The 144179-nt window shown below is 47.2% G+C and overlaps 4 protein-coding genes, 3 long non-coding RNA genes and 3 pseudogenes across 8 annotated transcripts; 4 read left to right on the top strand and 6 right to left on the bottom strand.

Moving 5' to 3' along the window:
• Positions 1–1153: 1153 nt before the first annotated feature.
• LOC115323912 (major centromere autoantigen B-like) lies at positions 1154–1741 on the bottom strand. Its single transcript, XM_040217774.2, has one exon. The coding sequence runs from the start codon at positions 1739–1741 to the stop codon at positions 1154–1156; it is 588 nt and encodes a 195-aa protein (XP_040073708.2).
• Positions 1742–13273: 11532 nt separating this feature from the next.
• On the top strand, positions 13274–14826 carry LOC115320155. The gene is made up of 3 exons (XR_003918599.3): positions 13274–13674; positions 13768–13864; positions 14565–14826. It is a non-coding gene; the product is annotated as an uncharacterized LOC115320155 (long non-coding RNA).
• Positions 14681–15763, bottom strand: LOC115320157. Of its 2 annotated transcripts, XR_003918601.2 has the most exons (6): positions 15392–15763; positions 15277–15309; positions 15094–15153; positions 14971–15009; positions 14828–14887; positions 14681–14730 (listed from the first exon to the last, which is right to left on the bottom strand). It is a non-coding gene; the product is annotated as an uncharacterized LOC115320157 (long non-coding RNA). The 2 variants fall into 2 exon arrangements; XR_003918600.2 differs by having other exon boundaries at positions 15094–15763.
• A 5526-nt stretch (positions 15764–21289) lies between these two features.
• LOC115320149 (coiled-coil domain-containing protein 8 homolog) lies at positions 21290–24899 on the bottom strand. The gene is made up of 6 exons (XM_042292203.1): positions 23340–24899; positions 23148–23277; positions 22059–22176; positions 21789–21965; positions 21501–21643; positions 21290–21439 (listed from the first exon to the last, which is right to left on the bottom strand). The coding sequence occupies exons 1-6, from the start codon at positions 23624–23626 to the stop codon at positions 21290–21292; spliced, it is 1005 nt and encodes a 334-aa protein (XP_042148137.1). The 5' UTR covers positions 23627–24899.
• On the top strand, positions 23949–30871 carry LOC121836989. Its single transcript, XM_042292193.1, has 3 exons — positions 23949–23976; positions 29934–30219; positions 30761–30871. Exons 1-3 carry the CDS (start codon positions 23956–23958, stop codon positions 30829–30831), a joined length of 378 nt encoding a protein of 125 aa, XP_042148127.1. The 5' UTR covers positions 23949–23955; the 3' UTR covers positions 30832–30871.
• On the bottom strand, positions 24905–26932 carry LOC121836990. The gene is made up of 5 exons (XR_006078054.1): positions 26425–26932; positions 26230–26362; positions 25550–25619; positions 25310–25482; positions 24905–25101 (listed from the first exon to the last, which is right to left on the bottom strand). It is a non-coding gene; the product is annotated as an uncharacterized LOC121836990 (long non-coding RNA).
• Positions 30872–55713: 24842 nt separating the features above from the next.
• Positions 55714–143862, bottom strand: LOC115320165 (annotated as a pseudogene).
• Positions 87257–104322, bottom strand: LOC115320166 (annotated as a pseudogene).
• Positions 105467–105988, top strand: LOC115316991. Its single transcript, XM_040217785.1, has one exon. It carries the CDS (start codon positions 105467–105469, stop codon positions 105986–105988), a length of 522 nt encoding a protein of 173 aa, XP_040073719.1.
• LOC115320152 lies at positions 107761–109251 on the top strand (annotated as a pseudogene).
• Positions 143863–144179: the final 317 nt, after the last annotated feature.

The raw sequence follows: 144179 nt of genomic DNA, 5'->3' as shown, positions 1-144179 counted from the left end.
TATTAATGCCTCCACTTCTCCTTCAATGGAACTGTCGAGGCTTACTTGCAAACTATGATGATGTTACTGAGCTGCTAGAGGAGCACAGTCCTATTGCCTTCTGTTTGCAAGAGACTCACCTGAAGGAAAGTCACTCGAAAATCCTGAAGCATTTCCAGCTGTTTCGCAAGGATCGTCAACATTCGAGCCATTCGTCTGGAGGTTCTGCTGTTGTTTTACAACGCTCAGTCCCTTGCACTGAAGTTCCCTTAAACACATCACTAGAGGCTGTTGCTGTCCGTATACTGATTGACCGTTTAATAACTATTTGTTCTGTATACATATCTCCATATTATCACCTGGAGTATAAAGAGCTCGAAGCTCTTTGTGATCAGCTACCTCCTCCTTTTGTGCTCGTAGGCGATTTTAATGCTCATAACCCTCTGTGGGGAAGTGCACGAAGGGATACACGAGGAGCGCTTATTGAACGTTTTTTTGGTTTCAACAGGATTGTGTTTGCTCAACTCTAAAGAGGCTACACACTTTTCCTCAGCAACACATACATTCACATCAATCGACCTTTCACTTGTGCATCCGACATTACTTCCACTGTTGTCATGGAAAGTCATCCCTAATCCCTACGGCAGTGATCATTTTCCCATTATTTTAGATTTCCAGAATCATCCTGTCACACTTCCAACACGGTCACCTCGGTGGAAGTTTGACAAAGCCAACTGGACACTTTTTAAGCAATCATCTCTTTTAGCTATTACATCCCTCCATCAGCTCTCTGTCGATGAGGCAACAGGTCATGTCACAAAACACATACTAGAAGCAGCTATGCTTGCAATACCAATGACGTCCACTCACTTCCCCAAACGGCCTAAGCCGTGGTGGAATAAAGACTGCAAAGAGGCAAAGAAGAAACAAAATAAAGCATGGGGCATATTTAGGCGATATCCAACGCCAAGTACAGTGCAGTCCACTTATAACGATATTGAGAAAACCGCAAAATCCAATCGTTATAGCCGATTATCGTTATATCTGGACCGACAAAAAAAAACACAAAGAGAAGTTACTTACGGGCGATGAGTGAATCAGGTCGTACAACGCGAGCCGAGGCAAAGAAAACCGAAGGCTTTATTAAAAGGTACGAAAATGACTATAAAATAATTTAAGCATGCTTAAAAAAGTCGGAAATTTGCGCTTGCTTGAGCTGAAGTTTGACAATTGCCGTGTGCATTGCTTCCAGTTGTTGCGCGTACGCTGGCGGCAGTCCTTTTGCGTGCACAAAACCGACCAGCGACTGGATGGAGAGCAGGGCATTTTGTGAAGACATTAGGGGCGGGGTGTTCTCGTCGCCGCCGTCGTCGTCACTACTTTCGCAGTCGCTCGATGTGAGTTTTCGTCGCGATTGCTGTTCCTCGGCAATGGCCTCATCAGTAGACTCCTCGCATGAAGCGGCAGCGTTGTCCGCGTTCAAAAAGTCTCCCAAGAGAGCTCCGCCGATGTTCTCCTCGGAAGCTGCTATGTGGTCCCAAAGTTCACCCACATCGGCAGGTTCGATGAGCAAGTCATTTGTCTCTTCCGAGACCGTGGCGTTGTGGCGCACGAAGCCTGCCTTTTTAAAACAGTTCTTGAGTGTAACCTGCTTCACCTCATACCACGCACCATGCACGAACCGCACCGCTTCTAACAAGCTCACCTTCAGGTCAGGAGGTCCGCCGGCGTATTGAGACAATCCTGAGCAGTCTAGTTTCATGATGAGCCATTCCAGCATGCGACGTCTGTAGAGGGCCTTGAAATTGGCGATTACGCCGGCATCCATGGGCTGCAGACCTGCCGTGGTGTTCGGAGGCAGAAACATTACCTCAACGGACGTTAGCTTCGGGCTGACGTTGTGTGCGCTGCAGTTGTCGAGGAGCAGCACCACTTTCCTCTTCTGCTTCTCCATAGCGCCGTCAAACTCGAGGAGCCATTCCTCAAAGAGATCTCGCGTCATCCACGCTTTCTTGTTATTTCGATAGCGGACTAGAATGCATTGATTCCTAAAGCAGTGAGGCCTTTTCGATTTCCCGATCACAAAGGGCTTGAGACGCTCGGTACCGTCCATGTTTGCGCACACAAACACCGTCACCCGGACCTTGCTATGTTTGCCACCAACGCACGGGTCACCTTTCAGCGCGTGCGTCTTTGTAGGCAGCATCTCATAAAAGAGTGCTGTTTCATCGCCGTTGAAAATGTCACTTTCTTGGAAGCGCTCCAACAGCTCGGGTAATTTCGTCGCCAGCCATTCGTCTTTCGCATTTACGTCCAGCGAGGCAGCCTCCCCGACGACGTTTTTATAAACGATGCCATGGCGATCCTTGAACCGCTGAATCCATCCTCCGCCGGGTTCGAAGTTTTCCCGTCCCAGAAGGGAAGCAAATTTCTTCGCCTTTGCGGCAAGAATAGGTCCACTTATGGGCACGTTCCGGTTGCGAGTGGTCAAGAACCACTGGTACAGGGAGTCTTCAACGTCGCCGTACAAAGGATCCCTAACCCGCTTTCGCTGGTCGTCGTGACCGCTGGTGCCAGCCTTCTTTAAGACATCTCCAGCCTTGATGATTGTAGAAATCGTTGATTGAGACAGCTCGTATCTTTTTGCGAGGCTACCAACCTTGAATCCTTGTCGGAAATCCCGGTGAATTCGCTGCTTCACCTCCAGAGATATCGCTTTGCGCTTAGTCGGCGCCATTTTTACCTCACGAACGTACGAACGTGCGGAAACGGGGGAAAACTAGGAAGCGTTGCGCGGCGGCGGCCAAGCAAGCTCTTTCTCTCCTCCCTTCAGCGATTGCGATGACGATAGCACTTAGTTCCGAAGGATGAGGCTGAACTTTTTAAATCGGGCGGCGCCTCGCGTCACCTAGCGGATCTTTCCACGCCGACCGGTTTTTGATATTTTTACTAGTTTTCATGTCGTTCGCTTCAAGTATTTTAATTTTTCTCAAATTTCCAGGCAAATTTTTCGTGATAAGCACCTTCCGGGCGGCCAGAATTCTATCGTTGTATCCGATATGTCGCCGATAATTCTATCGTTATATATGGTTTATTTTTACATAGGGGCGATGGGAGAATTGACAAATCTAAAAAATTTGATCGCTATAAGCGATATATCGTTATATCTGGTATCGTTATAAGTGGATTACACTGTAATCTTATTTCGTTCAAGAAAATGAAGGCGCGTGCACGATTTGTCCGCAGGCGGTCAAAGAGGAATTGCTGGGAAAAGTATACATCTTCTGTGAACAGTCAGGCAACACCAAAGGAGGTTTGGGATCGAGTTCATAAAATTAATGGCTCGTATCATGCTTTTTCCGTTCCTCTTTTGACAAAAAATGGAATATGCCCTGAAAGCCTCGAGGAACAAGCAGATATTCTTGGAGAACATTTCGAATTTGTTTCTAGCTCAAGAAACTACACACCTACATTTCTTAAACACAAAGCACAGATGGAAAAGAAGGCTGTTAACATTTCGAGTGGTTTTCAAGATCCCTACAATGCTCCATTCACAATGCGTGAACTTGAAATGGTTCTCCACTGTCCTAAACAGACTGCACCTGGGCCAGATGGAGTTCATTACATTATGCTCCAACATCTTCATCCTTCAACTCTTGAGCTTATCCTATACCTTTTCAATAAAATCTGGTCTGAAAGCCATTTTCCGTTCACTTGGAGGGTTGCCTTCGTGGTCCCTTTGCTGAAGCCAGGAAAGAATCCTTCATGCACATCTAGCTACAGGCCTATAGCTTTTACAAGTTGTTTATCAAAGACTCTTGAAAGAATGATCAACAGAAGGCTCGTGCATTTTCTTGAAAATAACAACATTCTAGACAGATACCAGTGCGGCTTTCGATCTTCCCGATCCACAGTAGATCACTTGGTTTGTTTCGAGACAGCCGTGAGAGAGGCGTTTGTGAACAAACAACACTGCCTTTCCGTGTTTTTTGATCTGGAGAAGGCCTATGATACTGCCTGGCGATTTGGAATACTGCAGGACCTAATCGACATTGGTATCCGTGGGCACATGCTCGGCGCAATTAAAAGTTATCTAGAAAGTCGTTCATTTCGTGTAAAGCTGGGTACCACCTTCTCTCGAGATTTTTTGCAAGAGAATGGGGTTCCCCAGGGGGGTGTACTTAGCGTCACTCTATTTATTATAAAAATGAACTCCATTGCCCATGTAATACCTCGTTCAGTTCAGTATTCTATCTACGTTGATGACCTTCAGGTTTCAGTGTCATCATGCAATCTTTCCATCTGTGAGAGGAGGGTTCAAGTGGCAATCAATAATTTAACAAGCTGGGCTAACACAAATGGTTTTAGGTTTTCTACAGAAAAAACTGTCTGTGTATGCTTTTCTCGCCGGCGAGGATTTTTTCTAGAACCCTCCTTAACCATCTATGGGCTTCCTATCAAGGTGAAAAGTGAACACAAGTTTCTAGGTCTCCTCTTAGATTCAAAGTTAACGTTTGTTCCACACATTAAGCAATTAAAGTCAAAATGCATCAAATCACTCAGCATTCTCAAAGTGTTGTCCCATCAATCTTGGGGTTCTGATCGACTCTGTCTCCTGCGCATTTATCGTGCAGTAATTCGCTCCCGACTCGATTATGGCAGTTTTGTGTATGGTTCAGCCAAAGCTTCAGCATTGAAAATGTTGGACCCCATTCATAATCAGGGGCTACGGCTAGCCACCGGTGCTTTCCGCACTTCTCCGATCGCCAGCCTCTATGCAGAGGCCAATGAATATTCTCTAGAGAAAAGACGTTTCGCCTTGGAGTTTATGTATTCACTCCGAGTAAGATCAGTCCCTCTCCATCCAGCTCTTGAATTGGTTGAAAAAATCAAGTTTGAGAGGACTTTTCAAAATAAGCCAAGTATCGTCCCTCCCTTTGCTCTGAGGCACGCTAAGGCAGCAGAGTACTTTGACCTTGACCCAAAGCCCCCTGTGACAAAGTACAGAAGCTCTGCAGCTCCTTGGGAGTATTGGTTCATTAACTGTAATTTCACCTTGACAAATCACAGAAAGAAAGATACTCCCGATGAAGTGCTGAGGCAAGAATTTTCTGAAATACAAAGCCAGTACCAACATCACTTCAGCATTTACACAGATGGCACTAAAACAGATTCTTTTGTTGGCTGCGCAATGGTTGGACCATCTGTTTGCCATGTAAATAAACTTAACGCTTCTGCTACAATTTTAACAGCAGAGTTGCAGGGTTTATTACTTGCTGTGGAGTATACACTTAAGAAAAGGCTTCGTCGATCTGTAGTTTACACGGACTCTCTAAGTGCATTAAAAGCCCTTGTTTCACTAAATTTAGTCAAAAATCCTTTGGTTGCTCAGCTGCAAGATAAGATATCAGCCACCAAAACTGGGTACGAAATTTTTTTTTGCTGGGTGCCAAGTCACGTTGGCATCCCGGGTAACGAGGAGGCAGATCAGGCCACTCGCTCTGCCGTCACACACTTTGTGGATACAAGAGAAATCCCTCCAAAAGATTACTGCAAGAAGGTGAAACGTTCCATAATGCAGAAATGGCAACATGAATGGGACCGCGAAGTAAACAACAAGTTACATGCGGTGAAGCACATACTGAAGGAATGGGAGAGTGCCCGACATCGCGAACGTTTCTACGAGGTGGTTCTCTGCCGTCTAAGGATTGGCCATACACGACTAACGCACGGGCATCTTCTGCGTGGCGAAGATTCCCCGAAGTGTGAGCATTGCCATAGCCATCTAACCATACATCATATTTTACTTGAATGTAATGCGTATGACCCAGAACGCCTTGACCATTTTTCGCAGCTATACAAAGAGCATACCCCATTACATTTTAAGATTTTACTTGGCGACGAACCTCTTATTCCACACTCTTGTGTTTTTAATTTCCTTAAAGCAATCCCCCGCAGGGGGCACCTGTGAAAGCAGGTGTTTGGAGAGTGGCGTCTCCACGGACCCCGAGCCATGCGGGTTCTCCCGCCCACGTCTGGCTGTGCGTGGCTTTCCCGTGTCTGGGGAAAAGGGCATCCTGGTGGTTGAGCCGAGCCTGGGGTAGGTTTGGACTCTTCAGGGCCCCCCGGGCGAGGCAATACACCACTTCGGCCCCTGCTTCTCATAGACGGGAGTCCTGGTAAGGCCCGGCCAGGATGATTCAGTCTAGTCGCCACTCCTTCTACTATCCCCTCCCTTCTTTCACCTTTGTCTTCTCCTTCTTTTCACTCTTCTCATTTCTCTTCTTTCCTTTTCAACTCCTTTGGCGGCAAGGGCTAACCTTGGGTGGCAATAGATTCTCTTGTCTTGAACCACACTTGGTTATAGAGACTGGGCAGCACTAATAGAGTAACGTCTTCAGCCAAGCCCTTCTTGTTATGGAGCGTTACCTATTCCCTTGTTGGGCTCGGTGGTGGGCGGTGCACCACAGTTTCCGAAAACCCTGCCCCTTCATATGGGTTCCAAGCTTACACCTTCTTATCGGGCCCCCAAAAGGGTCCGCACCGACGCATATCTACCACCTTTGGACAAGAACAACACTGACTACGTCACTAAGTTTTTCATTATACATTTCGAAGTTGAGACGAAACCGATGTCGAAACTCTCCCCTTTCCTTGTGGCTAAGGTCTTAAAAGACTTGGTAGGGGAAAAGTTTAATGCAAAAAAGACTTTTTCTGGAGACCTTTTGGTAGAAGTATTTGAGAAAAATCAGGCAGCAGCGTTGCTCTGCCTCAACCATATCCTTGACACGAAAGTAAGCGTCTCTGCACACCGTACGCTCAACACCGTTCGTGGTGTTATATCTGAGGATGACCTGATGGAGAGTCAGGAGGAAGAGATTCTTGAAGGCACGCGCAGCCAGGGTGTTGTTGCTGTAAAGCGCATCACCATCCGTAGGGATGATAAAGAACTTCCTACGCGACACTTGGTCCTTACCTTTGAGCTCAACAGCCTGCCTTCTTCCGTGAAAGCGGGGTACTTGAATTGTAGGGTCCGGCCTTACATACCTAACCCTGTCCGTTGTTTCCGTTGTCAGCGCTTTGGGCACGGCTCGCGGTCATGCCGTGGCCGTGAGACATGTGCCAGGTGTGGTAGCTCCGAGCACAACGCTGACGACTCATGAAGACATGAAATGTGTAAATTGTAAAGGCAAGCACCCTGCGTATTCTAGGTCATGTGAACATTTCAAAAGAGGAAAAGAAATCCTAACGCTGAAGGTGAAGGAAAACATCTCTTATCCCGAAGCAAAACGTCGCCTCTTGGGTTTTCAGAGAGGCTCTTTTGCCGAGGTGGTGCGCCGGGGACCTGCACCACCTATGGCGTCTGTGGGAACGCAAGTGTCTTATGGGGACCTTGCTCAACCACTTAAGTCCTCTGGTCCCAAACTAAAGGTGCAACTCCCAGGGCGCGCTATCTCAGCTGCCCGGGCAGGTGCCCTCCCCAGCCGTGCGAAAGGTTCGGATTTATTATCCGAGCAGACGGAGACCACCCCGTCGCAGAAGAAAGGCACCTCTGGAGCAGTGCACACTGCTCTACCTCGAGATGACAGGGTGGATGCCGGTCCGTCGGGATCCACCCGAGCACAGGGGTCTGCGTTCCCTGCACAGGGTTCTGCACCCCCTGCTTCTCCGTTCCAGCCACCACGAGGTCGGGGACTTGGTCCCTCTGCCCCTGGTGGATCTCGGAAACCGGGGGAGCCGTCGAGGTTACAGGCCTCCAAGGAGGAGCCCCTTTTGGCTCCAGCTGAGCCAATGGACGAGAGTGGGTCAAGGTCCGACGAGGACAGACCCCACTCGAGCTCCGAATCTTTACTTCCGGCCTCCGGTGGCACCACGGGCAGGCCGAATGACACCTCCAAAAAGAAAAATGCTCCGCGTGTAAAGATAGATTTTAAATCGTAAAAAATTTGCTTACTCTTGAGTTATTTTTAATTTTATTTTTATTATAAACGTTAAAATGGTCCACAATTTTAGCATTATGCAGTGGAATTGTCGCGGCCTTTTTCGTAACATTGATGACATACATTTTTTTCTTGATGAGCTCCATCCTGTGGCCTTATGCCTACAGGAGACTTATCTGAGTGACACCCACACAAAAGTGTTACATGGTCATCAGGTTTTTCGAAAGGACCGCATTTCATCAAACCCTTCGGGTGGTGTAGCAGTGGTAGTGCAGAATGGAGTTGCCTGTGCTCCAGTCCCTCTACAGACTCCCCTTGAGGCAGTTGCAGTTCGAATTCTTCTGGACCGCCTCATTACCCTTGTATCACTCTACTTGCCTCCCAACACTCCGCTGCATTTGCAAGAGCTTCAGGGACTCGTCGGCCAGCTACCCGAGCCCTTTTTAATTCTTGGCGATTTTAATTCCCACCACCCCTTGTGGGGTAGTCCTCGACAGGACTCTCGTGGTGGAGTCATTGAGCGACTTTTATGATCATCCGGGTTATGTCTTTTAAACCAAAAAGAAGCAACGTTTTTTAGTGCCGGCCATAACACTTTTACAGCTATTGATTTGTCCCTGTCATCACCATCGTTACTCCCATGTTTTTCATGGAAGGTTTTAAACAACCCTTTTGGCAGCGATCATTTTCCCATTATTTTAGAAAGCGTTAAACCGATTCCATTGATTCCTACTCGCCTTCCCAGGTGGAAGTTAGAGAATGCCGATTGGTCTATTTTTGAATTAGAGGCTGTGATTGATCCATCTTTGCTTCGTACTATGAGCCCCGACAATGCGACAGTTTATGTCACTGAATGTATAATTAGTGCAGCTTCGAATTCTATTCCTCAAACATCTGGACATCTTCCTAAGAGATGCAAACCGTGGTGGACTAAGGAGTGCACAACCACTTGCAAGGACCAGAATAAAGCCTGGGGAGTTTTTCGTCGATACCCTACCAATCAAAACCTAATTGCATTCAAGAAAAGTAGGGCTAAGGCGAATTGGACACGAAAACAGGCTAAGAAGGTTTCATGGACCAAATATGCCTCTTCTATAAATAGCCTTGTTCCAGCGAAGGAAGTGTGGGACCGCCTGCGAAAAGTCCGAGGCGACTATCAACCTTTCCGAATTCCTCTTTTTCCCCTGCCTGCCGTATCTCTCAAAGATCAGGCAAATGTTCTTGGTATGCACTTCCAACATATATCTAGTTCTTCCCACTTTAGTGTAAAGTTTCAGAAGTTTCAGTCTACTGCTGAAAAGCAATCAATCTCGATGTCAGGATATGACCGGGCAGCTTACAATAGACCGTTCAGTATGTGCGAACTGGAAGTGGCGCTGGGTGTAAAAAAGCCGTCTGCACCAGGCCCAGACAGGATTCATTACGAAGTGCTGAGGCACTTGTCCCCAACATCATTAAGTCATTTGCTTATGTTTTTTAATCATCTATGGAAAGTAGCTGCTTTCCCTCGATGCTGGAAAAGCGCCCACATCATTCCTCTTCTGAAGCCCGGTAAAGACCCCTCTCTTCCAGCGAGTTACCGTCCCATTGCGCTCACTAGTTGTCTTGGGAAGACTTATGAAAGGCTCATTAACCGGCGTCTGGTGTATTTTCTGGAGGAAGAAAATATTTTGGACATTAATCAGTGTGGATTTCGGGAGGGACGATCAGCCACAGACCATTTGGTTCGTTTGGAGACTTTTATCCGTGAGGCATTTGTACATCGGCAGCATTGTGTCTCGGTATTCTTCGACTTGCAAAAGGCCTATGATACCACATGGAGGTATGGAATTCTTCGGGATCTACACAACTATGGGGTACGAGGCCGCATGCTCCAGTGTATACAGAATTTTTTAAGCGACCGGACTTTTCAGGTCCGCTTGGGTTCTACACTATCCGATGTGTTCCCCCAGGAAAATGGAGTTCCTCAGGGAGGAGTTTTAAGTGTTACTCTGTTTGCTGTAAAAATTAACAGTCTTGCAAGTGTGATTCCACCGTCTGTGTTTTACTCATTGTATGTGGATGATGTGCAGATCTCCGTTTCTTCTTGCAACCTCTCTAGCTGTGAACGACAACTACAACTTACAGTCAATACGATGAGCAAATGGGCAGATGAAAACGGTTTCACTTTTTCTCCCGAAAAAAACTGTCTGCGTTCCCTTTTCGCTTCGCCGGAGATTGTCCCTTGATCCTTCTTTGCATTTAAACCACATTGACGTACCTGTTCGCCAGGAACACAAATTTCTGGGCATAATCCTTGACAAGAAGCTCACTTTTGTACCTCATTTGAAAGAAGTGAAGCGCAAATGCTTAAAATCATCAAACATTCTCAAGGTGTTGTCCCACAACTCGTGGGGGTCCGACAGGCGCTGCCTCCTGCGACTACAATTCCTTAGTTCGGTCTCGCCTCGACTATGGTGCAATTGTGTATGGATCTGCACGTCCATCTACACTAAAGATGCTGGATCCGGTTCATCACCTGGGGCTCCGACTGGCTACAGGTGCTTTTCGCACATCACCTGTGTTGAGTTTATATGCAGAAACCTTTCAGATGTCTCTCGAGAAGCGTAGACAGTACCTTAGCCTTTCTTATGCTTGCAGGGCCTATTCTGACCCGCAACATCCATCCTACACTAGCATCCGTACCTGTCGATTCTCTCAACTTTTTGAAAACAAGCCACATATCGTGCGTCCTATTAACTTCCGCATTCAAAGCCTTTGTGCCTCCCTCCAGTTTTCACTGAATGATGCTGTCATACTAAAGCACAAAGAAAAAGTTTCTCCGTGGGACGAATTGCCGATTTTCTGCGACTGGTCGCTCACAAAGTATGATAAACGGGCTATTTCCCCTCAAGTCCTGCAGCAGGAGTTTCAGTCGATGCAGGAGACATATAGAGATTATACTGAATTCTATACTGATGGGTCGAAATCTTCATCTTTTGTTGGTTGTGCCGTATATTCTAGTTCCTTTGAGAAAGCTTTACGAATGGATGGTATGGCAAGCATTTTCTCTGCAGAGCTTTATGGTGTCTCTCTAGCCATTGAACATATCATGAGTAACAAAATATTAAAGGCTATCCTTTTTGTCGATTCACAAAGCGTGATACAGGCTGTCTCTTCTAGACTTCCCACAAAGAATCTTCTTGTACTACATATACGGTCCAAAATAAACCGGGCTCTCAAACTCGGACACACCATAATATTCTGCTGGGTGCCCAGTCATGTTGGAATTCCAGGGAATGAGCAAGCAGATAAACTGGCTGCAGGTGCAAAGGACTCGGCAACATCTCTTGGGTTACCCTATCAGGACCTTAGGCCCCTTTGGAAGAAATCACTTTTGAAGGCATGGCAGTCGGAGTGGGACGCGGAGAGTAACAATAAACTTCATGTCATTAAGCCCATCTTGGCTCTGTGGGAGAGCTCATTCCTTAAGGAACGTCGACTGGAGGTTCTCTTATGCCGCCTGAGGATTGGCCATTCACGTCTGACTCATCTACATCTTCTTTGTGGCGAAGACGAAAAGCTCTGTGCTCATTGTGGAGAAGTACTGACAGTTTTGCACATTTTATGGCATTGTAGATTTCATCACCAACATCGCCGACAAAGTTTTCCTGAACTTTTTAGAGGTCACCTTCCATTTCATCCTATGTTTTTGCTTGGTGATCATCCTTTAGTGCCACTTAACCGTGTTATTGACTATCTTAAAAAGACCGGATATATATACATCAGCTGTAACTTTTACCATGAAAACTTTAATATCTCTTTCCTAGTATAGCCGTCTTAAGTAATTTTGTCTGGCGCAATATAGCCAAAGTCGCTCTTGCGCCATTAAACCCCAATCATCATCACATCCTGCGAATGGCACCCAGCACATTTGATACCTCGCTGCAACTCATCCGTCCAGCGATCGAACGTAAGGTGACGCCGTTCCGCGACCCGATATCAGTACACGACCGGCTTGTTATCACCAGCAGGGAAAGAGGGGGGGGGGGGGCCGGGGGGAAGGGGAAGGGAGATTGACATTACGGCGTCAGCATATCGCCATCTTGATGTTATAATAAATCTTCCGAGTGAACAAGCAGTCTTGCGGAGAATTAAAAGCAACTGCGAGGTGCACTAAGCGAGCGTTGTATGAAAAAACACGCGCGGATTACCAAGACACCTTTTTTTTTGTGATTCCAGATTCCTTGCAAATGGCGACACATTCCATAGTTCGTCTTTTAATTTTTTGGTGGGCCGATCAACAGCGGCTGGGATTGTGAAGGAAACATGTGCTGCAATGTGGAACATTGTGCAGCCCATCTACGTGAGATTTCCACAGGGCCCAACTGAATGGAAAAAGGTTAGGGACGGTACCTGTTAGGTCACACTATGCCATGCTCACTTCCTACTTTTTTTATGACCATTATTATTTCAGATTGCAGCAAAGATAGATTTACTCTGGAATTTCCCTAATTGTATTGGTTGCATTGATGGAAAACATGTCAGCATTGAAAGCCCCAGCAACTCAGTTGCAAGAAACCTGAACTATAAGAAGACATTTAGTACAGTTCTTGTGGCAGTATCTGATGCACGCTACAGGTAGGATTCATTTGATTAATTATTTAAATAAGTGTTTGTAATAGCATGGCATGTTGGTTATGAGTGTAAAGAAAGCTACCACTACTAAGGAAACAAAGATACTGCAATTTTGTACTTTATATTGCTCATATTGAATGTATCGACTTCTACCTGCTGTTTTATTTCAGCTTCACGTATGTTGACATCGGTCATTATGGCGGAGAGAGTGATGGAGGTTTTTTTTTCAAGGACGCCACTTTTCGGGGTTCTAGCTGACAGCGGATATGGCATCCCTCCTCCAGCAAATGTGGGCTCTGCAGGCCCGATCCCCTACTTAATGGTAGGGCATGAGGCGTTTCCGCTCAAGCCCTTTCTCATGAGGCCATATCCTGGGCACGGCAAGTGTTGCTATTGATTTTCGTATAGTATAGCTCACATTATTTATCTGTAAAAAAAGAAAACAGCATTGTGCTTTCTTTTTATTTAGAAATTATTGAATACTCATTTCGCACGTCATGAAATTCGTTATTTATTGAAATGTACTTTGCGGGAAATGCCATTATTTTATTCTGTTAGCAGATGCATTCGTCTATGCAGAGTCTGTTAATTTAAACCGGAAAACACGAGCGCTCAGCCGGCCAGAATTGGCACACTATTGCTCAATAGTCAGCTTAATCAGAGACAATGTTGCGCATGCGGTTTGTGGTGGTCAATACTGACGTCTCAATTTTGCATATTTCTTCAGAGCTCCAAAGGTGCTGAAACAGTGAACCTGACCGGGAAGAGCACCTGAAAATGGCCACCTTTAATTACCGGCTGAGCCGTGCCAGCCGGCTCATAGAAAATGCGTTTGGGATCATGGCCAGCGGGTGGCGAATTCTACGAAGAGCATTTCGGGCCTCGGAAAAAACAACAAAAATATTGTGAAGGCGTGCGTTGCTTTGCACAACTTTCTGCTCAAGAATTCTGCCATGTCAAGGTCAGCGTACAATCCTCCGGGCTATGCGGACAGCGAGGACTGGCAAGGAAATCTCACACATGGGTCATGGAGAAATGACAGGGGGCTGCCGTTGAGGGACATGGCAGGCCTGGGGTCCCACTCTCCCGAGTAATTGTTCCAGCAGATGGGCCGCGGGGATAAAAAAGTGATATTCAGGTTTGCAATTTCTTACTTGCGTGCATTACCGAAAATGCTATGCCTGCTGACTTTTTATTCCATTGACAGACATTGTGTAATCTTGTATTCCAGGACTGCTTTGGCAGTACGGGACTGACTGGCCACATACTTCCTCAACGATGGAAAGGTCCCGTGGCAAGAAAGAATCGTAACTCGAGCGGGACAGCAGGTAATGACCGATCATCAAAGTAACTAATTTTTCAACGAAATATTGATTTCTTCTCTGAAGGATGCTAACATCAAGTATAGAAACTGTACACGATAAAATTTGTAAGTAACGTGTGTCACAATCTTTCTTGAACGTGGACGAAGGGGGCCGAAGCACCCGCCGAGAAGAGACGACACGCAGCCTGGTGGTTGTGAGGGTGGACGATGACTGACCGAGGCGACGTACGCTCCACGGTGTTTATTGGTGCGGTGACCAATGTTGCCCGCCGAGCCTGATGGCCATCGACGGGTGGACGGGAGAGGGCGCTACATGCTTGTCACAACGTGCTTACTTAATTTGTACTATAGATCTGCAAGACTAAAGTCTTAGATAAATAACACGAACAATGACGTTTCGGTTGAGCATTCATTTCAACATCTTCATCTCAGCCTCATACAGCAGTTGATTGATCTTATGCATTACTTCACATCTTAGCTTTTGTGAAAGCAATGCCAGTTTGGATTCAATCCATTGTGCCCTCGCCGTACAGTCGTTTTTAATGACAGGCGTGTCGGTCTTGTGCGAGATGGCGTTCAATGTTGCCGAGCAGCTGTGGAGGACGCTCTGCACAGAGTCCTTGAAGTTATCCTGGCCCCGTTGCTTCTTTTTTCTGCAAAACAGTCCAAACGTTGATTTTCACGCAATTGTCTTTTTTTAATAGGAAACAACGCAAGTACCGGGATGATGGCACTTGGTCAGCAGGCCTCTTGGCTTATCTGGGCAAACCAAAGGAAGCAAATCAGCCAGGACGTACAAGAATATTGAAGACATGATTTTCTTACCGTGAAGGACCTACATCGGCTCCCGTGCCTGGGTGTTCATAGATGCTGCAAAATAAAGGCAGACTGTGAATTTGTGCTTCAGTATTCTAAGAGGAGTATGCAGTGCACCTTGCAGCACCAATAAATGATTGAGACCGCACACCTTGGGCTGTTTTCCTTTGATAGCAAGAGAGCAGGGCCATTGGAGTACCTGGATTATTTACTGCAAATGTACGGCGTTTCACTCATGGCACAGGCCATGCCACAGGAAAGAGGTTACGACAAAGCAATATAAAGTATGCTTACATTGCTTCAAAAACAACCTTAGCAGGGCTCAGGGGACAGCTGTGCGTAGAAATTTTGTTAAAGTTAGTACCACATTTTTGTTGTGCTCTGACCACAGGTAATGTAAACACGAGTGGTGTCTACCTCTCTGCGAGGTCAAGACTTGCTGCAGTCGAACTGGATGTGGAGGGCTGCTCTGTGTCCCTGCATAACAGTAGTATAAGCCTTGCTTAACAAAAACGCTGGGGCAGTGAAATTCGTAAGTTTATAAAGGATTTTTCTAGGGTAAAACGTAGCAGAGAGGAAAAGAAAAATACAGCATCATACCTATATTCCTCAACCGGCAAGTTTGTGGCGGTCCTTAATAAAACGAAAAATGTACCCTCTCAAATTAGACGCAATCATTTCACACGGTCACATGAGCACCATAGTTACACATTACCTTTCAGCGTAGTGCGGCGTGTTCTTAAGAACGTTGATCACGTCAAATAAAATCCACTTTGTTTTTACTTTCCCAACATTTCCGCTGGAGCCGCTCCTCGGTTTTTCCACGCCGGAAACAATCTTCAACCAGCGGTGCCTGACATTCTTAAATTTGGCCGCGGTTGCTTCTCCTGCATGATATATGCCTCCATTAGAAATTTAGAAACGATTTACTGCATTGTTAGTCGAAACTGCGCAAAGCAAGCCCGAGAAGCTTGCTGTGCCCAAAAAAGAGAGTCGATGCAAGGCTGTCATAACTAAGCTAGGCGCCTAGATGTCCTTCTGTTTAGAGTGATGCCATCGTTTGTAGTACCCGATGCCGACAGCACGAGCTCGCAGGGAAAATACAAAGAAATCACCGGTAACAAAAAATTGCCGTAGCACAGTCAGCGCCACGGGCGCGTGCAGAGACACACGCTTGAAAACAAAAAATACAAACAAGCGTTCGGAACAAAATTGCCAGATGTCATCACCCCAAGCAAAGTGCACATAAAGGCCCCCTAAACTAAGCCAGCTTCATATCAGCTGCTGAGCCCAACAGACACCTGTGCTTATTGCTTCGAAAGTTGCTTCGGAACCCATTACGGGACCCCCTGCGCTAACATCACGGAGTCGGCGCGAGAGGCGTTTACACAACTCAAGTGACAATGAACATGCGACAAGGGTCGCGAAAAAACTCACCGGTGAGACCGAAATCCTCGCCGATAATCGCCCATCGGTTCAGCTTTGCCGCTTTTTCCTCGAACTCTGGGTGTTTTTTATCGTATAGAAACGGGTACATCCGTACCGTTTCAATAAAGCGCTCCATCGTCCTCGTGTTGTTTTCTAGGCTCGGGGCAGAAAGAATGTTCGCTGGCTTGCCTGGGGGGCTATGTTGCGCTTTTTGCACTCCCAGGAGACTAGGTAGAGGGAAGTGACGTCAACAACTCTCTTTGGATGTGGATAGGTGGAATCGCTGATGACGGTATTTGCAGAAGAAAACAAAGAAAAAGTGAGCGGAAATCGGTAAACCGGAAGCTCTACCATTAACGGACGTGACGTCAAAATGACATATTGCCGCCCGCAGAGCTGAGAAGGCAACGCTTGGTCACGGTCTTCTAGAAGATTCCCGCTCATTCTCGCAGCAGACGTAACTTTCCTTCTGCTTTGATATTCTCGAAAGTGCCAGTTCATCCTCGCCCCGAGCGCGCGACGCTCGAACCTTCTTTGCCGAACTTTCGAGATAGTGACGCAGGGTAGATAAGCGGCTCCCGCGACCTTGTCGAGTCCGTCCCAGTCTCGCTAGCGCTCTGTAGTGCCGCCGAATCGCCGCCCGCTTTTCTGCTACCCCGACGCTCTTTCGTTACTTATTTTTGTTTGGCACAAGTTCGCCAATTAAACCTTTACTTTCAGTTCACTGTTCGCCTTCTCGTCGCCTTAATTCGTGACAATATGAATACTTTGCTATTACGTCGCTTCGAAAGAACGAGGCAAGATGAGGTGCAACGCGTCCGCGCCGTCCCGTCGAACGATGGACTGCACCCCGATATTTCAGTTGTTGTATCCGGTGGACAGGCGCAACCGGAGCCATCGGGATGCTTTTGAACTCCCAGAGCACGTATTTCGGAAGCAGTACCGCCTGGCGAAGACTTTAGTGCGGTGGCTGTGCTACGAACTCCGCGAGGAGCCGGAGCTGCAGAGACTGCGTCGGTCAAGTACTGTCATGACTGTGAAGGACCAAGTGCTGTGCGCCCTTCGGTTTTACGCTACGGGGAGCTTCCAAGGCATGGTGGCGAGCGACGAGCACATAGCACGGGACCAAGGCACGGTCAGCATTGCCTTGCGGGCCGTGTCCGTCGCTATTGTGCGCCGTCTGGGGATCCAACATGGCTGGATCCACCTTCCCCAGACGGCAAGCGAGAGGGACGACTTCGAGAGGGGCTTCCAACTACTCGGCAGGATTCCGGGCGTCATCGGGTGCATCGACGGGACGATGATCAGCATCGTCGGCCCGTCCAAGTACGACCCCACCGTCACGAAGGCTGCGTATTGGTGCAGGAAGCAGTACTACGCCCTTAAAGGGATACTGAACCGAAATTTCGAACTTACAAAACAAGGCTGGACAGATAGGCGGGACGATGCAAAACCCAAAAACATCACTCATACAGCGATATCTCTAACAGATCGCCATATTTTTAGAAAAGAAGCGCCCGACTAAACCCTGCCGACGAGGCCGACAAGGCAAAGCACGTCACGATTCTTATTCCCTCTCCTCACTACGTCTTGTGTCGAGCTGGTGAACCGAAGCGAGGAGGAGAGAAGCGAGGCCGCTCCCCCTTATTCTCAAATTCTCCCGGAGGACAGTGATGTCAGAAGCCTCGCTTGATCGGGCCCTTCTTTTCGAAAAGTGCGGCCATCCGTTTGAGATATCGATGTACGAGCAATGTTTCGGAGTTCGTAGAGTCCCGTTCAACGCTTCTAGAGACTTATTTTGCGAAATTCAAATTTCGATTCAGTATCCCTTTAACGTGATGGTGGTAAGTAACCTCTGAACGAAACTTATATTGTATGACGATGGGGATGCAGGGTAGGCATAAAGAGCTGCTCATTTTTTTTTCATCTATATAAACGTAGGTTTCATGGGGGGGATGACTGTGGGAGGGAGCGAGCTCGACACTGGACCGGACCCAACCCCCAACCCCCCCCCCCCTTTGTTTTTCTCTCTTCTTCCATGTTGTACAATATGAGCTGAAACAGCGCTCCGGACGCCGCACGCCGAGCCGTATATCGGGAGAGTTTGGTCAGTCTATGATCTCGCCGCCGTAACGCTCTCCTCCCGAGCGAGCCAATCAGCACGCGGCGCAGTGAGAGGCATGACCGCATGCGCGTGAACTCCCGGCTGCTCGCAGCTGAGTGGAGAGGGCTGCCATCTTCAATCATTCTCACGGCGGAATGCGTGGGATCGGCATCCAAATCTCGATTATTGCCTTTCATATCGCTGGCTCTGGCAAGAAAATGACATTCTGTTATTCTTCGGTGGGTTAAAAAGCTAATAAATGAAGATTTTTCGGCGTATGGCCACAAACTTTTATTCAGGCGAAAAAGAAGTCGGCCCGTAGCAGACGACGCGTAGCCTCAGCAGTGCTCTTCTCCGACCAGTCTCCGACAGCGCTGCTAAAAAATGGCGGCCGTCTCCTCCCTGCTCCCTTCTTTCTTTCTCGCTCCTTCGGCGCTCTCCTCCCTTTAATTTACTTTTCTCCTCTCCGGCGCCTTCGTCGCCACACCCACTGGCCAAACTCTCCCAATATACGGCTCTGGCCGCACGGTACTACCTGCGCCGTCTGTCGCATTGGAACGCACACTCGGCCCCAGGCTGCGCCGTGTTTGCGGAGCGATGCGATAGGCGGCGCAGGTAGTACCGTGCGGCGGCCGGAGTGCTGTTTCAGCTCATACTGTTCGCGATTGTACGTACATGCATACTTTACACAACTAGAGCGTGGCTCATTTTATGGATCCAAACTGACAGTGCCTGGTCATGTATGGCGCATTGTGTCCTACAATCACCTTAGTCGTGGATTTCTTCTTTTTGTGCTTATTAGTTTGCAAATGGTGCTTGAGGCTGGAATTCGCATTGCCTAACAGTGTGCTCTGCTAGGTCATTCGGGGAAACTACTGAGTACATATTACCTATCTTGCTTTGCTTTATCATTCGGGGAAACTACTGAGCACATATATCCTATCTCTACAACAGGTGTGTGACGCCCGCTGCCGGGTAATGTGCATCGACCCATGCTACCCAGGGTCGGTGCACGACTCCTTTGCCTGGCGCTTCTCCTGGCTCCGCGACAACTTCGAGCAAGGTCGGCTCATCGACGATGGCAGGTTCCTGCTTGGTGAGCATGCTTAAATTGTTAAATTTGTGCATGTCGGCTGAGCCTGGATTATAGGCTACAATACTATATAAACTGATGCTTCTAACATTGTTACTTGTGCATACACTGTGTACATACCCAGGAAGAAGTTGCTGCACAAAGGTGTTCTTGTTTGGCCTTTGCAGTAATAAAATGAAAAATAACTGGTGGATTAGTTGGTTAAACATGATGTGAAAAAAGCGCTGTATCCTGTCCCCTTCTCTTCCCAACCATTTGCGCTTTTTCACATCATATCAAACTTCCCAGTAAATAAAACAATATTAGAACATTTCTTTGTCTGATTGTGCAGGAGACAGCGGCTACGCCTTGGAACCTTGGCTCATCACCCCTGTCCCTGGGGTGCACACAACCTCCACCGCCAGCGGCCGGTTTAACAAGGCACATTCCTCGATGAGGTCTGTTGTGGAGCGCTGCATTGGGCTGCTGAAATCCAGATTCCGGTGCCCAGCCACCGCCATTATAACGGCGTGTGCAGTGCTCCAAAATATATGCCTTGCATCGATCGAGCCAGAACCGGAGCCAGATGCCAACTCTGACAGTCCAGAGTCGGACTCTGGGTCGAGCTCGGACGGTTCTGAGCCGGGCTCGGCGGGGTTAGAGCCAGAAGGTGGCGGGCAGGTTCCTGCCAACTTTCCGGTGCGCCTCTCAGACAGGGGGAAGGCTCTGAGGCAAGGCCTTGTGTCCCAGTTCGAGACCTGCCAAAGCCGTGCTGTCGCGGGGCCCTCTGCAGGCCGCTCTGGCAGTTCCTCACGCCAGCAGCGGCGGCGCCACCAAGGAGTCCGTCGTCGATCTAGCCTCTCTGGCAGTCCTGCCGTCCAGGGAGGCCAGCGACGACAGGGAGCCCCTCGTCGTCATTGTCGCCACCATGCCGGCGGTTCCGCAAGGGCTGAGGTGCCGTGAATACCCAAGGCCCTCATCAGCACCCGTGGTGCCAAGGGAGCTCCCCGTAGAAGTTCGTAAAACTTTTTCCAGTCCACAGGCACGACGGTTCATGAACTGCGCAGTCTCTTGAGTTCCTGCTCCTCACAGTTTTCAGCACAGCCATTGTGCAACCCTTGCAGAAGGATGGTGCTGCTTCCGAAATATGTATTTTGGGATTTTAAGTGTGTAACGGTGGTTCCAAAGGTGTACCTCTCCATAGAATAACCTTTTATTTTGCAACAGATATGAGATAATGAGTATCATGTGTCCATGATCGTGGTTGGTTAGTTGAGTTCATATGGCAAACACAGACAGGCCGCCTTATTTTCCCCACGGCAAACTCTGTTATTTTATGTCATGTATTTCTTCGTGTGTTATTGGGTATTGGCTTGTGTAACAGGTATGACCAAGTAACCTGGGAGCAAAACATTTTGCCTCTTTTTGAAACGATCTCATTTTTCCCTGTGCTTCATTCTGTTCTTCCTTCCCAGGTGTGCCACATTTTTATGTATTCTTTGTGAGTATAGAATTTCGATATATTTTTCTTGTTTACAAAGGGGGTACACATAAGTGGATTGTGACAGAGATAGTCTTTTAGCAATAAAAATCTTTGCAAACATTGCAAATTTCTTTCTTGCACAAAATGCTACTACACGTTGCAGTACAGAACTATGTGCAAGTGAAAACAAACTTCTGTTTTTTTTTTATGTGACAGTTCGACGAAAGATGTTATTGCAGCCACTTGAGGCGCTTTCGTATAAAACAGTATATACAAATAACCACAATCTCCAAGGAACATAAGTTGACAGTTCACGAAAGACGTTGCTGCGGCCACTTCAGGCACTGTCATATAAAACATTATATACAGATAACAACATTCGCCAGAGAACATAGATTGACAGGTCATGAAAGATTTTATTGCAGCCATTGGGGGCATTGTCATTAAAAATATATACAAAAAAAAGATCCTTTTGGATGTGAGAAAAGAAAGGTACAGTAATCAACACTTAGTTGTTGTGATCCTCTCAAGGCTGGGCCAGGTGCTGGGCCAGGTGCTGGGCCTGGGGCTCGGCCTGGGGTTCGGCCTGGGCCTCGGCCTGAGGCTGGGCCTGGGGCTGGGCCTGGGGCTCGGCCTGGGGCTCGGCCTGGGGCTGGGCCTGGGCCTGGGGCTGAGGCTGACGCAGAGCGTGGCTGGACAGCAGGAGGATGACCTCTCGCATGAAGGCAGCGTTTTGCTGCATGGAGAAGACCCCCTCCTGGATGTTGTCTGCGATCCGGTCCATGCTCTGCGCCTGCTGCTCCACGTGCTGCGCCAGCTGCCCCACGTTCTGTGCCAGCTGGTCCAGCCGCTCCAGGACCTGCCCCATGCCGAGCGTGATCTGAAACATGATTTGCAGATTTCTTGACTTCCAACATCTCATACAGGTTACGAAGACTTTGCTGACACCAACTATTGGTACCTTATGTGTAAAGTAAGTCTGTGTTTAATCATGTTACTGTGCTTCAGGGATTTGTCAACATTACCTGTCCCTGGAACCTTTCGTCTCGTATCGCGGCCTGCGTTGGCGTCGAGCAGGCGCTGCTGGTTAGCCACGGCCGAAAAGGCCGCCTCGTCCCGCTGCTCCTGTCGAGAGACTCGAGGGACTCGACGAGGCACCCTTGGTCGAACCGTGGCTCGCCGTGCTCGAGGCCGTGTCATTTCTGCAGGAAAACATAGTTTAGATCAGTAATAAGTGTGGTCATGTTCATGTTGCTGACGGTTTTAGTTCCCCTTACTCAAGTCAAGTATCTTACGCGTTGAGGTAGATGCCTCCTGATTCGCGTCCTCCTCCTCATCCGCCTCCTCCTCGAGCACCTCCCCCGCATCCTGCGAAGCTGGGTGCTCCTCTGCCGGGGCGCCCACAGACTGCGCCTACAAGGCACATTTATCGTTACGTGTTTGCACTGCATGCCCTGTAACATGTGCAATCTCTTTAGTTTTTTTATGGAATCAAATGGAGCTATGCTCCAGCTTTAGATTCTACACAGGTTTGCCCCTGTAGTAACTTTTGTAGTTTGCTGTAAAAACAATACTGCAAATGAATGACTTGTGGTAAACCTCTTGTGAGCGCCAGGCAAGTAGCTGCTCCCTTTCGTGTGCGTATTACCCTATAAGAGTTGTACATGTTGCATACTGTCGGGAAAAACAGATAAGTAGATGATTCATTGCAGCAGCTGAATGTTGCTGGTAGTGCTGTGGCTGACGCTAGGATGTACCACTCCCATTTACATGTCATTTCAATCACCTTTTATGTAAACTAACCACCTTACTACAGCTCTCATCAATGTTTCTAGGTCTAAGCAAAGTTGGGGCCGAACCCAGGAAAAGTATTTGGCAGTCCATGATGAATTTTGAAGCTCAGACTCCTCCTCCTCTCCTGGATATGGCCTTGAGCCCAGGAACTATTTACATACACGTCCCATAGTTTTTAATAGTTATCACACGTGCAGTCCTTTCAGGGTCAGCCTGTACAGGGACAAGTCAATTTTCCCTCTGTACACCCTAGAGTTGGCGGGATTTTGAAAGGGACCGATAAATAAATTAACGATTTATTGCTTATATTTATCACTTTAAACAATGACTATTGTAACCCACCAATAAAACTATCAACAAATGTTCGGAAAGCTTAACCCAATTTTGGGACCACGTAGGTAACGAAGTGCCAATCCTGCTTTCTTCACTTCTTTCTCAGGTAAGTTCATTGAAATTTTAATGCAATGCTTCCATTAGTTTTAAAATACAGATTTAAGCGTTCACTTCATACACTTGCCCCGCCTCCTGGAACTCTGCAGAAATAAGCAATACATGTAGATTGTTGTGCTGTTCCCTGGTCAAGTACGTACCTCCTCCTCCGGAAAGTAGGGGGCACGAAACCCGGGGGCGCCCAGGGCAGAGTCTACACCGACAATGCACAGGATGCGGGAGTAGGTTGATGAGAGCCGCGCCCGGGAGGAGCCTCCCCCCGTTTTGCGGCTGTGAATGCAAAATATGTATCAATAACTCTGTCCCGAGTGTTTATCTTCTGCCTAGCTTACCTCTCAGCCTCGACTACTGCGCACCGCTTGCGGGCTTTGGAGACGCGGTTCATCCAAACCCTCTTCCACCGCTCTGTGCTGCGCGGCGGCCCGAGGTGGCTCAGCCGGCAGGTCAACTCGGCCCACAACCTTGCCTTGTCATCTCTGGTCAGGCTAGGCGAGAGGTCAGAGGCCCCACGAGCCAGTTCGCGATGTGCAAATATAAAATTGTCCATTTCTTCTTTTTGTAATGCATTGACTGGCTCGCAGGGCTCTCTCTCGCTTGCCTGATCAGACATGACAGACATGATTGAGGCGGTAAATTGTCGTCTGCTATCTGTTTTCGAAAAACGCGCGCGTCCGCATCCCGCAATTGTTGCCGGCAGCTTTTACATCACATAACTTCGGTTTCACTTTTCTTTTCAGTCCAACTAAAGAAAAACGTGCTAATTTCATCAGCATTCAAAGTTTTTTTTTATTTACGACGCCGTGTAAAATAAATTATATGTGACGGTGAGAGTCGCACTCCCTTGGCTACTGTCGGCTCGATACAAGTACAAGAGTCGGCTTGGTTCGCTCGTTTGGCTTTGTGTCTTCACGGCCGTGCTTCGGAAGTGTGTCGTAGTTAATTACTGCGATGTCGTCATGGCGTCAGAAGGTGAGTTTCCGCGAACCGTGGTGTTGCTAAGAAACGTTCATTCACACCTACGTCACTTCCCTCTCCCTAGTCTCCTGGGAGTGCAAAAAGTGCAACATAGCCCCCCAGAACTCGCCACTACTCGGTGGCGCAACTTTCTCGCGAAAGTGTTGCCATGGCATCCCACGTGACTAGATGTGACGCCTCTGATTGGCGCGTCTGTGCCAGCGGCACGCAGCATACCACAAGAAATAGTGCAGGGAGCCATTACCTCGCGGCAGGAAAATCTTTCTCTCGACCGATTTTGCGGAACGCGTTTTCTACGCAATCGGCGCGCCGCGCGCGTTTTCTCGCTAGTGTGGGCAGCCCTTAACAATAAACTTCATGTCATTAAGCCCATCTGGGCTCTGTGGGAGAGCTCGTTCCATAAGAAACGTCGACTGGAGGTTTTATTATGCCGCCTGAGGATTGGCCATTCACGTCTGACTCATCTACATCTTTGTGGCGAAGACGAAAAGTTTTGTGCCCATTGTGGAGAAGTACTGACAGTTTTACACATTTATGGCATTGTAGATTTTATCACCGACATCGCCGACAAAGTTTTCCTGAGCTTTTTAGAGGTAACCTTCCATTTCATCCTTTGCTTCTGCTTGGTGATCATCCTTTAGTGTCACTTCACCGTGTTTTTGACTTTCTTAAGAAGACTGGATATATGCATCAGCTGTAACTTTACCATGAAAACTCTCTAATATATCCTTCCTAGTATAGCCATCTTAAGTAATGTTGTCTGGCGCAATATGGCCTAAGTTGCTTGTGCACCGTAAAACCCCAATCATCATCATCACCGACTTGGCACATAAAATAATCATCCATTAAACTAAATTATACGTGGCTGGACTCGGCAGTACTGGGCTCGGCGGTGCTGGGCTCGGCGGGGCGGGCGGGGCGGGACGGGGCTGGACTAGGCTGGGCTGCACGAGGGGTGGCTGGGCAGGGCTCGGCATGTCTTGGCTTCGCTGGGCTCGGCTTCTCTCGGCAGTCAGCAGCAGAACGACTTCGACGAGCACGCGGATCGCGAGCTTGCTCCTGGTTCGCTTCCGCAACAGCCTCCATGCGGTGGCTGAGGGTCTCGATGGAACGCAGGACCTGGAAAGACGGGGCATTTAATGTGCAGCAACAACATATTTCTAGACACCCAGAGGGCGTGAAAACCCTGCATATGTCACAGTTCGGTTTGCATTATGCTTTTGTGGACCTCCATTGCCCTCTGCTGCACTCCCACTTTCACAGTGGCATCTTTGTTAAACTTGTACCTATTTAGTAATCCTACACAGTTCTATGTTTGAGCCAATACCTGGACTTGGAATTCCACGTCCCGCGCACCCCTCGTCTCGTTCTGCTGCAGCTGGAGAGTTTGGTTGGCGACAGTCTGCATGGCAGCCTCGTCGTGCCGCTCCTGCCTCGACAATCGGGGGGTGGCACGAGGCGCCGTGGGCTGCACCCGGGGCCTTGCAGCTGGCCTCACATCTGACAGGAAACAAAGAATGCTTCTGTCATATCACACAATCCTAGTTGTCTTCATAAGAGATCTCACCCCGTCAGGTGGAGGGCACCGGCTCGGCTGCCTGCTGCCCGTGACCTGTCTGGGCACCTGCAGGTCTCCCCTAGAAGGGAATTGATAAGTTTCAGTCAGGACACGGGACTTGTCTGCATTTTCTAGATATTGAGAGTGGGTTTGTTGAGGCTGCATTCTACTCAGAGGAAACAAAATTAGACTGTTCTAGAGGTAGTGCCATTCATGTCAAGGATTGACTCCCCAAATATGTCTAGTGGCAGCTCGAAAGGTTGCACTTCTCCCGTTTTTGTGAAAATGTACCTCTGTGATACAGAAATTGAATCTTACGACAGCGTGCACACAATACAAGTGAGGGTTGCAACAACTACAAAAGCAAGAAGAAAAAGGACTACACAAAAACTACATTTGTTTTTGGCCTTAGAAACTCCAGTATTACTGCAATAAATAGTGTTTTTTGTCGTAAGTGCTTTTGTTTTAGATTTTGCCTTTATGTGGATGAATTAATCCGCCCTCCGATTCGCTAAATTATAAAAAGTGCCAGCACCTTTAATGCATATATTCACGTTCATATTTATCACATTTCACTGCGGTATACATCTTAGCTCACTGATAATAAAACCCTGCACGGACATTCTCCTCCGTATTGGGATTGAACAGCTACATGTGCAATAGTATGTTATGTTCAAGTGTGCACTCACCTCGGCCTCCTCCTCAAAAGCCGGGATGGAAAACCCAGGGGCGCCCAGGGCCGAGTCCTCGCCCACCAGTGTCAAAATGCGTGCGTATGACGACGCCAGTGAGCGCACCCGGCCGCCTCCTCCCCCTGTTTGCCTGCGAGTAAAGGAAGTGATTCAATAGCTTGGTCCTCACTATGAGTAGACTACGCAAATTACCTCGCCTTTTTCGCCAGCTTGGCTGCCCGCGCCTTTGACACCCGCACGGCCCAGTAACGTTTCCATTAGCTCGGTCCAGAGACGAACTTTGTCGTCTCTGGACAGGCTGGGGCTAAGCTCAGTTGCACCGCGTACCAGAGAGGGGTTCTCGAACATAAATGTATCGAGTTCCTGCTGGGCCGCGGTCACGCGTTGCCTGCTCCCATCGTCCGTGTTGTTTGAACCATAGTTCCTGAAACCTTTTATCATCGCTCCGCAGCCAATGAGATAGCCGCATTAGCCGATGAGAACGCCGAGGAACCAATCACGACGCAAGAAGAGTGAGCAAGACAGGCCACATCCTCCCGTTTCTTGAGCCGTCATCAGCGACAGTGATTTGAACTAGGCGCTCATCCGCGTCCCGCATGTTCTAACCTTTTATGCGAGAGTACTGTTGTGTATTGTGTGAATTATTGAACACTGTCTAGTTTCGGTTTCAGATGCTCGGTTGGCAACATGGTGTCCTTGTGTGTGTATACACCTTTCCAAAAAACACTCGACCCCAGGGGCAACAGACCGTTCTCGAGCCCAGTCACTGAGTTTGAGGCTAGACTCTCACCGGCGTCCCTCCTAACCCTAACCGAGTGGACTGTGATTTCAATAGGCGCAGCCTGCGTAGGCGCAGTTTCAAACGCTGCTGGCAGCTAAATTCTCGTCTTTTCGAACCCAGGGATCCTGGGTTCGAGCCCCACCCCTGCCCGTTTCGATCTGGATGAGCATCGTACCGGCGTGCGGTCGTGTATCACTACTGCGTGATGCACGTTAAAGGGCAACTCCACTCAAAAAGTCGACCCTATCGAAATGACTGATATCGCTTTAGGAGGTCAAAATACGGTCATACCCAAAATATCACGTCAAACCGACGCCGCGTTACCGATTAAAACCAATATTAAAAATGCTCTCCCGGCTCGGTTAGCGGCCCGAAAGCGGGTGAGCAACGCTGGCACCGGGTGAGCTAGTGAAGCAACACTGGGCAATGACGTAGGTCTAGTCCTACGCTCTCGTACGGACGCTGCGAACGCTTCGTTTCCCGTGGCATTCTGCGACTCTGCTGACGGCACGAGGTGTTTTCCACATTATCCTGTGTTCTCCTATTTTTATTAGCGTCCAGGCAGTTCCTTTAATTCCAGCATTGCTTCCGCGACAGCGCGGAAGAGAGCGAAGCGGTGCTGCTCGCTCACGCGCGCGTCGTGGAGCCGGAGAGATTCGCCGGTCTCGCGTTGGGCAATGTCGATCAGGATTTGTAGTGCTGTGGGTTTTACCAACAACCCGGTGTGCAACTCGGAGCTGCGGTTCCACCAGTTCCGAAGAGACTAGAAGAGGCACAAGGTGTGGGTCGGTGCCGTTCGCCGGATAGACTTCGGAAGACCGTTGACTCCGAGCTCCAACGCGAAGCACTGCTCCCAGCACTTCACGTCAGACACCTACACACGGGATCTGCGGCTGCTGACTGTTGCGGGTTTCACCGCGAAACAGGCGTCTTTGAAGAACGATGCGGTGCCGTCGTTGTTCGCGTACCGTTCGCCGGCTGCCCCAGCACGATCGGCCGGACGCAGCAGGTCGCGGCTGATCTAACTAGCGTGCACATAAAGGCACCTTGGCTTTAACAACTTAGACCACTTGTGGATAGATCTGTCCATCTATCTCCCATTATTTCGTTTTCTCGGTCCGCGCGCAAGAAACAAATACAGTCACGCTGCGCTGGCACCGACCGCGTCATATTTATAGCAGTCGGATTCGCTTTTCGGCCGGCAAATTTATAAATACACACTAAAAATTACTACATTTGGTGCATATTAACAAAGTGAAGCGGTAAAAAAAGAAAATGTGCATCTAACCTTCTGTTTTGAAACTCCACGTACGACTGAGCCGACCTTGTCGGCGCGTCGGCTCAGAAGCGCGGGACTAGAACTAGGTCATGCCGACGACGCGCCACTAGTATCAGTGTTGCCAAGCTGCTTCAACCGGTAGTTTCGGTTTCGCCGTGCCGACGGACCGATTCTTGCATTCGCAATATCTACAAAACTATACGCACTACCGAAAAACAAATTATATCTCGTGATTCAGGGTCGCCGGCTTCGACTAAACAGATCATAACCCAAAAATGGTAAAAATGGAGTGGAGTTGCCCTTTAAAGACCCCAGGCTAGCGGTTGTACCGCACTGGCTAAATTTCTCATCTACAGCTGGGAGACTCGTCGCCCCTGTGAGGCAGACCAAGTTTAGGCTGTATAAACACACACACAACCCAATTTTTTTCTCGTCTTTTCCCGCTATATTTTGTGTTTCATGGTACTTGTATGTTCCCGAGGACATTGAGAAAGCATTGTGCCACATTTAAAAAAAAACAAAAAAGGCAAAAAAAAACAAAAAAACTGAATTATTTTTGTTGGGTACGCGCGCGACAGAACGAATGCGACTGGAATGTATAGTTCTAGTTATTTCTTTTTTTCTTACGATAAGTTTTGACGGCGCCGCGGGATTTGCCGGATGTTAAACGACAAAGCGCTTTGCTGTCAAAAGTAAATTGCAACAGAAGAGGGCCGAAAGTCATGCATTTTTCACGCTCACAAATAACGTGTTTACCGATGGACAGGACACGGACATACGATTAAGAAAATGTTAACATTCGAACAATATATCGTACGTACCACACAATGCAGCGTTATCTGAAAAGAATATATTTGAGAAAGATCTTAAATAACAGTCACAGTCGACTACTCATTTTGACGATCGCACGGAATCCGAGATGACTTCGTTTTGGGGAGAGCTTCCTTTTCTCACAACCGCACCAAGGCAAAGAAACAAATGCGACTGACCCGTTTCTCACCCCGACCCGGACAACTATTTTTGGAGATGTCTGAGGATTCTACGCGGATTATCTCTGGGAGGGGGGAGAACAATGTTCGCAAAATCGCGTCGAGGGTCGTTCGACGTCCTTCACCTCCTTCGTTTCCCGTGAATGTAAAGCAGAAAAGCTTGAATGGCAGGCACTTACCAGCCTTATTTCTCACAATGGAAGATAACACAAAAAGGGTACGCAGCACGCATAAAAAAAATTAAGTGGAAACTTTCAAAGAGGTCGACAAAACGTCGAATGCAAAACCGCAAAAATGTAGGTAGAGAACCGCGCTGAGCGGGTCTTCACAGTCCCAGAGAGTGGCAGAAAATTTCTAGTTGATAGAGGGCGCGAGAGTCGCACCAGCCGCATCAGCAACATGGCGGCGGCCTAGGAGCGTTTTTTGGAAAGGTGTATATAAAGTATGGCGTGCTGAATAAACGGCACTGTTCTGTTTGGCATTCCGTCGGCTGCTGGCTCGTCATTACATGGCGACGAGGATGTCCTCCCCTTCGATATGTAGCGCGTAAACGGCGCCTTCCCTAACGAGCCTCGCCATGGCCTTTGCTGGTCTCGCCCCTCCGGAACCGTTCCTGCCGACACCGGGATGCCCGTCCGTACCCTGGCCGCAGTGGCATGGCATGTTCAACGACTACCTGCTTGCGTCTGGTGCTGCCGAATTTCCCCCGGAGCGACGCAAGGCCCTTCTGCTGCACTGTCTGGGAGCCGAAGGTCAGCGAATTTTCAACACACTACCTGACACGAATCCTCCAAGCACCGCCCAGGACACCGGCAAAGACGCAACGAGCAAGCCGGACGTCTACGCCATCGCCGTCGCTTCCTTGGCCCAACACTTCGCTACAACCAGCAACCTGGTCATCGAGCGACACCGCTTCCACCGGCGTTTAGAATCTCCAGGTGAGTCTGTTCATGACTTTGTTGCCGCGCTACGTGAGCTCGCAACGCCGTGTTGCTTCGCGTCACAAGAAGCACTACGAGACCAATTCGTGACCGGCGTGTCTTCTAACCGCGTTCGTGAACGCCTGTTGTTGGAAGGTTTGTCGCTGCCGTTTTCCACCGCAGTCCAGATAGCCCTTCAACAAGAACAAGCGGCCGAACAAATGAAAGAATTTTCTGCGTCTGTACAACCAGTGTCTTCGCGTACTAGCAAGTATTCCGAGCTGTTCCCTCTGCCACACATGGAAGAGCTGCTTCATGCACTGGTGGGAGCCACCCACTTTTCAAAACTTGACCTAGCTTCAGCCTACCATCAGGTCCTCCTGCACAAAGACAGCAGAGACTTAACAGCCTTCATCACCCACGACGGCTTGTTCCGCCTCAAAAGAGTTTGTTTTGGGTTGGCCTCAGCGCCACCAGCGTTCCAACGCCTGATGTCACAGATTCTTTACGGCTGTCCTGGCGTCCTCTTTTATATTGACGACGTTATTGTCTTCGGCAGGTCGTCGGGGGAACATTTGCAGAACCTGGCCAAAGTCCTGCAATGCATCAAGGATGCAGGCCTTAAACTGAATCACAATTGCATTTTCAATGTCAGAGTTGACATTTCTAGGTCACAAGGTGACTGCCCAAGGCATTTCGCCCCTCCCAGAAAAGGTAGATTCAATCGTGAACACGCCTGTTCCAACCAAGGCTGCAGAACTCCGCTCCTCTCTAGGTCTCGTGGACTATTATTCGAAGTTCGTTCCTCGCCTAGCTGAAGTCGGGGAGCCAATGAGAGCTCTTCTTCGCAAGGACCAACCGTTTGTGTGGACCTCACAAATTGATGCCAGCTTTTGCAAGGTCAAGCTCCTGCTTTCTTCAGACCTGGTGCTTCGTATGTTTGACCCTGCTCTTCCAATTGTAGTCTCGACAGATGCACCTGAATGCGGACTAGGAGTCGTTCTCCAACAGCGACAGGGCCAGACACTTCGCACCGTCGCTTTTGCTTCGCGTACCCTTTCACCTGCTGAAAGGAAGTATGCTGTTGGCGAAAAAGAAGCACTGGCCTGCATTTGGGCATGTGAACACTGGCATGTGTTCCTCTGGGGACGCCCATTTACTCTGCGAACAGACCACCAAGCCCTGGTTTCGCTTCTGTCTTCACGTGGTTTGGGACGACGTCCGCTTAGGGTCGCACGCTGGTGTGCAAGACTGCTCTGCTGCAATTTTACAGTCGAGTATCAGAAAGGTGCGCAGAACAGTGTAGCGGACGCTCTGTCTCGTCTTCCCGCCCCGACCAAGGACCCCGAGCTGGTTTTTGAGGAACATACCGTCTGCCTTGTTGAGCCTACGTGTGTCACCATGGAACAATTCCAACAAGCAGTTCTGAGTGACGCTGTCCTGACTCAAGTGAAGTCCTACGTCACCGATTCTTGGCCTCCGCACAGAAGCCTTCCTGAAAACCTGTTGCCGTTTTTCATAATTCGAGAAGAACTGTCAGTGGTAGATGAAGTCCTACTAAGAGCAGAAAGGCTGGTTGTTCCCTCGTCTCTGTCGGCACAGCTCATTGCTACAGCGCATGAAAGCCACCCAGGAATCGTTCGCACTAAGGCAAGGCTTTGCGAACAATTCTGGTGGCCGGGAATGAACAACCAAGTTGAGACGGCCATCAAGAGCTGCAGTACTTGCCAGGAAGCCGACAAGTCAGCCAAGACATCAACTGCTCCAATGCAACCGGTTGAGTTCCCCGAACGACCATGGCAGGAGGTTGCAATAAACATAGTTGGTTCCCTGGAGAGAGCCCCTCAGATCTGCCGGTTCGTGATTACTCTGATCGACTGCCACTCCAAATGGCTGGAAGTCCATTTCAGCTCGGAAGTAACATCAAGGACTGTAACGGAGTTCTTGCTCAACGTATTTTCCAGGGAAGGCTACCCTGATGAGGTAGTATGTGATAATGCTCCACAATTCACGTCCAGGGAGTTTGTCCACTTTCTGCAAGAACGGTCCATTCGGCTCTCGCATTCATCAGTTTACTATCCCCAGGCCAATGGCCAAATAGAACGGTTCAATCACACTTTTAAGGCATTCATTCAGCTGGCTGGTTTGGAACGTCGACCGCTGCGACTGGCTATTACCGAGTACCTCGAAATCTACAGGTGCACTCCGCATGCTACTACAGAGATTGCCCCTGCTGTTCTCCTTCATGGGAGATTGCCAAGAACACGGCTGAACGTCGTCGGTTTTCCATCACCGTTGCTCGAGGAGGAACCAGCGAAAGAGCTGTCAAAGTTGAGACAGCGCGTGAAGCGTCACCAGCTGTACAGCAAACAGTACACCGACAGAAGGAGAGCAGCAAAGAACACAAAAGTTGCTGTAGGAGATCACGTCAGGGTTAAGAAGCAATTCGTTTCCTTCAAGGGTGATGCTGTGTTCAGTCGTCCAAAAAAGATCGTCAAGCAGCGTGGCCCGTCGTGCTTCCTTCTCGACGACGGACGTACTTGGAACGCCTCCAAATTGTGCAAGGTGCCTGCAGTTGCCGCTGGCCGTGACTGTATTCAGCCAAGTGACACCTGGGTGCCCCGCAGTGCTGCATCTCAGGGGCAAGTACGAACTACGCCGCCTGAGGAGAGTGTGCCGTCCCATGAACCGGTGCCGCTCGAGGAGCCTGGCCCGTATCAGCAAACTACTCCACAGGAAGAGCCTGTGCCGGGCCAGCAAACTACACCGCCTGAAGAATCTGGGCCGGAGCGTCGAGTCCAACCCTACAAGGACAGGCATCCACCTGCTAGGTTCCGGGATGATGCCTAAAGTTGCCTTCAGTTTTTTTGTTTTTTGTACTATGTCTTCTGTTGGGATTGTGAGCTGTAAGTCACATGCAGTTCTGTAAAAATTGTATAATGTTGTTTGTAAGAATTGTATGATGTATATATGTACATATTTTGGATATATATCTGACAGGCAAGTCATTGCTAACAATCCACTAACCAATTAACCTACTAACCAATTGTCACCCAAACAAATTCAAGGAAGGGAATATGTTGTGTATTGTGTGAATTATTGAAGACTGTCTAGTTTCGGTTTCAGATGCTCGATTGGCAACATGGTGTCCTTCTGTGTGTATATAAACTATGGCGTCCTGAATAAACGGCACTGTTCTGTTTGGGATTCCGTCGGCTACTGGCTCGTCATTACAATTACTCCATCTAATATTTTCTGGAACCGCTACAAAATAAGTTGTTTATTTCAATAGAGCACGTGTATTTGTTTTTAGTTTGACAAGTTTCTTTAAAATAGGCAGATTTGAAGGTCGCCGCCACTAGGGATTGGCTACCATCGCTTCACTAAAAGCAGGAAATGCTCCTCCGATTGCCAGAGAAACGGACGCTTGCGTAGGGACTAGCTAGGTTCCAGATAGGTACCGCCGGGAGAGCGTAGGTGCGGTAGGGAGACAGCGTAGCTACTTCCGCTCTTCGGAGGTTGGCTCTTGACGCCCCTCAAGTGAGTGACAGACGCCAATCTTTCCATGTCGTCACGACGTCAAAGAGGGCAGTTTCGCGGTGTGCGCCATTGCTTGGTCACGCTCCTCCTGCCGCTACGTCACTTCTGTTTCTAGTTTCTCGAAAGTCCAACATAGGTCCCCAGGTCCCGATTCTCCACTATGAAATGCTTCGTCGGCTCTCCTTGGAATCGTTTGGATAGTTGCTTAAATTCTTTAACTGCCTCTGGGAAGACTCCTACCTTCTCGGCGCATAGAAATGCGCACATGTCATACCCTTCTTGTGACCGGGAAAGGACCCCTTATGTCCATCAAGTTACTGCACAATTGGACTCACTAGCTGCCTGGGTAAGACATATGAGAGACTCATTAACAGGCGACCTGTATATTTTCTTGAAACTAACAATATTTTGGATAAGAATATGTGGTTTCTGACAGGGTCGGTCCACCTTGGATCACCTGGTACACTTTGAAACCTTAATTAGGGAAGCATTTGTAAACAGGCAGCACTGCGTTTTTGTATTTTTTGATTTAGAGAAACCATACGACACTACTTGGAGGCATGTCATTCTTCAGGATCTCCTTGCCTATGGAGTACGAGGTCGCATTCTCCGTTGCATTAAAGCTTACTTAACGGGACGAACTTGTCAGGTTCGGTTAGGCACCACTCTGTCCGATATCTTTGTACAAGAAAATGGGGTCCCGCAGGGAGGCTTCCTTAGTGTCACACTGTTTGCCGTCAAGATTAATACGATTGCTAAAGGGATACCACGTTTCATTGCATATTCGCTCTATGTCGACGACCTGCAAATCTCTTCTTCCTCTTGCAATCCTTCTAGTTGTGAGCGCCAGCTGCAGCTAGCAATAAATAAAATCAGCAAATGGGCAGATGAAAATGGATTCCGGTTTTCAGCTGAGAAAACTGTTTGCGTACCCTTCTCTCTCTGGCGTGGGATATCACTAGATCCCGGCTTAGAAATAAACCGAACTCCTATAGCTGTTAAAGCTGAACATAAGTTCTTGGGCATTATTTTCGACAAAAAGTTAAATTTTAACTTCCATTTACAGCAACTAAAACAGAAATGCTTAAGATCCCATAACCTTCTCAAAGTTTTGTCTCATAAAACATGGGGTTCAGACAGAAAGGTTTTGTTACGCTTGTATAACTCTCTGGTGCGATCCCGTCTTGACTACGGTGCCATAGTCTATAACTCAGCGCGACCACTCTCGCTTAACCCCGCAGGGGGCACCTGTAAAAGCAGGTGTTTGGTGAGTGGCATCACCACGGACCCCGTGGAATGCGGGTTCGCCCGCCCACATCTGGCTGTGCATGGCTGTCCCGTGTCTGGGGAAAAGGGCATCCTGGTGGTTGAGCCGAGCCCGGGGTAGGTTTGGACCCTTCGGGGCCCCCCGGGCGAGGCAATACACCCCTTCTGCCCCCGCTTCTCATAGACGGGAGTCCAGGTAAGGCCCGGCCAGGATGATTCAGTCCAGTCGCCACTCCTTCTACTATTCCCTCCCTTCTTTCACCTTTGTCTTCTCCTTCTTTTCACTCTTCTCATTTCTCTTCTTTCCTTCTTCAACTCCTTTGGCGGCAAGGGCAAACCTTGGGTGGCAACAGACCCCTTGTCCAGATCCACACTTGGTTATAGTTTCTGGGTAGCGCTAATAGAGTAATGCTTCCAGCAAAGCCATATTTGTTATGGGGTGTTACCCATTCCCTCTTTGGGCTCCGTGGTGGGCGGCGCGCCACAGATTCCGAAAACCCTTTGCCTTTCTATGGCGCCCCTCTCTTCTCGACCTCGAGCAGAGCGACCCCCCAAAAGGGTTCGCCCCGCTCCCCTTACTTTCGAAAAAGGTAATGAACCAGAAAAATATCCTCGATTTCTTGTAGTTCACTCTACAAGTGACACTGTGCATTTGTCAAACGTTTCTCCCTTTGTCATTGCAAAGCATTTAGAACAAGTGGTTGGAAAATGCTATAAGGCAAAGAATCTTGCTGGAGACCTCCTTGTTTAGGTAGAAAACAAGCAACAGAGCACAGCACTCTTGAAGATGACAAGCCTGGAAGACTACCCGGTTACTGTCACCCCTCACCGTACCCTGAATACTGTTCGCGGTGTCATCTCAGAAGATGACCTTTTCTCGAATGCAGTGAAGACGAGATCCTCGAAGGTCTTCGCAAGGGTGCTGTCGTTGCTGTTCGACGAATCACCTTAAAACGTGACGGACAAGAAAAACCAACACGCCATCTGATACTCACATTTGAGCTCCATGCTCTTCCATCCACCGTGAAGGCAGGGTACTTGAACTGTAGAGTCCGCCCTTTCATCTCAAATCCTCAGCATTGTTTCCGCTGCCAACGTTTCGGGCATGGTTCCCGAAACTGCCGCGGCCGAGAAACGTGTGGAAAGTGCGGTGGTACTGACCATGTAGCAGACATCTGCGAAAATGAAATCAAATGTGTGAACTGTAGCGGAGCTCACCCTGCTTTTTCTCGCTCCTGTCCAAAATGGAAAGAGGAAAAAGATGTCCCGACTTTTAAAGTAAAATATAACCTTAGCTACCAAGCAGCCAAAGAACAGCTTGCCTTTCAGGCAAGGGGTTCTTATGCCTAGGCAGTGTTGAGGGGACCCCCACTGTCTACAGCATCTGTGGATACAGACTTCTTCGGAAGACCTGTCCTCTCCACAGGGGTCCCCTTCCGAACCTCTGAAGGTGACGCACACTCAGTCACCTGCATCTACTAAGGGTGCTGTACCCTCCAAGGAGTGTACCACTCCCTCCAAGGTACCAGAGGTGCCGTCAGCGGCCCTAGCTGGCCCTTCTGGCAGGGGTCGAGGGCTCTCTCCTCGTGCTTCCTGCAGCCACCTGAAGCCCAGACGGAGAGAACAACCTCCTCCTCCGCCCAAGGGCCCAACGCTCTTGCCGGATGAAAAAATGGACGAGAGCCTACCGCTCTCTGAAGACGACCAGTCTCTCCCTGAAACAGGGTCTCTTCCTCTGGTCTCCTCTGAGGTTGTTGATGACCAAAGGACACTTCTATGAAAAAAACAATCCCACGTGTCGAGGCACCAAAAGCCCCTTTAAATTTATGTTCTAGCTTTCTGTGGTATATATAGATATATGTATATATATTGATCTGACTTCCTTTTAAAATATCAATGTCCGTTTTTCTTCAGTGGAACTGTAGAGGCCTCCTTCCTAACTATGACGACGTGAGCCAGCTACTTGACGATCACGGCCCCATTGCATTTTGCTTGCAGGAAACACATCTAAAAGCGAGCCACACTAATATATTAAAGTATTTCCAGGTGTTTCGCAAGGACCGGTTACAAGCCGTTCATTCATCTGGAGGCGTTGCAGTTGTAGTGCAACGCTCAACCCCATGTAGCGAAGTGACTCTGCAGGCTTCGCTGGAGGCTATGGCAGCCCGCATTTTGTTAGATTGTTTAATTACAGTTTGTTCCTTATATATACCCCCCAGTTATCAGCTGAAGATTGAAGAGCTTGAAAACCTTGTTAGTCAGCTCCCACCACCTTTTTTTGCTTTTGGGAGATTTTAATGCACACAATCCTTTGTTGGGGGTGGCAGACGAGATCCCAGAGGGGCTCTCATTGAACGCTTTCTTTTTTCCTCGGGATTGTGCCCAGTTAACACAAATGAAGCCACATATTTTAGTTCAACAACTCACACTTTCACTTCCATTGACCTATCTATTTGTCACCCATCATTATTCCCATTGTTTTCATGGAAGGTCATCCCGAATCCTCACGGAAGTGAGCACTTTACCATCATTTTAGAATTTAACCATCTTCCCATGACAGTCCCTACGCGCTCTCCTCGATGGAAATTTGAAAACGCCGACTGGTCAACTTTCAAAGTATCGTCTCTTTTGGCATGCATATCACTTGACGATCTCGATATCGAAAGAGCCACTGAACATATCACTCACCACATTTTACAGGCTGCCATTCTTTCCATCCCCATGACGTCCTCTCATCTACCCTGGAGACCTAAGCCCTGGTGGAACAAAGCATGCCGTTTGGCCAAAGAAGAACAAAATCGAGCTTGGGATATTAATAGGCGCTACCCTACAGCACACAATCTTATTGAATTTAAAATAAAAAGGGCCCAGGCGAAGTGGATTCGAAGACAAGCAAAGAAAAAAAGTTTTAGAGGGTACGCTTCCTCAATTAGCAGCACTATACCTGCGAAGGAAGTCTGGGATCGCGTACATAAAATTGACGGCTCTTACCGGGCATTCACTGTCCCACTCCTGAGTCAAAATGGAGTGTGTCCTGCAAGTTTTGAGGAACAGGTTAACATCCTTGGCGAGCATTTCGAGTATGTCTCCAGTTCCCAACATTATACTCAGACGTTTCAGCGACACAAGATAAATGCAGCAAAAAAGCTGTTAACACATCAGGTGGGACGCACGAACCCTATAATACTCTATTTACATTATATGAACTTCAAATGGCACTTTTTTGTCCCAAACAAACTGCCCCTGGACCAGATGGTATTCATTATAAAATGCTTGAACATCTTTATCCATCCACTATGGAGCTAATTTTGTACCTTTTTAATGGAATTTGGCTCGAGGGCCGCTTTCCATCCTCCTGAATGATTGCTATCGTTGTACCAGTGCTGAAGCCCGAAAAAGATCCCTCATGTGCATCTAGCTTCAGACCAATAGCTCTAACTAGCTGTCTTTCCAAGACACTAGAAAGGATGATTAACAAGAGACTGATGTTTTTCCTAGAACGAAACAACTGCCTTGATAAGTTCCAGTGTGGCTTTCGTTCAGCACGGTCCACTGTCGATCATCTCGTCCGCTTTGAGACCTTCGTACGTGAGGCGTTTGTCAACAGGCTGTATTGGTATGAACGATGCACGAGCAACACGAATAAAGACGATGACGACGGCAGTTGATCTAATCCCATCGAAGTGTACGGACTGCTTTATTTGTCGTTCTTAACAGAACGATACTTGGTGTCAGAAGTTTGATTTTAATCACTGCACATCATGACTGATCTTCCGCCGCCAGAAACGCTGAGGTTGGGAGAGCATGCCGCTGAAAACTGGAGGAAGTTCAAGCAGAGAATGGAGCTCTTTCTGTTGGCCACGGAACCCATCAAGTCTCGGACTCAGCAGCAAAAGGCCGCTATCTTCTTGCATATCGCGGGGCAGGAGGCTACTGATGTCTTCAATACATTTGGACTACCACCCGAGGAAGCCACAAATTACGACGGTCTGGTAAGAATATTTGAAGAGTACTGCCTCCCGAGATGTAATGAAACCTTTGAGCGTTACGTATTGCGGACGCGCCAACAAGAGGAAGAAGAGCCATTCGAACAGTTCTACCGTGACATACAGCTGAAGGCGAGGACTTGCGGATTCGGTGAACTAACGGAGTCAATGCTGCGTGACCAGATTGTTTACGGAACGTTAAGTAGAAAGCTGCGAGAGAAGCTCCTGTGAAAGGATTTAACCTTGGAAATGACAGTCGAATGTTGCAAGGCTGAAGAAATAGCCGATATGCACAGTAAAGCATGGAGTGCCGCAACACCTGTCAAGGAGAAGAGGGAAGCAACGCTGGAGGTGGAACACGTTGAGAGAAACAAGCACGGAAGTAAGGTCGGGGGAAGGCTAGGTGGTAAGAGAAAGTGTGGCTTTTGCAACTATGTTCACCATCCTCGACAGTGCCCAGCTTATGGGAAGACGTGCCCGAAGTGCGCAAAAACGAACCATTTTGCAGCATGCTGTAAGACCAAGCCGACTGGTGTCCACGAGGTCGAAGAAGCCAGTGAGGGAGACAGCGAATTTGATGCCCTCGAAATTCTAACAGCCAGCAGCTCGAGGCTCGAAGGCAGCTGTGACTGGACAATCACCACGGTGATAGAAGGAAAAAAAAGTGGAGCTCAAGGTAGACACCGGTGCTCAGGCTAACCTACTTCCGCGCACATTGTTTCTGAAGTTTAGAGCCAAACAACAGCCTAAACCAACGGCTGCATTTCTACGCAGCTATGGCGGTGGACTCATCCAACATCTGGGAAAGGTCCGGTGGTCCGTGTCCATCGGAAGCAAGCAAGAACTGATGGATTTCTTCGTTGTCAAGAAAGGACGCCAGGCCATTATGGGCCTGAAGGCGTGCGAGTACTTTGACCTCGTCAACAGGGTCAACACTGGGGGGCACGAAGACCAACTGCGTCGGAAAGTAGAAAGCGAGCTTCCATCTCTCTTTCGTGGTCTAGGATGCGCAAAGAGACCATACAAGATGGTTCTCCGTGAAAACTCTACCCCGGTGGTACAACCAGCTCGTAGGGTACCGCACGCACTCAGAGCGTTTCTCAAGGCAGAGCTGGATCGATTGGAGGAAGGCGGTGTCATCGTGAAAGCGCAAAAACCTTCAGACTGGGTGAGTCCTTTAGTGATAGTACGCAAAAAGAACAATAAGTTGAGGATATGCATGGATCCCCATCATATAAATGAAGCACTCAAGAGAGAGCATTTTCAACTTCCGCGAAGAAAGGAAATTGAAGCGGACTTGGCGCACGCCGCGTATTTCAGCAGGCTTGACGCCAACAGCGGTTTTCTTCAAATACCGCTAGATGACGGCACTTCTCGAATATGCACCTTTAGTACGCCTTTTGGGCGATACCGATTTTTACGACTACCTTTTGGACTCGCTTCAGCTGCAGAAGTGTTTCAGCGTACCATGAGCTACCTTCTGGATGGCCTTCCAGGCGTCCGGGTGTATATTGACGATGTCTTGATTTGGGGTGCAACACGAGCAGAACATGACCAACGCTTGCACGGGGTGCTCACCGCCATACAAGCTGAAGGTCTAACCCTAAACTTCGAAAAGTGTGTTTTTGGAGTAAAAGAAATCACCTATCTAGTGGATAAGATTAGTACTGCTGGCATTGAGCCAAATCCAGACCTTGTAAAGTGTGTGGCAGCGCTCCCTACTCCGTCAAGTAAAAAAGAAGTTCAGAGGTTGTCAGGGGCTGTCAAGTACTTTGGCAAATACTTGCCTCATCTGTCAACGCAGACCGAGTCCCTGCGTAAACTCATTAGGCAGGACACTGTTTTTGAATGGTTGGGGGTCCACGAAAGTGAGTGGCGGCTGTTACGAAAAATGTTGACTGGAGCGCCGGTGTTGACAATTTTTATCCCGCTAGGCCTACCAAGGTCTCAGCAGACGCTTCTGCCTTTGCTCTGGGTGCTGCATTGTTCCAGCATGATGGACAAGATTGGAAAGTGGTGGCATATTCTTCAAGAGTGCTTACAGACACAGAGCGTAGATATGCCAAGATTGAGAAGGAGGCATTTGGAATTGTAGTTAAGTGCGATAAATTTAACGAGTTTGTGCTAGGAAGGAAAATATTAGTTGAAACCGACCATCAACCTTTAATCGCTCTTGCAAAGAAAAACTTGGGTGAATTGCCACCAAGGTTGCAAAGACTATTTCTTCGTTTGCTGAAGTTTGAATTTGATTTGTAGTTTGTCCCGGGAAAGAAACTGGTGATCGCGGACACACTTTCTCGCATCTCTTGCGAGTCACAACTCGAAGAAAGCTCCACCGACGTTGAGATACATGCAAATGCGGTGCTTTCAACACTGGTAGGCAGCCGGATTTTGAGCAGCCTAAAGACCGCTACATCAAATGATCCGGTCCTGCAAGAAGCGATCAACTGTTTGGAAGCGGGAAAACCAATCATAGGTGAGTTAAAGGCCGTCGTGACAGAGCTTTCCGTGGTCAACGGAATCTTGTTGAAAGGAAGCAAAGTAGTAATTCCTACGGTAATGCGCAAAGAAATACTTAAACGAATACATCACGGTCACCTAGGTCTCAACAAGTGCAGAGCAAGGGCAAGAAGCTTTGTTTATTGGCCAGGAATGAATGCGGACATCACTGAACTAATCAGGCAATGTGAGACTTGCCAAGTCTTCGCATACAGACAGCAAAATGAACCTTTGCATACACGTGAGGTACCGGAACATCCTTGGGGCCGAGTTGGATCAGATTTGTTCGAACTGGCTCGAAGATATTACCTTGTTGTTTATGATGCGTACTCCAATTTTCCGGAAGTGGAGGAGCTAGAGGACGTAACTGCTAATGGCGTGATAGCCAAACTTTCTGCGATTTTTCGCGTCATGGATTAGCGTTAGAGGTCTGCACTGACGGAGGCCCACAGTTTTCTGCGAAAGAATTTAAAGACTTCGCTGCGCGGTATGACTTTATCCATATAGTGTCAAGCCCTCGGTATCCCCGTTCCAACGGCCTAGCGGAGAAGGGCGTCCAGGTGGTCAAGCGGCTGCTCCAAAAGGCGCAGGCTACCAGTGAGGATTTCTGGCTGGGTCTTCTCAGCTACCGCACGGCTCCGCTGGAGAGCGGTCGCTCACCATCAGAGCTTCTTATGGGTCGCGGAATTCGAACACTTGTGCCAGACTTCTCCAGTGAACCAGCACCGCCTGTACAAAAACATGCACAGAACCTTCAAAAAGGACGACATCTAGGACGGTTGCAGCCAGGAGACACTGTGCGGATTGTAAATAACGGAAAATGGGTCACAAAAGCCAGAGTGGAATCATACGTAGCCCCAAGGTCATACAGCGTCATCACAGAAGATGGCAGGACGTTGCGCCGCAACAGGCTACATCTCTTGAAAACATGTGAAAAATACGTTCAAGGAACAAATGACGATGACAATGACGACGACTCAGAAGTGGAAGATGAGAGACTATCGGAATCACCTCGACCGGACAATACAGATGAGCACGAAGCTCGGACGCCGCATGAGTACGTCCAGCAAACTCAAAGGCTCAATGGGCGCACCTCAGGCACGTCACGCAGAACAAGACGACCTCCACGTAGACTAAGCTATGATGAAACATTTCAGCAGATTGCGTAGTTTTTTTTCCACTTTTCTTTTGTTTTCTGTTTCCTTCCGTTCTTCCTTCTCTATTTTTTTTTGTTTCTTTGTATCCTCATTTAAAAAAAAAAAAGCTGGAGAAAAGAGGATGTATCGGTATGAACGATGCACGAGCAACACGAATAAAGACGACGACGATGGCAGTTGATCTAATTTCATTCAAGTGTACGGACTGCTTTATTTGTCGTTCTTAACAGAACGATACTCAGGCAACAGTGTCTCTCCGTCTTCTTTGATTTGGAGAAGGCATACGACACGGTCTGGTGTTACGGCATACTGCAGGATTTGTTCGATCTTGGTTTCTGTGGCCGAATGTTGAGTGCTATACAGAGTTACCTGCAGCAGCGTACTTTCCGCGTGAGGCTGGGAAAAACTCTAAGGAATTTTTACAGGAAAATGGAGTCCCTCAGGGGGGTGTGCTGCGTGTCACTTTTTTTATCGTCAAACTTAATTCCATTGGCCGTGCAATTCCTCCTTCGGTACAGTATTCTTTATATGTTGATGATCTCCAGGTCTCCGTTTCATCCTGTAATTCCTCAATTTGTGAACGTCGCGTCCAACTTGCGGTCAATAATTTGGTAAGATGGGCCGATACAAATGGTTTTAAATTTTCTCCCGAAAAAACAGCTTGTGTCAGCTTTTCTCGTCGACGTGGTGCTCTCCAGGAACCGTCTTTGAACATGTATGGTTCTCCTATTGTTGTAAAAAATGAACACAAGTTTTTGGGCTTTGTGTTTGATTCCTAGTTGACTTTCGTTTCTCACATTAAGAGCTTAAAATTCAAGTGTCTTAAATCTCTGAACATCCTTAAGGTCTTGTCACATGTATCATGGGGCTCCGACCGACTGTGTCTGCTGCATATCTATCGCTTAGTCATTCGCTCTCAGCTTGATTATGGTTGTATTGTCTATAACTCTGCTCGGGCATCAGTTCTAAAGATGTTAGATCCTATTCATCATCAGGGACTGCGATTGGCTACAGGAGCATTTTGCACCTCCCCAGTGATTAGCCTTTACGCGGAAGCAAACGAACTGTCCCTTGAGTAAAGGAGGTTTTCCCTGGGTTTTATGTACTCTGTCAGGGTGCGCTCTGTCGCAGAGCACCCCGTTCGAGATAATATTGAGACTATCGAGTTCCAACGTACATTTGGAGACAAACATTCCATAGTCCTCCCTCTCTCTATGAGGAATAATATTGCAGCACAATCTGTTGGGATTGATGCAAAGCCTCAGCTAGTCCAGTACCCACTAGATATAGCTCCATGGAACAACTGCCACATACGTTGCGACCTTACACTGACCAAGTATAGCAAAAAGAATGTTCCTCAGGAGGTCATAAGGCAGGACTTCTTTGAGCTTCAGACCAAATATCACGAGTATGCCAGTTTTTATACAGACGGGACAAAAAAAGACTCCGTAGTAGGCTGTGCTATGGTGGGGGACCATCAGTAAATCAGGTGAAGAGAATAAATCCAAAAGCCTCTATACTAACGGCAGAGCTGTATGGTTTGCTGCTGGCTGTTGATTACATAATAAAAAAACGACTTTCTCACGCTGTAATCTACACCGACTCTTTAAGCTCTCTGAAGGCTGTCGCATCAATGAACCGTTTAAAAAACCCACTGGTTTCTGAGTTAAAGCACAATATTATCCTGGCTGCTAAGAAAAATCTTGACATAGTCTTATGCTGGGTTCCTAGCCATGTTGGCATTCCTGGAAATGAAGCAGCTGATTGTGCAGCTAGCTCTGCTAATGATCGAGAAATTGACACACACCAAATACCCTACAAAGATTACCACAACTCTCTGAAACATTGTATGAAAGCAAAGTGGCAGCTGCAGTAGAACAGTGAAACCAGCAACAAACTAAACGCAATCAAACTTTTTCTAGGCGGGTGAAAGAGTGCCCGACATCGGGGGCGCTTTTATGAAGTCATACTCTGTAGGTTACGAATCGGTCATACTCGTCTCACACATGGACACCTCTTGAGCGGGGAGGATGCCCCTGAATGTGTGCAATGTAACCTACCTCTAAGTATTATGCACATACTCATTGAATGCCCTAAGTATGACCAATGCCGGTATAAACACTTCTCACTGCTTTATAAAGAACACATTCCACTACACCTCGCCCTACTACTAGGTGACGAAGCGCTCATTCCATACAGTTATGTTTTTAATTTCCTCACAGATATCGGCCTTCTACACCGACTGTAATTTTACTTTCTATCCTAAATTCATCGTCACATTGTTTACAGTTATACACATTCATGTTCATGGTTTTATCATATATTTCGCTACTATAGCTCTTTCCTCTTCTTAAACCCGAACTGCAATAGTCTAAGCTTGGCTCAATATAGACTTAGTTGCTGATTGGGCATAAACCCCCAATCAATCAATCAATCATCCTCGCTGAAAATGCTGGATCCTGTGCACCATCTTGGCTTGCGGCTCGCCATGGGCGCCTTCCGTACGTCTCCTGTACTTAGCTTGTATGTGGAATCTCACCAGATGTCCCTTGCCAAGCGACGGCAGTATTTAGGCCTGAGTTATGCTTCCCGGATTTTGTCTGACCTCGACCTTCCAACCTTTACTACTTTGCAGCGATCTCGGTACGCCCGTCTTTTCGAGAACAAGCCGAGGACGGTTAGACCTTTAAGTTTTCGTGTGGGAAGTGATCAGGAATCTCTTGAACTCGACCTTAATGGGATAGAATTCCTTAAGAAGCCTCTACGTATTGCACCTTGGGAGCTGCTTCCAGTTTTTTGCGACTGGACGTTTACACGGTTCAGCAAACATAGCATTTCGCCACTTATTATTCAGCAAGAATTTGTTGAGCTACAAAAGAAATACAGCAACTATGTTCACTTTTATACTGATGGATCCAAGAACTTTTCCTCCGTAGGAACTGCCGTTTACTCTGAAGAATTTACAAAGGCCCAACGATTCGAAAGCATGGCTAGTATTTTCACCGCAGAGCTCTATGGCGTATTGATGGCTATTGTATACATTATGGCAAGCAAAACTATGAAAGCTGTTCTCTTTGTGGACTCACAGAGTGTTGTTTCAGCTCTCTGCTCAGTAAACGATACAAAAAATAAGCTTGCCCAATTAGTGCGATTTAAAATCAATAGTTCCTTAGTTCATGGCCACGATATAAAGTTTTGCTGGATCCCCAGTTATGTCAGACTTTTGGGCAATGAAAAAGCAGACCAGTTGGCTACCTCCACAAACAATCTCACGGTGACCTCTACTGGCCTACCCTATCAATATGTGAAGCCCCTCATTAAAAAAGCACTCCTCCGAACGTGGCAGTCTGAATGGGACCAAGAAAGTGAAAATAAGCTCCATGTGCTAAAACTAGGTTTAGCACTGTGGGAGAGTGCATCTCATAAGAATCGCTTCATAGAAATACTCCACTGCCGCCTTAGAATTGGACACAGCTTCTTGACACATGGGCATCTCCTTTGTGGAGGGGATGTTCCAGTCTGTGAGCGCTGTGGCGAATCACTAACGGTACTTCATATTCTATGGCTCTGTTCAGGTCTTGAGGAGAACCGACGTGCTTGCTTCCCGGAATTTTTCGCATACAATATTCCTTTCCATCCTGCACTCTTAGCGGGTGAGCATCCCATCATTTCCTTTAATCGCATAATTTCATACTTAGAAAAAAATGTTTTTTTACGTCGATTTTAACTTCCATATTCCTTTTTTCATCTTCTGCCAATAACAAAACTTTTGTTGCAAAGCTGATTTCACAGTGGGCCTTCCAAGACTATTACTCTGATCAACATTATTACATCTGTTTGGCGCAGTATGGCCTTCGTCGCTTTTGCGCCAGTAAACCACCAACACTACTACTACTACTAGTTTACACGAACTGAACATAGTGCTCCAAAACTCTAAGTCATCAGCTCCTGGTCCAGATGGCATTCATTACTATATGCTTCAACATCTCCATCCTTCCGCACTCGATATTGTTTTATACTTTTTTAATCGTATTTGGTTCGAGGGCTACTTTCCATTGGACTAGAAAATGGCAACAATCATACCCATACTCAAGCCCGGTAAGGAGCCATCCTGTGCGGCTAGTTATAGGCCTATCGTTTTGACTAGCTGCTTTGGAAAGACTCTTGAACGAATAATTAACAGAAGACCGATGTATTTCCTTGAACTAAACAAACATCTAGATGTGAACCAATGCGGGTGTCATTCGCCTCGGTCCACTCTTGACCATTTAGTACGGCTGGAGACAGTCGTGCGTGAGGCCTTCGTTCATAGACAACATTGCCTATCTGTATTTTTCGACCTCGAAAGAGCCTACGATACAGCCTGACGCTTTGGTACACTGAGGGACTTGTATGATCTGGGTATTCGCGGTCGAATGCTCGGTACCATTGAGAGCTACCTCAGCAGGCGTACCTTTCGTGTTCAGATAAGAACAACCTTATCTAAAGTGTTTGTCCAGGAAAATGGAGTTCACATTGTGTATTGTCAAAATGAACTCCCTTGCATTGGCTATCCCCCCATCGGTGCAATATTCACTCTATGTAGACGACCTTCACTTCTTTATGTCCTCTTGCAATCTGTCACTGTGTGAGCGACGAATTCAGCTAACCATCAATAAGCTATAAACCTGGGCCAATCAAAATGGGTTTAAGTTTTCCTCAGATGAAACAGTGTGTGTCTGCTTTTCTCAGAAACGCGGACTACTTCCAGAACCTGTTCTTGCAGTAATCAATGCCACAGTTTCTGTGAAGCCTGAGCACAGGTTTCTGGGTCTTATATTTGACAGCAAACTAACCTTTGGTGCCCATATTAAGAATCTAAGATTAAAAGCTCTCAAATCACTTAATATTCTTAAAGTCCTGTCCCACCGATCCTGGGCTTCTGACCGGACGTGCTTTTTCAGGATATATCGCTCGATAGTGCGATCACGACTGGACTATGGCTGTATTGTATATGGTTCAGCTAGGTCTTCCAACCTAAAAATGCTTGACCCTATCCATCATCTTGGGTTGCGATTGGCGGCGTGTGCCTTTCGCACGTCTCCTGTGCCAAGTCTGTATGCAGAGGCCAACGTGCTGCCTCTTGAGAAGAGAAGATTTTCACTGGGCTTTGTGTATTCCCTGAGAGTCAAGTCCATCTCAGATCACCCTGTGCGAATGGCTGTGGAAGACATGCGCTATGATAGGGTGTTTCAGAACAAAGCCACAACGGCGCCTTCTTTCTCTATGAGATTGAAAAGTGCCTGTGAGAACATGGGACTTGATTGGAGGCCTCCTGTACTGTTGCAGGAGCACCTTGGGAGCATCGTGTCATTAAGTGTGACCTGTCACTGACGCGATACAAGAAAGGTGATATTCCCAATGGTGTTTCTTCAGGAATTCTTTGCACTGCAAAGTCAGTATGGCGAATATGTAAGCATCTACACAGATGGTACAAAGACGGAATCTGCTGTTGGGTGTTCAATGATTGGCCCGACAGTTCAACTTGTTAGGCGAATCAACTCCTTTGCTTCTATTTTCACAGCAAAGCTCTATGGTCTGCTTGTAACCATAAGCTACATACTCGATAAAAAGCTGCCTCGCTCCAATACACTGACTCCCTCAGTGCATTGCTTGCACTGTCTTCACTGACACCCCTCAGGCACTTCCTGCTTCTTCAACTGCGAAATAAGGTTTTTGCTGCCTCAAGACAGGGAAACGAAATTATATTTTGCTGGATTCCCAGCCACGTGGGCATTCCAGGCAATGAGGCTGCAGATCGCGCAGCAAGTACTTGCGAGAAGCGAGCAATTGATCTCCACGACATTCCTTATGCAGACTACAAAGCCCGTCTCAGGCATCACGTAAAGTCCAAATGGCAGGCTGAATGGGATAAAGAAATCGGCAACAAGTTGCACATGATCAAACCTCTTTTGAGCGAATGGCAGAGTGCACGCCACCAGGAACGCTTTTTTGAGGTCTTCCTTTGCCGGCTCAGGACTGGTCACACTCATCTGACTCAGGGTTACCTCCGTCGTGGGGAAGATGCCCCCACTTGTGAGCAGTGTGGCAATGCCTTAAGCATTCTACATATTCTAGTAGAATGTCCTGCTTATCACGAAGAACGTCTTTTGTATTTTTCGCAACTGTATCAGGAACAAGTCCCACTACACCCAGCTCTGCTCTTAAGTGATGATTCTCTTGTGACACACACAAATGTTTTCAAATTTTAGATAGTATCGGCCTTCTACACCGATTGTAACTTTCTTAACCTACAGATCATGCCCATCACTCTTTTACCTTTTGGTACCCCATTACCATCTTTTATCTAATCACTGGCTACTAAAGCCTCTTTCTTTTCTTTAAACCTCCTCCAGCAATAGTCTTGTTTTGGCGCTCTATAGCCTTAGTAGCTTTTGCGCCACAAACACCAAATCAACCAACCAACCAATCGGTACTATAGGAGAGACAGTTATGGATCGGAGTTCTTTGCAAAAAAGCTCTTCGCGGTACGGACCATGCGCTCTACTTCGCCGTCACTCTGGGGGTACCTGGGGATGCTGGTCTCGTGGCGAAATCCGTACGCCTGAGCAAAGTTTAAAAACTCGTAAGATGCCAACTGTGGTCCGTTATCTCTCTGCACGACGTCCGGGATCCCATAGCGAGCCCTGCAACTCTTGACAGCCGAGATGACCGCTTGCGCAGATGTAGATCTGAGAGAGAAGACCTCGGGAAACCTTGAGCAGTATTCTACAATCAGAAAGTAGTCAGGTCCTTTTAGCTGGAAACAGCCTACCCTGAGGCGCTGCCATGGTCTTTCTGGCGTTTGGGTCTGTATCATCGGCTCAGAGTGTACCACATGAGTCTCGGTGCACTAGGCTACAAGATGTTCGATGTGTAAATTGCATGCTTCGGAGAAGAGCGTGTTGGCTCAAGCGATGGACTAAGAAAGAATAAACAATAACACCGCGACAACAACCACATCTTTCATACTCTCTCTTTCATAATCTAAATTGCAGTTCGGCCACCAAACGCTTTCTCTGGCGCGTTCTTGACAACTGCGAACCCTCTGGTACCCTTCATGCTGTAAGGCTAAGATGCTCTGCCGGAGAGCAGACGGAATGACCATGCGGCTATCCAAGAGTAGTACGCCTTTGTAGGCGCTCAATCGTTTTCTCCCCTTCCAATACGGAGTAATGTGAGCTGGCACTTTTTTTTTTGCTGGGCCAACCTCTTCCACAGTAGGTTACTACTATGGAACACACTCCGTTTTACTTTTGATGCTGGCCGACGTCTTCCAGCTGACTCGCCACTGCTGGCGGCATGCCTTTGCAGACTTCGCCAATGAAGAGTTCCACACTTCTTACTTCTTGCGAAGCTGACACGTCATAAAGTGCTCATGCACTCTTAAGAAAAGGATACTGTAGTACCCTCCTTAAGGGGGTAGCCGACTTGGACACAGGGCAACCCATTTTGGAGGTCACGTTACCACCTGCGACGAGAGTGCAAACTTACCTTCTGGGTTAGGGTACAACATTGCCCCCTTTTGGAGGGAACCTTAGTTCCTTTGGGGTTAAAAGTGCGTTCTTTCAAAGTCAGCTTTTACCTTCTTTAGGGGGAAACTTCTACGCCCTTGAGAGGTAAGACGAAATATTTGAGGGGACTGCTTTTACCTCCTCTTGGAGGCAACAGTTCCTGCTTTGGGGGGCTGGTTTTCGCTTCATATAGAGGGAACAGTTGCCCCATTTACGGGTCAATAGTACACGCCCCTAGTTTCAACTTTTGCCGCTTATGGAGGGAACTATGATCCACTTTGTGGCTAAATGTACACGATAAGCAAAACAGCTCAGAAAACGCGGACTACGAAGAACAAACACGGCAGAACAGTGCTGCCCTGTCGATGTTTGTTCCTCGTATCCGCGCTTTCTGGGCTGTTTTTCCCATCATGCATAACATCAACCAACTGGCCCAGTTTACATCCTTAATGCGGGTTAAGTGTACACTTGATGGAATCACTTCCCGCCCTGAAGGATGGTACTATAGCCCTTTGTGGGTGTGATAGTACATGCTTCAAGTGTGGGCCTCATAATAGATAAAGACGGCACTAGTTCTAAAAGTAAATGACAATGTTTTATTGTGGCTGTCACAAACAAAATGGCCTAAGAATCAATAACATGACTAGACATCTTATAAAAATACTAAGCGCAATGAAGGTTTTTCGAACAACACGTTCGGGACTCAAGGCGGCAATCAATACAATTAACACAAAAAGTGCATAAACAATCAGTGTCTACCCGGCAAATAACAGTGAATGCTTGGAGCACTGCTTCGAATAGCGAAGCTTCATCGGGGTGAACTCAAATGACTGAGTCTTGTACAAACTAGAATCAAATGAACGCACTGTGATATAACATACATTCAGCACCACACATATTGCAAAAAGCAATACAGACCAAGACATGACTAGTAATGACTAGCGCGTTGCAACTTAAGGAGAGCAGTACGCTGTGCCCGTCCTGTCCACAGTAGTGGAACGAATGCTGTATTAGAGGAAAGCAGACTCTGGTATTTGCTTTTCTAATGTGAAAAGAAGAAAGGGCCCGTATCTCCTGCTGCTAATGAGCTACAACAAACTACCGCGAGGGCCGAAGGGATCTAACCCACTTCAAATGAATCGTAAAAATCAGTTTTGACAATTTTGTGTTTAACCTCTGCAAGCCATAAAAACCATCTTGTATTTAAACTTTGCAAGCATAAATCTATATGAGCATAAAACCACAATCCTCAAATGCTTTCAGGCACAGAGTATGAAGTAGACTGATGTAAATTAAGTATGCCAATGATGCACAATGCACAACACAGTGATTTTGGAGATTACAAAAATGTGACTATAAAGCAATATCATTGCCCTTCTGTAAATGTCAGAATCAATCTGATGTCAGAGAAAAATAAACACACAAAAAAAACATTAAACAGACGACAAAAAAATGCCTAAACGTGCATAAAAAGGCATTAAAAAAGAAATATTTTCGGCCTTTCTTTTAGGTTTGAAAGCAATTTGTCGCACGCGACTCCACATTTGAGTGTTTCAGAGCAATTAAGTGCTCCAGTGCAATGAATCTGCATCTGAACTGGTGATGGTACTCAAAGTTAGGATGAAGTAGAGGCAGAATGCAACCAGGACTGCCTGAGCAGGCGACGCGGCTTCGAGGTCTCCCTCCACTGCCAGATAGCTGGGCATCTCAGGATTAATTAGGCTTGAGCTGACAGCCACTTGGTAAATTGCACAGCCTGCCTGGAACAAAAAAAAGTGAAAATCATGTGATGTGAAATAGAAACCTATCATCCCCAATTTAAAGAAACGGGGAAAAATATTAGCAATAAAATGCTTAGATGGGCCAGTTGGTACATCGTGGGAAAATAAAGCGCCAAAAAAACACGGACAAAGAGTAGATTGACAACGACACAGGGCGCACTCTCAACTGAATTTATTAGGAAAAAAACACAAACTTATATGCCAATGGGAGCACACTATCAGACACCACACGTCACGTTAGTCTCCGCCCAGACCACGTTTCAAATATTCAAACTCATTCGTAGACAGAGCCAATGATGTATCGCTAATGCATTTTTTACCCCTTCTCCTAATCTCAAATGCCTCGTGAAGCTCGCGTGACACTTTGTTTCTGTACCTCGCCAATATTTTAGTGCTGTCACATGATGGGTCGCAAGTGCATCTTTTGCAATGTACAGCCAAATGCCCTGACGGTGTAGTTCTAGTTGAAGCGGCGTGCTCGCGGACCCGATCATTAATACACCTTCCAGTCTGCCCTACATAGCTTAAACCACACGTCATTGGTATTTCATAAACGACGGCGGTTGCGCAATCAGTGTACTTATTCCTGTGTGTGGGCGCTATGATGTCCCGGTCGTATTTTCAGCGCCCAACAAAATGTCGCGATTATGCAGGAGAATTAATGATCCACAACCGATAACTGACCCGTGCCATACCAAGCACAGGAATAAGTACACTGATTGCGCAACCGCCGTCGTTTATGAAATACCAATGACGTGTGGTTTAAGCTATGTAGGGCAGACTGGAAGGTGTATTAATGATCGGGTCCGCGAGCACGCCGCTTCAACTAGAACTACACCGTCAGGGCATTTGGCTGTACATTGCAAAAGATGCACTTGCGACCCATCATGTGACAGCACTAAAATATTGGCGAGGTACAGAAACAAAGTGTCACGCGAGCTTCACGAGGCATTTGAGATTAGGAGAAGGGGTAAAAAATGCATTAGCGATACATCATTGGCTCTGTCTACGAATGAGTTTGAATATTTGAAACGTGGTCTGGGCGGAGACTAACGTGACGTGTGGTGTCTGATAGTGTGCTCCCATTGGCATATAAGTTTGTGTTTTTTTCCTAATAAATTCAGTTGAGAGTGCGCCCTGTGTCGTTGTCAATCTACTCTTTGTCCGTGTTTTTTTGGCGCTTATTTTCCCACGAAAAATATTAGATTTTTCTGGGACGCATTTGGAGCATTTTGTTGGACCACTGATTACAGCATTGAAAAGCATCAACCATACTTACCAGACATGACCAGTTTAACTGTTGACTAACCACCATTGACTAAAAGGATCAAATGGCGGGTGGTAATCGTAGATTAGTAAGCACTTTGTTACTGTAGCAGGTTAGTATCGACAAGTGCTAATTGTTGTGCGAGTTGGTATTGTACGTGAAAAGCAAACAAACATGATTGCGCTTTCAGACAAGGACAGAGGAAGAACATACACCACAGAGCGCTACACCACATTAGCTACTCAGCACGACAGCCGACTCTCATGACCGCCAACCCTAGCCTCCAAACTTCGGCAAATATGCAAATATTTTGGCCGAAGTGCTTTGCCAGATTAAAATTCAATGTATGTTTTATTTAGACATAAGAAGAACAGCACACAAGGACGAAAACACAGAAAAAAAAACACACGGAAAAAGACACACTCAAGAGCCCTGTGCGTCTTACTCTAATTTATTTACTCGAAGTATACCCTCAATTATCTCTGAGCAGAAATCAAGAGCCTCATTTCAAGTGCCGAAATTTGAACAAGAACATCAAAATAAAATATCTGACTACGCTTACCTGCAGTAAAGAGTGTTAAGAACGGTCACGAGATGGCATCCAAGGTAGCAGGCTTGCAGTGCCCTTGACGAAATCAGCCTACAACGTTGACGGAGGACGAAAGAAATATATTCAATCAACTTCAAATAATGCAAACATGAGCAATCTAACTTCGCTTACTGAATGATCCGACTTTTAGAAATGCCTCATCAGACGCAAACCCCGCAGGGGGTACCTGTGAAAGCAGGTGTTTGGAGAGTGGAATCTCCACGGACCCCGAGCCCCGCAGGGGGCGCCTGCACCTTAGGTGCTAGGTGCTTGGTGAGTAGCGTCACCATGGACCCCAGCCACGTGCACCACCATACCCGCATGCAGGGGGCACCTACTTTGGTAGTGCTTGGTGAGTGGCGTCACTAGGAACCCCGAGCCATGTGGGTTCGCCCACCCACGTCTGGGTTTACGTGGCGTACCCGTGTCCGGGGAAAAGGGGACCCTGGTGGTTGAGCTGAACCCGGGGTATGTTTGGACCCTTCGGGGCCCCCCGGGCAAGGCAATACACCGCTTCGGCCCCTGCTTCTCGTAGACGGGTGTCCTGGCTTGGCCCGACCAGGATGATTCAGTCAGTCGCCTTTCTCCACCTCTCCTTTCTATACCTTTCTTCTTCTTCTCCTCTTCCTTCTTATTTCACCTTCTTTGGCGGCAAGGGCTAACCTTGGGTGGTGACAGATAACCTCGTCCAGATCCACACTTGGTTATAGTTTCCCGGCAGCACTGTTAGCGTAACGTTTCCAGCCAAGCCCTTCTTGTTATGGTGCGTTACCTAACCCCTTGTTGGGCTCGGTGGTGGGCGGTGCACCGCGGATTCTGAACACTTTCCGCCTCTTATGGCTCCCTCCCTGTCTAAACCCGGTTCCAAGCAGCCATCCAAACGGCACTGCCCGGATCAAGTCACTGCCAAAGCACCAGAATTAGAACACTTGGTCAAGTTTTTGTAGTTCATTCTGAAGACGATCAACGCCCTGTCGCCAAGCTGTCTCCGTTCATTGTTGCAAACGTTCTTGAGCACTTGATCGGACACTCCTACCAAGCAAAAAAGCTGCATTGTGGGGACCTTCTTGTAGAGGTCACCACGCAAGTGCAAAGTGAGGCCATTCAAAAGATGAAAAGTATTGTCGATACCTCCGCCACAGTAACGCCGCACAGAACGTTGAACACTGTGCGTGGTGCCATATCTGAAGAAGACCTCCTAGGTGTAAGCGAGGATGAGACCCTTGAAGGCCCAGTTAAAAATACCCATTGGGTCCAATTGGTTTTTCCAGTTGGTATCAGTTGGCGTAACCATCTGTGTTTTCGGACTCCCAACTGGAAAAATACCAATTGGTAATTTCCCAGTTGGAAAAATGTCAGTTGGAATAATACCAATTGGAACCATAACCATCTGTGTTTTCGGACTCCCAACTGGAAAAACACCCATTGGTATTTTCCAATGGGTCGACTGTAACCATCTGCGTTTTTGGAGAAATACCCATTGGTATTTTCCAATGGGAACCGTAACGGCTTGTGTTTCTAGACTTCCAATTATTATTTAATAAATAAATAATAATAAAAATAAATAAATTAAAACCAATAAGTATTTTTAAACCGGGACATCCCAGATAAGAAAAGTAGAGGGTCCAAATGGAATTGGCTTTGTGGGCTGTTACCATTTCACAATACCAAATTCCCAAAGCACAGTCTATGGTAACTGGATATGTTCTTAGGAAAAAGTTATTTTATGCTGAAGATGAGTGTACCTACATACCTTAATTTAACCAACCCAGTTTTGAATGTTTCTATAGACGAGCTACCAAGAAAAAGATAGAACTGAGTGAAATTTAAGATAAATGTTTATTGAAAACATAAAAAAAACATTTACTAGCACAAATAAGATACATAAATTGACAGCAAAAGAAAAATACAATACAAGAAAGAACCGGCTATCTGCAGTCACTCATGCTCCTCGGTGTCTGCGGCTGCAGCAGCCTGCAACCTGGAATGAAATGAGAGTAAATAAAAACTCATATGAACACCTGAAACGAACCTAATAATTTTCACTCTGGTGCCATCATTCCTGCATGTGCAGGTTTGGTTAACCATCCTGTCATGACACCACACCATCATAGAACAGCGTGTGAAAAAGTGCATGCACGTGACAAGAATATAAAGATTTAAGCTGTGATGGTTTTTAAATCATAGTACTGGTGAATTTATGCAGCTCATAAACTGTCTCTTTGAGAGCAGTCAGTTCTAAAATGCTTGAATGCCTGCCTTAGTAGTAGCGGTGAATTTGAATAACAAAGGTCTTTCCTGGCTGCCTTTGTTGGGCCACAGTTATTTCTAAGCTAGTATAGCGCACATACATATTTTTTAGCGCTCTCCAAAGCCCTGCAGTGCCAAACTATTGCCCCCCCCCCCTCCCTCCCTCCCTCAGTCTTGCATTTATAAACACAAGTTACCTCCTCTTCTCCAACTTCCTGAGATCACCGATCTTCTCATTGATGCTGCCGGTAACCTCCTTCCTTGAAGTGACTGCAAGCTCCCTTGGCATGCCTTGTGCTTTAACCGAGCTTGGTACATGTCTTCAAAAAAAGAAAAAAATACAGATTACTTATTTAAGAATGCACTGAAGATTGAAACATTGTAAATTATTGCTATGGTTCCCTGCAACTGCACACTACTGAGTTAGTCTCAAGCTAACTTGGGCATTCATGAGCGATGATGTTCAACCTGAGCTGAATGATAAGATTCCGTTCCACGTTAGTGCATTAGCAATGGTGGGAACCTTTTACAGATTTGGCTTGAATTATATAGTGAAACTAAGTACTGATAGCTTCCTCATGTTCCCTCACTCACAAGTGGAGGAAGATTTCAAAGTAACGTGTCACATTACTTGGTCTCACATGACTTGAGCTCTTTGCTGTCGTTGGTTGGAAAATTTAAACACTATGTGAAATTTTGTTAACATTATGTGAAACGCCATGCCAAGTGGATGCAGAAGGATATAAATCTCAAAAATTCCCAGATCCGTATGACCTTCTACAATAGTTTGGCATACCCAGGCAAAGCCTTGGCCTTTCAGCCCTCCTAAATATTATATTAAACTTCTACATTCAAACTGCACACTCCTGAGAGCGCAACAACTTTACTAAGAATTACCAACAGCAACAGTGTCACAAAATGAGTCACGCCCATGTTTAGCAATGATGCGACTAAAACAGTGAGTCTTTTTACATGTTTTGGAAGCAGCAGAAACAAGAGCATTTTTAGCTGGGCCAGCAAGTTCTATTTTGTACGTGCTTGCCCCACTCTTTCATTAATGCTTACTCAAATCGAAGATATGCAGTTTATAACATAAAGTAACGAATGCACTAAAATGCAATGCTACTCATAAACGTCTGGGTCAATTGCAATCCATTAAGGATCCCACATCTTATGTGAGATTTTTTGTATACCTATTCGTTAGGTATCTTAGAATGTGCTTGCCCTCAACATCTAGTGTGACTGCATGCATAAAGTTTGCCGTAAACCCATTGTTCTTCTAATTGTCAGCTAGACTGCTGGGTGAATGCACAAAGCCTTTCGTTACTTCCTTGTACATGCTGAGCCCATATTAGCTACAAACAAACTCAAATCCAATGAAAAACGCCAAGAACCCAACCGCAAATAGACTACAAGAGTAGGTGCTATGTTGAGCATGGACAGTATGACCCTCACCTTTCAGTACTCCTATCCTGTGGGGGCAGAGACCTGGCTTTGGGGGACGGCCTGGAAACTTGGAGGAGTGTTTCCCTGGAAAGAGGGAACAATACAGCTACATAACTGTCATGCTCTTTATAAGCTGAATTTCTCTTAAACAAAGTCAACCATTTAGTTTCAAAATGCTACATCAAAAAGCATTATCTATATTAAATGTAAGTTAGCTAATATTGGTTGTAGGACATTTGAGTCACGGCAAATCACCAAGGCAGTACGAACTTTTGGGAAGGAAGAAGTGCACTTAGCATTCACGCTACTCTCGTGCTGAACTCTAACTCCAAACATGGCCACAGCCAGTTCCGTCACCCATATCTATTTTTTTTTATTTGCACACCGTACTCCATGCGCTTGCAGTGACATGCATTCCCTGTCCAAGGTCCACCTGCACAGACATGTATAATAAAAATTTTAATAAAAAGAACAGAAATATAGGCTACAGCTCCCCAATTAAAGGACAACCCCGCTCAATTTTAAAAAAATGTTGAGATAGTGGCCGATTTTGCTTTGAGAGGTACTCAAAAACAATCCCCAATTCTCTGTTTCGCGAAAGTCAAATATATTTCGTGCAATTTTACTCTAGTCATGATCGCAAACCGAAACCGAAACGGTGGCAAAGCCGGCCCAGGCGAAAATTTTCAACTGGGACCAATTGGTCCCAGTTGCAACTGGTTTATGGAACAATTCCCAGTTGCAACTGGTCCCAGTTGGAGTTGTCCAACTGGTCCCAGCTGGAATTGGTCCCAGTTACAACTGGTCCCAGTTGGAGTTGGTCCCAGTTACCGCTGGTACCAACTCCAGCAACAATGAAACACGGCACAAAATGGAAGGTTGACAAGACTTTATTGCCAAAACTTGGAGAATAAAACTAAATAATATGTTCGGTGACGTACACGCTCCGGGTTTAGCCACCTGCTTGCGACGGTTGAATCGCTTTTTCAGAGGTAGTATTCATGAGATGAAAGAAGATCGGCCGCTGGCGTCTGTTTGAAGTCGTTCTCAGCATCTCTCCCCATCGCGTGAAGAAAGGTGCTCACCTGTGATCTCGCGTTGCGCAGGTGAAGTCCTGATAGGATGCGGTAGCGCTTCCACCTTGCAATCTCTGTCACAACAGTCGAACGTTTTCGAGGTAGAACTCCCGCCATTTTCGCCATTGTGCTCTCCGCGGCGTTTTCTCTTCCGTCCGGTCTATGTGCGTCCGGTCTTTCCTGGGTGCCCTCCGATCGCTGAACTGCATCTTTCCATCCTCGAAGTTCACCGCCGCCACCATGGTGTGGTACAGTTAGGTCCAAAGAAGCGCAGCTGTAGTTTTGACATTTTCATAACGACGCCAACTTGCGCGATGGTGACCCTTCCGACCCTTCTCTACCGCGTCCGTCCGACTCCGGCGTCAGCATAGGCAGCGCCTTCTGTCGACAGCGCGTACCACTAATCCGCACCCGCGTGCCATGGCGGCCGGCTAGCTCTGATTGGCCAAAATATAAATTTATTTATTAAAAGAAAAAAAATACGGTAGGTATTTAAATAAATGTTTTAATATATTTCAATAATGCACTAAATGTTCATTCAGGTGAACACATCTTGTCACTAATTATATTTTCCAATTAAAATGTATAGTTAATTAAAATTTTTATTATTTTTTCATAAATATATAAATGTACCCAGTAATTAAACATTTCCCTATTGATATCAATCTAAAAATGTAAGCATTTTTAGTTTCCTTCATTAGCAAAGGTCAATACACCCCCAACTCGTCAAAATTGTTGCCCGTGTGAACTAGGAACGGGAAAGGCATTTGAAGTCCGACCGGGAATCGCTCCAACCAGTTACTTTCCTAACTGGTTCCAGTTCACTCCATTCCCAACTGGGAGTCAAACCAGTTACTCCCAACTGGGAATGGTTCAAACCAGTTGACGCCTCAGCTGGTCCCAGTTGGACTCCTATTGGTCCCAGTTGAATGCCAGTTGGTACCAGTTAGTTCCAGTTGAAACCAGTTGAGGTGCCAACTGGTCCCAGTTGGAAATTTTCGCCTGTGGGACAACATTGTATCTTCGACATCACTAAGCATGTACACCCACATGATTGATGTACAAAAGGCACGTGATCTATCATGCGGACATGCGCTTCGCAGTCATCGTAGCATCGTCTGCAAAGCACGTGCCAATGCACGTCGATACGCACTGAACACACAAGCCGTGTTCAACAAGGCGATGGGCCTATCAGTAGCGTATAAATAGTCGAGCGCCGAGCCGGTTGAGCGCGTCGCTGATGTCTCTCATGGCGCTAGCACCAACCCTGCTCTCCACGGGAAAGAATACAAAATGTAAAAAAAAACTGTAGATGCTTGTTGACGTCACGGACGTCCCGCAAGAAGGGTGTTGGAGGAAGCGGAAATGCAGCCGGGCGGTGTTGTCTGGTCTGCACGTCACATCTAAAACCAGCAGATTCGTGCTTGTCAAACTTTGACAGCGATTTTAATGAACTTCTAGGCGGAAATTCTGTCGTAATATTTGCCGTGTGGGGTTTGTAAATAATAACAAAGAGAACTGTATTGTTTTGCACTACTGAAAAAGAAGCGGAGTGGCCCTTTAAGGTATTTTAGCCTGCATAACAAAATATATTGTCCAACAAAACGGAACAATAGACACTTTTTGGTTTACTTTGTTATGGTACGTGTTGATCATGTACCATAAATGCCTTAAAATTGTGAAAAAATGATCGCACTTTAACTGATTACATTTGAAATGGGGAAATAGGTGACACAGAACATTTGTTTCTTTTGAGCACTTTGACAGCACAGTTAAAATATTTCCATGAAAAGGTTGACTCAAAATGACACGATACTTTAGGACCATGTTTACGATAAAAATGCACCCAAGCTCAAATCTGAAAGCAGGTCTGTAGTGCCAGACGCATCAAAATATAAGGTGTTAAAGAAAATCAGCCGTCAGCATTAGGCTTTCATTTTTAACTCTTTTTGGTCATGTTTCGCCCATTGAAACACATCGCAAATGGGCCTGAAAACACACCTGATCTCAAAATGCCAACATATCATCAAAATGCACAGTTAAGTCCGTCTGCACAGACCTAATTATAGAGCTATGAACACCACTTTAGGCACAGACTTTAAAGGAGCTGTGCAACGATTTTAACGTTGAAAAAATTGGAAGCTTCTACTTTTGACGTTGTTCACCTTGTTACAAAGGACAGAAAACATGCATCCTTCTTTTAAAATGTTGCGATTCATCCGCTTAATCGCGAGGCAAAAATTATAATATTCCCCGACCTGCAGCCGCGAGCGGCGGCCGTGAGAAACACGCGGCGTGACGTCAATAGGGGTCTTGTAGAAAGATAGCAAGTTGTGCGAATACCTGCTCGATAAAAGGTAACTTTTCTATAAATCTTGTCATTCCAACATAAATATAAATGCGCCAAAACCTGGTATCATCGACAAAACTTTTATTATTCGGATTATTTGTGGTGCCATCTATCCTAGGTTCACAAAACCGTCAGCTCTGCTCCTGCGAACAGCCGCCAAAAGCCAGAGGGGGAGGGGGACAGGGCCGGACGGGTATGCCCGGACCCGGATGAGGTTTTCCTCCTTTCACCATATTGTTCGCGCTGCGCCCGGCAGCACATGGTCAAGCGGTCGCGAGCGGATCAGTTCTCGCTGCTCACGGATGGCTCTAGAGAGAGACCTTCACCGGAACCCCGCGCCATCCCCATTGACGTCACAGCGCACGTGACTCGGAAGATGGTGAAGGAGTTGAGAGGCCTCGCAAACCTCAATCTTTGTTCATTTTTAAAATAAAATCTAGAACATGCAGGCAAAAGCAGTTTTTTGTTCTCTACGCCTGAAAGGTGGAGACACCAACTCCCTAATTTTTTAAGCAAAGCACTGAAACTGTTGCACAGCTCCTTTAAGTGCTGAGCCCTACACTTGAAGTATGCCATCAGTGATACCCTTCCTCTAAACGCTGTCTGCTAAAAAGGAGGTGTTTTGAGCAGACGGCAGTCGCCTTGGCTGCCGGAATCCCGTTAAACAGTGGCCTAGGTCCGAACCCTTGGTAGTTCTAACAAGCCGAGTCACACGCTTGAACCCGAGATTATATTAAAAATAATCAAATGGAGCAAGGGGCGACCACAAGTGGCACGGTCTGTTCGATAGTCCCACTTGCTCCGATGACCCATGACCACTGCAATCCTTTTGGCGAGCATTGGTTTAAGCGGATGTTCTTGCTGACTCAACCACTTGCTTTGTGCAGGTCCTGTCATCGATGCTTTGCTTGTATAGTGCCGCTCAATATATATGACTTTTGAAGCGGAATGATGTGGCAGTGTTGTGAAATATAATAAATGTAACTTTGAGGGTTTACTTGTCAAACCTACGATGGGCATCTGGCACGATCCTATGGCGGACTGAGGACTTAGGCTACCTGGGGAACTTTTGACGTGCAATGCAAATCTGAGCTACACGGCATCTCTTCGCAATAAGCCTCAGCCGTATTGTGGGTCCCTCGGCTGGGACTCATACCTGCCAAGTAGGGATCCGTAGGCCAAAGCTTTGTGGCAGTGTTGTGAAATGTGTGTGCCTAGGTCCTTTCGCAACGTGTTTCTATGGGCGCAAAGTGAACAAAAAAGTTCAGAGGCCTTAATGATGAGGGTTACTTTTCTACAGTGTCTAAAATTTTTGTTACAAAAAATACATACTGCAAACGACCCGATTTCGCAGAATTTAGAGCCTGCAAACAATCACTTCACTTCAAAAACATCATCAACGCTTATGAGCCTTCATTCTCCCTATTGGAAAAACGTACAATCACTTCACTTCAAAAACATCATCAACGCCTATGAACCTTCATTCTAGCTCAGAAGCGGCAGCACCCATTCCCCAGGCACATTGGTTAACTTTTAAGGCCCCTTCAGACATTAGCGTTTCATAGTCTTTTGTGAAAGGATTATAATAATCCCCTTACAATGGGAGCTCGCGCTGTCTGAAACCGATGCAGTGGGGATCAGTGCAGCTAAATGCAGATGTCTGAAGCTCCCCTTAATCACACCAGATAACTTTACAGGGCAGATAATTATCCAATGGGTTCGTCTATTTATTTAATTTCGGCTCCATCAAATGCCTTTTGTTAGGGTAGTCAAGGGCGGGCCAAATCTTGCACCCCTATCTTAAGGGGGCACTAGAGAGGTTTTTGAAGAAACTTGGTTTTGTTTTTATATAATGTAGCAGGTGTCATTAAATATGTGCTCGAAGCTACATTCTATGGTATTTGTGACTCCGATTACGAGATATTCGGCAGTTACGACAACACAACCGGTGCAATCACCGTGGATGGAAAACCCCAGCTCACGAGTGGCTGACAAGCGCCGTTCGTCGTTGGCTCGGGTTTTGGGATACATCATAGAAAAACAATCTTCCTGCTCTCGTGAACTGCAACGGGAAGCCACGTTGTGGCGACGTTGAAGATGGAGAGGGTATAGAAAAGGAGCGAGTAGAAAAAAGTGATAAGCGAAAACTGTATGCAAGCCTGTAAAGTTGAGTCAATTAGTCTTTATAAAGAAAATGCAAACTCGTCATTTATGTACTCAGTCTATGTTTGAATATTTTATATTATTATCTACAACTGAAGAAACTCTGAGCGAAAGTTGCTCAGGTGAAACAGCATCCTATTAGTGACCTAGTAACACGTTATTTTTGATACTGCATAAAAGGATTGCAGGGCGACATGGCCAGGCAGGGCGACATGTAGAGGTGCAGGGGCCGGCACCTCAGGGAGGGCCACAGCAGCTGGGGCAGGGGCAGGTGCCACAGAAACGGCCACGGTAACAGAGGCAGCTGGGGCAAGGGGGGACACAACAGGAAGGGCCATGGCAGCAGGGACAGCCGTGGTAGTGGGGGCTGCATCACGGAAGGCCACGGCAACGGAGGCAGCTGGGGCAAGGGGGGACACAACAGGAAGGGCCATGGCAGCAGGGACAGCCGCGGTAGTGGGGGCGGCATCACGGAAGGCCACGGCAACGGAGGCAGCTGGGGCAAGGGGGGACACAACAGGAAGGGCCATGGCAGCAGGGACAGCCGCGGTAGTGGGGGCTGCATCACGGAAGGCCACGGCAACGGGGGCAGCTGGGGCAAGGGGGGACACAACAGGAAGGGCCATGGCAGCAGGGACAGCCGCGGTAGTGGGGGCTGTATCACGGAAGGCCACGGCAACGGAGGCAGCTGGGGCAAGGGGGGACACAACAGGAAGGGCCATGGCAGCAGGGACAGCCGTGGTAGTGGGGGCTGCATCACGGAAGGCCACGGCAACGGAGGCAGCTGGGGCAAGGGGGGACACAACAGGAAGGGCCATGGCAGCAGGGACAGCCGCGGTAGTGGGGGCGGCACCAGGGAGGGCCACAGCAGCAACGGAAGGAGGGGCAGCAGCAGCAATGGCAGCATTGACGGCAGGGGTATGGGGCAGGGCAGTGGCAGCAAGGGCATGGGCAGGATTGGGAGCTGCAGCCCTTGATGGAAAATCTCGATGATGGAAAGATTTCGGAAAAGGCTCATACAAGCGTAACCGTAATATGGGACATCCTATGCAAGCGAAAAGGCGGCTCCAGTATAGTGGATTAAGGCGGAACAATACAGGTGGGCGTAACCATACAAGTATGTCGTATTATGGACATCCTATACCAGCGTAGTGGATTAAGGCGGAACCATGTAGGCCGACGGAACCATACGTGCATAATGTAATATGGGACATCCTATACAAGCGAAAAGGCGATACCAGCATGGTGGAGCCATATGGCTCTACCATGCTGGTATCGCTCTTTCACTGTTCTACAGGGCGATTTAGTTTTAAGCTTTACATATATGTTTAGAAAGGTCGTGAAAGCTAAATTAATGCGGTTTGTGCAGGCGAGTTGTACGGCCAGGGTATAGGGACCTAACCGTAACGGTACGTAGTATAGGGTCCTAACCGTAACGATCAGTCGGATAATTAAATACAATTTGTTAATTAACTTTTTAATTACTACAAACGAACAGATGGTTTCAATTAGAAACTTGCCGAGAGTCATCGAAAACCACTAAATCAGCTCTTTTTAGAAGGATATAACGCAGGGGTAGCATTTTATGCGTTCTGTAAAAACGCTTTATTTGGATCCGTCTCTAGGTTTCGGTTTCTTATTGGAGGGCATCTCTGCGCCCACGGTCCTGTTCCCCAGGAGTTTAGTTGTGCAACACACGTGCGCCTTGCTTCCCTCCATCCTACGAGGGAGGCGAGGGGGTGGCTTTGCACTGCGGCCACCGGGCAGCAGGATCGCAGGCGCAAAGATGCGCTCTGGTAAGAAATTGAAGTCTGGAAACGCGTCCAAATTGACTATTTTTTAAAAACGCCGTAAAATGCTGCTCTTGTCTTATATCATCACAAAAAAAGTTGATTTTGTGTGTTTTTATGATACTTAGCAAGTTTCTAATTGAAACCATGCATCTATTTTCACAAATTGAAATTTTAAGAAACATACTTAAAAGGAAGCTGAAGCGGTTTTTTATTTGAGGAAACACACTAAAATATTCCTTTTGACCTCCAGGATATCAAATATCAAAATTATTTCTCAATTTGGTTAATCGAGGCTGCATAGAATCATTTTTAAAGTACTGCTGGAGGCACTTCCCTGGAGAGCGACGTCAGAAAAGCAGCTTTCGAAATCTTTGCTCACGCATCTTCAGCGCCTATCAAAGCTATGCACGCACATGCTATTTTTTAAAAGGGCAGAAAAATATGTCAGGACTGGTGCCAGTGCGGGAGAATATACCTAGGAAAGTTGCGATTGGACGCCCGGCCCTCAAGCGACACACGCTTGGCGGCCGAAAGGTCTTCTTACGATGTCACTATTGGTACGATGTTTTTTTGTGTTTTCTCACGTTTAGTTATATCTTTGTGGAAGACGAACGGGATATTCAGATTCGCGGGATAAAACTACGCTAGAATGAAGCTCCATCTAGTTTTCTGAAAGAAGTTTGGCACTTCTCTGTAATAGGCCGACTGATCATTACGAATTAGACTTTTATACTATGCCGCCTTGGCCATATAACCTACGTGCATAGACCATGTAAATGTAGCTTTTATGGCTTTTAAAAAAAATCTGTAAAACATAAAAAAAAACACCCTGTAGAATGTCCCCCAATACGATACGATTGTATGGTTCCTTCCCCGCTTGTATCGTTCAAGACGAACTTGCAGACATCCAGCCTTTCATTGGAATGCTGTATGTCAGCGAGTCTCTACACCTGCGAGTGGTTTCAAACAAGAATTATGTTTGCACACCAGTAAGCTCTTATCCGAGGTTCTCCAGGAGCACTAAAAACAGAGGCAAAATGTAGTGACCTGGTAAATTTGGTTACAGGTATTTATTTTTAGAAGAATCGCATGCAGCAAAGTTTAACTTTGCTCAAAAGAAGGTAATTATAAATTCAATACTGAACAATGGTGTCCCTTGAGCTGTCAGACCGAACTCCTACTCTTGCCACTCAGGAGTTCCTAACTTGTGGGTAGAGGATCAGCACAACCCAGATTTGTGCTGCGAGCGCACCTGCAACATAAAAGTTCAATAAACATGAGATGAAAAATGAGACGTTTACAATTCTCTGTAATGTGAAATTAGAGCACAGATCTTGAAAAGGAGGATGGGAGGGTGTGCCCCTCCTCACCCTCTCCTCCTCCTCTTCTGCTCCCTCCCATTTAGCGGGAAAATTTGCCCACTGAATTTAGCGGGTTAAGTTTCCCATTAAATTTAGCACGGAAATTGATGTCACGTGACCTCAATACCAATGCAGTTTTCCCGCTAAAAGTAGCGGGGAAAATGACGTCACATGACCGTGTCACGTCATCCACAAAAAAATTGTTTCTCAGCTAGACTTAGCGGAAATATTAACGTCACATGACCTCAACATTAATTCAATATCCTACCAAGTTTAGTGGGGCGGGCGGTTACGCCGACAGCGACGCCGCGAAATGCAGAAACAGGTGCCTAAGAGCTGCGCTCAAAAAACTAAATGCCTCAGGTGAAAAAGTGAAAGCCGTTTACAACTTCCTGTAACGCCGAATTGGAGCGCAGCTCTTGAGGAGGAGGAGTGGAGGGTATATTCCTCCTCCTCCCTCGTGATCATGCCTGCTAGTCCTCCTCCCCTCCTGCTCCCTCTCCCTCTCCTTTACCACCTCCTCGTCCTTCAAGCTCCTCCCCTCCCCTCGCCTCCTCGTCTCTCCTCCCCCCCTCCTCCACCTTCGTACTGCTTTCCTCCTTGCCGCTCAAGCCGGAAAGGGTCGCGTAAGAGTTAGAGCGCAGCTCTTAGGGGCCCGTTTCCAGCCTGAGCGGCGTCGGCGTCGCCGTTGGCGTCGCCGTCGGCGTCGCCGTCGGCGTCGGCGTCGGCGTCGGCGTCGGCGTAACCGCGCCCCTCCCTCTCCTCCTCCTCCCCCTCCTCCTCCTCTTCCTCCCCCTCCTTCTCCTCCTCCCCTCATTGTGTAGTATGGTCCGGGCGGGTCACGTGACCTCGGGGGGAGGGGGTCACATGACCCGTTTCCAGCCTGTGCGGCGTCGGCGTTGGCGTCGGCGTCGCCCCTCCCCCTCCTCCCCCTCCTCCCCCGCCAAGGTCACGTGACCCCGGGGTGACTCCCCTCCCACCGCCGAAGTCACGTGACGGCCCGCCCAAGGTCATGTGATACCGTCCCCTCGAGGTCACGTGACTCCCGGACCTCTGCCCTCCTCCTCCTCCCCTCATTGTCTAGTATGGTTCGGGGGCGGAAAGGGTCGCGTAAGAGCACAGCTCTTACGCGACCCTTTCCGCCCCCGAACCATACTAGGAGGGGGAGGGGGAGGAGGGCAGAGGTCCGGGGGTCACGTTACCTCGAGGGGACGGTATCACATGATTTTGGGCGGGCCGTCACGTGACTTCGGCGGTGGGAGGGGAGTCACCCCCGGGGTCACGTGACCTTGGCGGGGGAGGAGGGGGGAGGAGGAGGAGCGGAGGGGGAGGAGGAGGAGGGGGAGGGGCGACGCCAACGCCGACGCCGCACAGGCTGGAAACGGGTCATGTGACCCCCTCCCCCCGAGGTCACGTGACCCGCCCGGACCATACTACACAATGAGGGGAGGAGGAGAAGGAGGGGGAGGAAGAGGAGGAGGAGGGGAGGAGGAGGGGGAGGAGGAGGAGAGGGAGGGGCGCGGTTACGCCGACGCCGACGGCGACGCCAACGGCGACGCCGACGCCGCTCAGGCTGGAAACGGGCCCCTAAGAGCTGCGCTCTAAAATTAGGTAGAATGTGGATACAATTATGGATATGGTCATGAATACAGTTAGCAGATTCAATATGAAGAATATGTGTTAGACGCACGCTCAAGGAAACCTGTTGCATCTATATTCATTCAAATTATTTCGCAGAACCTAGCGCTGCAGTCTCAGGTGGGAGTTCGCTGAATGAGTCTACCGACTCGGAAAGAGCAGTTGGATCTGCGCCAATGAGCATTACATAAGTGAAATGTCACTATTACTGTTACAGTGCCGAATGTTTCAAACTGCCAGTTGCATCATTCTGTGAGTTCCCTCCTTACATTACAGGGTTTAGCCCTCTCGAATGCTTTGAGAGAAAAATGATGAACTGGAAATATCTAGAGTAGTTCTAGAAAAACTATTTCCAGAATCTTATCTCAGCATCGTAAAGAATACAAAAAGTTTCTAAAGACAAGGTTAGTGCAGGAGTTGAATAAACTAAATACTTCGTTTTGCGAAACCATCTTGCCGTAGTAAACGTATAAAGTTCCCCTAGGTAGAAGAATCTCTACCTAGGGGAACGATGGGCACAATCACTACGGATGATTGTGCCCATTGCGTACCATAAAAATTTAATTTGTGACCTACAATATTTACAGACTCAACCAACTCTAAATAAGTGGACCACTTGTCATTAAAGATTGGCCTCACCATGACTGTCTGCCAACATCTACATAATAATTTCCATGTACCTATGTATTTCAAGAAAATATTTGCCGCGAGCTGCTTAAAACACAATAGCACTTTTTATCAAGTGCTGATTGTTGGGCAAGCTGGTATGGTACGTTAGAAAACATGATTGCACTCTGAAGACGGGGATATAGGAAGGACAGACACCACAGAGTGCTAACTTTCAACTGATTTAATTCAAGAATCTCAGCGTAGAAACACCCCGCAGGGGGCACCTGTGAAAACAGGTGTTTGGAGAGTGGCGTCTCCACGTACCCCGAGCCCCGCAGGAGGCGCCTGCACCTTTGGTGCTAGGTGCTTGGTGAGTAGCGTCACCACGGACCCAGCCACGTGGGCCACCATACCCGCACGCAGGGGGCACCTGCCTTGGTAGGTGCTTGGTGAGCGGCGCCACCGCGAACCCCGAGCTATGTGGGTTTACCCACCCACGCCTGGCTGTGCGTGGCTTAACCCGTGTCCGGGGAAAAGGGGACCCTGGTGGTTGAGCTGAGCCCGGGGTATGTTTGGACCCTTCGGGGCCCCCCGGGCGAGGCAATACACCGCTTCGACCTCTGCTTCTCGTAGACGGGTGTCCTGGCTTGGCCCGACCAGTATGATTCAGTCAGTCGCCTCTTCTACCCTCTTCTTCCTTCTTTCACTTTTCCTCCCACCTCTTTCTCTTTTCTTCTACACTCTCTTCCTTCCTTTTTCACCTTCTTAGGCGGCAAGGGCCAACCTTGAGTGGAAACAGGTCCTGTCCCTGAAACCACACTAGGGTATAGTGCCCGGGCAGCACTGGTAGTGTAATTGTGTCAGCCAAGCCTTTCTTGCTATGGCACATTACCTACCCCCTTGTTGGGCTCCGTGGTGGGCGGTGCACCCGGGCACTGAACTTTTCTCCCATCTTTATGGGTTCTCAAGCTAAACCTCCCTCTGATCGGGCCCTGAAAAGGGTCCGCACCGAAGTCCCTAGAAAAGACACGACCCCATCACCTCCTGCGTTCCCCAAATTTTTGGTTGTACACTCCGAAGATGACACCCCACTCTCCAAGATGTCCCCCTTTCTTGTTGCTAAAGTGCTAGAAAGTGCGGTCGGTAGGAACTTTAAAGCCAAAAAGATGCCCTCAGGTGACCTGCTTGTGGAAATTGAATCCAGACAGCAGAGTACAGCACTTCTCTCGTTGAACTCTGTGTCGGATCACAAAGTGACTGTTTCACCCCATCGTACACTCAATACGATTCAGGGCGTTATCTCTGAGGATGACCTGATCGAGAGTTCCGACACTGAAATCCTTGAAGGGCTCTCTGACCAAGGAGTTGTAGCCGCAAGGCGCATCTCCCTGCGTCGGGATGGTCAAGAGCGGAAAACAAGACACATAGTTCTAACTTTTGCTTTCACCACACTCCCGGATGCTGTTAGGGCTGGCTATCTTCACTGCGGGGTTAGGCCGTATGTGCCTAATCCTCGAAGATGTTTAAATGCCAGAGGTTTGGTCATGGCTCCCAGCATTGCCGTGGAAAAGCCACGTGTGCGAAATGTGCCAAATCTGACCACCCCGCAGAGTCCTGCACCAACGACCCACACTGTGCAAACTGCAATGATCCCCACCCCGCATACTCTCGATCATGCAGAACGTGGAAAGAAGAAAAGGAAGTACTCACTCTTAAAGTCAAAGAAAATCTCTCGTACCCAGAGGCACGCCGCCGCCTCGCATTCTTGCGCAAGGGCAGCTGTTCGCAGGTGGTGCAGCGGGGACCTGCACCACTGATGGTAGCAGTGGCGACCCAAACGTCCTTTCTGGACTATGGGAAGCCACGGCAGTCCCCTACGCCCCAGCTGAAAATTCAGCTTCCGGGGCATGCTATCTCGGCTGGGCAGTCTACGGATCCTCCCAGCCAGAGCGCAAGCACTCGCGCTCCTGCGGCAAAACAGCCTCAGCCCTCTCACGTAGAGGGTATGCAGGTTGCTTCCCAAGATGGGCCGGCGGCTATGGCCCATCTTGAATGGGCCGGCGGCTACGGCAACCGTCCCTCCTCCGCGATCTCCTTCTAGGGAGAAGGGTGGACGCTCCCGCCCACACTCCCTGGAAAGATCATCATCGAAGGAGCGGCACGGCTCTCGAGCTGCTCCTACAGCAGCACCTAAGCGGCAGGAACGGGTGCACTTGGGCGATTCCCCGCCCAGCACCTCCTCCGCCCATTTGGCTGGGCCTGGTCGTGGACGGGGCATGACGCCCCATTCTCCGAGCCTGCCCAAACCTGCAGCAAAGGCCTCACCTCAAGAAGCAGAGGCCATGGATGAGGATACAGAAGTCTCCACTCATGCGTCTGAGCAAGACGACATGGAGTGGCAGACTTCTAAAAATAAACACAAAAACAAAAAACCTGTAATCCCTCCAAAGTGATGTTGTTTTTTGTTGCCATATGCGGCAGATTTACGACTTTTTACATACTCTTACCTAGTTTTACTTTTTAGATTAGCAACTTTTTAACTTCTTTTTAGAGGAATGACCAACGTTCACTTTATGCAGTGGAACTGCCGCGGTCTTTTACGTAATTATTCATGATGTTAATTTTTCTATGGATGAGGTACGTCCTATTGCACTCTCCTTACAAGAGACTCATCTAAGCGATCATAAGTCAGTGTTGCGTCGCTATCAAGTTTTTAGAAAAGATCGCCTCGCATCTAATTCATCCGGTGGAGTGGCGGTGGTTGTCCAGAATGGGGTTGCCTGCTCTCAGGTTCCTCTCAATACGCCACTTGAGGCTGTGGCTGTGCGCCTTCTTTTGGACCGCCTTATCACTGTTATATTCCACCAAACTTTCCGTTGCATCTTCATGATCTCCAAAGACTTGTTACACAGCTTCCTCACCCTTTTTTACTTTTAGGCGATTTTAACGCTCATCACCCCTTGTGGGGTAGCGCCCGTCAAGACTCGCGTGGTGGGGTTCTTGAGCGGTTTTTATTAACTTCTAGGCTGTGCCTTATGAATAAGAGAGATCCAACCTTTTTTAGTGCAGCTCACAATTCATTTACGTCTATCGATCTTTCTTTCTCATCCCCCTCATTGTTTTCTTCATTTACGTGGAAAGTTTTAAATAATCCCTCCGGAAGTGACCACTTTCCAGTCGTCCTGGAGAGTTTGGTTTCTGTACCAAGCCTTATGAAACGTACCCCTCGTTGGAAACTGGAAAAAGCTGATTGGAGTCTTTTTAGCCTAAACTCGGACCTGAAACCTCCCATGTTCCAGTCCTTAACACATGAAGAAGCAACGACATACGTTACAGAACAGATAATTAATGCCGCTTTTCATTCCACCCCTCAGACTTCCTGTAAAATAGCCAAAAAATGTAAACCATGGTGGAATGACGATTGTTCCACCACCAAGAAGAAACAGGATAAGGCTTGGAGCATATTTCGCAGGTATCCAACATTTGTCAACTTAATAGAGTTTCAGCGAAATAGGGCTCAAGCTCGTTGGACAAGGAAGCAGGCCAAACGGAAGTCTTGGAGAGGATATTTGTCCTCTATTAGTAGCTATGTCCCAGCAAAGGAAGTGTGGGACCGACTTCACAAGGTCGAAGGCAGATACCGCTGTTTCACAGTTCCTCTCTTTCCATCTGCTTCCTCATTGCACGACCAGGCCAATCTGTTAGGTGCACATTTTGCAGCCGTTTCAAACTCCTCGCACTACTCTTCGGCGTTTTTGAAGTTTAAGTCTGATGTAGAGAGAACAAAAATCAGCTTGGCAGGAGGAGCCTCCGCACCCTACAATCAACCGTTCACAATGGCGGAACTCCAAATGGCTCTGAATGTCCGGAAGCACTCTTCCCCAGGTCCTGATCGTATACATTACGACATGATTCAACATTTATCGAAGGAATCACTCTCAGCTCTCCTAATTTATTTTAATGGTTTATGGAAAGATTCATACTTCCCTACTGAATGGAAACAGGCAGAGGTGATCCCGTTATTGAAGCCTGGAAAAGACCCTTCCCTCCCGTCAAGTTACAGGCCGATAGCATTGACGAGCTGCCTGGGAAAAACATATGAAAGGTTAATCAACAAGCGTCTTGTTTACTTCCTTGAACAAAATGATATTTCGGATGCAAATCAGTGCGGCTGCCGACCTGGACGCTCCACGACCGACCACTTGGTTCGGCTGGAGACTTTTGTACGGGAGCCATTTGTGAAGAGGCAGCATTGTGTATCGGTATTTTTCGACTTGGAGAAAGCTTATGATACCACTTGGCGACATGGCATCCTGCGTGACCTTTTTATGTATGGAGTACGCGGCAGATTGCTTTACTGCATTAGAAACTTTTTATGTGATCACTCTTTTCGTGTACGGCTAGGGACAACACTTTCCGACTTGTTTGTTCAGGAGAACGGGGTTCCTCAGGGTGGAGTCCTGAGTGTTACTCTTTTTGCTGTAAAAATTAATTCTCTCTGTCAGGTCATACCTTCTTCCGTGTCGTACTCCCTATACGTGGATGATATTCAAATTTCTGTGGCATCTTGTAATATGTCTAGCTGCGAAAGACAGTTGCAGCTAACCATAAATAAAATGACTAAATGGGCAAACAAAAATGGTTTTAAGTTCTCTTCAGAGAAAACAATCTGTGTCCCCTTTTCTTTGCGGCGTGGGCTTTGGTTAGATCCGATTCTCGGTTTAAATGGAAATAGCATTGCAGTAAGACCAGAGCATAAGTTCCTGGGACTGATTTTCGACCGTAAACTTAGCTTTATATCTCACCTCAAGTGGCTGAAGCAAAAGTGTATGCAGGCTATGAATATCCTAAAAGTTCTCTCTCACAAGTCTTGGGGCTCCGATAAAAGGTGTCTTCTTCGTCTCTATTCCTCTCTCGTAAGATCACGTCTTGATTATGGTGCTGTTGTGTATACATCTGCTCGACCGTCTGCATTGAAGATGCTTGATCCAGTGCACCATCTTGGGTTGCGTCTAGCAAGTGGTGCTTTTCGAACATCCCCTATCTCAAGCTTGTATGTTGACTGTAATGAAATGTCACTCGAGAAAAGGCGGCAACTCCTTAGTCTAGTCTATGTTTACAAAGTTTGGTCGGATTCTAGTCATCCAGCTCAACTTATATCCGAGAGTCCAGATTTTGTCGCACCTTTGACCGTAAGCCAACTGTTGTTCGACCCTTGAGTCTTCGTTTTGAGAACCTGCGTCTATCCCTTGGCCTGCCTCGTGAAAATGTCTACCTCATAGAAAGTGCAAGTCACACTGCCCCATGGGATATCAAGCCTATAGCTTGTGATTGGTACTTCACAAAATTTAATAAACATAATGTCTTGCCACTTGCTTTTCAACAAGAATTTCTTGCACTGCAAGAAAAGTACAAGACTTATCACCAATTTTACACTGATGGAGCCAAGTCCTCAACGTATGTAGGCTCATCTGTTCATTCAAATTCGTTTACACATGTGACAAGGCTAAATAATATCGCTAGCATTTTTACTGCCGAGCTATATGGCGTGCTCTCAGCACTTGACTATATTATCCGGAGCAAAGTGATGAAAGCAGTTCTTTTTGTAGACTCCCGGAGCGTTGTTACTGCAGCATGTTCACTCAATCCAACCAACAACAAGCTAACTCAACTGGTACGTGCTAAAATTCAACTGGGCCTCGAAGATGGGAAGGATATTAGGTTTTGTTGGATCCCGAGCCATGTGGGCATTGCAGGCAACGAGGCTGCAGATAGACTGGCCGCCTCCTCGCGTAACCTCTTACCATCACACGCATGCATTCCATACCAAGACCTAACAAGGTCCATACGGCTTGCACTTCTAAAACGGTGGCAGTCTGAGTGGGATTTGGCTGATAACAACAAACTTCATATCATCAAGCCAAGCATCGGTACCTGGGAAAGCTCCTATAACCGGAGCCGTTTCCGTGAGGTTCTTCTGTGCCGGTTGAGGATCGGCCACACCTTCCTCACCCATCAGTACCTACTTGTTGGTGAGGAACCACCGGAGTGCGACCACTGTGGAGACACTTTGTCCGTTCTACATATTTTTCTTTGCCCTGGTCTTCTACAACAACACAAGCTCTTCTTTCCTGAGCTTTTCAAGTACAGTATCCCTTTCCATCCTACCCTTTTCCTAGGGGAGCAACCTCTAATATCAATTGACCGTCTCTTATCTTTTCTAGAACATATAGCAATTTTACGCAAACTATAGTGGAAATACCTTTTTTGGTACACCGTTTCTAGTTGAATTTAATTTACCTAGTTTGGCGCAGTATGGCCATCGTTGCTCTTGCGCCATAAAACCCGCAAACAACAACAACAATCAGCGTAGAAACACACTGCGTCACCGCACCACATCTCAACCAATCCTTGGCCCGGCCACGGACCGCAAGTACGCCAACTCCTTATCCGCCAAGTCAATTGATGCCACACTGACACAACACGTGCTGGAACTATTTATAGCGTCAGCCTCCATCATCTCTAACAGTCCTATCTTTGTGCCTAGCAAGAACAGTAGACGAAGCAAATAATGGTTGGCACCCGCAGTCATGATCTGTCGTGCCACTGTCATGACTGCGGGTGCAAACCATTATTTGCTTCCTCTACTGTTCTTGCTAGGCACAAAGATAAGACTGTTAGCGAGATTATGGAGGCCGACGCTATAAATAGTTCCGGCACGTGTTGTGTCAGTGTGGCGTCAATTGACTTGGCGGATAAGGAGTTGGCGTACTTGCGGTCCGTAGCAGGGCCACGGATTGGTTGAGATGCGGTGCGGTGACGCAGTGTGTTTCTATGCTGAGGTTCTTGAATTAAATCAGTTGAGAGTTAGCGCTCTGTGGTGTCTGTCCTTCCGATGTCCATGTCTTCAAAGCGCAATCATGTTTTCTAACACACTTTTTAACACTAATAGAAAGCCTGTAGTGGGCCACAACTTAAGCAGTTTTCACTTCATTATGAAGAGCAATTACACATATGTGAAGCATGAATATAGGCCTGCACTGAATTTTTTTCCTAAGTTGAACGTGCTATGCTCTGTTTACTATATAAATCTTTGCAGAGCTGACAATGTGCAAGTTCCTGTTTTTTTATATTTCACATGTCCCGTCTGCGGGGTGTGGTAGGTACATGAGATTGATGACACCAACGTAACACAATGATTATTTTAAGAATTTGTTTGGGTATAGCACGAGCAAAGTGATCTGCGGGAAGTTATTTCTGTGACACCGCTGAACCTACATCCGCGGGCTTTAAGTTTACATGTTAATCATGTCTGCAGACTCCTTTTTGTAATTGGAACTCCATCCAACCCAAGATTTGAATATGTTTTTTTGCATTTTAGGCTTAGTAGTGCTTTTGCTGTTCTATTATTAGGTAAGAAGAATGCTTATTTCAAGTGGCATACCTAACACCTGGTGGCACGAGGACTCCCCTGTCGTGACGCTGATCGAAAGTCACAGGCAGGGAGATACTGCGATGCTCTTGTTGCTGGGACTACCTCCCCCATGGTCCTGGCCAGACCACAGAAGATTGAGTCCAAGCTTATGGCCACTAGGATCTTCAGATCTTGAGGCACTTAAGTAGCTGAAAATAAAAACAATCACAATCAAGTACTTGGCAGAGCTACATTAGAATGGCTAGCATATTCTTTCGTGATCAGCACATAGATCCTCTTATTTTAGTCTTAGTCACCCCCCAGGACAAGGCTACGTAAGCGTTAAAATGGTGGGTACCAAATTAAGGCGAATGACCAAATGCGTTCATTTAACCTTCTAACGCCCCAACCCGAGAGATTTCTGTCAAATATTCACATTCAACTGTAAAGATTATAAATAAAACTACTACTGCAATGCAGAGCCGTATAGTGGGAGAGTAGCGAGTGGGTGTGGCGACGAAGGCTCCGGAGAGGAGGAAAGGGAGGAGAATGCCGAAGGAGGGAGAGAGAAGGCAGCAAAGAGGCAAAGAGGAGACGACCGCCATTTTGACGCAAAGCTGTCTGCACGGAGCACTGTTGAGGCTACGCGTCGTCTGCTACGGGCTTATTTCTCTTTTTTGCCTGAATAAAAGTTTGCGTTCAAACATGGAGGAACTTCTTTCTTTAGGTTTTTAAGCCACCGAGGAATAACTCTATATCATTTTATTGCCCGAGCCTGCCAAATAAAAGGAAAGAACCAAAATTAGGATATCGATCCCGTGCCGGGCGAATGAATTAAAATGGCGGCCCTCCCCGCTCAGCTGGGAGCAGCTTAGAGTTCACGCGCATGCGCTCACGCCTCTCGCTCTTTGCCGCGGGCTGATTAGCTCACTTCGAAGGGAGACGTTACGGCAGCGAAATCATATGCTGCCAGACTCTCCCCATATATGGCTCTGCTGCAATGGAAAGATTTTCCTACCCTCGTGCTCAGCGAGTGTCGACTGGGGATACAACTCCAGTTCATACACTCGCTGAACATGATGGTAGAGATTACCAGCAGAGGGCTGGTGTCTGGATAGAAAGAGTTTAGTTGGCGCACCAAGAGGCTAACGAATGAAAATGGGTACTACTCTGAGCAAAATGCCAAAAAAGTGTGGATCTCGGCTTGACACTAACAGCAGCACACAGTATCTATTTTACTGACAAAGGAGTACTCAATCACTATTTTCAGCTACCTAATCAAACTAAATATTCTTCCCGGCTTGCTTTTTGGGAAGATCTCTAAATTTACAAGAACTGTTAACCCTATTGAAAATAATTCTAAAGGGCCCATCAGCCTTGAAGGATTATGGGACCTCACAGCACTTCAAAACCCACCAGAAATACCCTACAGAAAAACCCTTCGGGGATACCCCACAGAAAAACCCTGCAACCCCACAGCCCTTCACACCGTCACCCCTTCAGCCCCCTCAGCCCTCCCTTTAGGCCCCATTAGACCCCTTAAAAATAAGAGGCCAAAATGGCTCTGAACCAATGACAAAAAGAATGACGATTTGTTCAATGGAAACAACTTTATTTATATCTTGAATACACTGAAGAAAATATTGCACTTATATATTTATTGTTTTTCGATGCAGAATCGGAACTTCAAACAAAATTTAAATGTAACAGAATTCAAACTTCAAACAAATTTAAAACACTATTACACTTCAAACAAAATTTAAAACACTATTACACTGAAGAAAATACTGCACTTATATGTCACAAAAACAAAATTCGAAATAACCTTTAATATATTGGGTTTTTTTGGGCTTTTATTGTCTTTTTATGCTTAGTAACAGAATTCATACTTCAAACAAAATTCAAACCAGTCATTGTGACAAGTATGTAGCGACCCCCTCCAGTCCGCCCGTCTGCGGCCGCCTGGCTCGGCGGGCAACATTGGTCACCACACGAATAAACGCCGTTGAGCGCACGCGCTCCGGCCAGACATCGTCCACCCTCACAACAAGGCTGCGTGTCGTCTCTCCTCGGCGGGTGCTTCGGCCCCTTCGTCCACGTTCGAGAAAGATCGTGACACTGGCGACGAGGAACCGTGGCACTGGAGTCCACCAACGTGCACGGTTCGGCCCACGCCGCCGAGAGTCGCAACACCGGACCCCGCTCCTGTCGCCATGCCGCTGTACGGGAGGCTCGAGCCGTTCGACGGAGATGGTTCCGCTTGGCCACTCTACGAAGAACAAGTCCACGTGTTCTTCCGGGCGAACGACACGCCGGAGGCGAAACAACGGGACATCTTCCTGGCCAGCTGCGGGACCCGCGTCTTCAGCCTCCTGCTCGACCTCCTCAAGCCGGCCACGCCGCACGTCAAAACGCTGGGTGAGCTGCTCGCCACGCTGCGCTCGCACTTCAGCCCGGCGCCGTCCACGCTGATGGAGCGGTTCCCCTTCAACAACCGGAGCCGCCAGGACGGGGAGACCCTCGGGCAGTTCGTCGCTGCGCTACGAGGGTTAGCGAGCACCTGCGCCTTCGGCGACCAGCTGGACTCGCTACTCCGGGACCGGTTCGTCTGCGGCATCAACAACCCCGCCATGCAGACGCGACTCCTGGAGCTCCCTGACCCTTCGCTGGACGACGCGGTGAAGGCAGCGCTGGCGATGGAAGCCGCAGCAAAGCACGCCAGCGAGATAGCGCGTGCGGCCGGCTCACCGTCGACGGAAGCGGCGGTGAACAAGATGGCGGCAAGGAGCGGTGCCTGCAGCCGCTGCGGTGCTGCCCACTCCCCCTCACAGTGCCAGTTCGTCCACGCACAATGTTTCACGTGCGGGAGAACTGGGCACCTCGCACGTGTCTGCCGAGGGGGGAGGACGAGCGGCGACCAGCAGCAGCAGCAGCAGCCTGGTTCAAGCCCGGGTTCCAGCCAAGCCCGCGGCCAGGGTGGTCGTCGCAAGAGAACGCGGCGGGGCCGAGTGGCACAAGGTCCGGGTACCTCCTCAGCCAGGGTCCACGTCGTGGCCGAGGACCCGCAGATTTTCGACGTGTGGCAGACGAGTAAGCCTCAATTGTCTGTGCCACCTTACTTGGTGTCTGTCAAAATCTGCGGCCACCCCATCACCATGGAGCTGGACACGGGGGCCAGCGTGTCGGTCATGCCCGGGAAGCTGTTCAAGCGGACCTTCCCCGGCGTGTCCATCGAGGCGTCTGACGTCATGCTGCGCAGCTACTCCGGGCAGCTTTCCCAGGTCCAGGGTCGGGCCCAAGTCAGCGTTCGCCTTGGCGACAGGGAGGCAATCCTTCCCCTTTACTTAACCAAGGGGTCGTCGCCGACGCTGCTGGGCCGGAACTGGATTCACTTGCTGGGTGTTCGGCTGCCGGAGTACCAAGAAGCTGCGCTGCACGTGGTGAAGGACGTCCCGAGCCTCCTGACCGACTTCCAGTCCCTGTTCCAGCCGGGGGTGGGCACCTTTGCCAGCACGACGGTCGGCATCCACGTACCCGGGGGAGCCCGGCCTCGGTTTTTCAAGCCGCGTCCGCTGCCGTTCGCCCTGAAGGACGGGGTCACCCAGGAGCTGCAACGGCTGCAGCGAGAGGGAATCCTGGTGCCCGTCAAGTCTTCCGAGTGGGCCGCACCGATAGTTCCAGTCCTCAAGCGAGACGGCCGCGTCAGGATCTGCGGGGACTTCAAGGTCACCATCAACCCCGTCGCTACCGTCGAGAAGTACCCGCTGCCTCGGGTAGAAGATCTCTGGTCGGCTCTGTCCGGGGGACAGAAGTTCTCCAAGCTCGACCTTCGAGATGCCTACCAGCGGCTGGTGCTCCAGGATGCCGCCCGGAAGTATGTCACCATTTCGACTACCATGGGACTCTTCCAGTACACGCGCCTTCCGTTCGGCGTGGCCTCAGCCCCAGCCATCTTCCAGAGGGAGATGGACAACCTATTCAGGGGCATGAGGCACGTGGCGGTGTACTTGGACGACATCCTGGTTACCGGTACCGACGACGGGGACCACCTGCAGAACCTGCGCAAAGTCCTGACACGACTACAGGACGCCGGTCTCAAGCTGAGACTGGACAAGTGCGTGTTCCTGACCCACAGCGTGGAGTACCTGGGACACATCATCTCCCAGGCTGGCCTGGCCCCGGCTCCCCGCAAGATTGAGGCCGTGCTCAAGGCGCCGAAGCCCAAGAGCAAGGAGCTTCAGAGCTACCTCGGCCTCATCAACTTCTACAGGAGGTTCCTGCCCAACCTTTCGACGCATCTGGAGCCGCTGCATCGACTGCTTCGTGACGGTGAGCAGTGGGCCTGGAAGAAGGAGCAGGACTTGGCCTTCCAGCGCAGCAAGGAGCTGGTCGTTAAGGCTCCAGTGCTGGTGCACTTCGACCCGGCCAAGCCTGTAGTCCTCACCGTGGATGCGTCGCCGTACGGGGTAGGAGCCGTCCTGTCGCACCGGGGTCAGGATGGTCAGGAACACCCTGTGGCGTTTGCTTCTCGTCGGCTTCCTGCGGCGGAGCAACGCTACAGCCAGCTCGACAAGGAAGGCTTGGCCCTCATCTTCGGGTCCAGCGCTTCCACCAGTACCTGTGGGGCCGGCAATTCGAGGCGATCACGGACCACAAGCCGCTGCTGGGGCTGCTGGGACCTGACAAGGCAGTCCCAGTGCAAGCATCGCCTCGTGTGGTACGTTGGGCCTTGACGCTGGCGGCCTACAGGTACAAGCTGGTCTACCGCCCTGGGAAGGACCTGGGACCTGCAGACGCCCTGAGCCGCCTGCCCCTGCCGGAGGTGCCTGCTGCCGTTCCAGAGCCAGCTGACGTGTTCCTGCTGGAGCGGCCTACCCGGGGGTGCTCACCAGGACTGCGGTGGCGCAGGCGACCAGCCGGGACCCGGTCCTGTCTCAGGTGGTCAAGGCGGTTGCCCGAGGGGAGGAGCTGCGTCACCAGGCCTACAGCCACAAGACCGCCGAGCTGAGCTTGGAGCAGGGCTGCCTCCTGTGGGGTTCCAGGGTGGTGATTCCACAAAGTCTGCGGGCCAAGGTGCTGCAGCTGCTGCACGCGGGGCGTCCTGGCATTGAAAAGACCAAAATGGTGGCACGGTCGCACGTTTGGTGGCCTGGCCTGGACCAGGACATCGTGCACCAGGTGCAAGGCTGCCAGGTCTGCCAGGAGAACCAGCGAGCCTCGCGGCACGTGGAGATCACCCCCTGGCCGTTCCCACAGAGGCCGTGGTCCCGCTTGCACGTGGACTATGCGGGACCCTTCAAGGGCCACTACTTCCTGGTGGTAGTGGACGCCTTCTCCAAGTGGGTGGAGGCACTGCCAGTCACCAGTCCCTCGGCAAGCGCAACCATTGCGGCGCTGCGGCAGGTCTTCGCGGCGCAGGGATTGCCGGCCATTATTGTGTCCGACAATGGTCCCGCTTTCGCTAGCGCCGAGTACCTGGACTGGCTGCAGAGGAATGGGATCCGCCGGATGCTGGTTCCGCCGCACCATCCTGCTTCCAATGGTGCAGCGGAGCGAGTGGTCCAGACCATCAAGGACAAGCTCAAGAAGAGCCAGCCCGGGGATTTCCGAACGCAAGTGGCCCGGGTACTGTTTCAGTACCGGACCACACCGCATGAGGTCACTGGCCGTGCCCCCTGCGAGCTTCTGCTGGGCCGGACGGTCAAGACCCCCTTGGACGTCTTGCATCCAGACCTCCGGTTCACGGCGCTCCTGAAGCAGCTGAAGCAGAAGCTGGCTGCTGGCCGAGGGTGCCGTCCCGGGCCTTTGCCGGAGCCGGGAGCGTCGGTGTACGCCAGGAACTTCCGTCCTGGCCCACCCTGGTCTGCCGGGCGTGTGGTTTCACCAGCGAGTGCCTCATCGCTGCTCGTCCGCATGCCCGACGGGACCACCTGGCACCGGCACGCCGACCATGTCAGGCCTCGCCTCGGGACCTGGTTTCCACCCTCGGCCGCCGCTTCAGAGGACCAGCCTGCAGGGGACCCAACACCACCAGTCGTGGCCAGTGGAGCGCCACCCATCACGGAGGCGACAAGTGTCGCCAGTCCTGTGGCACCAGTTGGACCGGTGCCACACCCAAATCCAGTCCCTGCGGCTCCACTGGGTGGAGCGCGACCTGTACAGGCAGCGCCCGGCGTTGCCACACCTGGCCCGTCAACTCCAGTGCCCAGGCGGAGTACGCGGCAGCGAAGACCACCTGACCGCTACTCGCCTGGGTGATCTTCATCATCGACCGGCCAGGACTTGACACGACCCGACGCCTAGTTAGTGTCGGCCGTGTGCATTGTTATTTCATTTATTTTGTTTTTAGAGAAACAATCTGGGGGGGAGGAATGTGACAAGTATGTAGCGCCCCCCTCCAGTCCGCCCGTCTGCGGCCGCCTGGCTCGGCGGGCAACATTGGTCACCACACGAATAAACGCCGTTGAGCGCACGCGCTCCGGCCAGACATCGTCCACCCTCACAACCAGGCTGCGTGTCGTCTCTCCTTGGCGGGTGCTTGGGCCCCTTCGTCCACGTTCGAGAAAGATCGTGACAATTTTAAGTCAGGCGCGATCCATTCTTCCCGGAAAGTCTTGGTCGAAACGGTGTTCTGGAAATCATGGAGGGAGGATTAGCATTTTTCCGCACAGAGAGGGAGGCCAATGGACACAAAGGCCACTTTCCAGCACGCTAGGAAACAGTGAAAAAAAAAACCCAGAAAAAACAAGGTGGTGGTGGGAGAGGATCTGTGAAAGGGTAACAGCCAAGGCAGTTCACTGTTATGATCGAGTGTTGACGATATAAGTGGCCACACAATAAAGTAATCAGAAAAGTAATGGTTACCGTATTTATTCGAATCTAGGCCGATCGTTTTTCTTAAATACCGATACATCAAACTCTAGGGTCGGCTTAGATTCGAGGATTTTAAAACATGCGCCACTTTCCAAGCAAAACTGAAGAAAGTGGCGCGCAGCTAGCGCGACCTAGAAAAGAAAGTATTGTAGCCATTACTAGCCGAGCCAGTAGCCACTTAAGTACACGGGCCGTGCCGCCATTTTGACCTGCTTTGATAATTGCCTGCGTGCGGCGGTGCATTTTCTTTTTATCAACAGCGCAATGGCACCAAAGAGGCGGTGCCATTATAGTTCCGCTTTTAAAAGAAAAGTTGTTTTAGCCGCGGAGTTGTCGTCGAACGTTCAAGCGGGGGGTAGACTTCAGCGTGGATGAAAAAAATGTCAGTCTTTGGAGGAGGCAACAAGAAAGGATATTTGCGTGCGCCACAACGAGGATGGCGGGCTGGGTAGCTGCGGCGTAGGACGACATCACTGGAACTTTGACCGTGCGCTCCTTCAAAAAGTGCAGCATATCAAATGCGTTTGATGGTACTGAGGATAGCACACTGTTTGATGATGACAATGATAAACAAGTCAGCGACGAGGCTAGCAGCGATGATGACTCAGAATGAGCACGGCATCTTCGCGCTCAATAAATATTTTCTTTTTGTGAACGCTGTCCTCGCTTCTTTGTTTGGCTTACATTTGAGGTAAGTTTTTTTTTCCTTTCTGGCTTTGGACTTTCTGGGGTCAGCTTAGAATCGGGGCCGGCCTACTTTTTAAAGTACTGTCCATTTACTTTTGCTGTTGACTTATCAAGTAACCTAACTGAATACTTTTTAGCCCAGAGTAATTGTAATTCATTACCTTTTTTAGTATGTGTATAAAACTGCCTATGAGATAAGTAAGTTTGCACATTCCCTGCTACTTTAGTGAGCATTGTACAGTACCAGCCAAAGCCAACACGACCGCAGCACCGCATGGCCTCATACTATATGTGTGCAGCATGTTGACTGAGAAAGAGGTCTACTCACATTACAGCATTCTCTATGCCCCTGCAAAAAAAATTTGCATCAGAAAATAGGTTATAGGGTTGGCTCGAAGCATATGCTGTAATGCAGACCTAAACAACGAAAGTGCACCACAGAAGAATTAATTTATTTATTATACCTTGAGAGCCCTTAGGGGCATTACACAAGGGATGGACAACTGAAAAAATGAACGAGTTAGAAGGAAAATGCATGTTCACAAAACAAATACAAATCAGCAATGGTACAAGAAGCACCAAAAAAAGTGTGGGAGCTCTTGGCTTTGAACCTTCATGCCTATATGACTGGCATTTAAACCATACAGGAGGGGTGGCCAGACGACACTGTCCAAGAGCTGCAGGGAAATTCCTCATTTTTAGAGAGTTGCATGGCAGGAGGGTGCTATTCAGGGAATGTTGACCTATCCACAATGCTTTCAGGGTTATCTTTTGTTCTGAGTTTTTTCACATTGATTTGGTTCTATACTGACTGGCATTTATGTTCAATTTTTCAACGAAATGCTTTCATCATGAGAAGAAAGTAAATGAGACGTATATTTTGGAAGGTTTTGAATCACATGCGTGTGCGAACACAATAGTAAGTGAAAAATCAGTTACCGATTTTTCTAATATTTTTCGCACAAGAATGTTGCCATCTCAGCCAAAGGGAGGCCACAAAGAAATGAGCAACTGGAATGTATCTAAATTATGTTTTCGCCTTATCGGCGACCTTCTCTGTTTTTTTTAAATGCTTAGGAATCACTAAAGCCACAACTTTGAACCAAGTCATTTGATACTTCCAAACTATATTAATTTAAAAGTTTTCAGGTCACGAGAGCCGCACTCGGGCCCATAAAGAGCCATATGCAGGGTGTCTAGCAAAATATTATTTTCAAAGTCTCTAACTTCTCCAGGTTTTTTTTTTTTTTGTTTTGACAATTTCAGGTGAAATTCCCTGACAACCGTAGAAGCGGCAAAATATATTAGACCATTACAACACAAGGCATTGAGCGCCGTGAGGATCATTCTGCACGGGCTTAATCCAACTTGCATATTCCAAAATATTCGGGTTCGTCCAGTCCGGATTAAACGAGCCCTTTCTTGCCGCCGACATCTTCAGTGAAGAGGCCCCTTCCGGAAACACGACACTCGACCACACACGTCAATAACTGAATGGCAGCATTGCCGCCAGATGCACACTTTCGGATACTTTTGGCTTAAAGCTTGGATAAGATTGAGTTCTGCGGCTTTTCTATTTGTTACTAAATCTACTGGTTAATTCAAGGAGTGGCCAGGCTTTTTAAATCGACCGCAAAATTCGGTTTCTGAACCTATCGTGCTACAACTTTGTGCATAGTTGCCCACAGATGGTGCATTTCTTTGTAAAATTTGCAAAGAGCGAATTTATCTGAGAAAAAAGTAAAGAAAGAAAAAGGCTTAGCTCCTATGGAAACGCAGCGAAGCCACCGGTCTTCAAACAATATGGCGTCGCTTCACACGGGAGACAAGAGATGGCGCAAGCGGTCGCGACGCCAACTGCCGCCATTGAACGAGCATACAACACCGAGATCCGTCGTCTTTAGCAGACGATCGTTTCGACTCAAAAGCAGCGTGCATTCTGCAGGCGGAGACAGTGGCAGAAACAAAAAACAGGCGAGGTAACAACAAGGAGCTGCAAAGCAGACGACATCAGTACCCCCCCAAAAAGTCAAAATATCCCGACAAACCATTTTTTTAATCGATTATCTGTCCATTCAATATGTTTTATTAGTAAAGATGATAAAATAATGCATTGGCAACTGATATCAAAAAAGCTCGCACCGCTTTTGAGTCAAAACAATCCTCTGCTAAAGACACCAGCTCTCGGCGCTGTATGCTCGTTCGTTGGCGGCAGTTGGCATCGCGACCGTCTCCCGTGCGAAGCGGCGCCGTATTGTTTGAAGACCGGTGGCTTCGGTGCGTTTCCCTAGGAGCAAAGCCTTTTCTTTCTTTACTTTTTCCTCTGGTAAGTTTGCTCTTTGCAAATTTTACAAAAAAAAAAAAAGCACCATCTGTGGGCAACGCTGCACAAAGTCGTAGAGCAATAGGTTAAGAAACCGAATTTCGCGGTCGATTTAAAGAGCCTGCCGTCTCCTTGAATCACCCAGTAGTAGCTCCAACTAAATATAGCCTAGTGTTGCGCCCTCAATCCAATCTAATCCAAGGCTTGGACTGGATTCGTCGGCTGTTCCCTTTGCATCAGGTAGCACACTCTACATCGGATGAGCAGAGCCTGCGCTCTGCTCAAAGCAGAATTTATTGCCTATTTTTCTGTCCCAAAGTCCTTAAGTCCTTGCTCAGGGCGCTCGATGGCGTTTCCGGCTCATTTTTCCTGACTGGGCTCACTTTTTGACTACACCCCTGATAATTCCCCCATTTTTCCCAGTAAATAAAATTTCCCTGACGATTCCCAATTTTCTCGGTCATTAGACACCCTGCATAAGCGGCTAACAAGCGCCAGCCTGGCCACCCCTGCCATTCAGCGAACAGCTGCACATGGGAAAGCAAACTCTGTCAGAAAGCAGCGGGAGCACTCGTGCACATAAAGTAGAAAAACAGGCAAGAAGCAGAGGGGGAGAGCAGCAAGGCAGAGAAAATAGCACGCTTCGGGGGAAGCACTACAATGCAAGTCAGCAAGGTCAAAGCTGTGATGCGTGACTATAATCAAGGAGATGTTCAATTGCTGTAGCTTTGGCAGCGCTTCCTTTCGGAGATATTGCTTCCAATGAGCAGATGAGAGGTGCACCAAAAAGAGTTGAATGGAGATTCATACTACCGTGTAAAACGATACAGCGACATCTCTATTTATTGTTGTTGCATTAAGAAATTTAACGGTGTTGGCTTAATTTAATGTGACTGATATTTCTCAGACCACAGCCTGTAGCACACACAGTATGGAAAGGATAATGGTTTTCTTATAAACTAATAGAATTCAGGGTTTGCTGCCTTGCAGCAATTGGCTCCTTGAGGCTTACGCAGTTTGTCATGCATAACATGATTGCATTATTGATCATGCCACCACATTGTGCCATCCCACATTGAGGCATCTGTGACAATGGGTGCCTGCCATTCACAGCGCTGACCATGCCACGTGAAGGCACCCTGTCAGCTATGGCTCGCAGATTGTGAGGTTCCTCAAAGCGACATCGATAGTTAATTGTATTCTTGAATAGTGCTGGAGGCACGCACTGCTTGCGTTTCCAAAACCTTTACAATGTTTTTAGCAACTACACAAGCAAACAATGGCTTCTTTAGAGATGCCATTCATGATGACTTTGTCCTTCCTTACGGACAAATGAAGAGCCAGAGCACAACAAGCTATATTTCCTTAAATCTACAGACGGGCCCACACCAAAATGAAGACAATGTAAGCCTTGCTGTTCCCTTACCTGCTCTTTTACCTTCTTGAATCTGTGCATTTTTCACAGAGATACCTTCTAATCGCCTTAGCACGTTGCACTGCTTGATCCATTGGTATTTGATGTTTGACAAGACGCCCAATGAAGAAGTCTAAAGAAAAATTGCATGGAGTGTGCAAGGTAAAACTTTTTACTGGCTAATACTAAGCAAGATATAGAAGTGTGAGCAGCAGCAGAAGTACTTATTTACACAATGTTTCCAAAGGAGAGAGAGAGGACTTCTCTTGCGATGTCATGTAAAAAATCTCTGCTTGTGTTCATACTTTTGTATCTTGTTTTGACTTTATCTTGGTGAAAAGTATTCACCAGATCACTGGCTATCTCCAGAACAACTGCAACAATATCAAAAGTGACATGCGGCTATAAGATGCAGTAGTTTATGTACCATTCAGAAGCTTTTACTGCGTTCCTACGTCCGAGGCTTACGGACCCTAAGCAAGAAGATTGGCCACAGTCAAAAAATCAATAATCCTTATTTTATGCATCTTGTTAAGCTGTGTAGTTATGAAAAGAAATAGGCAGTTGAGAGTGAAGGAGAATGCAAGTTCATTGATGCACTTTTTGCATAAACCAGAATGTGTCAACAAAAACTCATACCAACAGAAAATACGCACAAGCATTGCTGTTGTCGCTGTTTTTACTACTATGACAGTTAACATGACTGTTCCAGTGTCCTGCAGCTCAGACCATGGGGGGGAGAGAGAGATTGTGCTGCGGAATTCAAAGATCTTCCCGAGTTGAATTTTTTCTGCCGTACCGAAGTGCACTCATATCCCGGTATGTTGAGGGGATGGTTAACTAAAATAAGCATTCAATGTGGCTTTACACACCCCAGAACATCACCCATACAGCGATCTCCCCCAATGGGCAGTCATATTTTTGAAAAGGGTGCTACTGAGCAAAGAATCTGACGTAGCTATTCTGGTGGAGCAGTTGAGAATGAGATGAAGTGGCCTCATGTCTTTGTTCCTATCTCCGGCTAACCTCTTCGAGCGTATGAAGCGAAGAGGAGGAAATAAGAATTGTAGTCTGGTTCAATTGCATCCCTTATTTCCAAGAATACATCCCTCCGTGCGAGATATCGCTGTAAAAGTGATATTGAGAAGTTTGTTGCGTCCTACCTTATTTTGTGAAATACAAACTTCGGTTCAGCATCCCTTTAAGTCCGTGCTCCTTTACTCCTGCTGCAATCCTCAGATTCGTACTCCAAGACCAATGACTAAACAGCACACAAGACCAAGAAGGATCGTAACTATCGAAAAGCTGCACAGCCACTTCCAGATGTGGAGTTACCATATGAGCATTAGCACGGACACGAGCTAGCTGCAAAGGTACTAATTCTTCAAAAAAAGAGTTAATAAATGCAGCCTATAAAAGTATGTGATCGGAGAGGGTAAAGGAAATCAGTCGGAACGGTTCGTGCCACCTATATTTTGTATTTCGACTAAAAAAGAGCTTTTAGCTGCTCTGGCCGGTAGTAGGGACAGGACCAAGGACCTCACATATCGCGCGCTTTCAGCTAGGGATGCCGCGAACTTTTTTCGAATCGAAGTTTCGACTATCGATTCAAGCGGTTCGAAAGGTTTGAACATTTTCGAACTTTCTATATTGTAAAATTCGACGGAAGTCGAATTTTACAATATAGAAACAAGTTCAATATAGAAACAAGTTCAATATAGAAACAAGTTTAACAAGTTCGAGAAAGTTCGAACTTGTTAAACTAAGAAGTTCGACGCTTTTCGAACCGTCGAACTTATAACGCTAAAAAATTCGATCCTTTCCGAACTTTCGAACTTAATACGCTTCAAAATTCGATGGTTGTCGAACTTTCGAACTCGATATACCAAAAAACCGAACATTCTCGAACTTTCGACCTTTTTGCACTAAAAAATTCGAAGCCTTTCGAACTTTCGAATTTTCTACGCTGAGGAATTCGATAATTTTCGAACTTATTTATCAAGATAATTTGAAAAGTTTCGAATTTTCGAATCCTGACATGTCAAAAGTTCGACGAACTTCGAACTTTTAGGGTAAAAGTTCGACGTTCCTCGAACTTCGAAAGACCGGCGGACGGTTTCTTTTGATTTCAAGTAGTGAGGTACATTCGTAATTCTTTTTTTTTTTCTCGAATTTTCACATGCGGTGCTGCGTTCCTTACGAAAGGCAATGCCGTTTATTTCAATGTTCTGGCGGGCTTAGTTTTAAAGAAATAAATTCCCAAAGGAAGGACGACAGTTTTTCGACGATTGTCGTTTGTGCCATATTTGAAGCGCGCTATAGCCGAAGCTTTTTAGGGTAGGGATGTTAAACTTTTTTAAGAATGATCTATGTATACCCTAGGTAAGAGTCGTTTTAAGATGTGATTATTGTTATTTATGATAAGTTTCGAAGAAATGTCCAAACATGTATTTATGGGTAGTTATACCCTAAACTTGGTATTTTTTTCGTCTAAGTTGTTTGAGGTATCGCATTTAAATTAACACTACAGACAGTACATTACATTGCCATCTGCAAAATACAAAATAATGTATTTATTGTTTTTTCACGTTCAGGATTAAATTAACTCATTGGAGAAGATATCTAATATTGTTCAAGTTCAGCACGTTATTAAAAAATAAACATTTGTTTTTTCCCTTCACGTTCTTGGGACGTGTTTCTTTTAGCCTGCACACATTTTATTAGGAGAAACTTGTTTTGAAGTTCTGAGCTTCTGAATATGCAAGAATACAACACTTCCGGCGAATTCTTGATAGTTTTTTTTTCTTCAGCTTTTTATCCCCGCATTTATTGTTATGTTTATTTTTTTAATTTCTTTTTATCAATGGCACAGTTATTCAGGTCGAAACGACATAGCTGTGAATTTCCGAACCACTAAGCATGGGACATGCCTTCTGACAACGAGTTTTCAAGAATCACCATCTATTGTCGATCTTTTATGTAGTGAAGAGCGACAGTAGCTATACATATGCGTAAATAATTTCAGATTAAAATAACCTCGACCACGCCCTCTCTCCCCGTATTGTTTTCTTTAACAGTCCGAAATATCTGGAAGGGGGAAAAAGAAGCTGTAGCCCCCCCCCCCCCCCCCTTCCCGTCTTCTTCCGACGCCTATTGTATGGTAGAACGCTCCTCGACCTCGAGTTGTGTCGGCTTCTGTGCTTTTTTGCGAGGCGTTTCCTCTGTCCCAGAAAATAAACCTCCAGGACAACTACAAACTTAATTTACTATATGTCAGCGTCACTCGGGCGGTGTTCGATCGGATTACTACCAGCGTGCAACGGGTGGGGAGGTAGTTTGCCAGGTCGTTTTAAGGTTTTTCTGAGCTTCAACCTTCTGCCCGCCCCTGGACGCTTCGAACTGGAGGAGTATCGTAAAACAGTGCGTTTGTGTGATCACTACTGTGTGATGCACGCTAAAAACCCTCCCCCCTCCCCTCGCCCCCCACCCCACCCCCGGGGGTGGCTGTCACAATTACTGATCTATGGTCACACGTCATTCTGCATCTCCACTAGCAAATATTCCACCACATCCGGGACACTCGTCATCTCATTTAATTGCCTGACCCAACTTCGCGGAGTCTAAATATCACACCCTATTTTTTCTAAACCTGAATTCGTGAAAAACTGAGTCCTGAAAACATTGCTTGAAACTGAAACTGTGGAGGATTCAAAACCTTCGATTTTTTTTAAATTTAGCGTTAAAAGAGAATCGAAACCTTCGAACTTTTCGAACTTTATATAGAAAGAAGTTCGAAATATTCGATTTTTTCGAACTTTATGTTTATACAAATCCGAAGCATTCGAATTTTTTGAAGTTTATATTCAAAGAATTTCGATTTCTTCGCATTTTTCGAAATTCAGATCCCTGGAAATTCGATATTTTCGAAAATCTCGAATTTTCAAGTTCGGAAAGTTCGTAAACTTCGATTTTATCGAACCTCAAGTAAAAAAATATTCGAAATATTCGAACCCGAAATTTTAGAAACCGTGAAAGCTTCGAAGTTTTCGAATTCGAAACTTCACTGTGATCGAAAGTTGCAAATTTTTCGAATTCGAACCTCGGTCGGTACGAAAATATCGAAATTTTTCGAATTCGAACCTCAGTTCGCTTCGCAAGTATCAAAACCTTTCGAAATCGAACCTAGGGTGGTTCGCGACATTCCTACTTTCAGCACCGCGGGTCGTCCCCGTAGGTGAAGGAGGTTTCCGCGTCGTCCGGTTAAAATATGACTCACTGATATTTAGTTACTCTCCCTGTGCCCGCTGGCTTGCCCGAACCCCAAGAGACGTGGAAACCACAAAAAAAGCAGAGACTTAAATATGATTGCAGGGCCCCTTTAAAGGTACACTAATAACACTTCTGACATTGTCTGTCCTTTGTGCACTCATTCTACGGGCTCTAAGCATTCTAGAAATCCAAAAAGTATGCTCGTGTGACATCTATCTGTGTTACTAAAAATGTGATTGAAGTTCATGCCACACCCCTTTTAGAGCGGAACTGGCGCACAGAATTCAGCGAAGGTGCCGGTGGCGTGAGAGTGGGCGTGTGTCAGTTAATCACAAACAGTCTTTCTGAAAGAGGCACCTTGCGATTGGCAGACGTGCACCCGTCATCACGCTGCAGGCACCTGTGCTGAATTTTCAGAAATAGGCATTGGCACCTGTGCCACTCAGAAATGGGCAAGGCACAAGCTTCTATCACATTTTTAGTATGGAAGTAGACATCGCATGAGCATAATTTTTGGACTTCTAGGATATGCTTGGAGTCTGTGAAATAAGTTATCATGAAGAACACACAATCTTTAGTGCACATTTAAGGGGTAGGTGCAAGGAGAGCGTACTCCAGCGTCAGTCTTTGTCAGCGCTCATAACAGTTTAGTGAACGAAGCTCCAAACTCTCGTACTCTGGAGCACGAACATAACGCTTCCACTACCGCATGTTGCATATTAAAGATACCAAATTAGTAGTCCCTTCCAATGTCTAAACTACTCAACTGCTGCATGAACCAACATCATTTTACCTGACAAACAGACAGACCTCACACAGTGTAACCACTGAATCTAACACCCAAAGCACCACTGGACTGGCCTTTTCCCTGTCCCCAAAACTTTGCTTCGCAATTTTTTTTCTGCTGTTGATAGCAGAGGGTTGCTGGCAAAATGAATCTTAAAGGCCCTGTCACAGTGAGACAACAGTTGAACAACTCTATCCAGCAACACGAGGAAATCGTGTTGCCGGCGACCCTGTCACATTGTGGCAACAACAACAGTCCGGCAACATGTTGCTGCCACCCGGCAACCGTGTTGCCTGATTTGTTGTCCGACCACCCTGTCACACCACGCTGACGGCAGGGACAACACGGGGAACACTCCGCCATCTTGACGGTTTACCTTCGCTAGTGTCGTGATGTAGGCAAGTTGATTCATGGTAAACGGAAATAAACAGCGCGCAAAAAATACACAGGGACGAAAGGAAGGTGCGAACGACACAAGTGCTGACTCACAACTAAACATTTATTGAAGAAACACCAACAAAGTAAACTGCACTATCGCTTCAGCACGTGTCAGGATAGGCAATTTCTGTTTTGTGAAGAAAAACCAATGTCTGGCTGACGCATGCATATTTCCTCTCTTTTGTTATTGCATACGCTTCCAATAACTCTCTGGTAGTTTTATCTGAGCCCCTCCCGAGGATGGTGATGTTATTCAATTGGGGCTGGCATTTACAGGCAGCACAATGCAGAGGCAATTGACTCCCAGCAATCGACCGGAGTGTCCAGTCATGTTCACGTGCCCTGTCATTAATGCATCGGCCAGTTTTGCCGATGTAAACTCTTCCGCAGCTTAGTGGTATCCTGTATACCACCCCAACCTCATAATCAACATACTTGTTCCTGTGCCTTACGGCACATTGGCTCTTGCCCCCAGCCTTATCCGCAATTCTAGGGCAGAGTTGCGCCAACTTTCGAGGTGCTGAAAAAACAACAGGGACGTCAAACCGCCCCAGCCACCTTTTTCAAATTATGCGAGAGTTTGTGCATGTAAGGGAGTACCTGGGTCTGTTTGTGGGTCTCTTTTTTTTCTGACTTGACTCTACCTTAATCTTTTTTAGCAACGTCTGCGCCACTGCCAGAATAACTGACGCTGGGAAGCCGGCATCTGTCAGCCGCTGTACCTGCATCTTAAAACTTTCTGACATTGAATGGTAGCAGGACTTTTCCAAGGCGGTATGGAGGCAAGAGGACGCAATGCTCCTTTTTACTAGTTTGGAGTGGGCGGAATCATAAGGGAGAAGTCCCTTCTTAGAGCGTGGTTGGTAAAGCCAACACATGTGACTTTCTTTAAAATCTAGTCTAAGGTCTAAAAATTGGAGGTGTGTCCCATCCTGTAGTTCATGGGTAAACCTTAGCCCCCCAGAATGCTGAGTGAACACATCCAACACTGCTTTGTTGTTGTTCACTCAGCATTCTGGGGGGCTAAGGTTTACTCATGAACTACAGGATGGGACACACCTCCAATTTTTAGACCTTAGACTAGATTTTAAAGAAAGTCACATGTGTTGGCTTTACCAACCACGCTCTAAGAAGGGACTTCTCTTTTATGATTCCGCCCACTCCAAACTAGTAAAAAGGAGCATTGCGTCCTCTTGATTCCAGACCGCCTTGAAAAAGTCCTGCTACCATTCAATGTCAGAAAGTTTTAAGATGCAGGTACAGCGGCTGACAGATGCCGGCTTCCCAGCGTCAGTTATTCTGGCAGTGGCGCAGACGTTGCTAAAAAAGATTAAGGTAGAGTCAAGTCAGAAAAAAAAGAGACCCACAAACAGACCCAGGTACTCCCTTACATGCACAAACTCTCGCATAATTTGAAAAAGGTGGCTGGGGCGGTTTGACGTCCCTGTTGTTTTTTCGGCACCTCGAAAGTTGGCGCAACTCTGCCCTAGAATTGCGGATAAGGCTGGGGGCAAGAGCCAATGTGCCGTAAGGCACAGGAACAAGTATGTTGATTATGAGGTTGAGGTGGTATACAGGATACCACTAAGCTGCGGAAGAGTTTACATCGGCAAAACTGGCCGATGCATTAATGACAGGGCACGTGAACATGACTGGACACTCCGGTCGATTGCTGGGGGTCAATTGCCTCTGCATTGTGCTGCCTGCAAATGCCAGCCCCAATTGAATAACATCACCATCCTCGGGAGGGGCACAGATAAAACTACCAGAGAGTTATTGGAAGCGTATGCAATAACAAAAGAGAGGCAAGATGCATGCGTCAGGCAAACATTGGTTTTTCTTCACAAAAAAGAAATTGCCTATCCTGATACGTGCTGAAGCGATAGTGCAGTTTACTTTGTTGGTGTTTCCTCAATAAATGTTTAGTTGTGAGTCAGCACTTGTGTCGTTCGCACCTTCCTTTCGTCCCTGTGCATTTTTTGCGCGCTGTTTATTTTCGTTTACCTTCGTTCATGTGCGGCGCGGAGTCGCTGGAAATATGACTCTACAAAGTGCTAGCCAGAAATTACCATGGGACGACATCAACCAGTGACTATGATTAGAAAACGACAAGGGGAGTATTTTCCACCCTTTATGTTATCAAAATGTTCTTCATTCACTGACAAAGCACATAGCCCTAACCGAGGAAAGTGACATCACTGATAAATGTTCGGGATTTCTGTACGGTTCTTTCTTTCATGGAGTTCCTATTTCAACTGTAAAATTGAGTTAGCACCGGCCGTACTTCAAAGCGTCTTCTGTAGCGTGGTTTTCAGCTGAACTGAGTGCTTAAAAACTGCAACACCGACAAGATCGGCCTTCATAACAATCGGTCGAATAAATATTTTGCAACGCTGTCTATTTGCCTACAGCCTCCTATGTGACCGCTTCATAACCCAAAACGTCCTGGGTATTTTCGAAACAAATCAGGTGTCTGGTAGCGGCTGTTTCCAAGTTTTAAGCATCAACAATCACGATCAGAGCGGTCGTTTTAATGCTTCAATTTTTTATATCTGCTTTCCTGGATTATTTTATTATACTTTATCAATGGGTGAGTAGGCATCCCATTTTAATTCACTAGCAGTAATGTAAGATGGACTCTCGGCAGTTCTAATTTTAACACCAGTCTGAATATTCACGACCGTAGCTGTGACCATTTCGACAACCATTTTTCATAATTATGCAGTAAAATCATTTCTCAAATTATTTTAGCTGCACTCCAGCCTTAATTATTGTTGAATAATGTTTTCCAAGCCTTTATTTGAATAAGACATTATAGACAGGGAACTAGCTCTGTCATCAAAGCTATCTGTGTAGTTGTGTTGCTGGCCCAAACTTCACTCAGCCAATGATCAGGGCAACACACATTGTCCAACAGAAGTTGCTGCTGCTTTTGTTGCTGAAAGCTGTCATACCGAGGCAACATTTTAGTTGTTGTCCTTGTTGTGCTGCTGTTGCCGCGATGCGATAGGTTTGTTGGACAACGTGGGGAGCGAGCAACAAGTTACCCGACTGCTGGACAGCGTGTTGTGTTGCTATTGCCGTCGTGTTGCCTCAGTGTGACAGGGCCTTTAGAGCACTGATAAATCATAAAAACAAATGTTACTTACCGCGCAACACATTCACCTTTTCTGGTGTCAGGCAGGGGAAGGACTCTGTTTGCCCTTGAGACTTTGCTTTGTTTGATATTTTCCCTGTAGGGCTTTTCCCCTTCAGGACATCCGTCCCGCAGATCGATGTGGCAGCTTCCTTGGTGAAGAGGCTGTCGACCATCTGTCCGTTCAGATCTTCCCACTTTTTCTTTGTCAGAAGAATATTTTGGCCAATGTCAACATTTGAGAAAAAAAAGTATTGCTGTCATGAGAAACAGATGCGGTCTGATAAAATTTGTGGAGGTATGCAACATGGTACCTATCTGTGGAACATTACCTTACCCACATAGTTACATAGCCACTGGTAAAAAAAGGATTACTATCTTTAGTTTACATACATTAACCACATTTTTGATCAAAATATTTATTCCAGATGCAGTGTTCCACTTTCTGCAGATAAGGGCTTTGTAGTCTTTTTGGCTATGAAACAAACAATTTGCAGTGTTCCCTATCAACACACTTAAGCGAAACCCACAGAGCCGCTGCAACGACGCTGTGGCAGCACGTCGCAGGCTGCTGTTGTCGCCAAAAAATGTGTGTTTTTATAGAACGGTGTGATTTATATACAAACTTTTCTCTGAAAATGTCTCAAAATAGGGGGTGTGGCTTAATAGCACAGAAAACATGTTAATATGGTTCGTACTTGGATCTTACAAATTTCAGATTATAAAAACTTTTTTTCTGAGATCCTGCAAGATTTGTTATTATGAAAGTTCTACTGTACTTGCACTCTATCATTAGCAGAAAATGTGGTCTGTATCTCACCATCACTGCACCAGGCACAGCTTGTGCCCTGGGGACCACGGGTGGAGGAGTTGCTGGTCGTGTCCCACCAGCTTGAGAAACTTCATCCTGCGAGGCAATCACCCAAGAATATGAAACAGGAGGTCTATTTTGGCTTGGCAATTCATTTGATGCTTGCTAGCTACCTCGGTGGCTCCGAGGCCAAGTGCCAGCCTACAGAGGCCTGGTTGGCGGATTCAAATCCCAGACAAGGTACCACAGCCTGTGGATGCTTTCTGAGATCCCTAAGACTGTCGTACTATGTGGTCCTTTCGAACAGAGGCACACAACCACATCATCAGATACAGCACAAGACATTGCCTTTTCAACATTTGGAGGGCTGTCTCCTCATAGCTCCCGACTCCCACTTGAGTAGTGCGACACCACGGTACTCTCACGGTATACTGAAATATAAAAAACAAAGCGCATGGCTTTTGGTACATGCTGCACCGCCTGGAGGTCACTCGGGAGCTCGGCTCCCGTGGCACAACTAAGCACGCCACAGGTTTTGATGGCACGCTGCTCGTGGGCGCACCACCAAAGCACGCCACACCATTTCTTCTTCTTTTTTTGTGCCTCTTTATCACAGATAAAGGGCCGCCCTGAACCCATCCATATTTTTCTGCGATCGCCCTGCTCGGATATTATGGCAATCCTAGTTTTCTCCATAAATTAGACACTTGGCATTGCTAGTCGAGGAAGAGCAAGTTATCAAAAATATTTTCAGCATTGGTTCAAATCTAATAACCGTGTAATAAAATAGGCATATTGCTTGTTGCGTAAAGTGGGACATCCAAGTTGGCCACTGGCAACATGTGATATTTTTATATATGATTTTTTTTTTTGCTTCGCACTGCTTTGTTAATGAACTCATTTTATTTTTTATTCACTCTGTACAGCTTGTTTGCTTGACCCATGCACGCAAGCTCTTTCACCAGGACCTTCACAAGGGTCATCTGGACACCGGCGCACTCGTCGCTCCCCGGCAACGAGAAGGCACACGGCGCGGCCCGAGAACTCGCTCACCGGGCCGGGGAACCGCTGGACCCTTCTCTGGCTTTTTTTTCGGAGGGTGACAGGCTGGTCACATTCAGGGACATTCTCGATCACTACACTGGCGAGAGGTTACGCTATCCACCCGCGCACCCCTCGCTGGACAAGAGGACGTCGGTGGCATAGCGCCGCCTCCAGACGGGCTCCTTCCCGAGCCCCTACCTACTCAATAAATGGTACCCCGACAAGTACAAGCCAAACTGCAAGCTCTGCGGCGGCCACGCCAACCTCCGACACATGGTGTGGGAGTGCAGCAAGATCGACCGTAAGTCCCACCCCCTACTGGAGAGGGTCAAAAACCAGGAGAGCTGGGAAACCCTACTCCTCTGCTCCGATCCCTTGGTGCAGAACCAACTAGTCCAGCTGGCCGAAGACGCCGCCAAAACCCAGAGGGTTCAGGCCGCCGTCTGAGGGATGGCTGGCGGAGCGAACCTATAGGGGTCTCCCGTTCAGTCATTAACACATGCTTGGGCAAATAAATATTGTTTACTACTACTACTACAAGGGTCTGAGATGACCCCTTTGAATTGGGTTCTCCAGGTTTTCCACAGATGGAACAAGCTGCTTCACATTTAATTCCTCACTCCCAATATGAGCACAGCGATAACTTAATAAGCTCATTGTGGGTGTAATGTGGGCGTGCTCCGCGTAATGTGGGCGTGCTCCGCGTAATGCAGCTGTGTTCTTGGAACAAAAAATGACATAGGAAAACTGCTGGAAACTGATGCACCTATGTACTATATTTTTTCTCTAATAATAAACTTCGCTATGTCATTCATATTTCACTGCATCGCTATAATACATACACTATTAGTATATCAATCCTCCTTTCTGCTCAATCAATCTTCCAGTTACTTGCACCGCAACATTAGCAGAAAATATAGTCTGCGTCTTACCATCACTGCGTCAGGCTCGGCCTGCCCATTTGGAAGCGCAGGTGGAGTCACAACTGCTGGGCCTCCAGAAGCGTCACTCTGTGATGCCATCACCTGAGGATTTGGAACATGAAGTTTTTTTAGGCATGAGAATTCATTGCATGCTTGTATCTCGGTCAGGGGTAGCCACCTCAATGGATCTGAGGCGATGTGCCTCAGATGCGCCCGTTCTCCGAGTTCAAATCCCAGCCAAGGTACCACGATATGATCAAGGAAGGCGCGGTGCCTTGTAGCCCAAATTTGGGCTGCATGTCATCAATCCTCGTACCTTTGGTGGGGTATGCCAAATACCCTTCATTGATTTGTCATTTAAAAGCTCCTTAAATTTACCCTTTTTGGGGGGGTCACAGCTGACATCCTGATTGTGGTTGTGGCTGATGTCCCGGTAAATGCAGTGTCAGCAGTGGCCGGCATCAAGGTTGCACTCACGGCTGGCGGCCTTGCTGGGACTGATGGCTCAGCAACCAGAGAGTTCAGAGCCGACCAGGCTGGGTCCAACCCGGCTTCACTAACTTCAGCCCCCTCCTCAAATTCTAAATAATAAAGGGGACCAGTGTCTTCTGTTGTGTCTTTCTGGCACCGGTGACAACCTACAAGACCATGTTATTATCACAGCATAAGAGAATGGAAGTAGGAAGAATAGATAGTGAAAGAAACTTCGAACAACACTCAAATGCCACAAAATATAAAACTCAGTGACAGAAAGTTTATGTTGGCTGCCAGCACTGCTGTGCAAATGCAAATGAAGAGAAGGCATGTCAGGGTAGAAACATTTGTGATTAAAACATTTTAAAAATGTTTAGTGCATGTACCACACAGCAACCCCTCCACTGGGGAGTGAGTCTTTAGCAGCACCTCTAAAAATGTGCCACACACTTCACTTTCCTCGGATGGATAAAGCATGCCTGCAAATGCATGTCAACTTTTTTAGCCGAGGATGTGGGTGCTGTCAATTGTTGAATACAACACAAAACATGCTTAGTTTGATTAGCATCTGGCAGATTGCAAATAGTTTCATTGTTTTGGCTGAAGATATCTCCATTCTGGTTCTTAAACATTGCGTAGAAATGACACTAAACTGCCAGGCACGCAGTAGTTGCGGCATTGCTTGAGAGAGGAAACGACTATAACTCAGACAACAAGCACACGCTTGCCGAGAGTAAAGCAATGTTCAAACCAAAAAGTATTTTCCTTTTCTGTTTTACTGTTATCTAAACTAGTTATCGGAGCTCAGCCAATCGCAAGGTTGCTCTTTGATATCAGACAATCTGGCATTGTCTGCTATCAGAGGGGTGGCTTGCAATTGGATGACGAGCATTTTTCGTCACTTCAATTTTGCCATGGCCGGATTATGCACTGGTTTTCTTCAGCGGAAAGTTTCGCTAAGGAAGGGGCGTGTTGCTATCTTAAACCACTTTTTTGACAAGGAAATAAGCATTGCCTGAGCAAGATTTTTTTATTTTTTAAGATGTTTATGTTTCGTCTCACCTTAGCATAGACTGTTGTTGGCCACACATGCTAAAAGCACGAGCTAATTGCTTTGAATGATGCCTCGGAGATTGCACGAGTGCTCGTGCAGCCCAGCCGCCAGTTTGGGCTACTATCTCGTGTAGCACAACCTTGGCAGCTAGTCTAATCTAAGGTGAGACGAAGTATAGAGCCTATAGGAGTTATCATTTGAACAGATCTCAGAAATCACTTTAGGGCACCTTTGAGAGGTTAAGGGCCAACGCGCACGGTGTAGCTTCTGCCGGAAAGAAGACCCCCTCCCTATGTTTTTCTCATGCCCTTCCAAAGCAGCTGGTCTGGAAGCTAACCTCCCCTTATTTTTTGGGTGGAAAGCAGAAATCGAGGGCCAGTTTTTTCTTCGTCTTTTTAGGTCGGCCTTTAACTCCAAAGGCCGACCAAAAAGGCAGAGAGAACGAAGCAAGCCTGGGAATTGCACCACAAGAGACCCATTTCAACAGGTACAACTTAGCAAACCATGTAATCACAAACTAAATATAAACGCGCATCAATGATTGTCTTTGAACACCTTTGATCCCAACCATCCTACGATCCTATGAATTATGTGATGTCATGCAGCAGCAACGGGCTTCAGCCATTGATATATGTGAAATTCAATGTGTAGTATTGGATCTACACTTAAAACTAATTTTACAAATATTGGGGCATCCTATGATGAACAAAAATTATAAGCATGTAGGGTGGCAAAGGTAGCGGGATCTGCGATAAATTGGGTGGGCGAAATCGGTACCTGCCCCTATGTACCTCAAATTTTCGTCAAAAGTATTTTAGTGGTGCACTTTATAGTGCCAAATTTCAAAGCACAGCTCCGATTCTTTGATAAGTCAGAACGACATTTCTGAATATTCCGATGACAGACGCCAAAGCAGACGGACAAGCTGCAGCAGCCATGTTTGCTCTTTCTAACAAGAGATGACATCACCGTTCAAAACGGCTCAAATAGGTGCGTTGCTGCACACAATAAAATTCGAGTAAATCCTTCTGCAATCTCCTTGTTCCAAAAATTAAGCACACACAGACAGAAATAAAGAGAAAAAGTAGCCGGCCAGCAAAATAAAGCAGACGACACGCAGACGAAATCTGTTGGGACAAGAGCCCTCCAGCGGAGGAACCACGTTGCACCATTTCTTGTTAGCAAAGAACATGATTCTCGCTGCTCCTTCTTTCTCTGCATCGGTATTTGCCATTGAAAATTTCAGATATCGTGTTCGTACTCCTTGCGGAGACGGAACCACGCATTGAAGTTTGTCACGAGAACATGCACCACTAAAATATACCTTTGACCTAAATTTCAGGTATGTATGAGCAAGTACAGATTTTTTCAGCTCTACTTACCATACAGCACGAAAGCCTGTGCTTGAGGTTCTCTATTAAAAATCGCTTTAATGTGCCGTGTAGTAAGTAATCAGTATAAAAGCTAAATAAAAAACTTGCCTGCTTTTTCTATATTTGCACAAAGTGCTTTCTGCAACTGCACATCCAGCAACTGGCACTGCTCTAAAGCTTCAGTCTTCTTGCGCAGCTTTCGTACTACTTCTGCGTACTGCTTCTGTGACACACTCCCTCCACTGTCACACTGGATTTGTTCCAGGAGCTCCATATCTCGTCGACGCTTAGAGTGTTGCTGTTGTTGCTATGCCTTCTTCTTCTTCTGCGCCGGAAAACCAATACCAGGAAATGTGAGAAAATTAGGGAGGTTTTTCTTAAATACATTAATCAGTGTATAAATAAACTCTGAGACCCAAACAAAGTCTGACAAATACCTGTTTGTGCGCCTGAGAGGGCTCGGCAGCCATCGTGCTGAGAATGGGCCTCTTCCTGGTTCTTCCAGCTATAAGATGGATCTCTTCTTCAGTTTCTGAAATTGATGGGTTTCATAAAATCATTCAATCAAAAGACAGCCTCAAGCATTTCTATCAGAATTGTACAGTGCACCTCAAACTTAACACCGCCACGGCATTTGCCGTTTCTGACAGTCCCTGCGGCGCCCGATTGAACTATCTGAAGAATGTTTCGGTTCCCGATTTCTATCCCACCCTGAGAAGCCATCCCGAACGTTTTGGTGACAAATTGAACAGTAAGTAGCCGACACGAGCTGTATGTTCGTGAACCCAGCGGCGGCGTTAAGTTTGGGGTGCATTGCACATTACTTTTCTCTGTCAAGATACCTCTGAGGACGCCGAGACAATTACTGAGAAAGGAGTGAAACAGCCCGGTTTTTACCATCTTGCCTGTTTGCCAAATTACTGATCACGTAACGTTAATATGGCTGTGCCCAAAGGTGGGCCAGATCAGATTGGCCAGATCACGGTCAGCAGTTGGGCACCCTGGGTGTGTTCCAATCTTACTTGAAGGGATCCGAGTTATTGCTGTGATCAAGTCACGTGACAAGACAGATACAGCAATGCTGGACGCAGGTAGGTTTTCGAATGCAACGGGTACGAGATCTTCACCTAGGAGTGAAATGGAGCAAATTTTGAAACACAGCCACACGGCCTGGATGGGGGCCGAGCCGAGCGACTGGGTATGAGCTGGCCGAGCGCAGCTGGCCAACACCACCTACATAGTAGTGTAGTGTAGTGGGTGGTGCTGGCTCGGCCCCCATCCAGGTCGTGTGGCCATGTTCTAAAATTTACTCTATTTGCGTTTGATTTACTTCTACCTCCAGCACCGGTGCAGAAAAGTGTAGGCCGGTCTACTTCCGGTATGTGTATTTAGATACGACCAGAAGTACACCGCCCTACACTTTTCTGCACCGGTGCAGGAGGTGCAAGTAAATCAAACGCAGCTTCTATCTCACTCCTGGGTGAAGGTCTCGTACCCGTTGCATTCGAAAACCTACCCGCGTCCAGCATTGCGGTATCTGTCTTATCACGGAACTTGATCCGCTGGAATAACTCGGATACATTTGAGTATGATTGGAACGCAGCCTCAGAGTGCCCATCTGCTGACCGTGATCTGGTCCACCTCTGGGCGTAAATATGTTAACGTCACGTGATCACTAATCTGGCAAACAGGCAGATGGCGACAACCAGGGGGTGCCATTTTTGACCGCTGGTTTACCACTCCAAGTTTACTCAAGCTCGCTGCCCACACTGCGGATCGAACCTGGGTCCGCTGCATATAAAGCAGACACCTTTCTACTATGCTACCGCTTCAGAAGCTGTTTTTGACCACTTGTTTTATACGAGACTCAACAAGTTTCACGTCGTGCGTATAGCTTTACTCTGTTGAGTATTTCGCAGTGAACGCACTGAATGCTTCCGATATTCTGTGACTTTCTTTCTTTTTTTTTCAAATAACATATTTGCAGCATTTTAGAAGTCATAAAAAATCAGTTTCGGTTTTTTGTTTTAATATGAAATGTGTGCCTTCAATGACCCCCGACTTGGATTCAATTTGGCGGTTGTGTCTAAACCTTAGAAAACGGCCCGTGCCCACGGAGAAGAGAGTGAGCGCGACTCAAACCGGCCAGTTCTCGTTTGGCGATTTTCGGGCGAAAGAAACCGAATTTCGAGCCGAAAATTCTAATCTGGGTAGTTGGGTTCTCATATGTCGTGTACAACTAAAAATCTCGGCGAGCATAAATACCCTCTCAGTGTCCCTCTAAAGCGCGAGCCCGCGCGCTTGTGCAGTTCATGCAGTGCTTCAGGCTGCGTGCCCGCGCCTGCTGCTTCAGCTTCGCTCGCACGTATGAAGCGAAGTATAGCAGCGTTCCCCAAGTCATCGTGACGGCCTTCGCAAAACCAAGACGGGTGATACCGATGGTCTCGAGATCGACATGTGACAAGCGGGCCGCAGCCCCGTTCATCCGAAACATCTAACCATTTCGGGCGCAATATGAAAAACTGGCGACTTCAGATGAAAAGAATGTCAACAAAAGGGTTTTCATACCTGCCATGTGGATGATCTGAGCACTGTAGTAGCCTCCTTTGGTGGACGCGTCTCCACTCCAAAATACTTCGTAGAGAAAATCCGGGTTGAAGTCGTCACGGTGCAGTGGGCACAGGTCTTTTATGTATCTTGTCGACACAACGGCAGTCGTATCGTCTATTTTGCATCCTACTAACGCGAACATCACACAAATCTAGACGGTACAGCGTTCACAAAGAAATTTTAAGCCTACGAGACAAGTGTTCTTACGTAACCGCTCGCTTCCTGTTTTCCCCAGCTCCCTTCCAGGGTTCGGGAGGGCCAATCTTCGTACGTTTTCTTTTCTTTTGCCTTTAGGGGGCGCTAGTGGCCGGTACAAATTTAAACAAATAGAGATAATGTCTAGAATGGATATCTTTATACCACGATAAAATTATAGTTTATTGTAAAATTAGTGACAATGACAAATTTTTAAAGCCTCCCACTTTTCTAGTCCCAGCGTTTTATTTTAAATTCTCCTTTCCTCCCGCGAGTCTTTTCAGGAGCCTAGCCTAGCTGCCTACTCAGCCTAGTCAGCCTAGTCGCCTAGTGTTGGCCTAGTGATTCGCGCTCAGTTCCTCAGCGTCCTTAGCATATGTAGAAATATGTTTTCTAGCTTCCTGTCACTGCTTCAAAGCCAAAAAGGTTAGTGCCCGTTGGTGAGCAACAAGTATTCGTTTTGGGTGACAACTGTAGTTACAAACAAGTGCAATGTCATCGAACGATAAGAAAAAAAGGAAGCAGTACATGGAGCCAGGTCAAGACTATGCGATCCCAAAACAAACGAAATCCAACCGAGCGGCGAGGGTTCGAGAAGGAATTAGCCTGTCGGAGCCACCACCTGGTACAAGCTCGAGTTACTTGAGCGATCACTCAGCGGGCGATCTGGACCATCCGGACGACAGCAATGGTCACGCGTCAGGAGATGGAGATCAGGGTTCGCGCCGGTGCTGCAGACTCGACGACTCCAACGAAGTTGAAATGAGCCTTAGCGCCTCAAGCGAAGACGAAGCTACGTCCGACCAGAGCTATGGATCCGATGGCACAAGCAAAGAGGATGCGACATCCGATGACGTGAGCCAAGATGGGCTGAGCGGAAGTGAAACGACATCAAGTTGCAGTTACGATGATGAAGCGAGCCAAGATCGGCTGAGCGGAAGTGAAACGGCTTCAAGTTGCGGTTACGATTCCGAGAGAGAAGAATCCAACTCTGCCGCCAGCGACGATGATGACCAGTCAGACTTTAAGAGCTTTGAAGTAATGTGCAGTGGGCCCACTCTTCCTGGTCAGGATACGACCCGAGGCCAAGTTTTGTTGTTGATCCTGGCATATGTTATGTCTGCAGGTCTCTCGTGGACGCAGACTGAAGGTCTTCTAAAACTAGTCAACACTCTCTTTGGCATTTTGGTAGCACCAAAATCGAAGTTCCTTTTCCGGAAAGTTTGGAAGCAAAACCAGCGAGGCATGGTAGATTTTCATTTTTTTTTTTGCGAACGATGCTCTAGGGCATTCGGTGTCTGTAAAGCTCCCATCCAAGGCAAGAACATGAGGTGCTCGCAGTGCAGCACTCTGTATAAAGCAGAGGAAATGGTCGCTGATGGGACATTTTTTATAATTTTCAACCTACGAAAGCAACTGCAACACCTGGTGAAAAACTGCAAGGAGGCTCTATGGGACAACATGGAGAAGATTGCACAGAGGTCACATGACATCTTCACTGACCTGACCGACGGAGACCTTGTCAGGAAAGCACGAGAGAAGTTGGGCTGCACAATGCACGATTTAACGGCGAGCTTCAGTACCGATGGATCACCAGTTTTTAAATCCAGCAAAACTCTATGTGGCCCATTCACATGATGTTGAATGAACTGCCCCCCATTCTTCGGTGGCAGAACCTTTTGCTCGGCGGAATCTGGTTCGGCGAAAAGAAGCCAGATATGTCGCTCTTCCTCAACGGGTTCGTCGGGCAGTTTCAAAGAATCGGCTCACTCAAGTGGAGTTGCCACAAAAATGAACAGGCTCTTTCATCCAAGGTGTATGCGGTGTGTTGCATTGCAGATGCTCCTGCTAGAGCAGCAGTGCTAAATCGGAAGCAATTCAACGGGTACTATGGCTGCCCGTGGTGCTACCACATTGGAAGACTGGTTGAAGGTGTGTATTTTTTTCAGCAATTGCCCTTTGACCTACAAACCATAAACCTTCATTTTCAGATGGCATAACTCAATTTAAGCCTGTTGCGAAATAGTGTAGTGTTGTCGGGCTCAGAAATTGCTTCTTACCACTGGTGATATGATTGTTTGAAAGAAAAGCCCCTGCTGAAGTATGTGTTTCTCTCATGCCACCCTAACGGTTGGTTCGAGGTTCGAATTGATACTCTGTCGACCAGTGCCATCAGAGTGCACTCCTAGCTGCTTACAGTAGACGTAGCTGACCATAAAATCAACATTGCAGAGCTGGATTCATTGTTTCTGGCTGTGATTGAACCTTCTTGCTATAATAAAATGCGCATGGTTTTCATCTGCATTCATGGGCGTACCAACCGGGGGGCGCTTCCCCCCCCCCCCCCAGTCTTCAGAGTTGGGGGGGGGAGGGGGGGCAAGACATGTGTTTGCCCCCCCCCCCCCCCCTGAAACAGCCGCCACTGGGCAGGGCAAGCACTGGCCGGCGGTGCCCAAGGGATACCTAGGGCACCGCCCACCGGCCCTGGGGGGGGGGGGGGGAAGTGGGATCTGGTTTGCCCCCCCACTCAAAAACAAGTTGGTACACCACTGTCTGCATTATGCGGGGACTTAACTGCCATGTTGGTTGCCACTTGTAATCTTGCTCTTTGCACAGGTGCGGGCTGCGCTACTTTCGAATGCATTTGTTGCCGTCGAAGGAACATTCCTGCACTTCGAGCAGTTCTAATTTTCACATTTGACAAGCACTGACTAGTATAAGATTGTTGCCCCAAGGTGGGAAATTTACATCAGTGCTAGACACAAACGAACGGAAGCCTTAAGGCAGTTCTATGCGTGGAGCCATGTTGCAGCAGCGAAATCACTGAAGTGGTGAATGTTCACGTTTTTCACTTCTCCACAGTGAGATTAACTGACCTTTCTTGTCACACTGCACTTTTCAATGATTTAGCCTGGTTAACTAGTTCGCTGCTGGAAGCACAAAGGCACGCACTGTCTTAGTCTTAGTTTATAAAATCCAGAATCCACCTCCAATCGCCCGAGGTTAACTTGCCCACCTGAGTAGACCAGGGATCGGCAACAGTTTGAATCAGCGGGCCGGGTGGCTGTGAGCCGGATTTCAGAAAGATGAGGCCGGGAGCCGGATGAAACTGCCTCGCGGGCCGTAGGTTCTTGACCACTGGCGTAGAATTTTAAGCTGTTCGCTCTATGCACAACCAGCACAAAGGCTGAACTAGGTGTCACAAATATGACTGCCCAAGATGGCTGGTCTAGATTAATACATGCAAATGTTTTTTAACACTTTCATGTCCGAGTAAAAGGATTTGCAAAAAGTTAACTGTACATACCAGATGTCTGGTAGCCCAGATGGTGCCTATTTTGAGCTTTGTGCCAAATAAAACAACAGATTTTTGTGTCAAATAAAACAACAGATTCAAATGAGTCCAAGAATCAATTTGCAATGAGACTGCGTTTGCAGCTTTGCTTACAAGCCTTTACTGATTTGTTCCAAACAGAGATTAACCCGCAACATCACGGTCGCCAACCGCTACAAAAATGACAAGGGAACAATGCAATGACAAAACTGCCCCTTCAGTATCCTGAGCTTACTTTGACTCGTTGTAAGAGAGTGATCATTCATGATATAACAGTTCAATATTTCTTCTTTTCTAGGCACTCTAAAGTACCCCCACAGCTGCACTCTGACTGAGAGGACACACGAGGGAGTGCTACAGGACATGAAAGCAGCAGTGATGACTGGTACCACAAAGCATGGAATGTATGGGCCGAGCCCCATTGCACGACTCCAAGGATTTGACTTGGTTTAGAGCGTAGTGCCGGACTACATGCATTGTCTACTTGAAGGTGTCACTAAACAGCTGACAGAGGCGTGGTTCTCGAGTACCGGTGCTGCATTCTACATCGGAAACCAGATGACCGCCGTAGATTGTAGGTTTGCAAGGATATGTCCCCCGAATCTTTTTGCGCGCTCAACACGATCAATGAAAGAACGAGCTCTGTGGAAGGCTAAAGAATGGAGGTATTGGCTGGTCTATTATGCTATGCCCTGCCTTCATAGCATACTACCACGGGAGTACTTCGTGCACCTCACACTCTTGTGTCAGGCAACATTTCTGCTCGTGCAGAAGACTGTTAGCAGGGCCGACATCAGACCTGCTGAATCACTTTTAACGCGTTTTCTTCAACATGTATCTGCCCTTTATGGTGAAGCTGCAGAAACATCAAACATGCATCTGCTTATGCATTTGCCAAAATCTGTAATGCAGCTTGGTCCCTTGTGGGCTACATCAATGTTCCCGTTTGAGAGTGCAAATAGTGTGCTCCTGCTCCTTGTCACCGCTGCGAAAGGTGTCCCTCTGTAGGTTTCCGAGAGATGGGTCATGAAGCAGACCCTGTTAAGACTCGGTGATGTGATCCACCTCCCAGCTAGCTTTGACCAACTGTTTCGGACGTTTATGAAGATTCGGGATGTTCCTGAGGACGGTGTTTTGGGCGTTCCACAGGCAGGCTCAATGACAGCTGCTGTGCATGGTCTTCTTGGGTGTCACTTTGGCCAGGTACCCACTCTTGAAAAGCATTTGAGAGCAAGGGTACAGGGCTTTGAAGTCCACAGCTGCGAGTACACGCGCCCCAAGAAGACGTGCACATAGTTTGTAAAGATGCGAGATGGCACATACTGCAAAATTCAGACTATTTACAGAAACACATCAAGCAGTGCCATTCTTTTTGTTTGTAAAAGCCTCATTATTGAAGACTTTGGAACTGGTAGTGCCAAGTACTTGCACAAGTGTATTGTGCCTCCCAATGAGGAGAGTTTAGTTTTGTTCTCATCTAACGAGCTTGAAGGTATCTGCGTCTTCATTGACCATGAACATGGACCTTATTTGTGTGATATGCCTAACTTCTACGAGAAAGAGTAAATATAGAGCGAGTAAATCTACAACATTCTAAGTTCCTGGTTCAAGGATTCCTTGGTATGAAGAACGCATGAGCAAGGTACTCGCTAGCATGAGTGCTTCACTTCGAAGGATGCCCCCATTGAATGCTAGCATTTGAGGTAAGCAAGCTAGTTCTTCTGTTGTTCTTATCAAGGAACCCTTGAAGCAGCAATTTGGAAAGTGGTGGATTTATAAATGCTTGCTGCTTTAAAGAAGCCTCGAAGAAGCACCAGGCATTTTGCCAAAACTTGGCCTTGTCAAAAGCTAAGCCTGTTACCAAAATGTTGGGCGCCACTCAGCCTTCCAGGACATTGCTTTTTAAATTCTTGCTGCCAGCCCCCCATACCCGTCTACAATTCACCTCGGCCTATGGTGAACTGAAGGTCAAAGGTAAAGGCTGCCACGTCCAGTCATGACCCACATAAAAACCATGTGGTATTTGGCTTCGAGGATCACTGACAGGGATGGGCAAACATGAGTTGAATTGAATAGCATTGTGTCATTTGTGCATTTGGCAGTGCAAAGAAAGCCACAACATACTGCACTGGCTTTCTTTGCAGTATGAGAAAATAGGAAAGACACCGGGCTATTTAATTCAAAGAATTATTTGCCCATCCCTAATTGATGACGTACAGACCAATACATTGTTTATATAAGTGACTCGTGATTTAACCGGCAGTTCTGAGCTTTTGCCTTCAGTCCATTGTTGGGCGAGGCGAAGTGCAGTGCACACAAAACAATGATTAGCACAAATAGCTGATTGGCAGGCTTTCCTCTTGTTCTCTGAAAATTGAAGCTGTCACCGAAACAACTGCTGTGTAAAATGACCTTTTGTGGAGCAGTCATTAAAGTCATTTTGGTGTTCATTAGAATCTTGTCGAGTAAAATGTGAAAAAAGCGGCAGTGTCATGTTTGTACTAAATGTGCAATGCGCGAGTGTTGCGATTCACCATATTTGTTGTCAGTTAAGCTTCTCACTTGTTCAGTTGTTGGAGTTCATATATAGTTTTTATCAAATGATCGCTTTGCCTGTTTTGGTGGGGGGGCCTGAGAGAGGGACTTCAACGTTTAGGGGTAGAAATTGGAGTTGTGGGAAATTAAATGTGGCCGTGGGTCCCCGTCTTCCTGATGTAGTATGTAGGATGTCAGTGAATTGAGGAATGGGGTGTTTTTTGTGGAGTCGGGACCACTCCTCCAGTGTTAAAAGTCTTTCCTCTCGAAGAGGCTTGGTTGCCGTTTCTTCAGCCATGTCAGGCCTGTACAACCCCAAATGAAGGGGCTTAGTGTGGCTGTGTTGTTCCTGGTGTAGGCATTGCACCTGCATGGTGCCCTCAATATCGACAGGTCTGAAGCTCGATTGGTTGGTCGGTGTGAATGAACATAGTCGATTATAATTCATGTTTAGAGCAAAAATAGACTCTGCTTGTGCTGTAAACATGTTTCATTTTCAGCACGCTGCCTTAAGCTTGTATAAAGCTCCAATTATTGACCCCTTCCACAGTTTACAAGACTTCCTGTGTAACAATAGTTGTTCCTATATGATGAGGAGTGTTATCGAGCACTCTCTTGTGCTTTTATTGAATGCCTTTCAGTGCTCTTAGCTCTGTATTTCATGACTGATTGAATAAAACTGTTTGCTGTGCTTGTGCATTCAGCACCATTTCTGCATTTCTTCGTGGTCTGTGTGAGTGCACGCAATATAGTCTCAGTCAGCAAAGGATGATATCAGAATGAGAAAACGGTGCAAACGAAACGACGGACCAGTAGAAGAGTACACACAGACAAGGTGCTGTATCAATCTGTCTGGATCCCCTTGAATCAGTGTAAAGTAAGTGTAAGAATGCTGCAGTGAATTATGTCCTTACAAATGCTTTGTATCACGTGTGGCCAGACAAAGTACTCAAGAGCCGCAAACAGAATTAGCCAGGGTATTTTGGGTAAAGGGCACTGACTAAGATAAGATGGAGATTCCCATCTTGGCTGCAAACAGGTGTCTGCCCCGCACCTGGGTTCTCAATTATTGTCGGGTTAGCATATGGCTCCAGCAAACGACACATCACTCATGTGTAAGCATATCCAGGCATATCTATGATCATGCGAGCCCGCGGGTTGCTTTTGCTGCATCTGCCATGCTCTGCAGCAATTGCGACGAGAGTTCGTGTAATCAGACGACCGGTGGACTAACGCCATTGGCCCGTGGTCTGGTCTCCTCGCCGCATGTAAGGCTGGAGGCGCTTGCACGCGTCGGACGTCCAGTTCGGTTCGAACGCATGACCGCCAGCGGTCGTCAGAGGAACGGCGGTGCAGCGTACAGGCGTACGCTGCACGGCCGGGAGTGGGCAGCGTAAGCGCGGCGCCGAGTTCTCGCGGTGCGTCGAGCTTACGGCATGCGCAACGAACGTATGATAGAATAGTAACAAAAATGTTTCCGCACAAGCCTGTGTAGCATTCTCAACTTGGTGAAATCAGACGACCGATGGGCACACGCGCGGCATCATCTGATAAACAGCTCGAGCAATGCGAGTGAATATTTGTACGGTCAGATTTTTCTTGCTGCTCTCTTATGAAACATGGTGCGCCGTGCACCGCTCGTGTTACATAGAAGAGCAGTAATAAACGTCTGACGGTGCACACATACGATCGGCATGCATTCTCCAAATATTTTTCCCGTCGCCAAAAATAAGTAGCTATGTTCTAATTCCCTGAAATGTGTTTTCTCCGCCTAAGTCGCGGCCCCACAGACATCTCAAGAAGCCTGAAGGTTTTTTCGACCCCATTAGAAAAGTTCTTGACAGGTTTTCAGACATTTCAAGGCATTCTAAAGGGCACTTTAGACATTTCAGGAGAGCCTCTGACGGGGCCAACGAACCCACCAGAAAATATCGGCGCACCCTTCAAACATCTCAGGAATTCCTGAAGTCCCCTTCACACCCTTCAAAAAATTTCTGAAGTCCCCTCAGAGCGATTTTCAATAGGGAAGACAACAACTAAAAAAAAAAACAATGGGAAAACCAACAATCGAATTCACCTGCTCTCCAGTAGCACGACATCTATGGCATGCAGACCTGCAGAATGAGCAAGCAGTTTAAAAACAGTGTATGTCCTATTTATAATTTTTTTTCATGCGGCAATGCAAGCGCTGGAAGGAGGTTTCACGACATTAACGAAATTTCTTGCAATCAGTTGAGAACAAGTCAGAGCGGTGAACTTGTCCTTGCCCCTGGCATAACGTTTTAGTGTTGCCCATGAAAACTCACATAAATTTGTAAATAAAAACAAAAAAGACTAACCTTCATAAAAAAAATCTGTAACTTTGGCAAAGAAAAGTTACCTTGAACAAAATATGTGCGATACAGTTGTACAGCGTCCATTTGTGTGCTTAACCAATTTTGAGGCAAATCGGCGACAATGAAATGGCGACGTTTGAGTACAATTAAGGGAAAGACAGAAAGGATGCATACCTACAACAAAAAAATTTAGAACGACCACGGGCAGGAAACTCTGGTGAGGCTCTCGGAGCGACTCCCTGCAATGGGCCTGCGCAGACCACAGAACAAGATCGGTCAGAGCTTGCAGCCATAAGGTGCTTCATACCATGAAGTTACAGAAGCCAGTGCAATTGGAAGCAAAGTGCATTTCATTTCCCTGCAGAACAAAGAGTTTAATAGCTAGTATGCATTCATACGGTGATACAGTCATGAATGCAGAGACTTTTCAATGCAGCGCTATATCACCAACTTGTTAACCATGCCGGGCAACACTAAAAGCCGAGAGCATTATTCCAAACTATCTCAGCTTAAAGTTAACCACGACAGAAGCTTCAAGCCATCCTTGCAAATTCAGTGCACAAAGCAAGCCATGTGACCTTCTAGTTGGACGCCATGGTCCGTCCAGCTTATAATCATGTGTCATGCTGTTTTTGCTGCAATGGCTTGTAGTGTCAAAAGTGGTTCAGCCTAAAGAGACGCAAAGTATAGATGTTTGTGAGTGGGGCCCTCACCTAGTCTGCAGCTACATTGCGAAATAGGACGTTCCAACCGGGATGTTTGCTGCCTATAACCACACGACCAGGTTGTGCCCAGCGATTGTTCGAGCTGAGTACATGTCCTCGACAGTGCCATTATTTGACAAGCATTTTTATGAATGTTAAACATGACTGACTTACAGAGAGACTCCACCTCAACGACTAATGACTTGGGATACCTAACTGAATACTGATATATCAACTAACTGCAAAACAATTACCTGGCAGGCATTAAATTTTTCAAGAGGTTGGGTCGACTCCGCATTAAGAGTGGGCAGGTTGGCAGCGGCGCGGCCGAGATGCTTAATAAGTTGTTCCTTTTTTTTGTTCAGATCACGCTGCTGCCTCATGGAAAATCCACTGATACGACAGCAACTGATCTTTGCTTCGAGGGTACCATCGGTTGCACGCGTGGAAGTTGCGCGGTGACAAGTCATTACACCTCATCCTACCGTGACTCGACGACGGCCGGTGACATCTTCGACTACCAGGTGTCGTGGGACACCGAGCGACTACATGGGACATCAGCGTTGCTGTCCGAGTGTATAAAGGCGTGCCATCTCGACAACTACTTCAGTGGGCAGGTTGGCAGCGGCGCGGCCGAGATGCTTAATAAGTTGTTCCTTCTTTTTGTTCAGATCACGCTGCTGCCTCATGGAAAATCCACTGATACGACAGCAACTGATCTTTGCTTTGAGGGTACCGTCGGTTGCACGCGTGGAAGTTGCGCGGTGACAAGTCATTACACCTCACCCTACTGTGACTCGACGACGGCCAGTGACATCTTCGACTACCAGGTGTCGTGGGACACCGAGCGACTACATGGGACATCAGCGTTGCTGTCCGAGTGTATAAAGGCGTGCCATCTCGACAACTACTTCAGTGGGCAGGTTGGCAGCGGCGCGGCCGAGATGCTTAATAAGTTGTTCCTTCTTTTTGTTCAGGTACGTTTTAAAATTGACAATTTCTATTCTTTCCGTTCGGACGATCGTTTTTTATTGCTGCTGACCTGCCCACGCCACTTGCAGGCTTGTGTTGCCACTTCCGCTTCTTTTTTTCGGTCACTTCTTTGTTGTGGCGACGTTGAACAAAATCCTGGTCCTATGAGTGCAGAGCAGTTGGCCCAGTTCACGCAGATGCTTCACCTGTTGAACGAACTGAATTTTCGGTCGCAAAGGTTTGAGACAGGTCAAACAAAGTTAAAAAGTTCCATTGATGAAGTAAAACAGGGCCAAAAAACAATCGACGACAAAATTACAAATATCGGGGAAAGACTTACGTCTGTTGAGAATAAAGCGGGAACAATGGAGAGTGAACTGGATGGACTGCGACGGGAAATCAGAGATCAGAGGAATGTTAATGCCGCCTTGCACTCACGACTGAATGAAATGGAGGATCAGTCCAGGCGAAACAATCTACTTTTCTACGGAATTCCTGACAGTGTGTCTGAAACGTGGTCACAGGCGGAAGAAAAGGTTAAAAACGCGTTAGCGCTCTGCTTCGACAGGGGTTCAGCTGAGTTGACTGCCAACACGCTGTCATTTGACGTCGAGCGTGCTCATAGACTGGGACAGTATTTCGCAAACAAATGTAGACCAGTGATTGTCAAATTTTCGTCTTTTAAAACGAAGGACCAGGTGATGCAGCTCAGAGCCAAGCTAAAGTTAAACTGCATCAGCATTAGCGAAGATTTTTGTCCTGCGACACGCCTGGCTCGAAGGAACCTAATCGAATTTGGAAAGACTCAGAGTTCCACCTTTAAACTTACTTATAACAAGTTGTATGTAAACGATAAGTGTTATTTTTATGAACAAGAGCTAGACCAGATCTCAGAGCTCTCTCGACCACGACCCTCCCGTAATTTGGTGCAACAATCACCAAGGTCTGAGGGTGCGCCCAGTGCACCCACATCACTTTAGCGGTCGGCGACGGGTGGTGATCGTAATCTTCCCTCGCCTACTATGTCCAGTGCCTCCTTAGTACGTGATTTTTCTTTTTTGCTTTGTAACGTCAGGAGCGTTATCAACAAGCGCGACGCCTTGTCTTCTTTAATTGACTCATGTCTTGCTGATGTAGTTGTCTTGACGGAAACTTGGCTATCCGCAAAAGTAGATTATAGTGAGATTTTAAATTGCCAAAAGAAGTATCGGTTCTACAGATGTGACAGGGGAACTCGGTCTGGGGGTGGCGTTTTGATAGCGGTTTGCGACGAGTTGGTTTCTTTTGGTGTGTCGCTTGCCTCGCCTTTAGAATTAACTTCTTTGCGCATTCGTCTGAACTACAAGGACGTAATTTTTTGCGCTTGTTATCGCCCCCCTAATTCACTTTACACCTTGAATACATTACACCAAAGGTATCCGTCATTACCCATTTTTGTTCTTGGTGATTTTAATTTCCCTGGCGTTTCCTGGGACGCACCTATTCCCATAGCAAGCTTCGGCTCTCTTGAGTGCAATTCCTTTCTTACTACATGCTCGGATTTTAACTTGACTCAGCTCGTGAAATGTCCAACCCGTACAACCCCGACAAGTGCCACGGTCCTTGACCTAGTATTCACTACCCATCCAGATCTTGTACAATCACTTTCAGTTTTTCCAGGTGTAAGCGATCATTCCGTCATTCACTTTAATATTCCGAACAGTTCGCCTCGCAAAAGTGCAGCTTCAAAGGTATTTAGAGACTATAGTAGGGCTGACTACACGGGGATTAATAATGAACTCGAGATATTTTTATCAGATTTTCTTCAAATATTTTCTGAGCAATCGTTGGAAGATAATTGGTGTATCTTTAAATCGAAAGTAACTGAACTTACTAGCTGTTACATACCCCTTCGTAAAATTAGAAATACACAGTCACCTTGGTATACACCAACATTAAAACGGTTATCAAACAAAAAAAAGCGCCTTTTTCGACGAGCCAAGATATCAACGATCCCAGAGAGATGGGCAGCTTATCATTGTGCAGAGGATGAGTACGCACGTGCACTGTCTCTCGCCAAACATACTTTTTTTAATCAAACCCTTCCATCGCTACTGGAAACTAATCTGCCTAAATTTTGGCACGTTGTGAGCGGAAGTGAAAGGAAACCAATTGAACTTGCTACGGAAAGCGAATCGGTCGTTCCTAGGGAAAACTGCTGCGTTGTTTTGAACTCTGCATTCTCATCGTCGTTTGTTAACAGCACGCCATGTATGTTTCCCGATGTTCCGGTTTATGATTTTATTCCGATGGATCCAATAGTTATTGACTGGGCAGGCGTAATGAAATTAATTCAAAATATGAAGCTTTCCTCTTCTCCAGGTGATGATGGCATTAACCCCAAATTTTTGAAGAACACCGAAGTGTATTCATCTATAATATTGTCGAAGATTTTTGCACAATCATTAGAATCCTGTACGCTCCCGGACGACTGGAAGGTGGGAAAGGTGGTTCCTCTGCACAAATCAGGGAACACTCATTGTCCCAATAATTATAGACCCATTTCATTAACCAGTATACCGTGCAAACTCATGGAACATGTCATATAGTGTCATATGGTGTCCTTCCTCGAAACTAATTCTTTTTTTAGTATGCATCAACACGGCTTCAGAAAAAATTACTCATGTGAAACTCAACTACTCGCCTTTACTAACGACTTATTCACTGCTGCAGATCACTTAATCACTGTTGACTGCATTTTCATCGACTTTTCTAAAGCATTCGATAGTGTCTGTCATAGTCTGCTCCTCTATAAATTAAGTAAACTTAACATGGACCCTAATATTTTTAAATGGATAGAATGCTTCTTGTCTAATCGCACGCAATATGTAACCGCCAATGACCATAACTCCCCTCACTGTCCTGTAACGTCCGGTGTCCCGCAGGGGTCAGTGCTAGGGCCCTTGCTTTTTCTTATTTATATTAACGACTTACCTAGCTGCATTTCTTAATCTATAAAACTTTTTGCTGACGCCTGTGTTGTTTATCGCAAAATTCTGGAACCTGCTGATCATCATGCTCTTCAGTCTGACCTCGATAACATTTCATTTTGGTGTGACACCTGGCTAATGAAGCTTAACCCTGCCAAATGTAAGTCAATGAGAATTGCACGTCATTCAAATCACATCCTACCGTGTGACTACTTACTTAGCGGTGTTCGCCTAACCCAAGTTTCGTCCTACAAATATCTTGGCATTATCATTTCTGCTAACCTTTCATGGCAAGATCACGTCGACTACATCACTAGTAATGCTAATCGCGCACTCGGTTATCTACGGCGTAATTTTTCTTTAGCCCCAACTAACTTGAAACTCATACTTTATAAAACTTTAGTGAGGTCAAAGCTTGAATATGCATCATCAATCTGGGACTCTCATATTAACTCCATTATTCTTCAAATAGAAGCCATTCAAAACCGTTCCGCGCGTTTCATCTTCTCAAATTACTTTCGGACTGCCAGTGTCACTTCTATGAAATCTAATCTAAACTTACCCGATCTTTCATTGCGTCGTAAACTATCTCGTCTTTGTCTCTTTCATAAGGTTTATCATTTCAATTCTCTACTCGGTGACTCTCTTTCTGCCACCATCGTACATCTCTTCCCGCAGCGACCATCAGTTCAAGGTTGGCGTCCCAGGCAGCCGCACGAATTTGCACTTCCACTCGTTCATTCCCAAAACCTGCACAGACTGGAACCACCTCCCCGCCTCCATAGCTTCAATCACTGACACCGACCGTTTCAAAAGTGCTGTTTGCAACCATTTTTTGTAATCCCTCTGCTGTGTTTATGTTCATGTTGTATTTTTTTTGGTTTCTTCTTTTTTGCTTCACCACTCCTCTCTGTAATGCTTCGGCTTTGAGAGTAAATAAATGAAATGAAAAGTTGAAGAAGTCGATGCGTAATAGGACAATAAAAAAACAAAAATATGCCTTAGAATTTCTTTTGCACCCCCAAAATGATGTGTTTTTGAAGGTAAGGTAAACAATGTTCTTGATTCAGGAAGTGCCTCAGCTGTACAAATGCATATGCAATAAGGGCACTTGCCAAGGCTATTCTACTCAGCTCTGTGCAGGTTAAGCTAAATTAAAGTATAGAAGAACACACTCACTGACACCATGAGAAAAGCAGGGAGAAGTCTCCGTTGTTCGACCTCCAGCCCGTGTGCTACCTTCGATGACGTTTCAGCGCCTGATGAGCCTGGAGTGAGCACATCTGTCCAAAGCGGGGTGAAAAGCACAAGCACGTGCTGGAGGACGCCCAGCCATTCTCTTTTTGTCATCGGCTATACTACATATTTTTAGTAAGACATATTTTTAAGTGAGAAAAAGTATTGCAAATATGCAGTCCACCTTAAAGATAACAACAGTTGCCATTTACCATTTTCCAAATAAGTGCTCCCACCTATCGGAACATCTACACATGTGTTGCGTGAGTGGGTTCAGGACTGAGAGGCTAGAAAACGAAGCGCTCACAAGCCTTGTCTGGCACTTCCAACCATGCGGATAAATTCGTCGCAAACCCCCGATTTCTAGACAAAATGATTTAGAATAAGCAAATCTTGTCTACGCCCGAGGTAGAACATTGAATTGTGATTGCCCCATATTGTGCCAACTATCCTTCAAACTGCGGTACCACCTGCAAATAAACTATGTTGTGTTGCGGTACGCGTCCATGCTGCCTGCTTCAGAGGAAAACCACTGCTCGTGTTGTAGACGACATCCCACAATGTACAGGCAACAATGTTTAACAAACTAAAACAAAATTGATAACATTCAATAGACACAGATAGGCTCACAAAAAGTGTCAACAACATGATTGTTGTTGTTGGTTTTACTCTTGCATACAAACAAAAGTGACTTCCTCTTTCCTCCGATGTACAGTAAAACCCCCTTATCTTCGTGACCCCTATTTCTTCTCGAATCGGTCACAGAGGACATAATCGCAGCCACTGAATTCCGCAAAATTAAAGGCTGCGAAAATTAAAGGTTCGCCAACATTAAGGGGTTTACTGTTCTTCCGTGTGTCACGTGATGTTAACATTTCAAGGAGGCTGAAGGTATTGGTTTAAGAAAAAAATTGACCTATGAAAAAAAATGCCCTTCTCCAGATTAGGCATGCAAGGTTCTTTTGCACTACCTATAAAGTGGCAAGTTTGTTTCGGCAGAGCTTTTGGTAAAACGGAGTCACAAAAGTAGCTATACTTGGCGACAACTATTTTGTGCTGCATTATAAAGCTAGAGTAGATTCCACAGTGCTTCAGCACAGCACTGTTTGTTGCGAGAGCATAAGTGGTTTAGTGTTGCATCCCATTTGCATGATCTAGAGAAACTAGCGCTGACAGAGTTGGAGCACTTCAAATAATAACAGCTAGGGTGCCTCAATGTCCTTCTGTAAAGGGTGATGCCACCCTTTGTAGTACCCGATGCCGACAGCGCGCGCTCACGGGTAAAATACAAAGAAATCGACGAAAACAAAATGTCGCCATAGCACAGTCAGCGCCAAAAGCGCGCGCAAGGACACGCTCTTTCACGCGCTTCCGAACAAAAAATAAAAATAAAAGTGCGGGACAAAATGGCGAGATGTCTCCACCCTAAGCAAAGCGCACATGAAGGCACCCTAATAACAGCCGACTGTAGAAGCATTGAGAGATGCACACATGCGAATTGTGCATTTCTTAAAAGTGGATTCGAGCAAAGGTAAAAACAATTGTATACTTACGACGGTCGTACTTGCCTTTCCGAAGCACGACCACTTTTCCTCGGTAGCACCATCCAGTAAGAAGCACCAGCAACACGCCCATGAGACGCCGCCGACTCCTTGATTGAATGACGACCCGCCTGATGTCTTGGAAGGAGATCCGGAACACTGCTTTAGGCCAGATGTTGTATCTGGTGGGGCAGGGGCTAGAAGTAAAAATTAACAAATTTATCTGAAGTGCTATATTCCTATAGGATAGCAGTATTTTTTTATGCCAGTGATGCGCACAAATGGTTGGTTTATATGATGAACCAGCAGCCCCTATTTTGCTTAACTGTAACGCAGTGTCTAACGTTACGTCCGACGGAACCCGAAATAAAAATTAGTTATGCCCAACGTAACTGTCAAGCATTCGAGTTACGTCCGACGTAACACAAAATAAAAATTAAAGTTAACATATTTACTCGAAAATAGGTCGAAGCCTATTTGTTGGAACCACCGAAAATAAAAAAAAAAAAATAATTCAAATATATGTCGACCTTTTTTTTTATTTTTAAAAACAGGAGAAATCTTGGGCAAAAGAAACAAACCTTTATTTACATCACTCTCAGCTAAATCACGGGGCGATGCCAAAAACTTTATCACCGTCAGAAATTCTGGACATGTCATCGTCGTCCGAAGCTTCGTCAGCTTGGTAGACATCCTCGCAAATTTGCAACAATACTTCACTGAAAGCGTTGTAAAATGACAAGAAGAAACGAAAGAAGGTGCAAAGCGACAAAAGACAAACTACAAAGACGCAAGCAAAGCCGCCGTGTCGCCATGAGCAACACGCGAGCCGAGCGTTGGCCGAGCCGCCTCAAGCAACAAACAGAAGTAACTTCTTTTTTTTTTTGTGTGCACGTTTGCGAGGTTGAGGGCAAAGTGCATGGCGCATCGCGTTTCTTTCCTTCCCCGTTGCCCAGCAAGGGGAACGCTAGTGGCTAGAGGCGCGATGGTGAAACCAGACGCCCGAGATGCGCGCGATAGCGGCACCGGCCACCGCGGTTGTTTTCGTGCACCAAAAGCGTTTTGAAACAAGAAGCGGCGCGGCTATTGAGGAGTTTCAGCGACGGTGTCACCGCCCTGGCGGCCGGTCGCCGAAAGAGAACGAGGGGGATAGGTTCGCTGGGCGTTGGCTTTGTGTAAATGCGTTGGCCGCGAACGTAGGCTTATAAACTTCGGCAGCAAGAATATTACGCGGCTCTAGTGTTCCGGTACGAGCAACAGAGATGACATGAACTGCTACGACTAGCTACGACCACCCGCCGCGGCGATGCAGGCGTCGAAGGAGCGCAACCTGTGTACTACGCAGTCAGTCGCCGTCGCCCGACGCAGGTAGTTTGGCATTCATGGCTTTCCGCCCCCGGTTCTTCGCTTGTACTTGGAACCGAGTATTATTCCCTGTGCTTGTGTATGTGCTCAGTGGCTGGATATGGACCTCATAGAGCAGAGGTCTTCAGTCTTCAGACTTGACAGCGACTCAAAGTTGACGGCGGAGGGGCTTGCAGCAACGCTTTCGGTTGGTGCACGGGTGCGACGACTACACGGATAAATTTTAAGATTGCGGCTAGCAAGGTGGGCCATAGTCGCTTTATGTTGACATGATTTTGAGTGTGGGTATTCCGTGCAAAAGCGAATCTATCGCGTTTCTAATCCACCTTTGTTTTTGTTGTTTTTAGCACGCACGACCGATTGAAAATGCTTCTGTACCGATCACGGAGTGAATGTCTTCAACCTTACATTGCGGAACGCCCAATAAAAAGTCATATTCGTTCAGCGAGAAAACTTCCCTTTCGAGTGACCTTCTTTGATTGATAATTTCGCCCGCACTTGAGTGCTTTAATCAACACGATCGATTAAGTTTGCTTCCCTAGTTAGGACATTTTTGTGCCACATGCGGCACTAATGCTTGGCACGATGTATGCTACTGGTGGTATTGTGAATTGGTTTACTTCCAAAGCTAACAGTATGACAGGTGGGACCATTCAATTTGCTAAAAATGTGATGATATGGAGATTTCGTTGCATAACTAGCGTTTTACGTTTAAGATTGATAAGAAACATGCTCATGTGATGATGCATGTCTACAGCATAAGCTTTGCAGATCCAGAATGGATGTGCTATAGGCTACAGGCTCAAGACTTTTAATGGACCAAATTGGTGATTACACGGCAATAAATATTGTGGTGGAAAACTGCCCATTGACTCGGTGAGCTTTGATCGTGACCATTGGTGTGATGTTGGCAAATTGGGTAATGGCACACCTTTTCCCTGACCATCTGGCTATAAGGAACATTGCATCTAGATGTGCTTAAATATCTTTATTTCAAGGTTCAGCGGACCCCTCTGCATCTGTACAGGAAGGCACTCTCAAGCCACAACAAACAGCAGTGAATATACAATGCATAATAACAGGCACCAGTGTCCAGGTGTGCAGTCCGCAGAAGCCAATTTGAGCCTAAAAATGTTTTTTTGTTTTGTTTAGATCGTTAGCATTTGGTGTATAATTCGCAGGGCCCGATTTCCGCGCCCAGTGCATAGTCCGACAAGCTGATGCGTTGCGTCTTCGTGCTTTTTTTCCTGGGTGGCATTTTCTTCAGAAGTTCTTCGGCGAACGTTATTGAGCCTGAAGAACTGCTCTTGAGGCCCATATCCAGCCACTGAGCACACACAAGCACAGAAAATAACACTCGGTGCCAAGTACAAACGAAGCACCTGGGCGGAAAGCCGTGAATGCCAAACGAGCAGCGTCGGGTGACGGCGACTGACTGCGTTGCGCCCCTTCGATGCCTGCATCGCTGCGGTCGGTGGTCGTAGCTAGTCGTTGCGAGATGATCTTCACTTCAAGCAAGAAATCTTGCCATACCATAGTCAAGATATGTGCGCAAGTGTTCGACGACGTGGGCTCTCCCACGTTGGTGCACTTGTCATAAGAAAGGTGCATATCTACAATGTTGCGTGTTTGATGCTGAAACTATGACGCATACTTATCTAAAGCTAAATTTATCGGTCTGCGGCTACAAACATTTTCGTTGACGTTGCTTAGATGATGTAACCATTCAGGCCTCGAATTAAATGGTGTTGCGAACTCTTCGGTTGTGTATGAAAACCTATTTGCCCTAATAAAAGACATTTTGAAAAGGACACATGTCTTTTGATGATATATGTCTTCCAATTTACAATGCAGAAGCAAACAGAAAATCAGCTGCATACATCTACCACTTAGCATAAGCACCTTTTGCAATTCATTCTTGAGCACACTCAAATATCAGCTTGGGTTGCTCTTGTATTAGAAGCTTTGCCCTGTTCTGTAAAAAGAAAACAGTTAAAAAAGCTTTACCTTCGTTCTCCTCCTCGCATTTAATACAGACTTGTTTGTCAGCAGATCACGCACAGCAGATATCACCGTGGCACATACAACTCGAATGACCGATGAGACTATTGCTATTACAATAAAGCTTTCCACAAGAGCCAAAAAGAGGCTTGTAGGGGTGCACAAGCACATCGAAATGAGATTGGCGCTTCCGGGGCTTGTTTACATTATGCGTGAAAACAGGACGATCGGCGACCAGCTGATCGCAATATAACACTAAGGATACCGATGTTTCGATACATAAAACGCAGGATAAAGACCTCAATCGTCCCTTTTTATGCTGTAGTTGTCATACTTTCGATCCAACCGCTTTTTAGCACAATACCGAAGAGTTCGCAACACCTTTTAATGCGAGGCCTGAATGGTTACATCATCTAAGCAACGTCAACGAAAATATTTGTAGCCGCAGATCGATAAGTTTAGTTTTAGATGAAGTACGCGTCATAGTTTCAACGCGCGAACATTGTTGATATGTACCTTTCTTTGAACCCGCGTACATTCGGTTCAACTTGATGACAGCTGCACCAGCGTGAGAGCTCACGTCGAACACTTGCACACATATCTTGACTATGGCAAGATTTCTTGCCTTCGATTGGCTTGAACACTTCATCTGTAGCATCACGGTAGGTCTTGGTTGAAATGATGATCGTCTCGCACACGGCAACAAACAGAGAACGACACGCTTTGTTCTATTTATACGCTACCGGTCTACGGGCGTCGCAAATCTATCCCCCTCTTGTCCGCCATGTTGGATCAATCGGTGCGCCCCCTATATTCGCTGAAACTCCTCAATACGGCAACTCCGGCTCGGTGACTCGATAGCTCCATGCCTCCGGTAGGGTCGCAAATTTTGGTCGCGAATGTAGGTCGAAAGTCTTTAATCGCAATTTCGGAAAAAAAAAAAAAAAGAAAAAAGGTCGACTTATATTTGAATGAACACGGTAGTCAGCCGCGCGACGAGACACACATTATGAAAGCGATTGGTGCGAGCGACCAAGGCGATGAGCGACGTTTTGTAGAAGAGTAAAGCTATACGCACTCCGGAGTGCGCTTCGGACGGAAATGGCTATACGCACTCCTCGGAAAGCTCATGCCGCTCGGGCCACCCTTTTCGGACGACGCGTGTATCACTGGGGGGCTCGTTAACACAGCCCCCCGCCTGCGTTCACGCCGCTTCGCGGCGACAGTATGCGGCTGCTAATTACAAAACTTAACCAGTACACTCCGCTTCGCGGCGTCCAGCCGGCACCCCAAGCCCCGCTGCCCCGATCGCACCGCCGGAAAGGGAGTCCCATACCATTTAGTTCTGCGAAGTTTCGTCGACAACGAAATTTTTAGTGTTCATCGCAAAAAATAAATGTAAATATCGCCCAATGCGTCGACAAAACAAAATGTTCGAGAAAACGAAACAAAAAAAAAAGTCGGCCGACCGCGGATCGAACCCGTGTCCACATGCGTACGAAGCAGACACCTTAACCACTACGCTATGGAACCGCCTTGAAAACTGCTAGTGACCATTCTTTTTATACGAGATTAGCGGAGTGCTCTTTGGAGTGTAGCTCAAGAACCGAACGGCGCAAGCAGCGAGAGTGAGAAATCTTCGTCGCTCGGCGCCGGAACTTGTAGCTTCTCGCCGTCGCTCGTCTCGTTGATTGCTATATTGCTTACATGCCGCTCAGAAAGGCGCTCTAAGTGCTTACCATTGCATTGGTACCAGCCTCGCATCCAACCGTAACCAGTCTTGACTTTTTTTTAAAGCCGCCGAGGTAGAAGTTAACCATCGTACATGCATCGTTTTCAAGCATGGCTCCTCGTTCATTGCTCGATTTATATTTTCCGTGAATGACAAACCGCAATGAAGCACAATTATTCTAGTTCAAAATTGTTACGAACACTTGGCACGCATGCTTACGCTGTAGCGCACCTAACGTAATTGAAAAGTAGAACGAAAACGGGACGAGATTCGCTTACCGCTTCACGGAGACAGACGTCTTCGGATCCTAGGCCTCACGGCCGAGCTGGGAAGTCGCCTGCGGTTCGGCGATCGGACGAGTCGAGCCGGCCTGACCCAGGTTGACCACGCCTGGTTGAACTATGAGAGGCGCCGTCGAGTTGAGAGCCAGAGACGCAGTAGAAACGGACCGTAAAACGCCTGTCCCCCAAAACGCAGAACGAGCCAGCGACGCCAAAACCGCCAAAACCACTACGTCGCCATCTCCGCGACGACCGGAAGCGTGGAAGCCGGGAAGTTAGAAAAGGTGCGACCACAGTGGAATCATAACCAGTGGTCCCACTCAAGGCCACTTCCGGTAATCGCGCATACACAGCGCTCCTCAAGCCGGATGGCGACAACTGTAGTTATAAAAAAAAAAAAAAAAAAAAAAAAAAAAAAAACAGGGTAAAACAGAATCGCAATGGACTAAATTGAGTGCATTAATGTTAATATTTTTAGAAAACATAATAAGCTAGGTAATAATGATAAACCAACATGGAAAGAAAAAATCGAGCAGTTACCGTTAGCTTCAAAAAGTTCATTGCCCTAACCGAAGCCATGTGCCATGTCGCCGGTCGCGTTGTCGGCGTTGTTGGTGTTGCTGTTCTGCGAATTTCTCTTTTCTAGTACATTTCCCTTTCATTTGGATCCTCGCTTGGCGTTTTAATGTCACGTGAGTTACCGAATCACGCTATGAATGTGTTCTGAATGGGCCTGCTCAGGCAAGAAGCCAAAAAGCCGGGGACTCACTTCGCCGTTCGAGATTCCGGGATTCCGCTTCAAGTTCGTTGCTGGTGAGTGCAAACATTTTAAAGTGCTCGTGCTGTCCTTCGCGTCAGGCCATGGCACGATCGTCTTTTCTCCAACGCAGTGTATGTGACTCGGTTGATTTCTTAGTCGTATGTAGGTCGGACGTGACTTGTGAAACGGTCGAACGTAATGAATTGCTTGTTCACGCGCAACCTCCACGTATCGAAGCACCAGTTGTTATATATTTGCAAACAGGCTAAGCAAGTTGACTGGGCACATTGAACATAATTCTGAATTAAATAGTCAAATGGATGTCCCTTCAAGGGAATTAACAGAAGGCACCTCCAAAAAAAATGTTGCTCAAACATGCCAATTTCCTGGACTCACACCTGTCTTCTCCCTCTCGTCAGGATACCCTGTGGGTATGGCAGCATCTGGCACCTGTCGTCCAGCATGCGTCGAGACCCCTCCTCCCCCTGTGAAGCTCCAGGCATTATTTATCTCCACTTCGCACGTCATGCAGTAAGACCCACTGTACTTATTTAATTTATAAGTATAAGCAGGGACAGATCCAAGGGGGGGCGACAAGGGCGGCCACCCCCCCCCTCCCCCCCTCCCCCCCCCCCTCTCGGAGGGCAATTTGACATGGCTGGACCCCCCGGTGCACACGAAAGAAGGGGAGAATAGCATCCTTACAAACTTTCTGCTCCCCCCCCCCCCCCCCCCCCCCAAACGGAGTTCTGGATCTGCCCCTGAGTATAAGGTGTCTCTCACTTCGTCCATTCACTGCACGCTGTTACTTTCTTGTTCCAGTACAGTACGATGGTTCCTCGGAGGATCGCAGAGAATACCACGAGGGCGATAAACGTGTGGAGGCAAGCTGCAAGGGCCGGACACCAGAAACAAGGACCATCAGTCAGGGGGATGAAGTGAGAAAACTCAAGAGGCAGCTCATCATCTGGGCCACAAGAAGAAAATCGGAGACCGTACGCCTGGGAAATTTGTCGACCATCATCCTTGGGTGGCATGAGCATTTTCTGGTCATATTCGTACGTGAGGTGAACTGTTACTGGAACTAGGTTGACTCATCCTTCTGCAGCTTACAGGGCATTACCAAAGCTACGGCACCAACGAGACAACCGGAACATTTGGCTGAGGGACGGGACAACATATTGTGGGAGTATACACCTCCTACGGAGAGCTCTCACAAAACTTGCTTCGTTGCTCTGATTTGTTCCAAAGGGTGGCAGTGCCTTTCTTTGTAAAATTAGGCTGAAACAGATTGTAGCTGTAATAGGGCCACCGAAATTGACATTGCGGCATAACATTCCTCATGAGGGTTCTGGCATCTATTCTATGATCTCTTGTGCAATTATGAATGTCGCAGCCACAAGTGGTCACTTGACAATAATTTGCAACTCGTCATATGACAAACTGCGTAAATGATTGGATAACAGTAGTAAAGGTAGTTCTGCATATCTGGGAAAAAACAGTGGCTCGGAGGGCTCTAGCTCTTCCTCATCACGATCCGTCTTAGGGATCAGCACGACAACCACAGCTGGTTGTCGTGCCAGTAGACCTCATTCTAAAGTCACCGGAAGAAAACAACAATAACCTTTGATTTTCTGACGATTAAACCAGTTGAAGTTAGCGCATTCTGTTGTCTCGTTCCTACCCTTCGTCCCTGTCGTGAAGCGCTATTATATTCTCCAAACAATAACCGGTTGCTGCCATCATGTTGTGTTAGCCAGTGGTCAAGAACAAGATTTTTTCTCTTGAGCTGGGACAAAGTGTTCTTCAATTAGTTTTCTCAAAGCCCCTTTGACACGCAATGGCACACATAACCTAGCTCAGTGGGCACCCTACCTGTTAGTAGTGTTTCCAGTTAGTGCTAAATCATGAAAAAAGCCCTTGAAGAATAAGGTAGTGTGAAAAAGTAAATTTTTAATTCCTCATGCCGGAGATTCCCATCTGTTGGAGTTTAGATAGGAACAAGCTGTGGTCTGCGCTGTTAAAAGCCTTTCTGAAGTCCAACTGGACAATCTCGCACGGAGTTCGGTTGTCGAGGCTGGTGCTGAGCGCATAAGTGAAAGCTGCAAGGGCCGATTCGCAGCTCCTGCCGGGCGGAAACCATATTGGCGGGGGCTCCATTGTTTGGTTTAGCCATCGCAAGCCTTCGGACGGAGAGCGTCGTAGCAGTTGTCTCCCCCGACGTTGAGGAGAGACAATACCCAGGACTAGTTCCGACACATATAACTTTATCTAAACTCGGCTTGAGTTTGCGACACAGACAACTGCTACAACGTTCTCCGTCCGAAGGCTTGCGATGGCTAAACCGCCCTTTTTTTTGCTGTCCCCCTTCTTTGTCCTTTTTTCTTCCCCTGGCCGCGAGGCGAGGATTCTTTGTAATCTGGGGCGAACGCCACGGTGGGACACACACACACACACGTGCCCGCACGCACAGCACCAAATGAGTCGGTAATACACTCCGTCGCAAGTGGATGTTAGACTTGAGGGGGCACCGTGTCCCTTTTTGAGAGGCGTTACTGACTCAACTTTCCAGGATTTAGGAACAGAGCTGTGGGAGAGAAAATCGTTGAAGAGGCGAGTGAGGACGGGGGAGATACAGCCAGCACAGGATTTAGGCAATGCAGGGTGGAGGCTGTCTGGTCCAGGGCGTTGAGAGGAGTTGACACAGGCGAGGGCTTCGTAGGTTTCACTTTGAAAAATGACTATGGAAGAGAATGTGATTGCTGGTGTGGCCTTGATTGGCTGAGTTGTGGGTTGGGTGGGACAAAGGTTAGGTGCGGTAGGGTCAAGTAATGCTGCAGCCCGAGAAAAGTAATAAAGAAGAGCTCTGCTATGTCAAGATTGGAATAAGGCCTGCCGTGATGTGTGAAGACCGGCGCGTGGAACATTTTTTTTTTTTTTATAGTGAAAACATGCCCAAGAGTTTGGGCTGGCAGGTTGCTTTTGCTCTTAGTTGGTAGGTAATCGTTATGGGAGATATATACTTCGGTACGTGCCTGGTGGGCTTGGTTAAGATGAGTGGGATTTAGAGGCACTTTTTTGAATAGTCAGTATTTACGTCTGATTAAGACTGCAATCTCCTTTGTCATCCATGGAAGGCGGCCGTGCCTCCTGTTGATCCTTAGGGTGAACACATTTGTGCTGAATTGCTGATATGTTGAGTGAGAGGTCGTCGGCCTCGTCAGCCGATGGGTGATCAAACACGATGAACCAGGGAGCGAGGTGGATGAGCTGATTGAGATGAGGGAAATCGTTTTTTTAGAACTGCTGGAACTTCTTGGCTTGATGACCTCGCTTAGGGCAATGGATATTGGTGAGGAGAGCACTGCGATCACTGCCTGGTAGGCTGGATTTCACTGTGCAGCGGTAGGATAAGGTGGGATTATTGGTGCAGACGAGGTCGAGGAATGTAGCGTTGCTGTTTTGAGAAATGTAGAATGAGGCCTCATGAAGTTGGGTGAGGCCAGCAGTTTCCAATACGTCTTACAGCATGTCATCAAGTGGATCAGATAAACAGTGCAGAGAACTTGCTGGGGTCGACGCGCTGTAGGCGCTTTTGGAGGAGGGCGTACGATTGTTCACGGACGGAGGGTGGGCAGTAGGTAGACACCAGAAGAAGCTTTCCATGTTTACAAAATACCTCGACAAAGATGGCTTCTAGACCCGGAGGGGTGAGGTGGTCGAGACGTTGGCAGGGCAGGTGTTATGGCATGGCGAGGACGGACTCCTTCGCCCCAAGGAGAGACAGTTTTGCTGGAATAAAGAGAATTGTGCGAGATTGATTAATTCCCCATTAATTGCCCACCAAAGACAGGCGCCCAGCCATGTCTCGCACACAGCGAATATTGTATTCGGGAAAGATTAATTCAGCGCTTTAAACTCAGGAAGGTTGTTTTTTAGGAAGCAAATGTTGGAAAACCAAACGGGATTGGAGTCTGTAGACTCCGATCGCGCACTTTTCACACGACAACTATGCCAAACGGGGAGTTGTCGTGCGAACGGTGAATGCTGCCGATGTCGCTCGCCGGAGGCGGGTCGGAGAACTACTTGGTGCTGTTGGCGATGATGGTGGGGTACACAGGGGCTTCGTGCTGCTTAGGGGATGGAAAGAGGTCATCGGCCAGGGGTGGGAGCTGGCACGCCGCACAGAGCCAGTCGGTTGATAATGAGGAGAGGCGTCTATACAAAGCGAGAGATACATCTTCACATTTCTGGTGGAACCACAATTCATAAATGTCGCATTGGAGAGTGGCGAGATTGTCGACAGACAGGAAACAGCAGGGGCAGGTGGGACGTGAGCCGGAGATGGAGGATACACCCGTGAGCGATATGATTTTGAACAGGCCTCTTGTTTTTGACGCTCCTGCAAGTTTTGGAACAAGCTCTGTTCCAGAAGAGGGCTAGAACGCAAAGTTTAGACCCCAAGCCAAATACTATTTGAGACGTTGAGAGTTAATATAGCTTTAGAGAGCCGTAAAACGGGCAAGAATCCAGGTAAGGTGTTCACTTTCATATTGCCGGCGGGTGTGCTTCACCAGTGATCAGCAGTAACGAGATTAGGTGAGGTTGGCAAGGGCGATGAGTGAAGAATGCTGAGCCGGGAGGTTGCTTCCATGGACGAGAATGTTCAATGGTGATGCTGCAGTCAGAAAGTGGCGTTCTAGGTGCTTGCGGTTTGTCGATGATAGGTGATATTTTTGTCGAAGGGCCAGTAGCCCCGTTAGGCAGATCAGGAGACGGAGAGTTGTAAAAGCGTGCTGTCATTGAATCTAACAGCTAAACATTGTGCTGAAAAAATTTTCTGGCTAGATCCAACATATCTCATAGAAAACTGACCAGGGGGGCAATGTTTGACAAATGTCTTGTTTCTCCTAAGAACAAAGGGAAGTGATGGAAGTGACGATATCGCGTCTGATTAGTTAGAGGCTCAAATGACGAAAGCGGGAACTTTCATCATTTGAGCCTCTAACCAATCAGACGCAATATCTTCACTTCCGTTTCTTTTTAGGAGAAACGAAACATTTGTCGTCGAACATAGCCCTCAGGTGTGTTGAACATTCATCTTGGGGGAAAGGACAGGCAGGTCAAATGCACCTCCAAGCACAGCTTTATTCTTTACCACATTAGCCTGTAGTTACTGTTAAAGCAACTGGTTTGTAATCGCACCCGTTATGTAAAACTGTCGCGTCTGTAGTTTTTTTGTTTTTTTTGCATGGTTTATGAATAGCTGTTTTGAAGTACCTTTACCGCGACTTCTACGTGTTTAGACTATGTTTGTTGATCTTAGGTTTATCATTGTTTATGCACATAGCTTGAAGGCTAACATTCAAACTGTACTACCGTGTATGTTCGATAATACCCGTCAGCAACCGCATTATTGCATGTGCTGTTTGTAACATTTTCTTATAAATTGTACTATGTAGAGAGAAAATAAACATTTGCCTGCTTGAAATAACTCTTGTGTGAATAAATTACCTGTGATTGTCGTCCAGTGGTGCGCACGTCACAATAAAGCGAAAGCGCAACGCAAGCGGACGCGAGAACCGGGTACACAAAATGCCATGGGGGCCGCCATCTTGAAAAGCAAAACAATAAAAACTAAGCATAAAATGTGGTTAGTTACCCCATCCGTGGTGAGAGGGCGCTTTTACGAGTTTAAATAATTGTTTAAGAAACTTTCGCTCTTCTTGAATTATTAGGTTATCAATATAATTTATATTGTGTGAATAATATATAATGAGTTTAGTTCTACAATGTACTTTTATTTACACAAGGCCCTCGATCACGTGGTTTGCGATTACCACAGGCTTATTCTACAGTGGGCAAACTGTGTATGATAAACTGTGGGTGCGACAGCGGAAGCCACTGGGCGGAAGCTTTACGTTTCGGTTTTGCTTTTCTCCGACGCCGGGTTTGCGGCTTGTTGCGACGACGCGAGGGGCCACGAAAAGACGCCTAGTTGGCCGAGTACGAGTCACGGCCCACGATACGAGCAACGGGCCGTTTGCCGCTGTCGACCGGCGATGCGGTATCCGCGGCTTGGTCTCACGATCGGTTTGTTGCCGTGCACGCTGACTCAAAGCTCGAAGTTACGCAGTTCCGTTCCGGCACCAGCCGTACCACGTTTTCCGGTGCATCGCACGTGGAGGCCTTTCGACGCATTCAGTGACCTTAAAGGGGTAGTGAAACAAAATTTTAGCGCCGATCTTGTTGCCTAAATATGGGCTAGGGACAGGCACCACCTCGGAAATATAAATATTGCGCTGTAAAACACAGGAGAACTAATTTTAAACATAATTAAACGATTTCAAATTCTCATCTGGTGGATGGGGGGAAGTTCTCGTGACATCACTTGTGCCAAAATAGCAGCGCCGTTCTGCGGCAATACGGCGTGCCGGCAGAATTCGCCTAGGCCTGAACGCGTTCGCAAAGCCTTGGCGGAGAAAGCCAAAGCGTAGTTGGCCACAGTGAGCTCGTTCTCGTTGCGGCTCTTTGCACGACACGGCCCGAGCATGCTTCTGGCACGGCCGGTATTAGTTGCTGCGAGTCGCGAGCTGCAAGCCGACGTTAAAAAGGATATGTTTGAACTACGAGGGTGTCAGCAAGAGCCACGCAAATGCCAAATACCTGTTCACACTGGGAGCGGACACGCGCGTTTGATCGAAGTGCTGGATTCGCTCTGTTAGACCGCGTTTCGGTAAGCGCTTCTGGACCGATCTTTTACGATTGCAACTCGATACTGACATGACACTCGGCAAAGAAAGGTTAGACCGACATCGCGTAGCTCCCACGAACTGCTATAGCTCGACACTGACGTAGCGTCGAGTCAGAATAAAAATGGCATACTAATAACAGAGTGTACAAACCGAGTTGCCAAGGTAATCCGTATGGCGTTTATTTGAGCTCTATATCACACAAAACAAGGAGATAGAATCAATGAGAGTCCCTTTTCGACGACAGCGTTCGTCACCGCTGTCTCGGAAAACAAGGAGATCGAGATGACAAGGGGAAAATATTGACCTCTGAAATTTAGTTCAGGGATCAAACTACTCATCCGGTAAGGGTCCACAAGGGTCGCGCGGGCATATTCCATTCAGCAGGCCAGCCGGTCATGGACAGACGGTCTTGGCCAAGGACCGCCGGAGCAACGGTGCGCCGAGTCGATGTTGCTGCTAGGCCTACTATATTCTGCCGAGCTCGCTCGGTCGGCAGATTCGTGGCTGTTGTAGCTCTTCTCGTGTGTTTGTGGATCCTGCGTTCTTGATCGTCGTAGGCTGTTTTAAGAGGGGGCGCACCTCAGAGCCCCACAGAGAATACATGAGGTTTTTCACCAAATTAAAAAAATTCTCACATAATAACGGCTGCGCGGATCTTCTTGAAAATTTCGGCTTTAAAGACATTGAGTCATTATCGAGACACTAAACGCGACAGATGTTTCGTCATAAATTTAATTATATTCTTTAAAAAATCATGAAAATGGTCAAAATCGGCTAATTCGGCACTCTTGCGTTCGGAGCGAATTTACAAAATTATCTAAATTCAAACATAAGAAGAATTGCGCTTAATGTCTTCTAAATTTATTACGGAATCGAATAATATTCAAATTATTCATGTAAGTCGATTTGTTCCGTAACTACAGCAAATATAAAGAACCAAGGTGTCGGTGCTTGTTTTCGTCGTTTTTAAGGTGCCTCTCTCTCCCGTGCGGTGGCGCTCGCTGTCCACGAAATGCGAAATCGTCCGTTCGGAGATCGGCCGGATCGGCACTGTGCGAGGTGTTCTTCCGCGGCCGTATTCCGCGCCCGTATCCTGTTTCATTCTGCACGCCGAGGCGTCAGTGTGCGTGTCTTTCTTTCCTGGTTCTCGCTGGGTAGGTCTCCGTGTTTTCGCAAGTGGCAAATTCACCTTGGAGCTATGGGTCGAAGACAACCGTCCTGTGGCAAGCGGACCGCGAGGTGTTCCACAACCTCGCGGTCCGTCAACGCGTTGTGCTTGTTTCTACTTTTTTTTTTCTTTTAAAAACGGGCTTTTTTTTTTGACGCAAAGTTTTATTTTATCGTTATCCTTCACACAAACGTCCTTCGGCCTTGGGGTCGTGGAAATTGGGGATGAAGCGTGCACAGAGTAGATCGTTGTTTTCCTCCTTTTTATTTTTCACGGACGTCCTGTGACCTCCGTACGGTTCGTGGTCACCACAATCTAACGCGGGGAAAAACGGGTCGCCTGCTCTGTAGTCAGGGTATTCCTAGGGGAGGGTGATAAGTCGCTGTTCTTCTGGAAATTCACATATCACCCAAAAAGGTGACATGGGTAATGATTACGGTATGTTTTTTTTCCGGTGTTTATTTTTGAGCGAAATTCGGTGCATGTTTTTCGGTGCTTATTTTTTAATCACCAGTGTATTATGGGTTGAACGTCTTGTGATGACGCTAAAAAGCGTTGATAACCAAAGAAAAATGCGATTGGACAAGAACATTTCAAATTTCCAATTCTATTCACATATCCATTACGCTCTTCTCGTGGGAGCATCTATCCTGACGAAAAATGCCAAAGTCATTGAGCTGTGAACGCATACTCAGTGTACAATCTTTCGGCCTAGAGAGGTATTGCGCACGCTCGAACGCGCTTCACAGCCCAGTAGACGAAGTTGGTGGCACCCAGAAGGCGAGTTCTTGAATGGTCTGTAGTAGGAAAAAGAAACAAATAACAATCAACGCATATCAGCTCTTCAAGCGAAGAAGCGCGTTTCTAAGGTCAATGGTTCCGGACGGCACTAATGTTGTTGGCGTTGTCGTAAGATGACGTCAGTTCATACGAACTGACGTCATCTTACGTGATGACGTGACACAAACACGTCATCTTACATGATCTCGTTACACGAAATGACGTCATCTTACGTGATCACGCTGCACGAAATGACGCCATCTTACGTGACCACGTAACACGTCATCTTGTAAGTCAACCTCTCCCCACAGCAGCGCGCTCCGCGCTTTCCGGGCCCGTGCAGTGCTGTAGTCGAAAGCAAGCTCCCTATGGCAAGCGAAAGCTTCTGAAGTCTCACATTGAGAATACTCGCTAGCGACCGTCTGTGGAAGCTTCGCACGTTGAGGTTTTTGTCGAGATCGAGCCATCGTGTTCCATTAACTATAGTTGAAGTTATCGTTCAAAAAAGCCCTAAAAAATATGAATGTAGTTGGTGTAGACATCAAGATCTAATCAAAAATGCGGTTTGACGTCAATTAACGTGCATATACAAGTGTAGAAAAAAATGAGTTATTTGTGCATAGATGTTTAAAAAAGTGTTTATTATTCGACATAGGACTTTGGGAGAAGGATGTGTTCAGATTTTTCTTCATGAGCGCAAATATACCTGACGCAATAAATAGTGACGATTTCATCGTCCCAGTGGTGAGCAGGTGATTTCTTGCTCGAAACAATGATGCCATTTCATAAACCAAGTTCTGTGACATATGCTTTTCCAATGTCTGGTCACTATTTTGTAAACCTTTCAGTCCAAACGAGTATACTTCTGTTTGTTTTTGATAGCTTAGGAGGGGGTCACAGAGCCTATCTTTTTGTCTTCCTCTAGAAGAGACGTACAGAGTTATACCGCAACACGCATCTGTGGAACACACAGAGCTATCGCTCTCCTGTTGGCGGTACAGTAGCAGACGACACAACGCAGCTCCGTAGTCTATCGAGGGCACGGCTAGCCGCGGCCCGTTGCGCGACCGTTCAGACTTGGGAAATGGTTTTGAAGAACCGAGAAATGGTATCTTGTGTACAATAATCACATGTCGTTAGTATACTAGTATTCTACTTGCTAAGCCAAATAAATATTTGCAGCTTGTGAGAATATGTTTGCGTGACGATTTACCGTTCACACTCCTGACGGATGTTAGCGAGTCCTTCATGGTCGTGGCTCGCAGTTATCGGTACCCCCTCGGAGTGACTTCACCATATATATTTTTTTCTTGCTTGCAGGACATCATAAAAATCACAAACACGCGAGAAAAAAAATCTTATGAGTACGCGTGATTTTGAGCTTCGCAGCTCTAAAGATGCCCGGTAAATGTCGTCCAGTCTGTTTTGTCTATACTCCGTTTCACCGTAATTTGGCAACCCTCAGTCGCGGAGCAAAGCACGTGACAGCTACTTTTACGAGCAGTACTATGGCACCTGCAGCGCGTCTCCGACTGGTGTGGTTAGCGTCTTATGCTGGCCATACATCAAAAGTTGCCCCGAAGTGCAACAAATGACGTCACAGAAGACGGAGTGTCACGCTGTTGCATCTCGCGATCCTGGCAATTCATCGTAGAAATGCTGGCGAAAACCACGAGGGAACACGAGTGTCGCTGTCGTCATGGCGTCCCAACGAAAAGCAATTATACAATTTCGACGTTTTTGTAATTCGGTAATTTAAATTACTGTATATAATTTTTAAGAAAGTAAAGACATCATAACCAAATAGGAACTTCCGTGCCAAAGCATGCAGTGCGAAGTGAAGACAACTACTATCTTTTTTTTTCTTGATGTCCACAAAAAAAAAAGGCTATGCAGCATCGATCCTACCGGTTTTTTTTTTTGTTTTGTTTTTTTCGCACATTATGTGATGTCCTCTAACACGAAAGTACCGACGTAAAAGCGCTGTAGAGACGATATAAAAACAAAAATTTAAGGGAATCGAGCTTTGTAGTAAACGGAAAAAAATAAATAATTAACGACTTTTTACGGTAAACACTTCACCTCTAAGTACAACTTCACAAAAGTGACGGTTACGCGCTTTCATGCCCATTTCAACAAAGTTGGGAGAACGATGTATTGCATCTTGTGAATAGACATGTGGAGCAGCATGTTTATGTTAAAGGCATTGTGTGTAATCGCTGCGCAGTACCTGCCAAAAGAAGATATTATTTGGGCAGTCTCAACCGTTTCCGTTTGTGTGTGCTACGAATACAGGAACTCTTTTCGTAGAAGAAGTGATGAGGAAATGGCTTGCCCTTGATGATACGATTGTGATTATGAAATAAAATTTTTAATCAGCCAATAATTGCGACCTGTCCGGTCGCCTGGAACCCCGACAACAACTATCGTTCTCTGGAAAGTTCATTCTAATATTTACGCGTTTTGTGGAGTTCATCGAGCGAATAAGAATGTTCCAACGATGAGCTAAACCTACACGAGTTCCCCAATCCAACTCGGCGCTTTTGAATTTTAGCGCCGTAGATAGTTCTGCGAACAGAGTATACTTCTGTGCAAATATTCGTCTAACAGTTTTGCAACGTTGGAAAGCATCGGAATGATTCAGAATCACTGCGGAGTTGATACTCGGGAAGATAAGACGGGCACTTGGGAGAAACGGACCGTGGCATTTGAGACAGGGGCACAACCGGGGGACAAACGTGCTACAATCGCATACCCTTCCAAGGTCATCGCTTGGGCGACCGCGCGCGCGCCCAAGAAACCTTTCTTTTCTTCTTTTTAGGGGTGGTGGGGGGGGGGGGGGGGGGGAAGTGGAGGGGAGTGGTGTAGGCGCTGATTGTCTTCCTCCTTTGTGGCTTTTGACAGACGCACAACGAGACTGGCAGAACAAGCGCATGATTCATTTCTTTCGATGGAGGCGTTCTGTCTGTGTATGCGAACATGATTTTTTTCCCCTTTTAGTAGTTAGTTGTTCTTGCCTTGACTCGGGTCCCAGTGGGTGCGTTGTCGTTGTATGCCCACTATTTTTTTTTTTTTTAGTTTATGGTAGTTTTTGCGCTGATGGGGTATCAAGGTAGACAAAAAGTAAAAAAAATGAAATAGCGCCTCGACAAAAAAAAAAAAAAAGTTTTTGCGATCAGGAACGTTTTCAAAGCCATTTTAGGAGCCTGCGGTGTTACCACAGGTGCAGGATTGAGAGCGTAACCCACGCACTTGAAGAGAAGGGGAAGCTCTCGTCTTATTGGAACTCTCTTTTATGGGTTTCCACGTCGCGATTGTCCTTCAAAATGAACTGTCATTTATTTCTCGCTCGTGGCTTTCAAGTACTGGAAGCCACGACTCGAGCCACAATAGTTTTGCGAAATCAAGGTTTCGCTGAAATGGATAACTCTCACGTACAGTTCGATGCGCAATACCTTTGCCGTATTGACTCGCGAGAGATGCCCCCAACACGGCTGAGTATGGCGGTGCTCCAGACCTAACATCTAAATTTTGTTGCCTTACCTGTTACTATTTCGCGCCCATTTTGAGCCATATCAAAATGAAAGCGCATGATGAAATAAAAGTCACACTCGTTTTCCGCTCGATGGAAATTTCACGCCAGCTCGCTGTCTTTGCTGGTACCTTGAGCGTTTCCCAGCAATGCGGAGAGTTAAAAAAACAAAAAAGAAAAAAAAAAAAAAAACACGTACGATGGCATGCTTTGCGGGATGAGGACGATTCGTCACATGCGCATTCGTCACAGGACGATTCGTCACAGGATGATTCGTCACATAGGAACATTTGTCACAGGATGACTCGTCATGCGGGCAACTGGTCTCATTGATCGAGCAGGGGACGATAGTAAATTGTAAATTTCAACATCTGCCCACATATTCTGATGAGGAGTTTCACAATTTTCCACTGTCACGTAAACCAATGGTTATATAAACTAATATTACAATACTCATCCGCTTTTCCTTTCATTATATTACGGGTCTTCAGCAGGTTGATCTCAGTTGCAGGCTTGAACGAGCAATAATCCGACTGGCAGCCAAATTAGTTTTTAGTTTTGCCTTGCATACACCTATTCGACAAAACCAACAAGTATCGGAATTCCTTGTGCCGAATGTGTACGAGTACCCCTCGTGCAGCATCATGGCTCTCTCTGTTGCGATCACCTCCATCCTTTTGAATGTAGTTCAAAAATAGTCGCTCTTCTATGGCCTCCGCATTCACCGTTCAGGACGGACCCAGATAGCTAAAACGTCTGTTACAAATTCTTTGACCTCGAGAAGCGAAAGACATGCTAAGATAAGAGGTGACCGACTTTCTGAGGCCCAACCAACATTCAATGTTCGGGACCGAATCAGAAGCTAAAACGATCCTTACAAATTCTTCGCCTTTGTCCGCCCGAACCAAATTGAACAATACATTTTTGGGGGGACGAACTATTGTGAGACCGGTTGGCCGCGTGACGAGTCATCCTATGACGAATGTTCCTCTGTGACGAATCGTCCTGTGACCAATCGTCCTGTGACGAGTGTGCATGTGACGAATGAACCGTATCCCATCCTTTGCTCACTCATTACTTCTATAACACTGAGCCACCTCGTATCCTTTTGTTTTTCTTTCATGGTACTAATTTCTTTCTGCGCATTACGGCTGTTACGACGCTAAGTCTGTCTGCCCTTCGAATTTAAACTTAGGCTCAGATCAGGGACGAACCAGTTTAAATCAGGAAAATATAATTAACACTGTAGCAAAGTAAATCTATCATATCGATCGGAAATACGATTTGGCACATTCCATCTGAACACATATTGTGCACAGCGAATGCAATAGCGAGTCAGCGTGCAAAACGCCGCCACACTGAGCTACCATAACATCTCAGCGATTTTTGCATAGCACCGAGCACGGAAAAGCGAAAACAGTTATTCATTCACATAAACGAAGCAAATTTATTTAAAGCCCGGACACTCCGTACGTCCAATCTAGCTAAGGTTATCAATAGACTCGACCATGTCATTTGTCGAAACAGATAAAAGACGTTGGCAAAAATGATTAGACTGAATAAGTGAATCTAACGCACGTATTTTACCAACCGACGGTCGCGCGCCTTCAATACCCTTTCCAATTGTCATTGCGCACCTTGGACACACTTTGGGAAGCAATGCATATTTACATCGCCGCCCGAGGTCTCCATTAAACGTTTAGTGCTGACCCAAATAAAATGCTAACCTGACTCTCAATCGCTCACCGCAAATGACGATTTCGAACAGGCGGTACTGTAGGTCACTTGAGATAAAAAAAAAAAAAAAAAACAAGCTATAGAAACGAGCGTCGTAAAAAAGGGGACCGGCATTTTTATTCCTACCTCCGAACAGAAACGAGCGCCACCCACTGCATCACACAGCGCAGAGGCCGGACTCGGTCACCGCGCGTACATACCAAGCGCGCGCGAGGGATGCAGAAACTTCCTCCGCCGGGAGAACACGGCAGATTTCGGGATCTATTTCACGCAGCGGATAACGCGGGCCTTTTCACACCTCGATACTGGCGCCATCTAGAAGTTGCGCGTTCAACCACGTTTCGAGCCGCGCGCCATCTGGTGGCTGAAACGGACGAATAGATAGAAGTACCGCGCCCTCTTAAGTACTCCTTCCTTTTTTCTTGCTGGTTGAAGTCGGGATGCACGAGAAGAGCACGAAGAAAAATAAATGTCCGTTGGTGGCCGATACCAAGTAACTGAGCGACGCTGTCGGCCTTGTTGATTTGATCGTAAAAAGTGCGTAAGACAGCTTCGGAGCTGTCGTAGGATTCTGTCGTAACCTGCGCAAAGGTTACGACAATTTCGTTTCGAGAGCACGGGTTTTCTCTCAAATTTGTCGTACGCACTTTTTTCGTCGTGAATTCGCTTTGAGAATCTGGCCTCAGAGCTGGTTTTGTCAGTGCTGCCGTGGTTGCCGATTTGCCGTGGTCCCGTGGTGCAGCGTGCGTGCAGCACTTGCACATTTCAAACGGCCACGTTGTCACAGGTCGTAAATCGTCGACGCGCCACCAAGTGGCAACGCTCGTAACCACAACATTCACGCCGTAGCCTTTCCCGACCGGCACAAGTGACGTCACGAATGCGCCCAATATCCCAAGACGCATCGCGCTCTCCGATGGCCGATTTTTGAGCGCGCGCCCAATCGGGCCCATCAGGGTGAAAAATGTAGCCATCCGTTCAAAATACAAACGCGCGATTATGATTTATGAATATCATTGATCATATTGAACCTATTTCTGACCATAATAGGTGTATTTCAAGTTTCGCTTCAGTATCGCTTTAAAGATGGTGCCCGCTGTCTTCGGTGCTGTGGCAGAAGTTGCGAGACGGAAGAAGCATCGAAACCAAGGCGTTTAGGACTCCAGGCCGGGCCGACGGCCCACTCTGAACGAGAGGCGACGTGCGTGCGCACGCATTGAGGAAGCCTCCGCGTTTCGCCGCGCCAGAACTCGCCGATCGCGACCCGACCCCGAGTCCGAGAGGCTCTTGCGCAGCCAGGAACGGCACCGAGGTAGGAGTTACTCGTTCTGCACTACCATGCAGTGCTCAACAGTGCTCGGGGCTCTCGGTGTCGTTTGTGCTTGCACCGATGTCTTTGTGACCCCTTCGGACGCGCAAGTCGTACTTTGCAAAGGTTTGGACGGGGCCGCCCACACCGAGCAGCTCCGCTATATTCCGCCTAGTTATGATCACAATAAAAGCTTGCGTTTGTTCTCGGGAAAAAAATTGCGTGACCGCTCTCCGCGCCGCCGACGAGATTGGCCGCCGCCATGTTCTCAGCTGTTCACTCGCTCCCGCAGGCAGCGCTTTCCGATAATCCTCCCCGTTCCGAAATGCGATGCGATCTCCGTTTACATGGGCTGAATGAATGCGCACTCGGCATCTCGATCCACCCCTGCCTAGCGACTTTAATGCGATGCGCTTTGCGCATTATGCCGTTTACATGACCGCATATTGAATGCGGCAACTGGATTCAATGCGACGAAGTTGCATTCATGTAAACGCGGCTCATGTTCTTTTTCGACATGTATGGTGTATGTAACGATGCCGCTGGTAAACGATGGACGTTATGTTGGAAGATGGCGGTCGTCTTTCTGCATGTATGATTTGGTTATAACGGTGGTCGTGTAATATAAGCGTTTTTTTTTTTGGAAAGATGGCGGTCGCCTACGTCATCGGACGCAAAATCATACCAGCCACACCGAATCATATCGGCAAGCAAACTGGCTGCCAGTATAGAGAGACCCGGAGCCATAGCGGTGCCGGTATCTCCAGCCGAACCAAACTAGCTGCAGCCATAATAACAAGAAATTATGTGGTGTCATACCCGAACTGTACAAGCAGCAGGTGAAACAGGAAATGAGATTATTCTATTGCTGCATGCAGTGAACCTTGCACCATACATTTCCAGCTTTAAACTTTTCTATGATGGTTTCTTGTAGCCTCATGTTGGGGTAGCGGAGCTTCTCTAGCTCCTGCTCTTTCTGCCAGAGCTCTTTTTCCAGCCGTGCAATCTGACGCTGAGCCCGCTTCAACTTTTCTTCTACCTCTGCAGGGTTTGTCGACTTGTCCTGAGTAGCAGCCATTTTTTTTTTCTGCTCCAGAATTTCCATCAGGTCAACCCTTGTCGACGTTGCCACCTTTTCTTTTAGGGTTTTCTGGAAATGAGGAATGATTTATATGGCACACATGCACAATAATCCACGTCGGGAGGGCCATAAGGAGGCTTGAAGTATAGTTGCAATGTGTGCTCTGGGATGCAACAAATACTAGCTATAAAACTTTCTGTACTGTGCAATACAAAGCTAACGCATTGTCTATATCCAAAGCACACCAAATATCTATTGATAACATAAATAAATTATTGCCTCCTTAACCATACATACCCTCTGGGCCTTCGCAATTTCCTTTTTCACTGCTCCTGCATCTTCATCTAAATAATCTGACGATTCGATCACTTTTTTTATCCGCAGTCGTGCGGTCTGCAGCTTCCGTCTTACATCCTCTTCGGAAGCTGAAAATAACAGAAACAGAGGTGTAAAGAATAAAGAAACCCATGCCCTTGAGGTTCCCCTTCCCTAAATGCATTTAGCAAACAACTGCATGTGACCTAAGCGTTTCCTAGTGTCACTGACTTTAAAGGTTTTCAATGGCACGCAATTTTTTTTTAAGTTAAACTATACTGTAACTTAATTATTGCAAGAACAATGTTCGCGATTTGAAAGAAGTCGTGAACAATTGGACCCGCGAATAACTCAATATATGGCAAGGAATACATAGCAGCACTCCTGACTGCAAAAAAAATTTGTACACGCGAATATCTCCGAAACTGGCAGTTCGAGATATAGACGAAATGGCAAGGTCGCGAAAATAGTTTACAATGTGTTTATTTTACCGCTGCTTACAAAAGCTATGTGAAGCAGCTTGTAGAAAGCTACGAACAATCATTGATCTTCCCGATAGCGATAATGCGCAAGATGATGCACTTCCTTACTTCGCAAAGTAAGGAAGTGCACCATCTTACGCAGAAGCTGCAGATTAGCGCGAGCTAATAGCATTGATGGTCCTGCCACGCCAGCGCTCGTGCAAGCCACTTACTCCGTCCTCAAGACAGTGGCATACACATGGAAGGCGCACTTTACAAGGCGCTTCTTGCCACTTTCATGCGTAACTTCGCCATGGCGCGATTTCATGCTACGGAAGAAGCGATTATGCTTCTCTTACTTCTGTCATGCACTCGGATAACCGCACTTATGAAACCGAAAGATGACAGAATAATTTGCATGCTAACTTACCTCCCAAAAGCAAAATCCGCGCCTTGTAGTACTCGTCGTCGCTGCCCCATTTTACATTATACTTTGCCTTGTCGTTAAAGTCTTCTGGGCCGCGGGGTCGGAAATCCTTGATGTTCTTGATCGCCACGACGGCCTGTTCATTGTCTTCAATGTAGCGGACGTAGGCGTGGGTTGTCATCAGGGTTGCCAGGTGTTTGAACTCCAAACCGCCAAACGTCTACGAGATATAGCCCGAAAATAGCCAAATGTTGATCCAGAAAAATAGCCCAAAAATAGCCCCCCCCCCCAAAAAAAAAAAAAAAAAAGTATAATTTGAAACGTTTATTTTGAGCAGAAAAGACACATAATCCATTTTTATCCATCAAATGCCCAAGAAATGGCGCCCCTTGCACGTTCGGCGAACTTCCTGAAGCGCTCGCAAGCGTATGAGGTCATACCTTCCAGACTCCAGTGTATTGGGACGCTTACTATCGGGGCATGGCGACCAGAATGACG

Source organism: Ixodes scapularis, unplaced genomic scaffold (assembly GCF_016920785.2).
Source record: "Ixodes scapularis isolate PalLabHiFi unplaced genomic scaffold, ASM1692078v2 PGA_scaffold39__5_contigs__length_11793443, whole genome shotgun sequence".
Lineage (NCBI taxonomy): Eukaryota > Metazoa > Arthropoda > Arachnida > Ixodida > Ixodidae > Ixodes > Ixodes scapularis.
This window is presented reverse-complemented; position numbering and strand designations above follow the sequence as displayed.

Coding starts and splice junctions, on each gene's coding strand:
- LOC115316991 (XM_040217785.1), top strand. CDS start 105,467: ATGTCTGCAGGTCTCTCGTGGACGCAGACTGAAGGTCTTCTAAAACTA.
- LOC115320149 (XM_042292203.1), bottom strand. CDS start 23,626: ATGTCTGTCATGTCTGATCAGGCAAGCGAGAGAGAGCCCTGCGAGCCA. Junction 21,966..22,058: donor GGAGGCATCTACCTCAACGC/GTAAGATACTTG, acceptor GTTTTCCTGCAG/AAATGACACGGCCTCGAGCA. Junction 21,440..21,500: donor GAGGGGGTCTTCTCCATGCA/GCAAAACGCTGC, acceptor GCTCTGCGTCAG/CCTCAGCCCCAGGCCCAGGC.
- LOC121836989 (XM_042292193.1), top strand. CDS start 23,956: ATGTCGTCATGGCGTCAGAAG. Junction 23,977..29,933: donor TGTCGTCATGGCGTCAGAAG/GTGAGTTTCCGC, acceptor CCCTGGCCGCAG/TGGCATGGCATGTTCAACGA. Junction 30,220..30,760: donor CCGGCGTTTAGAATCTCCAG/GTGAGTCTGTTC, acceptor TGTCTTCGGCAG/GTCGTCGGGGGAACATTTGC.
- LOC115323912 (XM_040217774.2), bottom strand. CDS start 1,741: ATGAAACTAGACTGCTCAGGATTGTCTCAATACGCCGGCGGACCTCCT.